Genomic DNA, 104345 nt, shown 5'->3' on the forward strand with positions numbered 1-104345 from the left:
CATGGCGCTGTACTTGGCATTGACCTTAGATTGTACTATATACACCAGTGCGCCCCATACCATATAAATCAGGTACAGGCCGTCACAGCTCAGGACTTCTACGTAACCAGTTCCATCTCAACTTCATGTCATTGTTCCAAGAATCTGAACCCTGAGCATGAAACAGGATGAGCAAGATCTGACCAATCGCTGCCATACCAGTCAGTGGGGCTCAGGTACATGGTGAGCAGGGTACTGTATTCTTTACCACAATGGTCTTCAACCTCTGGCTATCCTGCTTTAAATAAAAAAAAAAAAAAAAATACAACTCCCAGCGTGTACTGCACAATGGCAGTTGTACTTTGTACTCATGTAACAGGACTTATGCCTGTTGGTGGATGTGGCCCACGCCAAGTCTCTCCTAACCTCTCCACTTCTACGTTCCTGAGATGCAAAGTGACAAATGCTATATGGCATTCATGGCAAATTTATCAGAAAACTGATCCGTAAGCCCCATAGCCCACAGAAATGGTTTTAAATGTACCCGTCTTATGAGTGGAGTATTAGAGAGGGTTGTATGAGATTAGGAACAGCGCCACTTTAGCCTGTAGGCTGTGTATGGTATTGCTTCTTACCAAAATTCCCTGGAGAGTAATACCAGATGTGACCCTGACAATTTTCTCCAATTTTATACAACCACTTTACGAGAATCTTTCACGACCTCCACCTTTTTACATCCTTTGATAAGCGCTACTTCACTGATTCTGGGGCAGTTACAATTTTTTTCTCTAACGCCCACCATTCCTGAGTAATCATTGTTTTTAGAATCAGCAGTATTGGGCTACCTACTGTCAAGTGGGTGGTCTGTCTTTCTGTTCCAACCTAGGACCGCCCACCTGACAGTAGAGAGCATAATTGTGCTGAAACTAACTTAACTTTTTGCTCAGGAATGGTGGGGGCTAGAGAAAAAATTCCAACTGTACTAGAATCAGTGGAGCGGCGCCTATTAATGGATGGAAAATGTTGGAGTCGGGGGTGGTGAAAGGTTCTTGGTAAGTAATTTAACATGAATAATTAATTTATTATCAGAATTTCTCCAGTTTTATGAAAATGTGTCTATTTCTAATCTGCTTTATTTTACTTCCAACTTTTTGAGTTAATTTACATAAAACCAGAAATCTCCGCCCCCTGTTCTGACCTTGCAATGTTTTTCATATTAGTCACCCAATATCCACTCAGAGATCAGATTTGTATTATTGTATTTTACTATTTTTAGGTTTTTTATTGTAAATATGTATTTATTGCGATTCTATTTTTATATCCTTTTAGATCATAATAAACTCCTGATGATTTTATCTGATCTTATCTTGTAGTCTTTAATATGCAGTACATCTGTGGTGACTAGAGATGGCCGAACCGCTTTCTGAGCTGGGTTCAATCCGAACATTCGAAATTGTTCCGAACAATTGGGGATTTGTCTATATGGAACTAAAATGGCCTCCATGATACGCATTGTAGTAAATTATTGTACTCTGATGTCTCTTTAGACCCCAGGTTATAATAGGTGGTGGCTCAGGGGAGGTGACAGGAAAAAAAAAAAAAAAAATTATACTTTCCTACTTCACCTCTTTTGGGCCTCCTCACGGCGTCCAGCGCTCTCCTGGTGATGTCATGTGCCCAGGATCACCACTGAGGCCGGTAGACTAGACCCAACCACAAAATAAAACATATGCTTACTTCTGAGGAACGTCAGTGGTGTATGTCTGATGTAGGGATCAAAAAGTGGTGCAATTAGAGCCCTCCTCTTTACATGAGGGCGCGGTCAATATTCCACTGGACAAGTCCTAACTTGCAAGGTTGAAACTGGAGTTTTTCGTAGGCTCTATGGAGTACGTTCCTTTAACCCCCTTCCCGCCGGCATTTTTTGATTTTCGTTTTTCGTTTTTGACTCCCCTCCTTCTAAACCCCATAACTTTTTTATTTCTCCGCTCCCAGAGTCATATGAGGTCTTAATTTTTGCGGGACAAATTTTTCTTCATGATGCCACCATTAATTATTCTATATAATGTACTGGGAAGCAGGAAAAAAATTCAGAATGGGGTGGATTTGAAGAAAAAAATGCATTTCTGCGACTTTCTTACGGGCTTTGGTTTTACGGTGTTCACTGTGCAGCCAAAATGACATGTCCCCTGTATTGTGTTTCGGTACGATTCCAGGGATACCAAATTTATATGGTTTTATTTACATTTTGACCCCTAAAAAAAATTCCAAAACGGTGTTAAAAAATTTTTTTTCTAAAAGTCGCCATATTCCGACGGCCGTAACTTTTTTATACGTGCGTGTACGGGGATGTATAGGGCGTCTTTTTTTGCGGGGCCGGGTGTACTTTTTAGTTCTACCATTTTCGGGAAATGGTATTGCTTTGATCACTTTTTATTCAAATTTTTATCAGAATTAAAACAGTGAAAAAACGGCGGTTTGGCACTTTTGACTATTTTTCCTGCTACGGCGTTTACCGAACAGGAAAAATATTTTTATAGATTTGTAGAGCGGGCGATTTCGGACGCGAGGATACCTAACATGTATATGTTTCACAGTTTTTAACTACTTTTATATTTGTTCTAGGGAAAGGGGGGTGATTTGAACTTTTAATACTTTTTATATTTTTTTTTACTTTTTTTAAAAAAATTTTTTTGCATTTATTAGACCCCTAGGGGTGTTGAACCCCAGGGGGTCTGATCACTATTGCAATGCATTACAATGCTAATGCATTGCAAAAAATCATCATCTCTTTTGCAGGCTGTATACACCAGCCTGCAAAAGAGAGAATTTGCAGACTGGCTGGGAGCCTTTAACAAGGCTCCCGGCTGTCATGGCAATGTTACGTCGGCCCTGGAGCATGCTCCAGGAGCCGGCGATCCCTGCCAAAATGGCGGCGCCCATGCGCCGCCGGGAAAATAGCGCCTCCGGCGCCTTTGACAGCAGCGCCAGAGGGGTTAATGCCTCCGATCGGTCCGGGGACCGATCGGAGGCATTAGAGCCGGTTGTCTACTGCTTAAAGCTGTAGACACCCGGCGGCTATGACGGCCGCCCGGCTCCCGGGCGGTCGCCATAGTTACAGACCCGACATGCGCCGTACTATTACGGCGCATGTCGGGAAGGGGTTAAATCCAGAGGGAAAAGACAAAAACTTTGGTATAACGCCCATGTGCTACTTATATCTCTTACACCACTTTCTAAACTAATGGCTGGGGATACTGGTAAAAGGCATAAACCTGTCAGCTTGACAAATGTAAGATTACTTGCCCCAATTTTATGCCATAGGAAACTTCTCAACCAACTCCATTTGGTAAAGTGAGTATCAGTTTCTGCCGCACACTTCTTCCAAGATGCACAATCTTAATAAATGCACCTGAAATGTACAGGTCGGGGTCTTTCATTATATTGAGTCTGTTATGTAAACCCAGTATATCACCCCAGCCCTGCAGATAGATAGGTTAGGGTCACCACAACCCAGTATATGAACCCAGCCCTGCAGATAGATAGGTTAGTGTCACCTGAAGCTAATGGTGTCTTCCACTTATAAATCGGTCTCTATTGCTGAGATATTGCTATTTTTGGCAATATGCAAATTGGCTCATTTGATCAATGAAGACCTTGTTGCTCCAAAGAGCTTATTTCCATACTAACATAGCTATATCTCAGCAATAGAGGCAGCAATTCACAAGTGGAAAACACCAAACTTATCTACAGGGCTGGGTTCTGGTGACAGACTCCCTATACTCCCCTTTACAGAGCAGTGGGTATGTTCACCCATAAGACTTGATGAACAAAATAAGTCTTAGGCTGAGACCCTACGTTGTAGAAACGCAGCAATTTTTTGTTGCAGATTTTGCTGGGTTTTTTTTAACCAATGTCAAAAGTGGCTTGAACACGAATGAAAAATGTAATCTCAGACATTTCCCTTCTGACAAATCCACTCCTGACGTTGGCATATAAAAACTCAGCAAAATCTGCAACAAAAACCATATTGTGTTTCTGCAATATGGGGCCTTAGCCTAAAACACATAATGGGAGATTCTGCAGTAGGTGCTGGGGACTTTTACAAACCATATTCGGATAGATGGATGCCATGTGGATTTTAAAGAGGACCTGTCACGTCCTCTGAGACCTGCGGTATTATATACCACTAGAAAGCAGACAGTGAGCTGAATTCAGAGCATTGTCAGCTTTCCCAATGTGTGCCCGATGCAGGGGTTATCGATGCCGTTAGTTTCAGCACCAATATCTCCCCACTGTCAGAAGGGCAGGCCTTACAGCCTAGCGTCATCACTGTGCAGTAAGGAACACCTACCACCCCACCAACAGTACTCTTCCATAGCATTGTACTGGCAGATAGGGCGTTCCTTACCGCCCTGCGATGACACTAGGCTGTAAGGTCTGCCCTTCTGACAGTAAAGATATATCGGTGCCGGCGCTGATATTTCCGCCATCCAGGTGCGTACCATCAAAGCTGAATTTCAGCTTTCCAGTGGTATATACAACTGCGAGTGCCAGAGGACGCGATAAGGTCGTCTTTAAAGGATATCTACCTATCATGGGCCCTCACAGTAACATTCTATTATAGGATAACGTTTTTATTCACATGGGACAGATTTGTTTTAGAAATATGAGGCTAAAAATCGTTTTTTCTTTTTTTATACGATGGGTTGTTTTGGTGACACCCATGGATGACATGAATGAAACTCAAATTCTGCAACAAATCTGTCACATGGAAATAATACCTCAGTGAGATCGACTAACATGTTTATGAGTAAAAGCTTATAGGACATGATGTCTTTTCCCGTGTTTGGGAACACTGTGGGTGTATAATGTGATGTAATAACACTATGGAGAACACCATTATGGGACTCCCTACAAGCCAAGCTTAACCTCATTCTGAAGCGTGCTAATAAGATTTGTGCTGAGCCCTTAATGATTCTGAGATCATGGTTTGGCAGGAGCGGAGTTACCTCCATGTAGCCCAACCGTGAAATGTCATTTTCCTATTACATACACATGCTATCGGCTTTAAGATCTCAGTTTCACAATTCACATCCAAAGCTAAATGTTTTATTTCTTTTCAGATTTCTGAATGACATCCCCAGCCTGAGTAGAGATGGCTGAACTTCTCCCGGTTCGACCTGAATAGCCCAAATTGTTCTATTTTTAATTAAACAATTGGGGATTTTTCTCTGAGGAACTAAGATTGCTGCCGTGACATGCATTGTGGGAAATTATTATATTCTGGGTCTCTTCAGACTCCAAAGTATAATAGAGGGAGGTTAAAAAAAATTAAAAAAATTTCCCCAGCGATTTCAGGCACCCAGTGCAAGCTCCAGGGCCATAGAAGTATCCCATAGACTTCAATATGTGCCGGTCTTACGCGATCCACATTGAAATCAATGGCTTTAAAAGCCTCCCATTGATTTCAATGTGTAGCGCGCGCAAGATCGGCACACATTGAAGTCAATGGGATTCAGTTTTACAGCGGTCACGTTGACATGTGTTTATGTGTCTGAATGAGTGGAGCGTAACTCTGTGTCAAAGCAGCCTAACTCTCCCATTCATTTCAGTGGGTGTCAGGAATAGAGATGAGCGAGTACTGTTCGGATCAGCCGATCTGAACAGCACGCACGCATTGAAATGAATGGAAGCACCTGGTGCTTCCGGTTTGACGGCGGCTGGCCAATTAACCCCCCGCGTGCCGGCTGCGTGCATTGATTTCAATGCGTGTGTGCTGTTCGGATCGGCTGATCTGAACAGTACTCGCTCAACTCTAGTCAGGAGCAGATTTTCTGCTAGAGGAAAAGAATAGGGTCATGACCTATCTTCAGACGGACTCTACCTTGCAAGCCCTATTGAATGGGAGGAGGAAAGAGTCATGAGCAGGTTTTGCAAAAAAAAAAAAAAAAAAACCCTACAAAAACCACTGCAAAAGACTGCTGGCTGGTGTTTTTTGTGCCTCCCATTCAATTCATTTCAAGGAAGAATCCTCTAAAGATAGTACTTGTTTTTCCCCTCTAGCAGAAAAATCTGCTTTTGACACCATGGAAATGAATGGAAGAGTTGGGAAGAGTTTTGCAAAAAAAAAAAAAAAAAAACCTGTGTGTGAACTTATCTTTACACTGCCTTGGAAAAATAGAGAATGGATGTTATTGGCAACAAGAACAGTTCTCCGACGCAGATGTGAACCTAGCCTTACTGTCTGGTTTTACATAGGACTGCAGACCATCCCACTACCCAATTCTGAACTAACTACTCTGCTCCATCTACACATTGCAGTATTTCTTTCCAGGTCACACCCAGCCATCCGTTGTTGTAATCCCAGCGGTGCGATCAGTCTGTCCTAAAATATCCCCAGAAGAAGGGAAACAGAAAAGCTGCCTTTCCTGCCGCATCATGTTCCCAAAATCAAAAGGTTATCTTTGTTGTGTCAGTAATGTCCATAACGTAGCCATATGCGGTGAATCCATTTACTGTAGGCCATGCATAGTGCTTAGATATAGATAATTCACGCGAGGAATTGTACTGGTATAATACTTTCTATGTGAATGTAATAATGATACATACAGTCCTATGAAAAAGTTTGGGCACCCCTATTAATCTTAATCATTTTTAGTTCTAAATATTTTGGTATTTGCAACAGCCATTTCAGTTTGATATATCTAATAACTGATGGACAGTAATATTTCAGGATTGAAATGAGGTTTATTGTACTAACAGAAAATGTGCAATATGCATTAAACCAAAATTTGACCGGTGCAAAAGTATGGGCACCTCAACAGAAAAGTGACATTAATATTTAGTAGATCCTCCTTTTGCAAAGATAACAGCCTCTAGTCGCTTCCTGTAGCTTTTAATCAGTTCCTGGATCAAGGTATTTTGGACAAACAATTCAAGTTCAGTTAAGTTAGATGGTCGCCGAGCATGGACAGCCCGCTTCAAATCATCCCACAGATGTTCAATGATATTCAGGTCTGGGGACTGGGATGGCCATTCCAGAACATTGTAATTGTTCCTCTGCATGAATGCCTGAGGATTTGGAGCGGTGTTTTGGATCATTGTCTTGCTGAAATATCCATCCCCGGCGTAACTTCAACTTCGTCACTGATTCTTGAACATTATTCTCAAGAATCTGCTGATACTGAGTGGAATCCATGCGACTCTCAACTTTAACAAGATTCCCGATGCCGGCATTGGCCACACAGCCCCAAAGCATGATGGAACCTCCACCAAATTTTACAGTGGGTAGCATGTGTTTTTCTTGGAATGCTGTTTCTTTTTGGACGCCATGCATAACGCCTTTTTTTATAACCAAACAACTCAATTTTTGTTTCCAAAATGAAGCTGCCTTGTCCAAATGTGCTTTTTCATACCTCAGGCAACTCTATTTGTGGCGTACGTGCAGAAACGGCTTCTTTCTCATCACTCTCCCATACAGCTTCTATTTGTGCAAAGTGCGCTGTATAGTTGACCGATGCACAGTGACACCATCTGCAGCAAGATGATGCTGCAGCTCTTTGGAGGTGGTCTGTGGATTGTCCTTGACTGTTCTCACCATTCTTCTTCTCTGCCTTTCTGATATTTTTCTTGGCCTGCCACTTCTGGGCTTAACAAGAACTGTCCCTGTGGTCTTCCATTTCCTTACTATGTTCCTCACAGTGGAAACTGACAGGTTAAATCTCTGAGACAACTTTTTGTATCCTTCCCCTGAACAACTATGTTGAACAATCTTTGTTTTCAGATCATTTGAGAGTTGTTTTGAGTAGCCCATGATGCCACTCTTCAGAGGAGATTCAAATAGGAGATCAACTTGCAATTGGCCACCTTAAATACCTTTTCTTATGATTGGATACATCTGGCTATGAAGTTCAAAGCTCACTGAGGTTACAAAACCAATTTTGTGCTTCAGTAAGTCAGTAAAAAGTAGTTAGGAGTATTCAAATCAATAAAATGATAAGGGTGCCCATACTTTTGCACCGGTCAAATTTTGGTTTAATGCATATTGCACATTTTCTGTTAGTACAATAAACCTCATTTCAATCCTGAAATATTACTGTGTCCATCAGTTATTAAATATATCAAACTGAAATGGCTGTTGCAAACACCAAAATATTTAGAACTAAAAATGATTAAGATTAATAGGGGTGCCCAAACTTTTTCATAGGACTGTATGTCAAAGGAGAAGTTTATTGGGGAAAATGACAATTGTAAGGAAGCTTTAGTGTCCCCTCTAGCTTGGATACAAGAAGAGATATGGTTGGGCATGGAGTTATACGGGTTCTGTATGGTATCCTGTACACCAGTAGGTTTACTCATAAATGCTTGACTGGTGACTGAACAGGCTAAAGAAATGTTGTAATCTGGAGGAGACGTTCCTGGGAATCCCTTGCTGTGTGTGGGCGAGCATTATCCTGGAGAAAAATGCCAGAATGAATCTCTGTCATGAAAGACAACATGCGGCCTAAGGATGTCCTGTTATTCTCCCTCATATCACTAATGGTTATAGGCGACGGCTCCCCAGATCATCACATCATTATATATCTGTTATATAACTTATTACAATTCTATTATTAAAAAATTATACAAACTCCAGACAAAAAAATAAGATCTGCCCTCCTATCTGAGCGTATACAGACTGACACCCAAGTAACTGGGTTCACGTAACAAGCTAAACAGTAAAGTCTGTACCCCTCCAAAAAGGTGTATTTGGGAGAGTACCCCACAGATCATATATTCAAACAGAGGGGTATATAGGCTGGAAACCCCTTAATCTCTCTCTATATTTTTTATATAGTGTTTTTTTTATTTTTTTTTTAAACATTTTCTTTACTATCCCACAAACAACTTGAATCTAATGTTACCTGATACCTTAAACAATATACTCTCTACTGCAGTATATTGTACATTACTACCTATGTGTATTAGGTCCAGGTTCTATCGAGGCATATTACACGTCTGCCATGTCTGTACATTGCAGCTAGGTTTCTGTTGATTGGCATCCTGGCTGCAATGGCACCCTCTTGCCACCCTGCAATCTGGTGGGGTGGGGGAGGTAGTGGGGGTGAGGGAATGGCCAAGGTAGTGAAGGAAGGGGCTCATTCCTACAAACACCCAGATGACGGGATTAATATTGATGAAGGCATCTGAAAAGTTAATCTGCTGGGGTTGGTGTATTGTGCACCCCAGTAGTTAGTCCTACCTGTATTATACAGCTCCTAGGTGTGTGTCCCTATACCGTCTGATAGTGGCAGCGCTGACTGGACACTGCCAGAACACGCAGGGTGGCACTGAGATATCCCGCACACCCCAGGTGACCGAATTGCAGGCCTCAGAATAACCCCCTGTAAAGCGTGTGGTGTTTGCTCAGTAACAGTATACACCACCGTAGAAAAAAACAAATCTGGGATGATTTACCTTTACAGTGTATCGTAGTAGAATGTGGTAAAAAGGTCAGGGATATGTTATTGTATTTCAGTGCAAAGAAAAACCAAAAATGAAGGATTTCAGACAATGAACTTTTATTAAGCGAAAACTGTGACTACACTGGACAGCTTACTCGAGAACTAGGATGTATGCTGCTCAATTTCTCAAGGAAAAACTCCATAAGGATCCCAAAAACAGCTTTGTACACACAGCGTGTGATAGAAAGGTAAAGTGCATGAAAGAATGGCTGCTCAGATGAGTGGGGGAAGTCAGAAAAGAACTGATCATTCACCAGATCGGCAGCAGGCCCGAAAACCGCACTGCAGATTCTGGCATCCGCTGGCTGTGTCAGCATGAGGACCTGCACGAGAACACAACGGCGTGAACAACAGAGACATCGACAGGGTCACACAAGGCGAGAATCAGAAAAACACATTAATATTACTGCTCCATACACATACAGAAATGTTACATCCTGCTCCAGCTTCAGTCCTGAATCTGCTTCCTAATATATTCAATGGAGGCAAACACTTACACAAGATAATGAAAAAAAAAGCGTCCCGGTCACTCTTGCTGCCAATTCCACAGCCGATTCAACATTCGACAACTCATCCAAGGGATCCCAGCAGCAGGACGCCCCACAGATATTCAATTACCGTATATACTCGAGTATAAGCTGACCCGAATAGAAGCAGAGACCCCTAATTTTACCACAAAAACTGGGAAAACTTATTGACTCAAGTATAAGCCTAGGGGGGGAAATCCACCATTGCAGATAAAAAGTCTGGTCCTGTGCATTACAGTTTAGTAACTCCATGGGGATCATAGTAATAGCAGTTAACCCCATCATGTCCCTCACATTAACCCCGTGTGCCTCACATAAGAGTTATTGATATGTGGGACATATGGAGGTAATAATTAGGCATCTTCATAATTAAGGTCCTTCATTAGTACCCTCATGTGTCTCACATATTAGTAACCCTTATGTGGGGCACACAGGGGTTAATGTGAGGGACATGATGGGGTAACTGCTATTAATGTGAGGCACATGGAGTTACTGAAACTAAATGAATAACCCCAAATGCCTGACATTACTAGTCAGAGTAACTAAAGGAAGGTCCCTGTGTGTCACGTTACTGTAGCTTCCTCTCCTCCATACAACAGACATCTTCCATAAGACACAATAAATCCCGGCCACTCATCTGCAGGGTAGATGCTAAATCCTAGTGTGCTAAAGGACCTCCGATGACGTCATGACCATGTGATCGGACTCTAGTGTGGGCGGAACTACTAGGATTTAGACTCAACCTTATCTGCAGATGTTACATACCAGTGGCTACAGGACCTTTGATGACATTTCAGTTACGTGACCTCATGACAAGCCAATCACAGAGCAGTAGCACTAAAGGACCTCCCCCTTCCAGTTTTCTGTGCTCCGTGCACCCTGTCTCGTGTATAAGCAGAGGAGAGCTTATTCAGCATGTGCTGAAAAAGTCGGCTTATACTCGAGTATATACGGTAATAACCTATCATAAGGACAGGTCATCAATTTAAAATTCACAGAAACTCCTTCAAACGGGAATGATCTTTGCACAGATCTATGCCACAAATATAATAAATGGAATAAATGATTCGGAACATGAGTTTAATGTTGGTGTTTTAGGTAAGGAATCTGCAGCAGGGATATATTGATCTTATCTGCACGTTTAGTGGAATTATCAGATGTAAGGCACCATGACAACTGCTGGAAACATCCTAAACCCTCTTTAGGACACTGCACTTACCTGTACCTGATGACAGTCTTGACACGTCCATACATTCCTTAGATGTGAGCAGTTTTAACTATTTTTTCCCCGAATGCTGCCGATGGTGCTTTATGAGCCTTTTTAAGCCTTACATGGCATTCCCTTTCGTCAGATCGGGGCCGTAACAGCATAGACTCCATTAAACGTGCAGATAATTCATTCAATGGGCTAATGTTTGCACACAGGATATAAAGGCCAGGCACACTCGCTGCAGCCTCCTGGTCACCCATAACACACAGTACACATTACCATTAATGTTGTCACAGTAGTAGAAGTGCTCATCATTAAGAGAGGGACATGCCGACACCAGGTCCTGTAAGCCAGACCCGGTCACATTGAGACATCCAGAGAGATTTAGGTGTTCCAGATAAGGTAGTCCTCCGCCTAAGGTTAACGCCCTGTAATGAGAGCAAAGCACACAATTATCAGGATGATATCATCGCTAATACAAGGAATCCTGGATTCTTTTATTAACACAAGCGTTGGGTAAACAGAGGTCTTGTGTAGCATATACCAGAATGTCTGGCGGTGCTTAGCGGACACCATAGTGGGATAAGCTATAGATTTGGGGGCAGACTATCAGGGTGAATAAGCTGGTGTGGGAATACTATATGAAGTTTTCTTCGTATTAAACATTGCCAGCTGCCTGTAAAACTTCTCATACATTGCAGGCTACTTGGTACCATTCTGTGGGTCAGATTAGTTCACTGACTACTAGATCCATAACCCCTCTTTAGGGTCTCCTGAATGCTTGTAAAGCTGTCATTTCTTTCAACTTAGGGCGAATGACTGACTTCTCTAGGGGGTTTTAGATGCTGTACCTAGGACTTCCGAGTTCCAACCCCAGGTCACGTGATCAGAGCCAGCAGCCGGACCCCGATTACTCTGCCTTCTCCCACCTCTCAGGTTGTTAGCGCTTGTTATCTGTGTAATGGGGACTGGCCCCATAACAAAGTACAGTATATACTCGAATATAAGTCGACTTTATCAGCACAGTTTTTATGCTGAAAAAGCCCCCCTTGACTTATATTCGAGTCAGGGTCCATGGAGCACAGAAAACTGGAAGGACCTGCATAAATTAAATCAAGGGGAGGTCCTTTAGTGCTACTGCTCTGTGATTGGCTTGTCATGTAGGTCACGTGACTGAAGTCATCAAAGGTCCTGTAGCCACTAAAATGTAACATCTGCAGATAAGTCAGTGGCCATTGTGTGCAGGATTCATTGTGTCTTATAGAAGATGGCTGTCGTATTGAGGAGAGGAAGCTACAGGAAAGTGACAGTAACACACAAGTACCTGCTGGGGTTACTATTCCTATTACTGTCAGGCATTTGGGGTTATTAGTTTAGTTTCAGTAACTCCATGTGCCTCACATTAATAACAGTTAACCCCATCATGTTCCTCACATTAACCCCTGTGTGCCCCATATAAGGGTTAATAATACGTGAGACACATGAGGGTACTAATAAAGGACCTTAATTATGAAGATACCTAATTATTACCTCCATATGTCCCACATATCAGTAACTCTTATGTGAGGCACACAGGGGGTTAATGTGAGGGACATGATGGGGCTATCTGCTATTACTATGATCCCCATGGAGTTACTAAGCTGTGATGCACATGACCAGTCTTTATCTGCAATGGTGGATTCTCCCCCTCCCCCTCTCAGCTTATACTCGAGTAAGTTTTCCCAGTTTTTTGTGGTAAAATTAGGGGTCTCGGCTTATACTCAAGTATATATGGTAACTACCAATGAAAACGGAAGAGAAATTAGGAGGAAGAGGTGTTGGCTCTGATCAGATGACTTGGGATCAGAACCAGCCTGGAAGCCCTATGTACAGAATCTAAAAATCCAGGAAAGGAAAAAAAAAAAAAAAAGTTCTTCCATGGAGAACTCCTTTAAGAGTAGCCTTAGATTTTCTTTCAGGAGAACAGAGGCCACCGCTACAGGCTGAGCTGTAAGTAAGCAAATGCAAGAAGATGTCAACCCGAATGGGACTAAGCAGATTTAGTTGTCACTGTGACCTGGAAAGTTGTCGTGATTTAGAGCATTGCGATCATCTGACTAAGGTTGTTAATGTCTGTTTATCCTCATCATCATGATCTGACCCAGAATGTAGGGCATCCCAGTTTGCCCAGACAGACGGGCCTAAGACAAGGAACCTGGAGCCAAGGTCTGCTTAGTTTTACAAGTAACAGGTTTCCAGAAGATTGGCAAGAGCCGCTGCCCCATCGGCAACGAGTCCTGTCATCCGAAACCAATGATATGATGCGAGTTCTGGATAACTTCTTGACCACATAAAAGCTACACTTCAGGTCACAGTCATATATTTTTTTTCTTTCATCTCTCCATGACGGAATCCATACTTTTTATATGTCTGTCAATGGAAATATATGGGAGCTTTTGCTGGACAGATTATATATTTTTCCATTGTATTTTTTAAGATACAAATATCTAACAAAGTTCACACTAGGGCAGAGATGGCAAACCTATGACACGACGAGACATTTTGGGTGACATCAGCAGCTTCTTACTCACCTGTCCACACTCCAGTCCTGGCCGCCCTCTGCTACCTCCTCTAGGCGGCGCTACACTCAACATAACAACGCTAGGACACTACATACAGCTTCCCAGCATCATTCAGAGTCAGCTAGCGCACACCCTAGAGGTGGCCAGGAATGGAGTGTGGACAGCAATCCAATATGAGCATTTACAGTGTAATACTACAGTGATTTATGGCGATGACCATAACATTTTATATCATAAGGCAAGGAAGAGTTAAAAGTATACACCTAACATAAAAGTCCTATCATATACTTTTCCCCTACACTCTGGTTCCTTTGTCCTCTTACTATACTAGACAGTCTGCAGTCTAGCCAAGCCAGTCAAGTATTTCGGGTCTCCCCTGATCTGGCCTCCAGATCAGTATTGAAATCAGTTCTCTTTAAAACTTGTCCATCTCCAAAAGTTTGGTTTTCTGCCCTGTTCCATTATTGGGTCAGATTAAAAAGGGATTCAGGAATAAAATCCAATAGATTTAAGTGAGCTGCACAAAACCATCAAAGGGATTCTGTCACCAGAACCCAGCCCTGATAATAGATAGGTTAGGGTCACCTGAATCGAATTGTGTTTCCCCCCTGTGAATCGCTGCCTTTGCTGCAGAAATATCACTATTTTCGTCAATATGCAAGTTAGATTTTTGGATCAATGCTGAACATGAATGGGACTGGCACTGGGCGATCTCCAGCACTCCCAATGAATTGAATGGAAGCACCGACCATCACCAGTCCGGTCAAGTTGAATGTGGAGCACAGGAATGACCCTTCTCACTTTACTATGAGACAACTCTGTGTGTGCACTTGGAGGAGTTTGCTCACTCCAGGAAGGACTAGGTGAGCTCATCCACACAATGTTTGCTTGCTTTGGTATAAAGGGTCCACATTATAGGGTTTCCCCAGGCATTTGATATTGATGCTCAATCCTTAGGACAAGTCATCAATATCAGTTTGATGGGGTTCGACGCTCAACGTCCCCACCGATCAGCCTTTCTGAGCAGCTGCCAACACTAGAACTACACGGTGGACAAAAACGGAAAACAAACAGCTCTGGCTACTGTGTAGTGGTTGGAGCCGTGTGCCTTCGGCTCTGCCATCTGATGATTGGTGGTATGCCAGAACCCTACTAATCGGATATTGATGACCTATCCTAAAAACAGGTGGTTGATATGAAAAGCCTGAAAAACTCCTTTAGGGTTTGTTCACACGGGGCAGGGGGGGGGAGATTTTGGTGCTGAATCCACGTCAGAATCCGCCCTCTCACAATAAAGGTCTATGTAGACCGCTAGGTTATTTTTTTCCATGTTCCATGTTCCCGCTCACGGAAAAAAGACCCCATTCATTTGGGCCAACTCCAGAGTGGGAAGCCGCAACAGTCGTATTTTGGCCCTATTCTGACACGGCTTCCCGCGTCACAATCAGGACCCAAATACGCCATACCACGCCCTGTGTGAACTATCCCTTAAAGTAACTCACTCCCAAGCAGCAAAATATGTTCACAATGATAAAGTTCTGCAATAAGATAGAAGATGCTAGTGGAAGGACTAAAGAAATGAGCTACTAACCTGAGCCCGCGATCTGTGATCTGGTGACAACCAGAGAGGCTGAGTAACCTTAACACACGTGCAGCACTAGGCTCAGATTTTGCACTCCCAGAGAGCGAGTCTCTAACCTCTGAGTGAGGAGTCCTTTTGCCACCTTTGCACATTGCAGAGGGCTCTGGGAGTGCTTGTATAGTCCTTAGTTTTGCTCCAGCAGAACAGAAGGAATGGCCACAATAGGCATAAGCATCTGCCTGATATAGCTGCTGCCAGCTGCCATTAGTCCTCATGCCAGGCCTTGGCTTCATGTTGCAACACCCATTAGCAAAACAACTTATATTGGAGGCCATCTCCAATACGCAAAGTCCGTCAGTATTTCTATACTTCCAGTTGGCCGCATCCTCAATGTCAGCCAGCCTCTGAGAATCCAAAATCCAGAAAGGTGAAGATGGATACCCATCACAAGGGCCAGATCGTGTCCATAATTCTTCTGAAAAGAACTCACACTGGCCACCTATGCACTGCATGGCTCTAGTCCGTATCCTGTTGTTCATGTCTTTTCTCCCCCAGACCGATTTTACATTTTTGTTGTTTCGGGAACATTTAAATAAAGTTTTCCTGTAAGAAGGTAGCACGCCCATCACAAGACTCAGCCTTTCCAACGTCAGGTCAGTGATCTTATCACATCCAGACAAGTCAATGTGACGGAGGTTCTGACAACTGCCAAAGTACCACCTGGAAGAGAGGACACCAGATTACTAAAATGAGGCGAGAAGGTACCAACAATCCCCACTATTCCCATATCTCACAGACATACCCGTCGAATGCAGAGTCTGAAATATCCGTCTGTGTAAGATCCAGATGTTCCAAATTGGGACAAAACTCAAGCATCTGACGAATCTATTAAAGCAAAGCCACGTAAGTTATGGACGGCTATACAATAAAGCTACTGATCATATAGTTAGGCCTTATTCACAGGTCAGTGTTTGTAAGCCAAAACCAGGAGCGGAGACTACATAGACATAAGGTGGAATGGAAAGAGTTAAACCTATCCCATTTCCGCCCTCTCCTGATTTTGGCCTTCAATCACGGATGTGTGAATAAGGGCTAAATCTCTGTGTCTATGGGCATACCATTTTGCTGCTAGCTGCTGAGCTGTATGCAAGGACAAGGGTTTTCACTGAATGACCAACAAGGGGGAGAATATTTTGGATTAAACCATGCAGTATCTCTTTCTCCTGCTGTGCCACGCTTATGGAGGAAGAATAACCATCGTCGTCATCGTCAGGTTCCTCTGTAACAAAAGAAACAAGTGTGGTCAACAGTTGGCATGCGTTCAGTAAGGGTTAATACTAGCTGTGAGGTAAATGGTGTTAGAGAACAAGACTATCATTATGGCAGATGGACATTACCTCCACCCCATCCCTGCCTCTATTACCCAGAATAGGAAGCAGCTAAGGAAAGTCAGTGGCTGCCTCTGTGACTTGCACAGCCATGTATTAAATGGTGGCGAACAGGCTAGCTCCTTACCAGACTCATCAATGTCGGCATCCTCATCCCACTCCTGGTAAGCGCGACTCTCATCCTTCCTACTGGCTACCCAGTCCTCGTCTGGCTCCGTGTCAAGGTGAATAGCTGCCCCGTTATACCAGTTCCCTATAAAAAGACACTTATCACTATGTAAAAAGGAAATAAGCTGATAAGCTGGCATGCTGCTTCACCCGGCAGACAAGGTAAACATGACACGGCATGACTAAGCAATACACACGGTCCAAAAAGTGTCATACATCTGGAAAAAAAACTAGACAAGCTGTGAGATGGAATAACACTGATATCTGTTACATGGGGACATCCTAAGGATCTATTTACCCTGCTCAGTGCTCCGATGCCACAAACTAAAGGTAGTCAGATGGAACAAATTACATACTAACAACATGTTACAACAGGTGGCCATACACATGAAATATCTGCCAGACAGAGGGAGATAAGCAGCTGCTGGACACCACTACTCATGTATGGGAGAAACAAAGAACTGGGTACGGTATGTAGAAAGTCAGTATGTTCCAATAGTGCAGCCGCCAGCTCTGACATATAGCTATTGTGTATGGTCAGCTGATGTCACCAGCTCTGACATATAGCTAATGTGTATGGTTAGGCTCACTGTTAAGATTTAGTGAATGGAAGGAAAAGACAGACTGAAAGAACTGCTGGTTTTGCCCAATTTTCTACCTACCTGCAGGACAGTAGAGGTGAAATAATCTCACTTCAAAGAAAAATCTCACCACAAAGAAATGACAATTTCTATTAGATATAATAGAAATACTAAATAACTAATAACTAACTAAATAATACTAAAATATTAGATAGAGGTTTAAAGAAAATCCGTGGGGACTCCAGACTTGTATCCCCCAGGAATAAACAATTCTGGGACATCTTCTCTTATAACTGTGTGTTGTGCTGCTCCTCTGTGATTTCTTCTACAAATGTTTGTAAAAACTGACAACTGGGTGTTACCATTATTCCTGTCAAAGGGGTGTGTTCCTACTGAGTCAGCACTGAACAGCCTCAGACTGTGTAGGGAAACCCTCCAACTGGTAACACCCATTTTTTTAAAAAAATTAAATTTGTTAGTAGGGACAACAGAGGAACAGCAATGTTATGAGAAAAGTTGGTCTAAAACCGTTATATGGTGAATGCAATTATTCACTAGAACAGCGATGTCTGAAGAGTTGACCGCTCACCTTGTAGTTCTGTGAGGTATGTTCACATGGTGTAACTTGCAGAGGAATTTGAGGTGGTCTCCGGCCCTAAAAAATTGGGCCTGTGTAACCCATGGCACAAAGTTGATACCAATCGCTTGCCTATGTGATTAGCCTCATATCGTACGTGGCTAACCAAGCATGGCCTTCCATGGTGATTCAGCGCTCTAAGAAAAGAAGTATCCATCACTGATGCCCATTGAAAATAATAGGCGGCAGAAAAGGGCTGGTTTTTGGAGAGGATTTTAAGGTGGAAGACCTCCTGAAATCCTCTCTAAATTACGCCGGGTGAACATATCCTAATGCTCCGCACACACACCTCAGCCTCCATGTTCAGCAAGTGCTCCCAAGTATTGGGGATCTTTTCCCATTGTGTAACGTTATTGCACCCAGACGTGGTGTCCCTTTAACACTGCCGTGACTCACCTCTTGCCCACAGCACAGGATACAGATGTTTCCAGAGAGATCCAGCCTTCGCCAGCTGTGCCCATTTACTGTTTACTTGACTACAACGACACAGCTCCTGCGGATTAAGGTAACTAAAAATTTTCAGCATTACCTCCGGAGGAAGATGACAAATAGAAGTTGCGCTCGGCTGAGCAGCTGGCTCTGCAATAACAAGAAAACCTCCTATGTTATATAGGCCCTACATCTCCCATGTAACTGCACCCTGTAAAATGGGTGTGTCAGGACAAGACACATACAGTAAGTGTGAGTGCCTGGGTCTAAATCCTACAAGGTTAAGGCTGAGACTACACACAGGCATTTCATAACATGACACGATGGTCAAGTCTCAGTCTGGAGCAATACATGCAACTTGCTACTGAAGGTACCAGCTGTAACTGTGATTCACTGAAAATCTGAACCACAATTGCGCAACGTTTCATAAAGGGTTAAGCAACTATGTTAAGATATTGCTAAATTCAGAACTCTGCTAATCTGCTGGGTAACAGGCATGACAGGAAGGCGGAAATAATACGCTGTTTGTCTCCGCTTTAAAAAGGTGCTGACAACAAGGCGCGGGGAAGAAAATCTCAGAAGCGAGACACATGGAGAAGGTCGTTGGCCCTAACCCCCATGCAAACGGTGTGACAATACAGATAACAGTTATTCTACAAAATCTAAATTCATAGGTATTTATGGTTTTACATGCAAATGTTTTTGCAAACTTGCAATGGTTCCCGTCCATCCAGCCAAAGGCAGCCACAACATCTGATTGGTGTGGGATTCGGATGTCTGAGCCAATCCAATCAGATAATGATGGTCTATCCAACGGACAGGAAATCGGTATGAAAACCCCTATTAATGTATGACCCTCTATTTACAGCAGTATATATGATAAACTCGCTGGCAGTGGTCCTTACCCTCCTCCGACTTTTCATCCACGGAGTACTTGAGCACCTTCTGAAGCTCTTCAGCCTCATTCCAGAGACTCAGCCCTCTGAGCAGCTCTGTGGGGTCTTTCTGGGAGCAGTGCTGGGCGATCACCATCTTTTTAATGTCCTTGAGCTCATCATAGGTAAAATATTCCATCAGCATGGGCTGAAAGACCTAAGAGAATGCTCAGTTATCCCACACGTATACACCTCATGGACGTACTTTGCATTCTTTAGAATACAAGAACTAAGGCTCTACAGTCAGAGGGATAAGATCATTAAGGCCTCTTTGTGCTTATTGGTCTATTTCAGGCCTTGTTGTGTTTAAAAACTTGCAATAAAACTTTGAATTGAAAAAAAAAAAATCATTATGGCCATCAATATTAAAAAGGAGTGTTACAGGGCGATTTGGATCACTCACCTCCTCCTCTTCCTTCATATGAGGAATGAAGTCGCTGGTGAAAGCCTCCAACCTCTCCTTGAGTTGTTGGGCATAGTTCAGCTGCTCGTATTCATCCTGAGGGTAAAGAACAATGAATAGGTCACAGCGCTTTATATGCGGCATATACGCTGTCACACCAGAGATTTACAACACAAGGTTACAAATCTTGTCAATGTAGCAGAAGTCGTTCACTTTTACAAGTGACAATGGCCCTAAGCAGAAATGACGACTTCTTCCCGGATTGCTGTGTCACAACCTCTGTACAGGAACAGAAGTATCGGCTGATAAATAGAAGACGAGAAACTTCCCATCCCCGGTTTTCTTTACTTCTAGAAAAATAAATAAATAACAGGGCGCAGGCTGGATTTTACCCTTTCCGCAAGAGAGACCCACAACTCGCCACCTTCCCTATGTGTGAACCAAATGTACTAAGAACAATGGGAAACGCTGGCTGACATATCTACTGGTTGACAATTGCTTTGCAAGCATAAGGGCTCGTTCACACGGAACTCGCATCAAAATCCTGCCTCCCAATGAAATCAACGAGAGCCAGTCATTTCCTAAGGCTGCTTAATGTTAAAGGGGTTTTCCGATCTGGGGGGTGGAATTGACACTGATAACCTAGGCTGCAGGATAGGGCGTCAGATTGGCATGGTTCAGAAACACCAACCTGAACCAAGGGGGTAAGTCAGAGGAAGGCGGCTTGGCCCACTGTACAATGGCCGTGTCATAACACTGCAGTCAACTCCTACTCCACTTGAATTTAAGTAGATCTGCAGTGCCCTGGAATGGACACTATACAGTGGACAGAGCCTTCTGTTCCCACCTCTGTAGATGGCCTGGAACCGCTTATGGGTACAAGGTCTGGATTACAGACCCCCACCAGTTTGAGAATAGATCCTCAGTGTCAAAAACAACCCATAGACTGTGGCCCTTCGCAATGTTAAATTTGGCCGAAGTGCACGCCTGGACGGACAGGAAGGATCAGATCTATCAGATGTGAGGACATATTATCTTAAATGAACAGTTCTCCTTCAGATTACCATAACCTACAGTCTCATAAAGGCTCCCTTACCTGTCACTAGTAAACCACACGTGCTGGAATTTTATTTTTTTTTTACTGTAGAAGTCATTGAAAAATTTAGGGGTGTTACATGCAGATTTTGTCATGGGTTCACCTCTGATTTCATTGCTATACACTGAAGAGGAGACATCCATGGTGAAAGCAGATCGCATAATACACATGCTGCAGATCTAGAAACAACCGATTTACTCAATGTTTTAGGACTTTTTCCAGTAGATGTGTTATACTTGAATTTGCTGTGGATACGCTACACGAAATCTGCACCACAACCCGAGCAGGACACCAGATTGGTTGACGATGTAATTACGAATTTGCCACCACGCAGCCTCTTTAAGACCAAAAGCCGCACATATGGATGTTAGCTCTATCTGCAAAGGAAAGTGAAGAAAATGGTGAAGCAGGAAGACTTCAGCTTCCTGCTCCATCATTCAGGAAGCTGCAAGTGATGTCTGAGGGTACGGTGATCTGCATTCTGGGTAGTCTGGCAACCGTAGCTATAATACTCAGCTAAAAATGCAGCAACATTTCAGCAATTCAAAAACGTAACAGAATTTTCACACGGATTTTAGTGCATATTCTCCAATGAAGGCTGCACAACAAGTATGTAAAATGGGGCTTTCATAACCCCACACTACTCAGGAAACAAGTAGCCTGTCACTTATTTCTGGCAGAAAACGCAAATGACACTGGGTCCAATTCTCATGTCGCTCTGTAGCAGAAACCCAAAGATCAGAAAATACACATCGCATGTCAAACCAGTCATGTGAACAAGGCCTTATGCACACGAGTGTATTCTCTCCATAGTGTTTGAGCTAGAGCTAAGCGGGTGTTGCTAGGAGTCCATGTCCGTCATCTTATATGGGTCTTTCATAATTTAAAGTGCAGCGTGTTCCACGAGCCGCCGTATATGAGGCGGAGCGATCTTCTGCAACCAGTGATCTCAGTAGGAAAACTCCATCTCTGAAATAAAATCTCGATAGCACCACAGTCATAATAGCGTGTGGTACCATTTTTCGAGCCAAAGCACACAAGTGCACAAGGTCTAATGCATAGTTCGCACACAGCAGTTTATTTTTCTATTCTGTGCGCGCACAGTGGTCAGATGTAAATGAAAATATGTTCTTAAATACATTCACAGAAAAAGAAAAAAAAAATGGAGCAGTTTCTCATAACTATGGTCAGATTACTGCTCCCATTTTCTGGCAGCACTCTATATAAGCTTCGATTTACACTAATGATATTCACGGGTGAGCAAAGCCCACGATCTGTGAAAAAGTAGAACGTGCTCTATTTTTTGATGGATCGGAAACACGGCTCCAACCCTCCTACTAAAAGACAATGGCCTAGATTTACTAACACACAGTACAAGCTGAGATCTGCAGTCTGAAAATACGCCAGATTTATCACAGTGACTGATGCTGGATGATAAATCTGGCATATCTATAGACTGTCTAGTTTATGTTTATACCACACCCATCAGTTGGCTTACTTTGCACCAGAATTTTTTCAACACTATTTTGGGGCATTTTTTGGCCAATTGTGGCACATTTAAGCCACGCCTCCTCCTTCTGAGAAACCAAACATATAGTATGGCAAAACACTTTAGCCCAAGGTAGATGCACCAAAAATTCCCTACATTGTGCCAGGTTTAAAACAGTGTCTCGAGTCATAACCTCAATAGTAAATCTGGACCAATGGGTCTATGAAAAAGAAGAATAAAAAAACGACCATAGAAAAACATGGACAGGAAATTAGTACAGTGGTGTGACTGCATTACATAGATTGGAAAGATCCATATTAGAGATGAGCGAGTATTAGTCGAAACTCCAGTTTCAAATAGCACGCACCCATAGGAATGAATGGACGCAGCCGCCACGGAGGGGGTTAAGCGCAGATGCCTGCAACATCGCTATGCTCCTGCCCTGCATGAAGCCAGCAGCGGAGGAGCGGAATAGCAGCATTGGTTTCATGCAGGGAGGGAGCATAGTGATGTTGCAGGCAACTGTGCCGGCGTCTAACCCTCCCCGGCATCCGCCTCTCTGTTACAGCGGATGCCGGGTCTGTATTGGCATTGTGAAGGCTAGACTGGTCTCACCATCTATGAGCGTGCACACAGGGCCAGCGGCATCTCGCTGCTGGCTTTGCATATGTAACCCCGCCCACCAATGACGCAACAAATACTGGTGAGTATGCGGCGTGGGAATACCCCTTTAATTATATATATAAAAAAATATATATATTTCTGTGTGGTACGGTCCAGGCACACAGTGGGACTCATACCTTTACGTTCTTCAGGCCTTTTTCGAAGAGGACGAGCATCTCGGAGAGCTTGTTGTCGGAGTGTACATTGTACACGGTCTGGCTGCGTTGCTGTAACAGGCCGATGATGCACTCGTTCTCGATCTGCTCGTGCATTTTGAACTCCTTGAAGGTCTCGTACAGAGACTGAAGCAGAGCCCGGAAGTCATTGTTATTGGAAAAATTGGTCTTGGAAAGCTGAGTGAGAAGCAAAACCGAAACATTAGTGTCTAAGCAAAAACACACAATATAAGAATAAATCAATTATTACGCAAGTTTGATGCCAAATGACAAAACTGTCATTTTTCCAAAAATGTATTTGGAGGGAATCCTTCCTATAACCCATGGCCCAGATAAATGCCCTCACGTTCCTATTAGAAGAGCCAAGTCATACTGAACAAGCAGTGTGATGAAAGTCCCATGGATCATTGCATCAGCTTCCCAACACTAGAAACTAATGACAACCTAATAATCATTCACCTTAAAGGGGTCATTGGAGAATGTATTTCTATGGACTATGCTTCGGATATTTGATAGCTGTATGGGATCTATTCCGTCATCCATGCTATACACAACAGAAGCAGATGGCTCTGTGCCCTGTATAGTGTTTGGGTGTACACATTGTCATTATAGAGAGAGGAGTAGGGCCACCACGCACCTCTGGCAGCTGTTTACCTCCTTTGAGAATAATAAGAGGAGGCTGCCTTGCTTGGGGCCAGGAGGTAGCTTACTGCAGCAGCAATCCACTTCTCAGTCTGTACATTTTGATGTACCTGCTGAAAATGTAGGACTGGGAGGAAATAAAGCACTGAACTTCCACATAACTGATTGTGTTAGTGAGTTACTGTAAGTCCGATAGATTCCTAAACGTTCATACAATGTATAATATTCTGGCCCCATTTGTAATATTAAGGCTAGGTTCACACCTGCGCCTGATCTCCGCTCGGGAAATCCGTTCCCCATTCTGCTTTAAAAATGCAGAGAGAAAAGTCCTGCAAGTAGGACTTTTCTCTCCACAATTTTCAGGTGGAAACCCGGCAGACCCCATTATAGTCTATGTTTAACGCGGGGTTTTTTAAGTGGATTAGGGTCCATTCATGAGACCCGCAAACATGAACCTAGCATAAGAAATATAGTAATATACTTTACTAACATATTTTAGCTCCTCCCTGCGCTGAAATCCACTTTCTTTCCCTGTACACTGTTTATAATTGCAGTATGGGTAGGTGGAGTCGCGTATACTACAGGAAAGTTGAGGCCAGGATGAGGGGAGGGAGGGGTGATGGGGGCCAGTTCACTTTAAAGAAATATTTCAGCTATTTTCTATCATAGATTGTCAGCTTTCATACAACACAAAGATTGCCGTTCTATGTGAATTACTTCCAGAGATATCACACAGTTGGGATGGAGAGGGACTACAGATAAATATGGAATTTATTATAGATTCTCAACTAACATATCACCAGCTGACATTAGGTGCCTGACTGACAGCGGGCTTTAGTCTACTGAAAACAGGTTGCCCACAGTAGATATTTATGGCCAAAAATAACAGTGTTTGGCATGATGAGTTTGCAGCCAACTCACTCCACTGATCTGAAATGGAATAAATCTGGAGAGCCCCTTTAAAAAGGACCTTCCACTACTTTCCCAGCTCTTACTCTTTGCATCCTTCAACAATGCTGCTCCACTAATTCTGTTGCAGTCGGAAGGAATTTTTTCTCTAGCCCCCACTGTTACTGAGCAATCAATGCGGTTTGTTTCCCCACCCAATATGCTAATTAGACTCTCTGCTGTCAGGTGGGTGGCCCTAGACTGTCTACTCCAGCCCAGGACCACCCACTTCACAGTAGAGAGTGAATCTAGGCTAACAGTGGGAAATATGCTAAGCTGTTTTCCAGGATGTATTTAGGAAAACGATGCCTCTGCTTGCTATCCCCGCAACCTGATCTAGAAGTCTCTCATCTCTGCCAAACCAGTTTTCCCTACACTGTGCTGATGAGATCCAATAGATCGAAACAGCGCTGTCCACAGCTGGGATTCTGCTCCTTTTCAAATAGATTTACTGGTTTGGCTAAACCTCGCATCATAGCAATAGGCTTGTTGAAAAAGTCCTGCATGATGTTTAAGGGGGCTGTCCCTAGAGGGCAGCAAGCAGAGGCATTGTTTTCCTAATTACCTCCTGGAAAACAGATTTTCATATTTCCCATAATCCCCAGTGGAGCAAAAATGGCTTTGAAAGTCTCCATATGCTCTCCTTAAGGAGTGATATTATCCCCAGAACCTAGGCTAACAGTGTTAAAGGGATCCTATCAGCCAGACACAATTTTCCACGTCGGAATAGCCTTAAGAAAGGCTATTCTTCTCCTACGTTTCATCGTCTTCTCCGCGCCGCCATTCGCCTACAATTCCGGTTTTTGTCGGTATGTAAATTAGCTCTCTCGCAGCACTGGGGGCGGACCCCAGCACTCATACAGCACTAGGGGCGTCCCCAATGCTGCGAGAGAACTCTCTCCAGCGCCGCCTCCTCTTCTTCAGCAGCGTCATCTTCAGCCTCTTCTTCCGGCGGTGGCTTGTAACTTCTAAGGCCTCGGGCAGAGCAGACTGCGCATTCCCACAGGCCACGAGAAAATGGCCGCTTGCACAGTATTCTTTGTAGGTATACTGGCTATAAGGCTTCCGTGATTAGCAGCCTGGTAGAGACGCTATAGGATGCTGCTATTCTTATTCCTATACCTGGGATTAACAGGTCTGAGTAGATTTCCCAAAACCGCTTAGCCAAGCAGGTAATGAATTGCATAATGGACTACTTTAGGTTAGTCATAAACCGGCAGACGTATCTACAAGTACAGCCATAAAACAGGTTCTCACCCTCCTGCTTATGCAAGGGAAAGATTAATAGGTCACGTCCCAGACGTTAGCAAACTAACTTTATCTTTTTACTTTTCATCAAAGCCACAAACAGCTCGGCTGTGTAAAGTTCTTCATCACAATGTGCAAACACTACACATGAAGGGAAGGATAAAATCCCTGGAGCTTAAATGTGTTTACTAGGCATGGCACCTACATACATAGGGGATGTGCATGAAGCTGCTCATACACATAAGAGAGCTGTCCGCCTCTGGTCCAGCCTAATAGTCAATGGGGGGACATAGTAAAGCATTGGTCGCGGGGATCTGCAGGAGATTCACTGGGCTGTCAATCACCTTAAATGTAGAGGTCACTATTGATCATGACATCTGAGGCGGACACGCTGCGATTTCCAAAACCGTTGCAGTTTTGAAAACCGCAGCATGTCAATTATATCTACGGAAACGTCGGCAGCTTTGCCATAGATATAATTGTAACAGAAAGTCCGTGGAAGAAAACTCTGTGAACTTTCTGTTCAAAGGGCTGTGGGAAGAAACGTAATGCGTTCAGGCCGCGGTTTTTCCTGCAGCGCTTTAGCCCCTGGGGCCTTAGCCTAAAGAGGCTTTGCAGGTTATATAATTGATCTGAGCTTAGGATAGATCGATTAAAGATAGTCAGGGGTCGGATACTGGGACCCTGGCCAATCTGCTCTTTGAAGAGGCTGCAGATTTTTCAGTACTTACCAAGCACAGCTTCACACTTTTGTATAGTGGCTGTGCTTGGTATCACAGATCAGCCTATTCACTTGAATAGGACTGACACTGGGTTCACACCAGCGTTGGGTCTCTGCTTTCAGTTTCCATCTTCTGCATGCCGAGTCCGGCTGTGAGCGCTGGTTAGCGTTTTATGCTCTCCGCGGCAAAACGTTTTGTTTTTTTTTAAACCGGACACAGAGTACTGTGTCCGGTTAAAAAAAGAAAAAAAAAACAAAAAACGGTTTAGCTGCGGAGAGCATAAAACACACATGGCCAGACACTTTTCAAACCCATTCAAATGAATGGGTTTGAAAGATTCCTGCAGGTTTTCGTTGTTCAGGAAACGGAAACCTGCATGCCGGAGGCCCGTGCATAGATGTGAACGAGCCCTGAGCTGGGAATCCGCCATGTGACTTATGAACGTGACACAACATAACCTATAAAGTGGAAGTTGCTTCAGCCAGTTGATCAATGGGGGTCCTGGGTGTCAGACTGCCATGGATCTTCCATAATGACCTATGCTAAGAATCTAAGTCCCAAAAATCCCTTTTAATACATGTTTTTGCTAAATACCTCTGGGATGTGTGAGTGCAGGAGACCACACAGTACATGATCTGATGGCACACTAAGTCCAGGGGATTGTAGGGTTACTAATAAAACGTAGGAACTGTTTACAGGCGACGCACCATAAAGCAGCAGGGACATCTGAGTGACCCTACATAAAGGCCTTGGGATCACAAAAATACTACGGCTTAAGGTCTTCTTTCATAAAGTCACCAAGACACAATGCTACTAAGTAAGCAGATATCCTTACCAAGGCTATAGACACGTGAAAGAACATACAATGTACAGTCACTATAGTTGCAGACCTATATGCGCTTGCAAGAAAGCCATGTGTATAGTCACTGACCCAACCCCAGAAGAATAGGAGTCAAATGACGATATCTCTGGCTATATACCACTGAGAAAAGTGTTTCTGTTGTGACATGAAACGGGTCTCAGTTTTCATACGACACCAGAACCACTTTTATACCTGTATAAAGCCAGAGATAAAGCTATTTGAAGTGTCCTTTATGTGTTATCATTAATGGAGATGTATATAGATTAGAGAAAAAGTTCTGCTATTTCCTGAAACAGTGCCATGTCCTGAAGAAATAGAGCTGTATAACCAAAGACTGACGCACAAGGCTTGTCCATAGAGACTGCTGTATGGGAGCGTGTGTATACACTCATATATACTACCTATGTATGGAAACTAGATCATAAAACATTTACTGCACATTAAAAGTTAAAACCACAGAAGCCAATAAACTAAATGTAGTGTATACACACCTCAGTGGAAAATGTGGACTGAGTCAGCGTACCTTTCACCCAAAACCTCCGGCACATTACATTACTATGTCATCATTTTATCAATGGAGGGGGGGTGGGGCATGTCAGATAACCATTAAGGTTTTAAGCAAAATTCTCCCTTTGTTTTTTGTACCGCTAATGGGGTTCATACAAGATAACGCATTTCAGGCTTCATTCATCATAACAGCCTTACAGTAAACCGAGCTTCATCTCCAGAGTGACCAATCAGAACCCAGCGTTCACTTTACTAGAGCGGTTTAAGAATGACGCTCTCGGCATGGCGGTATTCTTCCATGCCAGTTGAGTACTACTCTATGTAAAGAGCGATGGCACGGTGCCCAAGACAAACATGCCGTAATCTATCCAGCAAAGAGCTGCGAAAGTGGCGGCCAATGTACACACAGACACGGAAACACAGGACTGTTTTCTTGGATCTTCCCCTTTCAGTAAAAAGCGGTATAAAGTGTCGTAAAACAGGATCTGTTGCCGACGGAAAAAAAAAAAAAAAAAAGCGTTATACAAGCACGTGTTCGGACACCTGTTGTTGTTGCAGGAGAGAGCATTAATGGAAAGCACTTCCAGTATGTCATGTAAGGGTTAAGTACGCCATTCTTCCAGTATACTGCACTATACCTTGTCCTGCGCTATAAATTCTTTATTTACAGCCTCTCTGCGCTTATTACTATATGACACGTATACACAGGATGGGGTAGCGCTGACAGGGCCTGATGGTGTATCCCAAACACAGGTCACTAATATCTGTTTTGTGGGGGTCTGACGCCCGGCACCCCCATCGATCAGCTGTTCTCAGGTGCTGATACTCAGGGAATGGAGCAGGAAGCAGACAGCGCTGTTCTCTGTGTAGCGGAGAACTGAGTCACCATGAATGGGAGCCGATCTGCAATACCTGATCTGGCCACTACATAGAGAACAGCGCCATCTGCTTCCCGCTCCATTCTCTGTGTGTCAGCACCTGAGAACAGCTGATTCATGTAGGAGATGGGTTTTGACAACAACCAACCATGATACTGATGACTTATCCTTAGAATAGCCGATCCGCAGTCTTAGCCCGGGGAAATATCCTTTTGTTTTCCTCCAAGGGTTCGCTGCTGCAAATGGATGAAACTTGGAAGAATCAGCAGATTGTGTGAATAGAGCTTAAAAACAGCAACAGCTTCTTCTGTGTAACCACCAATAACTCAAACTACACTGACAAGAGAGGGAATTTATTCATATTATGCCAGTCTTGATAAAGGGTCCGACAAGTACGAGGTGCACCTGAATTATTAGGAAGCCCCCAGCCTCCTAATAGATTAGGTACATGCCTGTGGGCCAGAATGGAAACCTACACCAGGCAGCAACGGATATCGATCTCCAGTCTGTTCCCACACTACCCCAATCCATGCACGTTTGCAAAAAAGTGGTGGTGCTGAATGGGGGATGCGGCACATCCCCCATTCAAGAAAGGGCTATGCCCCAAAAATGCGTCACCTTATCACCCATGTACACTCTGTTGATAAATTCCCCCAGTAATCTGTATACAGCAGAAGTGATCTGGCCTCACTGCAAAGTTCCAGCAATACTATGGAGGGATGTGGAACGCGACTGTAATAATGACACGGCAAGCAGCGACACCAAGGGAACATCTACAGGCCAAGAGCTAAACCGTGCGCGGCCCAGGCCAATGACAGAAACAAGTCACTTGGGCCAAGAATAGTCGATAGAGTGGAGGATGGGGGATGTCTCCTGCTGGAAGACGCACAACAGTAGCACTTGTTTGCAATTCCCAACTCTCATTGAGATCAATGAGGGACAATGAAGCCATTATTCTGAGAGATCCATACATGTATGCAGTGCCCATAGCTGGACTATATAGAGGTGCTATACACTCAGCACCTGCACAATACAGGATACAGCTGCCATCTTGGAAAGCTATGGAGGTAGTGAGGACTAGGTCACATCACAACCAGTATCTACTCTGTGGGGCTGATACACTATAAAGCATTGCAGAGTCTTCTTATAGCGTTATATGGTAATGTATGGTATTTCTGAAATACATCCGGCAATCGGACAGTCCTTATAGGTATATACAATATAGGTATGTACATATTACATACAGTGGTATACAACATACACAACAATATATAGACTTCACACAATACATTACAACATAGATTAACCATGTAAATGATATGCTCTACTTATGCTGTATATTATATAGCGCACACTGTATACTGTACATTATATATAACCTGCAAGTGGTAGTGCATTGTATACTGTACATGGATAGATTGCACTACATTATATATTTTGCATTTGATAACCTGCAAGTGGTAATATGATATCTTATACTATATAATAACATACAATATAGATATCTCCTATACATAGTAAAGTAATACTACTTATACTGTATATTATATGTGTAGCGTGCACATGTACACTGTGATATACAACCTATATGATAACCTGTATGTGGTAATACATCCTGCACTGCACATGGTATATTTCACACTACACCATATGACTGATATATAATAACCTGTATGTGGTAAAATATTATATAATAGCATACTACACCTTATACTGTATATTATGACAACCTGATTGTCATAATATACACATTATACTGTATATTATATGGTGCATTATGCTGTATAGTGTATATAACAATATAGCATGTACAGAGGAATATTACACATCTTTTACTGCATATGATATATTGTACACTACACTATAGGTTGTAAATATGACATGATAACCTGTATGTAGTACATGTCATACTGTAAATGAGGCTACATAGCACACCACTATATACTGTACATGAAAGTCTGTATGTACTAATACAATACATATATCTTGTACTATACATGATATATTATCTGCATTTAGTAACTTAATATACATTATATTGTATACTTGATGTATATGTTGCAATCTAGTACATTCTATAAAACATATGGTATATAGCACAGTACACTGTATAATATACATGATAATCTATATGTAGTAATACTATACTGCACATGATCTGCAAATATCTCTATGCAGTAATAGAACAATGTATATTACATGGCATACAGTACACTGTACTGTGTATACCATATGATAATCAGTACACAGTCCCATAATACATCTTATACTGTACATTATATATATATATATATATATATATATATATATATATATATATATATATATACACACACACTACATAAAATATACATGATATATGATCATTGGTATTCGGTAATGTATTAGCTATACTGCATATGGTATATAGCATACTACACTGTATATAATATATGGTGTGTACCTATAGACTATACACTGTATATAGAATATCACACTATAACCAGTACACATCTATATACTGTACGTGATATGTTATAAAGCTCTATACTGAGGAATGTATATAAGAAATGACTAGACCCTATACATAATATAGGAGTAATACACGTCTCCCTGTAGTACAGTATACACCGTCCGGTGACGAGTATATATACATAGGGAGGCCGGCCACATCTACCTTATCGCAGTAGCGTCCAACCAGCTGCTTCATCCGCCAGTGCGGCCCGGTAAACACATCCACCTCGTCCGGGAAAGGAGCCATTCTCCACTCTCCATACAGAGCAGACGACGCGCAGCTCCACAGGCGGCCACCAGGCTACCAGAATACCCCGGCAGTAACAACACACCTCCTCATTACAAGTGCGCAACTACGGCCTACCGTCACTGCGCCTGCGCACCCCTCCGCCCGGCGTCACTCCCTGAATGCTCAGTCTCCTGCGCATGCGCGTTTCACAGGCGTTCGTCCGAACGCACTTGCGCAAATCCCACCTAAATCGACGCGCATGCGCCGTGTGCTTACGTTTGCACTTTTACTACTGAAGTTAGCAATGTTGTTATGTCATGCTGTCTTCTGATGCATGCTGGGAATTGTAGTTCCAAGGACAATTCCTCCCACATATACTGTGCTGTGCAGGGATGGGTGGTGCTGTGTGCTTGTTTACCAGTCTGCATGTTCTTATTCACACAGGTTGTCTTCACATGTCCCTACACTGGAAAGCCAAAAATGAAAAATAATAAAGATAAAGAATATATAATAAAACAAAAGCCGCAAGAGGTGAAGCGATGAACATCGAGTATTCATTACAATGGCAGCTGTCAAGGTTGGGATGTGTGAGGTGAACACTCTGTCTTGTGTTTGGCCTTACGCTTTCAGATGATGTATTGGAAGCAAGAATTATGAGCAAGCGTAAGGCCTCCAGCGACGATGACAAGGATTGAAGGGGTTTTCCCATGAGTATAGCCATATTTCAATTTGTAGACGATTAAGATAAACATTTTAGCAAATATAAGTACATTTTTGTTATAAATTGTAAAGAGTTTCAATAATCATTGTACACTATGTTCACATCTGCACTATATGTGTCCGTTGCTCTGGTCCTTTGGAGGATCAGAATAACAGAAACAAGGACCACTAAATTAATGGTGACCAATGGACCTCATTGACTACTGTATAATGGGATCCATCAGGTGTCTGTTCATTTAGACTAAAAAGTCAGACCTGCTGCACTTTTATGTCCACTGATTTTCAATGCAGCCTGTGACAGGAGACTACAGATGGAGATTCCAACACAGATGTGAACGTAGATGTAACAGGATATGACCATGACTGTAAGACAGACAGAACCCAGCCACAATCCCTTATTCTGTACAGGTTATCAGGCAGGGACACTACATATATGAGAAGATAACCCGGACACAATAAGGACATCATGGCTGGTTATTAGGGGGACACTACATGTATGAGAAGATAACCCGGACACAATAAGGACATCATGGCTGGTTATCAGGAGGACGCTAAATGTATGAGAAGATAACCCAGACACAATAAGGACATCATGGTTGGTTATCAGAAGGACACTACATGTATGAGAAGATAACCCGGACACAATAAGGACATCATGGTTGGTTATCAGGAGGACACTACAGGTATGAGAAGATAACCCGGACACAATAAGGACATCATGGTTGGTTATCAGGAGGACACTACAGGTATGAGAAGATAACTCGGACACAATAAGGACATCATGGCTGGTTATCAGGAGGACACTACATGTATGAGAAGATAACCCGGACACTATAAGGACATCATGGCTGGTTATCAGGCAGGGACACTACATGTATGAGAAAATAACCCGGACACAATAAGGACATCAGGGCTGGATTTCTGACAATTCCCAGACCATAGAAGGTTCCTGCATTCATGGTCATATCCTTTGGAAACCGATCAAAACAAAAGATGTCACCACTAAGATGGTTAGAGAAAATCTATAAAGCTCTGCAAACATTTTTAAAATTAAGGGTAGACTATCAATATTACTGGATAACCCATTTAACCTTTAATTGTCTATAAAATTATATATGGTTATGTTCATGAAAAAACCCTTTTGTGATGTACAGATGACTGGGTTAGGGCATCTCTAAAAAAGAGGTTTTGTGGAGTTAGTGGTATGCGGTGGATAGTACCTACTCAAAATGATGTAGACCCTTGTACATGAGCATTAGAACTGGCCCATTGAGTAAGAGAAGACGGGTCCATGTCTGATGAATTAGGGCACCATGATTCACAATAGGAAGATGGTTGTGTGATGCTCGGGGTAATGGTTTGCTGGCATCCACATGGATGTTATTATACGCATACATACCTCCCAACTTTTGAAGAACCGAAAGAGGGACAAAGTGTGCTTAGCGCACTGTGGCAAATTTAGCCCCACCCAATTTTATGTTGACTCCGCTCATTCTCATTAATTTTTCATGTGCCCCCACACAGTATAATCCTCCTACAGTCACCCGTAAATTATATGTCCCCCCTCCATCTCTCCCCCAGTTTTATGTTCTCCATCTCTGCCCCCAGTTTCATGTCCCCCCTCCATCTCTGCCGCCAGTTTCATGTCCCCCATCTCTGTCACAGATTCATATCCCCCTATTTCTGTCCACAGTTTCATGTCCCCCCATCTCTGCCCCAAGATTCATGTCCCCCCATCTCTGCCCCCAGATTCATGTCCCCCCATCTCTTCCCCAGATTCATGTCTCCCCATCTCTTCCCCCAGATTCATGTCCCCATCTCTGCCCCAAGTTTCATGTCCCCCTATCTCTTCCCCCAGAATCATGTCCCCCCATCTCTGCCCCTAGATCCATGTCCCCCCATCTCTTCCCCCAGATTCATGTCCCCCCATCTTTGCCCCCAGAATCATGTCCCCCCATCTCTTCCCCCAGATTCATGTCCCCCCATATTTGCCCCCAGAATCATGTCCCCCCATCTCTGCCCCAGATTCATGTCCCCCCATCTCTGCCCCCAGATTCATGTCCCCCAATCTCTGCCCCTAGATTCATGTCCCCATCTCTTCCCCCAGAATCATGCCCCCCCTTTCATCTGCCCCCAGTTTCATGGGCCCCCTTCATTATGTTCCACCTCAATGTTTAACACAAAAAAAACCCTATACTCACCCCTTCCAACGCTCCACCGCAGCTCTCTCCGCAGTTTCACTAACAGAGTTGTAGGTGCAATGTGACGTCATCATATCGCGCCTACACATCCACTAGCCGGAGTGCCGCAGCAAAGCAAGGAGCCTCCGGACGCAGATCTGAGTTGAAATCGGGACATACCTCCCGCCGACCTGGACCGCGGGACAGGACACCGAAATCATGAATGTCCCGTGGAAATCGGGACAGTTGGGAGGTATGCACATATCATCTACCTAAATTCCCTAATGGCAGTGGTCTCTTTCAATAGCATAATACACTGTGCCACATTACAAAAAATTGTGTAGGGTTAAGGAACATGACAAATAGGTGATGAGCAGGAAAAATAATGACTGAACCATTGTTTGGGGGTTTTTTTGTTAATCCCCAAAATTGTCTAAATAAAAACTACAACATACCGTTCAAAAAAAGATGCCTTATATTTCCCATACAGTACACGGAAAAATAAAAAAAGTTATTGGTGTCAGAAAATGGCAACTGCAACAAATATTTTTACTTTTCAAAGTTTTGGATTTTTGTAAAAGTTTTAAAACATAACCAAAACTAATTTGGTTTTGCCGTCATCGTACATGTCGTGTTTGTTGCACAGTAGTACATTGTTAAAACAAAAACCATAAAAATGGAGCAAATCATTTTTCTAATTCCATCTGATTTTTTACCAGATTCTGTGTATACCCTACAAAGTATTAAATGGTACCATTATAAAGTACAATGTGTCTCGCAAAAAAATAGTTTGGCTGTGTGAATGGAGAAATAAAATGTTCTGGCTTTTGCAAGGAGTGAAAAGTGAAAATGCAAAAACAAACAATGGCTGCAGTGGGAAGGGGTAAAAGTTATTTCTCTAAGTTTTTTCGCCATTTTTAAAGGGGTTGTCTAAGGCTCTCAGTACCCCCACCGATTGGCTATTTGAGTTACATAGTAGGACTGAGCTTGCAGTACATTTAGTGAATACTCTACAGCTCTGAAAAGTGCTGCATGCTCAGTCCTATTCAGCTGATACTGTAAATGAGTTCCCTTGTGCTGTCCGAAAACACTCCAGCGACGCCTCTCTCTTCTTCGCCGGGTCATCGGCCAGAAGCGCCGACTGCGCATGTCCATTGGCTATTTTCCTGTGGCTGAATGGACAAGAGACCACAGGAAAATGGCCGACGACATGCGCAGTTGGCGCTTCTGGCTGAAGATGCGGCCAATGACGCCCCCTGTGCTGTTTGAAAACTCATTTACATATGGAAGAAAGAAGAAATTCCTCAGGAACGGCGGCGCGGATCAGAATAATGAAGGTAAGAAGAATAGTCTTTCTTAAGGCTATTCCGACATGTACTATCATTAGAATCCTTTAACATACAAAGCTGATCAATAGGATATTTTCTGACTATAGATTCTCTTTAACTTTTCTTGTGCACTAGACAAGAGGGTCAAAGTTTAATGATAATGGGCATGAGTAGCTTTGCAATATTAACTACAAGGAACTCTCCGGAAAGCAGCCCTCCAAATAAGAAGCGTTGTCACAAGAATACCCTTCTGCTACAAGAACTGGGGCAACTGCAGTATCGCACAAGGTATAGAACAATCCTTCTGGTTTATTCTGCATATCACAGGATTGACAGAAACGACAGCACAGCAAGTTAATGACTTACTCTTTGCTATAACCAGTTATATATTTAAAGGGATTCTACCACAAAAACACAGTTTTTTCTGCTTTAGACATCGCAATAGCCTTTAGAAAGGCTATTCGTCTCTTACTTTTAGACATGGTCTGCGCCGCGCCGTTCCTTAGAAATACCATTTTTTACCGGTATGCTAATGAGTTCTCCGCAGCAATGAGGGCGGGCCACAGCGCTCAAACGGCGATGGGGGCGTCCCCACTGCTGCCTGAGACCCTCTCTCCGGTGACGCCTTCTTCTTCACTTGCATCCTCCCCTTCTCTGTCATCTTCCTTCTTCGTCAGCTCTGACGCCTGCACAGTCGGCTCTGCCAGCGAGACACTGGTAGAGCTGACTGCGCATGCCAGCGGCCATATTTTTGAGGCTGCAAGGCAAGACTGCGCAGAGCTGACGAAGAAGGAAGACGACAGAGACGGGGAGGATGCAGGTGAAAAAGAAGGCAGCGCTGGAGAGAGGGTCTTGGGCAGCAGTGGGGACACCTCCATCACCGTTTGTGCGCTGGGGCCTGCCCTCATTGCTGCGGAGAACTCATTAGTATACCAGTAAAAAACGGTATTTCTAAGGAACGGCGCGGTGGAGACCACGTCTAAAGGCAAGAGACGAATAGCCTTTCTAAAGGCTATTCCGACGTCTAAAGCAGAAAAAACTGCGTTTTAGTGGTAGAATCCCTTTAATTTTACTGTGTATGTATCTGTGCACAGAAAGTGAGGTGTAAGATTTCCATTTGGCGTGCTTGTGGATAATGTATGAGAATGTACAGCATAATTGTGGTTGTCTAATCTCTACTGGCATGATGTCTCCTCTCCCAGAGGTCATGGCTACAACACATACTTCTGTGCATATGCTTTGCCACGGCTGCTGCTCTGGTCTTCTGTATTGTCTTGTCAGGGTCTGGATGTGCTCCTAATTCCTTCTCCACCAATCCCAGTCTGCCCCTGTCTATTTATTGCAGCCACACACATGGCAGAGCACTTGAGTAAAGTTCTGAGCTTGGTCCTGTTATATTGTGTGCTGATCCATAACTGTACTTAACACTGGCTTGTTACCTTTCCTGATCTCTGCCTTCTGTCTTATGCTTGGCTGCATACCTGTATCTGACCTTGTCCTGTTCTTTATCTATGCCATTAGCCCTGACAACTGACTTCGCACGTACTCTACCTGTCCTGACCCTGGCTTGTAACTGTATTCATCTCTTTCCTGACCCCTGGTACTTCACATGGGTTTACTCAACCTACGGGCCAGCTGTCACATGCAATGGGACTACTCTTACAGTCAAACCGGTTAGGTGACACAGTTGGTCCGCACCTGTTGGTTCTTAGCTTCAGGTCATATTCACACCTCATCTTAGACGTCAGATACTCAGGGACAGAACTAAAGCAGAAGTCATATTATAAATCAGGAGTACATCATATACTCTACTTGTTAATACCATACAGTGTAAAATCCCTGAGAGTCCCTTTAGATTGTCTATCCTCTTTAGATGTTCCTTTCTTATGTTATGGTATTTTCATAGACGTCTCAGAAGACTGTATGTCGATGCATTACTGCCTGTTATTGTAAAACTGAACGCCACTTATAAAGGTGTATTCCCATGACTATTAAAAGTTAAACATTTGTTGCAAATATAAATCATTAAAAATTTCTAGAATTTTAAAGATTTTCTCTAACCATCTTAGTGGTGACATGTTTTGTCTTTATGGGTTGCCAATGGATATGACCGTGAATACAGGAACTCTCTGTGGTCTGGGACTTGTCAGAAACTCAGCCATGATGTCCTTATTGTGTCCGGGTTATCTTCTCGTGCATTCATGATAACTTTAAGTTCCAATAGGGATGTATATTAAAAAGTCAAAGAATGTTTCATTATATGATGATTACGATGTATTGACATAAAGCGTGAAAAAAACCAGTATATTATAAGGGCTAGTTCACATGTAGTTAGGTGTCGAAGAATTTGGTCAGGAAAAAAATCAGGAATTAGGAAATGGTTTTTTGAAGCGTTTTTTGACATGAGGTGGTTTTTGGAGTGTTTTTTGCAGTGTTTTTTTTAGGCGTTTTTAGTTTGTTTTTTTTCCTCCAGCACAGTGTATGGACCTTTTGCCAAAACCGCGTAAAAAAACTCGTCCAAAACCGCTAGCAGTTTTTCCGCCTCCCATTGACTTCCGTTGGTTTTTGCAGGCGGAATCCGCCTGAAGAAAGGTCCTGTTGCTTATTTTTACGCTAGCGGAAAAAAAATGGTAACGGAAAAAAGAAACGCTAGCAGTTTACATATCACTCTATTGTGAAGAGGCGGATTTTGAGGTGGATTTTGAGGCGGATTCCGTGCCATTTTGCTCCATGTGAACTAGCCCTAATAGTTATACTGAAACACATACATCACCAATAAAGCAGCCACTAGAATCTGCCCTGAACAGAATAAGATGAGTAAGAATGTAAGAATATTTCACAAAGGAAAACCTGGCAATGTGTTAGTTCAAGATAAACTGTCCCTGACTGACAGAAATGTCATTCTCCACATTCTAGTGATAGCTGGGAGACAAAAAGGAGGACGATGAGAATGGCATTGCATTTATTCCCATGAAAGCTTGTATGGCTGACTGTGGAACCAACAGACAGCCTGTCCCGTAAACTGAAAGGGTGTACCCAAAGTACATTGGCTGTATAAGCTTTCATATAAGATAAGATAATCCTTTAAATACTCCCACAATGGGGAAATTTCAGTGATACAGTTTCATAGATGGTACAGTAGTATATAACAAGAGAGAAACATATACAAGCACATGGCAGATAGAGAAATCCTAGGAATCCTAGCAACTAACATGAAAAAATACACAGACACACTGCACGATCATTTAGTTCTCTGTGCGGAGTGATGTCAATAATACAGCCCGACCGTGGTTGGAGGACATGAGGAGGGGTCACAGCATGTAGATATAACAGGCAGAAACGGGTTTTTTTTTGCAGAGATGGGGGACATATGCAGCTATCACGATAACATGTGGTAGTTCCTTTGGTAGGTAGTGAGATCTCCTGCTCACAGCTGATAGTTCGGTATCTTGTATCAGCGCTATTGTTCCTTAACCACAAAAAATGCCCCAAATATCCTTCATCACAAGCCCTCCTCCTCCTTTCTTCTTACCACTATGTTCTACTGCCCAAAGAAGTCTGAAGCCATCCAGGTAGACAGGTTCTGCTCTCTTGCCAAGCCTCCATAAACTCATGGGGTAGGTGGGTGATTGTAATTCCCAGGCTGAATCGACCCCAAAGTATACTAATGTCCAGTGGTGAACCTGAATACCGGGGCGGAAGGGTCATCTTTTGATTGTCCACCTCAGGCAGCAGGAAAGGGGGGGGTGTTAGTGGTAAAATTACAGTGAAGGAGGAGTCGTCTTCCCATATTTCCTGTCTCTTCCCTTTGGACTGCCATAACCACTTCTTACAGCTGTGACTTGACTTTACAGAGTCAAGTTTGCAACACAGACATCTTTGACTCCTCACTTCTCTACGCACCCAACATATATATACATATATATATATATATATATATATATATATATATATTATAATGTCCCACAGCGGCCCCTGCAACCTCTGTTATGTCCCACAGCAGCCCCTGCAGCCTCTATTATGCAGTATTATAATCAGAGATCCAGGGGAGGTGAGGGAACATAATAAACACTGTTACTCACCTCTTCAGGATCTGATATTACTCTTAGCAGGCTTTGGGCCTGTATGGTAATGTCCCAGATGACACGTGTTTATTATGATCCCTCACCTCCCCTGGGGCTCCAATTATTATACTCGTGGGTCTGAAAAGACCTCGAGTATAACAATAACGATGGTGGGTTCGTGGCCCGGGCCTGCAGCCTGCTCACTGCCGTCCCCTGTGTCCTATAGCAGAAGGGGAAGCGGAGGACGGCCATGAGCAGGCCCGGGGAGGTAGGTAAATAGGCCGCTACCGAGGATACTCCAACAGGTAGTGGCCTATTAAAAACAAAAGTATTTACCTACCTTGCCGCTGCAGATCCTGCTGCTGCCTCTTCTTCTTCACCCAGCAAAAGACATTTGCGTCTCAGCACAGGCAGCGTGATGACATCACCTGCACTGAGACGCAAAGGTCTAAACCAGCCCAGGATAGGGCTGCCTGGTTTGTTTTCAGAGCAGCCCTGTCCTGCGCTAGTTTAGTAAAGAAAAGGGGAAAAGAAAGTCAAATTGCCGTGGCTGCCACCTCCTCCGAAAGTGCCGCCTGAGGCGGCTGCCTCACCTCACCTCTTTAGAGGTGCAGCCCTTCTAATGTCACTATTTGAACTTGTTCGACCAAAACAAATCAGGTACCCAAGCCACCCAAGACTAATCTTGGGGGGGGGGGGGTTGCCTCTATCTCTAGATTCCACAGAAAAATCTTTGATAAATCTATGGTGTGTGACCATTTATAGGTCCCGGGGTTTTCTTATAGGTTGCATGTATATATTACAAGGCGGTTTCTTGATCAGGGTCTGCACATAGGATTTAGCATTTATGTAGCTTAACCTCTAGTTTACAATTTTTAATGTCCTTTTTTATCATGTTTTTAAGACACATGCCGGGTTATACCATACATCATTGATGCTGCCAACTTCTTGAGCATACATAACATATCTTTTTTCTTAAGTAAGCTCAGAGGATCCTCAGATTACAGGCTGGAGCCTTGTCAGTAATTTGTAGACGCTCCCTGTTGCAATTACATTCTTATATTTTAATTCCACTCCATGATCATTGTTAATGTGCACCAAACCATTATTTCCAGCGCTGAGCAAGAACTAACACGTCAATGATAGAGAATCCTCCCTGAATCTCAGTGCAGCAGCAATCCTGTTGTGATCATCCAGGTAATGTGAATGTTACCGAGCACATAATTTTGAGCCGTAACATTGCTGGAAACAGAATTGAGTGACATCCTGTAAAAGAAGCCCCCTCCATAATGGGTGACATCCCAAGTGTAGCTTCAGAACAAATAATAGGATTAGCGACATTCCTGAGGATTAACCTCAGCTGAACTGCCGCCTCTTCCGACATTTGCTGCCTTTGACGGTAAAAAAAGTGATTCCATTATCCAAACTTACAGGTTTATTATGTTTACTCTTAATTAAGTTGAGATGAGCGTTGTAAGCGATACAAAATGAAGTCTACAAAGACTTGTCAAGATATTCCGAAAAGGCCTGGCGACGGGAAAAATCTGTTCAGCTAGCTATAATGCCAGACTAGCGTGCGTACGGAAAGGGTGGGTGTCACATTCTTCAGGATGTGGGTGATGTTTGATCGGAAATTCCTGGATTAGGGCCTATTTTTGAGGCGTACAGCCCAACGGGCCCGTGGTATTTTCTATTACGCCATCTTCTCTTTATGTTTCTTCTTCATAATGGGGTATGTTTATTTTACGTCGGTAATTACAGATGCAACGGAAATGGTGATCGCCGGTGATGATGTAAGATACACAGTCTTTATCTATTCCGCCGCAGGGTACTAACTGCACCTGAATTTTTCAGAAACTCCGGGAACTGACATAGACTTCAAGTTTTAAAAATCTCCGAAAATGGTGGACCTGTCTGCTAAAGCAGCAGTTATAGCAGCAGGAATACACTGTCTACCAATAAGTATTTGGACACCCAGTAAAGTTCTGCGGAGGTGGAGTTATGGTCTGTGGTGTTTCTCCTGTATGGACTGGGACCCTTGGTCCCAGTGCATGGAAAACTCAATGCCAACGCCTATTGCACTATTTTAGATACCAGTGTGCTTCCTACATTATGGCGGTTCTATGGGTTGGACCAATGTTACTTCCAGGATGACAACACCAGCTGTCATGTAGTGAGGTCTACCATGGCTTGGTACAGTGACAATCAGGTTAACAGACTGGACTGACCTGCCCAGAGCACAGACTTGAACCCTATCGGGCACCTCTGGGACGAGTTGGATCGCCGAACTAAGGGGTGCAGCAGCCAACCAAAATCGGTGAAAGAACTTACCTGTCTTCTCCAAGCCGAATGCAATAAAATACCACTAGCCGTCATACAAGGACTTGTGGAAAGCATGACCCGGAGAGTTGAGGGTGTAATTGCCGCTCGGACCACAGGTGTCCAAATACTTGTTGATAGAGAGTGAATAATTGGATCCGCCAGGTTTACGTTGGGTGTCAGCCATTTTTATATTGAAACCAGTGGAGAGGATAGTCTGCCATGCAGGACTGTTATCTCCAACAATTTTGGGGGGAACCTGTGGTAGAGTCTCCAACACAGGTGTGCCCTAACCTCTGTGTAATATATTTCCTTAGAGAAGTCCTGGTACTACCCTGACATGACTTTCCACTTTGGTTCAGTCACCACACAACACTTCCACATTTTTTTTGGTATTTGTTTTACTCGTCTTCTCTACTTACAAACTATACATCTCCTAAGCAGAGGCATATCCCAATGTCAGCCACACACTTTGCACAGCTGTCAGCCGACAGCTATCTCGGCCAATTCCCTATACACACAGCACATGTGTACTGAATTACGAGAGGGAAGGAAACTGCCGGCAGACTCCTTTAGTGGTTCCCCAATTCCCAAAGCACAAAAGGATTTGGCATCTGGATTTCATTGGTACTGTCACTGGTGAACACACATTAGGTGGTTGACCCATTTTGCTAAAATACTGCCATATTTGCATCCCACAAGATTGGAGAAGTTTATGCACTTGAAAAAGTGCCCTCATCGCCCAAAACGCGTAGTTTACATTAATAAAAGTTTTACTGAACACACCCGGTTGTTCTTTCATTCCTTGATGAAAGAGCGCAGTCCACTTTTGTTTTGGGTCCATCCTCACTATTCCCTGCCATGTTTACAGTATAGGGATTAAAAGACTAAAAAGAAATAGAGTATTCATACAGGCTTGCAGTTTATGGAAGGAGACTGGGAGACCAGACTGCAGCTCGATTTGGAAACATGTTTGACATGAGTTAGAAGACATAAGACTATTCCCAAGTTCTGTGCCCCACTTGCCACTTCTGTGAATATGAGTGGACCATAGGACATATGTATTGTAATGCACACTACTTCTCTGGCATGAGCTATACTGGAAAGCTATGCGGCTCCTGACTGGCATAGGTTTCCATTCTGGCTCACGGACATGTTCCTGATTTATAAGGAGTCTGACTTTGAATAAACAAATAATAACAGATCCAGAGGAAAAACAACTTTTAAAGAAAGTCTTTTACCCACTTGCTATACCTATTGGTTACAGAACTGGTAGAGAGGAAGCATGTTCTTAGCAGTTCTTGTGTTAAAGCTCCCTCGGCCATGTTGTAAGTCATCAGTATTATAAATAGCACATGGTATATAGCTGTAAGGATTGTCAGGCAGTGCAAAGTGACACAGCTGGGAAAGCAACACTGTGCAACTAATGACAAAAGGGGTCGTAGGCCCTGCGGCTATGACTATGCTGTAGTATCTGAGATGAGGCAGACCAATGCACTTCCTAATTGAAGTGCGCCTACCACGACTCCTACGCTTCTATCCCAGAGGCTAGGATAAGGGAAGAGGAGGCCCTGAAAGTGCTAGGGACTGGAGTCACGGGGTCACACCTAAACAGAAAGCACAGTGTAAATGCAATGCAAAACAAAAGACTAAACAGCATGGAACCAGGGAGGACCACAAGTCCCAGCAAGACACAGAAGAGAAGGCGAGGTCAGACGAGCAAGAGGTTGAGCCAGGAGATAATAATAAAGGTACCGAATCAAAAGACAAGGGATAGTCAAAAATACAAGCCGGGATACAAACCAAGGAACAGACCGAATACAAACAGACAGGGAATCAGACTGAGCAGGGGGACCAGGAAACCCAAAGTGAATGGCTGGCAAGGATCCATGCCTGGGTGGGGTTTAAATAGCAGCAGAGAACACACCTGATGGCTAACGGCATGGAACCAGGGAGGACCACAAGTCCCAGCAAGACACAGAAGAGAAGGCGAGGTCAGACGAGCAAGAGGTCGAGCCAGGAGATATAATAAAGGTACCAAATCAAAAGACAAGGGATAGTCAAAAATACAAGCCGGGTCTAAAAACCAAGAAACATATAGAATACAAACAGACAGGGAATCAGACTGAGCAGGGGGACCAGGAAACACAAGTGAATGGCTGGCAAGGATCCATGCCTGGGTGGGGATTAAATAGCAGCAGAGAACACACCTGATGGCTAATGACATGGAGACTGAAGGCAAGGAAAAGATTAACCCTTAATGACCTAAGCACACCCAATAGAACTCCTAACACGTCTCCCAGGGAGACGCCGCGCAGCAAGGAGACCGCGGCGACTCCGTATCCTGACAATAGCAGGCCCTATTAGAGATTTTGTTTCAGGGCTCAGGAGCTTGTGAAATCTCTGTTCTAAGACATTTTACAAGCTTCATCATTGTCTTGTGGTGCATTTAAATAGAATAGAAGCTCAGAACAGGCTCAAACAAGATGGCCGCCTCCATAATCACGTACAGAAAATTGAATAAAAAAAATCTACAAGCAGAAAATAAAAATAACTTAGAGAAATGTTATATATTTATTTATATGGTTTTAATACATAGAAAAATGCTAACCATTCCTTTTACAGTCATGTCTGCAGAGAATAAATTGTTATGCACGCTGAAGGGCAACAGGTGTGAGTAGGAGGTGTGCGCCTTGTCATAAATATGGCCGACTCAGGGGACATGAAATCTGTTGTTAACAATGCTATTTCTTACAAATCTGCCTCATAGCGCCCGTCTTCATAACCCCTGAATTGGCAGAAGGTGCAACCCATTTATGACAAGGCGCACACCTCCTCGTAAACGAGGCGTATCCTCCACCGATTTGTGCCCTTGTAGGGGAAATCTACACCGATTCATAACTGGCCTAAATTTCCATCATCATTTCCGCTACATCTGGTGGGGCTGATGGTCCCGCCCACTGCACACCCTCATCACGCCCACTTTTCAGGAAAGTGGCAAAGGCGATGCAGAATTCAGAAGGTTGCAAGTTTTTTGCTCAAAAGCCCAATTTGCACAAAAAAAAAATCGCAACTTTATATGAAAACTGGTGTACATGGCAGAATAAATCTGCCCCATAGTGCTGTTCTATTACAATGCAGAAATAACATTCCAGGATAAAGTCTTTATGAGATGAAACCTTATGGTAAGATTTACTATTGGAATTCCGGATGGCCTGTTTTTGCAAGCAGATGGTCTGGAGGATGACATCATTCTGCATGAGCTGCAACTAGAGCTACGGTTCATTCTGCCCAGGATTAGTAATGGTGGTACAATAGTACATACCATAACACATTCCTCTATGGAGCCAGAGCTCCGGTCATGTTTCCTCAATGTAAAATCCTCTCAATCCGGAATCCATCTCCCAATAAAAAAACATAAAGGACAGAGCAGGAAGGATATACGGCACTCCTCATGGAATCCAAGCATTTTATACAGCATTCCCGTTCATCATATCAGTCCCTTGATATGATAAAAGTCTATTATTTGCAGAGCAAATTAATTCTTTAACCATATCGGGTGGACTTTAGTCTCGACCTATATTCCAGTAGTGCTATATAATCTTTATAATCGATATCAAAAGCACTTAAAGGGATTCTATCATTAGAATCCCTTTTTTTAACAAATACCACGTTGGAATAGCCTCTAGAAAGGCTATGCTTCTCCTACATTTGTTATTTTGATCCACGCCACCAGGGTCGGACTGGGGTGCCTAGGGCCCACCAGTGGGATTATTTCCAGGGGCCCACCCTACTGCCATATGTAATATCGCCCGTCCAGTTTTTGCCATTATACACATTTAAAGTGTATTTTCACACACAATACAGTGTGCAAAACAGCTATGGCTACACTACTACTTCCTTCATGCAACCAAAGATCGCAGTGTCCCTTTGGGACTCTTTCACATTAGTGAATGGAGTCGCATTGGGTCCCTCAGGTTGCAATGTGACTCCATTCACTAACATGAGTGAAAGAATCACAGGGCAACACATCTTTGGTTGTATGACAGAAGTTATAGTGTAGAGATAGCCTTATGCTAGGTTCACAAAAGCAGCAAGCTCTCCGTCATACAGGTCCACAATGGGACCAGAATGACGGAGAGGTGGACTATCAAAATGGCGGTTACACACAGACAGTGGCAGACCTCATTAACATAATGAAGTCCGCCAGGTGTCAGCCATTTTCAGGCAGATAAGGGTATGTTCACACATCAGTATGCCATCCGTCCGTTTGAATTCAGTTTGACACTTCAAAACGGACTGATGCACATACTGATTGTATACTGATACCTTTTTATGCTGATAGCAAACGCTCTCCGTCCCCTAGAGATAAGATAAGAGGATTAAAAGTAGCAATTGTAAACAGTGTCGAGATCAGTATGTGTATCAGTCTGTTCTGAAGTGTCAAACTGAATTCAAACGGACGGATGGCATACTGATGTGTGAACATACCCTAAGTCCTCAGCGTTTCTGAAACTTGGATATTGTTATGCTGGAGCTCTAGAAAAGGGCACCAGCATAACAATAGAGTGGGACATCATCTATGGGGTGGGTGGACTACAACTCTCAACAGTTCCAGGGCATCTGGAGCTGCTGGGAGTTGTAGTAATTGAAAGATTTGGGGGCATCTTTCGATTGTTCGCCTCAGACAGCGGGGGGATTGGGGGTGCTAGCAGTACCATTACAATAAATTACAACATTACAATAAATACAATGCAATGTGATATTTTGTGCAGTAATACTCACAGGAGACGTCTTCCCACATTTCCCGTCTCTTTCCTTTGGACCGCCATGACCACTTCTTCCAGCTGTGACTTGACTCTGTAAAGTTTGAAACACAGACATCTTTGACTCCTCACTTCTCCACACATCCAACCCCTATATTTTATATATATATATATATATATATATATATATATATATATATATATATATATATATCACAGCAGCCCCTGCAGCCTATATTATGCCCCACAGTGGCACAATAGACTGTGGGGCTTAATAGAGGTTGCAGGGGGGCCGCTGTGGGACATAATAGAGGTTACAGGGGCCACAGGGGTCATTGAAGAGGGACCAGTTATGTAACTCACATATGTCACTGGTTACTTGTGAGCCTCTCCGCTTCCTCCTAGTATGGAAAGGAAAGGGAACAGGACTAGAGATGAGCGAGTACTGTTCGGATCAGCCGATCCGAACAGCACGCTCGCATAGCAATGAATGGACGTAGCCGGCACACGGGGGGTTAAGCGGCCGGCCGCCGTCAAAGCGGAAGTACCAGGTGCATCCATTCATTTCTATGGAGCGTGCTGTTCGGATCGGCTGATCCCAACAGTACTTGCTCATCTCTAAACAGGACTATTCAGTGGAGAACTGGGGTAGGTGACTATGACTTTTTATTTCTTACACCCACCATAGCTAATTCATTCCCTTTAAGATCAAGCCATCAACTTTAGGTCATTGGTGTTTGAGTTTTGGGACGACACCAATCAGCGGTGTTCCAGAGTATACAGCTCTAGTATTGTTGATATAGCGCTACTGACAGTGTGGCAAGTGAGCAGCACGGCAACTAGTATGTAACAAAATGGCATGTAAAATATCCCAACAGTTGGACCCCCAATGATCTAAAATTGATGGCCTAACTTCAGGGTTGACCAACAGTTTTTTAAAAGTGAACAATCCCTTTAAGTGAGTAATAAAAATAGAAATGGGAATCCTCTTAGGACAGATTCACACAATGGAATTTTCAGAGGAATTTATCGCCCCTTTTTTTTGCAATGTGCAAATGACCTCTTTGGAGCAATGAAGGTGCTGGTGTTGCTCCTTAAAGGTAATCACTAATGCCCTGTCTGTTCCAAAGAGCTCATTTGCATATTGCAAATAAAGAAGCAATATCTCAACTATGGAGACACCCATTCACAAGCCCCGTTGGCAACAGCTGACTGAACTGTGGTGTGGTACTGGATTCTCTGACAGTCTCAGAGTCATAGATAGCAGACAGGTCAGGGCAGGTATACGGCATGAACAGGTGATGTAACAGGCAAGAATAAGAGCTGGAGAATAAAGGACCATAAATAGGCACAAATAAATATGACATCACCGACAGGCGACAGGGAATTCAGACGTACCCAGACCAGCAGATAGCAGCAAAACTGAACAGTAGGGCAACGCCCGATGCAGCAGCCATTAACATGTGGCTGCCAAATAGTCAAACGCAGATACCGAGCTAAGGAGCAGAAATACGACTGAAAAAGTAAAGGACATTAATAAAGGTGAAACTTTTTTTTTTTTTTGGAAACTGGGAGATATGTTTATAGAGATTCTCAGGGACATTGCAATTACTGTATATCATATGGCAGTGAACACAGTATGAGTGGACAGACTTAGTGGCAAGTACATGGAATATTAAACTAAAATACAACTGGAGTCTTGGGGATCTGCGACTCGATGTTGACTGCTAGACGATGCCAAGAAAAGTTTTGGTGCCTTTTGGTTTGGGAGAGTAGAAAGTCGATGAGTTGGTGAGAAGTTGATGTTAAAGGGGATCTGTCATCAGAACCAGCATATCAACCCAGCCTCGCAGATAGATAGGTTAGAGTCACCAGAACCAACATATCAACCCAGTCCTGCAGATAGTTAGGTTAGGGTCACCAGAACCCAACATAACAACTCAGTGTCACGACCTGAAGATTTGTATAAAAATTGTGTGCTTTTCTGTTGGGGTTTGGTCAGGGTTTTGATCCAGTGGTCTGGGGTCTTCTGGTGGTTGCCTTACCATTAGGCCATTTGTTTGGGCATTGAGTATTGGCCTTCAGAATTTACTTGAGGTTCTTTGGATAGAACCTCAGGTGTTGATTGTTACCATTATCCTATGGGACGATTCTGGGGCTTTTATTAGGAGGAGGGCTGGCTTCACTATTTGCTGGTTTTCATGGTTACCAACTGGAATTCGTGGCTCTGGGAGGAGTATTGGTTTGTGGAATTACCTTGTGTGTGAGTCTGGTTTGTCCCTCCACACTTCTACTCTACCCGGTCCTTCAGTTCTGTTTGCCTGGCGCTATCTTGTTATTTGTGAGGTTCTGGGTTCCAGTTTGTTTTGCCCCAGTCCTGTGTTAACCCTTTCCTCACCTCTCCACTGTCCCTCTCCTCATTCTCTTATTGCGTATTGTGGTGTTCTGTGTGTCTGTTGTCCAGAACATCCCATCCTGTTTGTTGTCTGCAGCTGCACCTTGGTTTCTGTAGGGGTGACCACTTTAGTATCCCCAGCCCCTAACTCTCTTGTAGCTCTCACCCTATCTGTCGGCTAGGCCTTCGTGTTAGAGAGCCAGGAGTTGTTGGGGCCAAGACTAGCTTGGGAACAGCTAACCACCACCTGCAGGCAGGGCCTAGCTAGCCGCCGTAGCGTCAGGGATAGTCTCCTTCCCCTGTTCCCTTAGCGGTGCAGTCTGCAGTCCAGATTCTGGGTCTGGGCATAGACACGAATGTAACACTCAGCCCTGCAGCTAGATAGGAATGAGTCACCAGAACCAGGCAACCCTGACACACCGACCTGACTAAAAAACTGAGACGTGCCTCGCGGGTTGCAGACCGCCTCTGGAAGAAAAGCCACTCCCAGGAAGACTTCCTCAGTTACAAAGAGGCAGTTCTCACATTTAAGAACACACTCACCTCTGCAAAGCAGATCTACTTCGCCACACTCATATCTGCACTCTCTCGGAATCCCAAACAGCTATTCACCACCTTCAACTCCGTCCTCCTGCACCCCCTCCGACATCACTTATCTCAGCTGACAACTTTACCTCTTACTTCAAAACTAAAATTGACGCCATCAGAGACAGTCTCACCCTACTCCCCCGAGAACCCCTCCACCCAACTGCTCACTGCTCCTCATCCTTGACCTGTTTCTCCACCATCACTGATGAAAAACTCGCCTCCCTAATCTCCAAATCCCACCTCACCTCCGCGCGCTTGACCTGATCCAGTCACATCTCATCCCCAAACTCACTGAAGTCATTACTCCGGCCCTAAACCATCTCTTCAACCTATCTCTAACCAATGGATCCTTCCTTCTGTCTTCAAACATGCCACAGTCACACCTATACTTAAGAAACCATCCCTCGACCCGTCCTCTCCAGCCAACTATCGTCCCATCTCACTGCTCCCGTGCGCCTTAAAACTGCTTGAGCACCACGTCCACTCAGAACTCTCCTCCTATCTCTCGTCCAACCTGCTCTTTTACAGACTTCAGTCAGGCTTCAGACCCCGTCACTCCACTGAAACTGCCCTAACAAAAGTCACTAATGACCTTCTAACCGCCAAAGCCAAGTGTCATTACTCTGTCCTCCTCCTTGACCTCTCCTTTGCCTTTGACACAGTTGACCACTTCCTCCTGTTAGATACAAATTCTCTCATCCCTTGGTATCGCAGACCTGGCCCATTCCTGGATCTCCTCATACCTCACCGACTGCACATTCAGCGTCTCCCACTCGCACACCACCTCGTCCTCTCTCTGTAGGTGTCCCCCAAGGCTCCGTCCTAGGACCCCTCCTGTTCTCCATCTACACCCTTGGCCTGGGCCAACTCATAGAATCTCATGGTTTCCAGTAACACTGCTATGCCGATGACACCCAAATGTACATCTCTGGACCAGACATTACCTCTCTGCTGGCCAGAATTCCAGATTGTTTAACGGCTGTAGCCTCCTTCCTCTCCTCCCGCTTTCTCAAACTCAACATGGAGAAAACGGAGTTCATCATCTTCACCCCACCTCGTATGGCCCCTCCATCTGACCCATCTATCAAAGTTAATGGAACCACAATTACCCCTATCGCACGGGCCCGATGCCTTGGGGTAACCCTGGACTCTGACCTATCCTTCAAGTCACACGTTCCAACCCTCAACATTTCCTGCCACCTCCAACTCAAAAACATCCACCGAATCTGCTCCTTCCTCACCCCTGAAACCACTAAAATGCTCGTCCAGGCCCTCAAATCTCCTGCTTAGACTACTGCAACACCCTTCTCCATGGACTCCCAGCAAACACCCTCGCCCCCCTCCAGTCCACCTTAAACTGTGCTGCTCATTAAATTCACCTCTCCCCCCGATCTTCATCGGCTGCTCCCCTCTGCCAGTCCCTCCACTGGCTACCCATAGCCCAGCGAATTGAGTTCAAGCTACTAACATTAACATACAAAGCCATCCACAACCTGTCCCCTCCATATATCTCTGACCTAATCTCCCGCTACCTGCCCACATGTAACCTCAGATCCTCCAATGACCTCCTACTCCGCTCTGCTCTCATCCGCTCCTCACACAACAGTCTCCAAGAGTTCTGCTATGCATCCCCCATACTCTGGAACTCCCTACCAAGACACATAAGAATGACCCCCCACAATCACAGGATTCAAGAAGGCCCTGAAGACTCACCTATTCAGGAAGGCCTACAACCTTCAATAACACGATCACCGCACCGCCATCTGTACAGTCTCCCCCTCTCCTTCTGTCTCTCTCCCCTTCCCTCATAGATTGTAAGCCCTCGCGGGCAGGGGCCTCTACCCCGCTGTGCCAGTCGGTCGCTGTTAGTATTATATCTGCCTGTATATTTTGTGTATTGTATGTAACCCCCAAATGTAAAGCACCATGGAATTAATGGTGATATATAAATAAACAATAATAATAATAACCAATATATCACCCTATCCCTGCAGATAGATAGGTTAGTGTCCTCAGAACCCCGCATATCAACCCGGCCCTGCAGATAGATAGGTTAAGATTAGAGATGAGAGAGTGATATTCGATTGAATACCTTCCCGCCATAGGTATCCGTGTAAGTGGCCGAACACCAAGGGGTTAAACGCATCAAAAATTCGATGTGCTTAACCTCTTGGTGTTTGGCCGCTTACACAGATGCCTATGGCGGGGAGGTATTCGATCGAATATCACTCTCTCATCTCTAGTTAGGATCACCAGAACCCAGCATATCAACCCAGCCCTGCAGATAGATAGGTTAGGTCACCTAAATCAACTGGTTCTTTCCCCTTGGAAATCGCTGCCATATCTCTGTTTTTGTCAATATGCAGATGAGCTCTTTGAGCAACGAGGGCATTGTCATTGCTCCTAAAGCGTAAGTGGCAAAACCCTTGTTGCTCCAAAGAGCTCATTAGCATATTGACAAAAAACTGTGATATATCAGCAACAGAAGCAGTGATTCATAAGGGGAAAACATAGGTTAGAGTCACCTGAATCAAACCATCTATCTGCAAGGGTGGGCTGATAAGCTGGGTTCTGGTGACACTTTAAGGAGAATAGAATAAGATCAAAAAGTGTCGTTTAAAATAGGAAGATAGAAAAGGGTAGACAACCAATGATATTCCATACCAAGATCCCTGGCCAGGTCGCTGTATCTTAAATATGTTTGCAGTAGAGGAATACTATGTGTTAATAGCTGTACAATATGTAAGTGATGTCAGAGCTTTGCTACAATTACTTTAATTAAAGGGGAATGTTTCATGTATGTAATTTTAGTCTCATTCATTACATGTTAGTTGACAGAACAATAATGTTTATTGCTCTTTTTTTTTAATGTTGTAGCTGTAGCTATTTTTTAAATTATTTTTAATAATTTCCCTGGGACAGCCATATTGGATGCACACACTTCCTTCCTGTATTGACTTTATGGACAGTGTAGAAAGGTGTGCAATTATTAAAAAAAATAAATAAATAAATTGGTGTGTGCTTTATGGCAGCTGCAATGTCATAGTGTCTAGTAAATGACAAAGAGAATGACTCTGCTTATTCTCTCTTAGTCTATACAGTAAAGCTGAGAAGTGAGCTACAGAAAGCACGATATGTCACCCTATTATATATATTCTAGTGACCAATGTGAAAACTGAAATGTTTTTAAAAAACAAACAAGCAAATATTAAAATATCTATTTTCATTAAAAAATGGTTTGAATATGTCCCTTTAAAATGAGAGTGTTCTTATACCCAAGTGATTAAGACTCACCTTACACCCGTGGTGGCTCCTGGATCACCTGCTAACAGGGAATCCGGGACAGCATTCTCAGATCCCCTGGAGGGTAAGTGAGCTCTTCTTTCAGGTGTATGTGCAAATGCCCTCGGCCTCCCCCTGTTGTTAAAACTTGGAATCCCATCCATGTACCAAGGGACCAAGTGCAAGTTCTGATCACATGACCCGGAGTTAGAGGCATCCCGAAACCCTTGACACAGCATCAAAAAACTCCGGAAGGAAGTAAAGGAAAAAAAAGACTCCCTGGAGACCCCTCTCTGCTGTGCAGATCTTTTATCGGTTATGTCTTTGATATTGACCAGTAGCTTTTGTATGGAAAGTATCAGGGGAGGGGTTGGTTTTCCTCACAGCCTTAACACACCCCTGCAAACAACTTTCTCTGTGCAATTGACAAAGTAACAATTTGGAGTCAGGCCTGGTTCACATCTGCATTCAATATTCCGTTCGGGGAGTCTACTTGGGGACCCCCCAAACAGAATACCGAACGCAATAAAAAGCGGTTAGCTAAGAAACCACACGGACCCCAAAGACCCCAGGCACCACTTTTCTCTCTGCATGATTTGTGCAGAAAACAAACGGACCCCAATGAAGTCTGTGTAGATGTGAACTGGGCCTTAGACTGATGTCATCTGAAAAGATTCTCAGCATGCCGGAGAGTGACATTGACACAGAAACTGCTTCAGTATCAGGCGGCCTACTCCAATGAGCCAAGCTGTAAAGTTTTATCTATACATAAGTAGAAAAAAAAAACCCAGACCAATCTGTAATATACATATTATTGTCACCTCCTTCATGCAGAGACTCATCTACCAATCATGGCTACACATTACAGTGATACTTGGATATATTAGCGGTTATTGCATATTGTGTAAATGTAATCTATGTTCTCTTCAATGCTACATAAACAGAAAATAGAATATCCCTGAGTGACCCTTAGAAATAGCTAATAGTTTCCTAAGCTGCTGTGTGGGGGCTGCTGTCAATTTCAACACAGGAGACCATTATTTTTCAGTACTCTTACGTAGACTGAACATTCTGCACATCTCACAGCTTGGATGGAAGAAAAGTCTTCTATGTATTTGTTTCTACGTCTGACTGCTTATGTGGTTACAGATGGGATGATATTCACAGACAGTAAGTAACCTTACTAAATATGCTCATACAGTGGCTTGCAAAAGTATTCATACCCCTCAAACTTTTTCACATTTTATCATCTTACAACCACAAACTAAAATGTATTTTCTTGAGATTTTAAGTGATAGACCAACACAAATTAACAGATAATTGTGAAGTGGAAGGAAAATGATACCTGGTTATCACATTTCTAATCAAATAAAAATCTAAAAAGTGTGACGTGCAAAAGTCTTCCACCCCCTGTACTCTGAAACCCCTAAATAAAATCCAGTGCACACAACTGCCTTCAGAAGTCAATGATTTAGTTAATAGAGTTTGGCTGTGTGTAATTTAGTCTCAGTATAAATACACCTCTTCTGTGAAGGCCTCAGTGGTTTGTTAGAGAACACTAGTGAAGACCAAGGGGCTCACCAGGCAGGTCAGATATAAAGTTGTGGAAAACATATCACAAGAGACAAAGAAGCAGCTAAGAGGTCCATGGTCACTCTGGAGGAGCTGCAGAAATCCACAGCTCAGGTGGGAGAATTTGTCCACACAACAAGCATAAGTGGTGCACTCCACAAATCTGCCAACCGTGGCAAGAAGAAAACCATTGCTGAATTGAAGACATAAGAAGTAGTATGTGACCAGTATTCCTCAACTTTTTCAAGCCAAGTACCCCCTCATGAAAAAAATTCCAGCTGAGTACACCATGGTGTCTGTCAGACAGATCCTGCTACTGATCTCAAGTGTGGAACTTCTGACATTTGCCTCTGTTTGGTGGCCACTTTGTCCTTGGTGTTTGACGTTAGTGGATGGTTTGGGTAGCACTAGCGCCCCAGGAGCCTTAGAAGCTGACCACTCACTAAATCTGCCATGACATAGCATAACTGCATGGCATAGCCACTGGGGTACACGTACCACAGCTGAGAACGACTGCTCTAGACCATTCCACCTATTCATGTGAATTACTGTTTCCTTCCATTTTGTACTGTAGGTGAATCAGCTTCATAGGCTGCAATAGATCAAATATGCAACCCTCTTATCTGACCCTGAAAAGCCTGCTCTTGGGCACGTTCGTCATCATACAGTTGGAAGCTACAGAACAATGGAAAGGGCCGGGTACAACCCCAAACTTGGAGGATATTGTAATTGGCAGGTGTTATGACTACATTGAAACGGTCAATCCATCTGTAGGGTAAGTGCCTTGGTCTATATTACTACCAGACATCTCTGGCTGTTGCTTTATTAGCACAGAACCACCTATAGTATAGAGGCAACCGGGGTCTCCATTGAGAATTTTTGTGGAAAACATAGATTTATATTCACTCAAATGTTTCTATCTATAAGTAAGAAAACATCTATACAATGCCCATACAATACTACCGTTCAGTGTCCAAATAATATTGCCATGCAATACCTAAACAATACTTCCATACAGTTTTCAAATAATATCACCATATATTGCCCACAAAACCCGATTACATTTCCCACACAATAATGTCACTCTGTATCCAAATAATAGTACCGTATAATGCTTAAACATTGTCCATGTACAATTTTAAAAAAAAAAATGGTACTATAAACTGCCCATATAACCTGACTGCGTGTTTTCTACACAAAACTACCATTCAGTGCCAAATAATACTGCCATGCAATATCTAAACAATACTTCTATACAGTTTTCAAATAATATATTGCTCACATAGCCCAACTATGTTTCCCACACAATAATATTACTCAGTATCCAAATAATACCACCATACATTGTCTAAACAATGCCTGCATAAAGTTTTCAAATAATGCTACCATATATTTCCCCCATAACACTACTACCGCATATTTTCAACATAATACCGCCATTCAGTGTCCAAATAATACTGCCATACAATACCTATAACAGTACTTACATACAGTTTTTAAATAATGCTACCACATATTACCCAAATACCATGACTGCATATTTCCCATACAATACTGCCATTCTGTGCACAAATAAAACTGCCAGTCAGTGTCCAAATAATACCTATAAAGTGAAAAAATTTAAGTGTGCCCAGCTATTTTTGAGAACTCACTTAGAAGAGAATGGAGAGAACCTGGTAGCCACTTATCCATATGTACAGTGGCCACAAAACAGCAGTCAGGAGAGCCCAGTTGAATAAGAAAGGTGCGGGTCCTAGGAGTCGGAACATGTATCTATAGCACATATAGCATTTCCTGAGGACAGTGACGGCCCTGGTGGTCTTGGACAGTAAATGGATTAATGGCAAAGTCTCAGCTTGCTCCGGAATTCCAATAAAGGGCAGCTCTTGCTCCTCTTAGCGCCATTCCTCGAGAAACAGGAATGAGAGTAGTAGAAAACTTTCATTTATGTGTTTTAGATACCTCCACTCCATTATTACCAGTATACATATCATGTATGTTTATCACCACAACAGGAAGAAGAACTGCTCAGATATATGGGAGGCCTTTACAAGTGCTTTTCTCAACAAGGACCCTTGTTCTGTAGCCCCATCTGATTATGAGCGCTACATCAACCTGGCACTCCACGACATCCCTGCAAATAAGGTTCTGTATCAAGTATATTATCTAGGAAACATATTAAAGGGAACCTGTCGCATGAAAATTGGCGTCCAATCTGCCGGCAGCATGTTATAGAGCAGGAGGAGCCGAGCAGATTGATATATAGGTTTATGGGAAAAGATTCAGTATCACTTGCCATTTGTCCATTGAAGTTTATGCTCTTTCTATGATGAGATGTTAAGGAGGCGGTCCTATCAGTGATATTGCCTACAGAGATAGCTGTCAATCACTGATAGCTCCGCCTCCTTCACTACTCAACACAAAAAGGGCAGAGATTTCAATGGAGAAATGACAGGTTATACTCAATCTTTTCCCACAAACCTATATATCAATCTGCTCCGCTCCTTCTGCTCTATAACATGCTGTCCGCCGATTGTACAACATTTTTCATGAGACAGGTTCCCTTTAAGAGGTCACAGTTTTATGTATAAATAGTAAGTGAGTATTTAGGGCTTAGATAGGGTGCCAGGTAAACATAAGGCAATGCTATTGACGTCGGCCCTTTAAGGTGCACTCATCACTAATGTAAAAGATCAACTTTTTCAACCTGATGGAAAATAAAAAGTTATTTAATTTTGTGTAAATAAAGCCTAATTCTAGGGGAAAAAAAATCTTATTTTGCAAATAATTTTAACACCTTTTTCAAGATCAGAACAAACCTGCTGTCAGCTGCAAGGTCTATATATTTGTATCCATCGTGTTCGCTATACACCATGGATATTGGGCTGATAAATTGCAGTAGTGAGGACAGGGGACAGCTCTCCGCTGTAATATAGATGAACATTTTCTAAAGACTCTCTTCGGCTCAGAGAAAACAGTGACAAAAGTAACAAAAAAGTAACAACAGTAACAAAAAAGTAACAAAACAGAAAACAATAACAAGTGTTATTGTTAGGGAAATCTCTGGACAGTCACATCTTATTCCTTTAGCGGCCACTGCTGGAGAAAAGTGGTATTGCATGATGCCCTTTGGAATGAATGTAAGTACATGGTAATACATGGACGTGCTGAGTCCTCCAGAGAAGGAAGTGAGAAATACAGTATAATATAATAATAAAATATACATATGTATAGTCAGTGAATAGTAGTTTGATTTGGGATGGGGTGAATAATTATAATATACAGTGATATAAGATAGATAGATAGATCGATAGAGATATAAATTGATATTCTTGTCTGCAGTCACTTTTCTGGGAAAACAACAAACAACTAGTTCACAGACTCTCAGACCGAGGAAACCGCTACATGGCTCTCGGGGACACATTGATGGGATGGCTGGCGGATAACTTGTACTTCTGTGGATCAAGCAGAGATTCAGGTTAGACAACTATCAAACTATATGTAATTGATACCAGAAATACCCTTGTATACTTTCTGTATTAATTTCTCACTATTACCAAGATCTCTGGTGACATTCGTTGAATGAGAACCTTCATTGTTACCTCCAGAGAATGGAAGCCAGTATGGTGAAATATAATAGTACCAAGACATACACCCCTGTGATCACTACACGTTAATGCATGTCTGTAAGGGGTCGTTCACACTCGTGCCTCTGTCCACCCTTTAGGTTTCTTTCCTAATCCCCGGAGAAACTGGACAGGGGATTTTCTATTCCTGAATAGAAGATAAGATGAGGACTTCTTTTGACCAGAGATGTTCTTTAACGCCATATGATTTTCTCTCAGTTTAGAGACTATAGCATGGTATTTCATGTTATTGCAGGTATATACCTAATATTAATGTACGGATACTGTCTCTCACTTTAGGATTTGACTATAACTCTTGTCCTATTACATCTGAGTGTGAACACAATGCTGAGGAGTCTTTCTGGAGGTCGACTTCTGTTACTGTAAGTTGTTCCCCTGTATAATTATGTTTTAGTAAAGGGATTTTCCAAGCTCAAAATATTGATGACCTATCCTATAGTTAGGTCATCAATATCAGATCAGTTGTCTGACACCCCACACCTCTGCCGATCAGCAGTTCTCAGCAGCTGATACACAGAGAATGGAGCAGGAAGCAGACAGCGCTTTTCTCTGTGTGGTGGCCAGACCAGGTACTGCAGATCAGCAATCATTCACTTGTAAGAGAGTTAAGCTGCAGTGACTCTATTCAGCCACCACACAGAGAACAGCGCTGTCTGCTTCCTACTACATTCTCTGTATAATGGCTGCCAAAATAGCTGATCAATGGAGGTGCTGGGTGTCAGATCACCACAGATCCTTACAGCACCCTTGGCATGTTGGTTTAATAAATTCCTTAGAAGTTATAATTCTGGAACATGTTTGTTGAAATGGTGAATTTCCTCTGTTATTCCTCCAGGAAATGTATGAATAAATTGACTAGGTGCTTTTGCAATAGGGTAGATCACTGCAATGTCTGAAACCGGCAGCTGTTATTAGATAGTATTAGAGTATATATGGACATGCCCCATAGGTAAGGGGAATGGTAACACTTGCTTCATACATGCGTTTCCAGGAGGAAAACAGAGGATACACACTAGACAGAATTCTTTGTATGAAATCCTTGTGAAAGTTTATTGTTTACAACAGACACATCACAAAAGGGTCTTACTTGATGTGAATCTGGAGAGAGCCTTTCTGTCTTCTTTACATTTTAGTATGCTAAACACAGCTCTGGGGAAATCCAGATCATGCTGAATGGATCCACACCAGGAGGTGGATTCCCTGTGCCCAGGTGAGAAGTCATAGGATTATACAGGCAGATATGTGCATACAAATTTAATTTAATTGAAGCTGAGCTCTGTGATATATAGGGTTATATGATAGAGGGAGAGAAGCTGAGCTCTGTGATATATAGGGTTATATGATAAAGGAGAGAAGCTGAGCTCTGTGATATACAGGGTTATATGATAGAGGAGAGAAGCTGAGCTCTGTGATATATAGGGTTATATGGTAGAGGAGAGAAGCTGAGCTCTGTGATATATAGGTTTATATGATAGAGGAGAGAAGCTGAGCTCTGTGATATATAGGGTTATAGGATAGAGGAGAGAAGCTGAGCTCTGTGATATATAGGGTTATATGGTAGAGGAGAGAAGCTGAGCTCTGTGATATATAGGTTTATATGATAAGGGAGAGAAGCTGAGCTCTTTGATATATAGGGTTATATGATAGAGGAGAGAAGCTGAGCTCTGTGATATATGGGGTTATATGATAGAGGAGAGAAGCTGAGCTCTGTGATATATGGGGTTATATGATAGAGGAGAGAAGCTGAGCTGTGTGATATATGGGTTTATATGATAGAGGAGAGAAGCTGAGCTCTGTGATATATAGGGTTATATGATATAGGGAGAGAAGCTGAGCTCTGTGATATATAGGATTATATGATAGAGGGAGAGAAGCTGAGCTCTGTGATATATAGGGTTATATGATAGAGGAGAGAAGCTTAGCTCTGTGGTATATAGGATTATAGGTTTTCAAGCAGGATTTCTGAGTAAAAAGTCAAGTAACTTCTGAGAAGACTCTTAGTAGAGATAGTAAGAGTCCGGCTTATCCTGCCCACACACAGCGATTGCCAGCTCTCCCTGTAACTGTGTACACAGAGGATTCTCAATCACTGTGTGCAGGTGGGTCAGCAGGACTCTCACTGTGTCCCCTAGGAGTCCAGTAAGGGCTCAGCTTCTCTCGTTCCATCATATCCTGCTTATAGGACAGCACAAATGACCTGATAAGATCCCTTTAAATAGACACTTGTTGAAGGAACTTGCCATTGAAGGAAATAAACAACTAGTGAATTACTAGTAACCTTATAATTTTTATGTTATAAAGAAAATGTTTACCTAAAATCTTTAATTTTCGCATTTTTCTTTATTTTTTCTTCTTGATCTCACATCATTCATTATCATTTTCTTTTTACCCTATGAAGTTTTTTAGCTGACTTTGAAATTCCAAATTTTCAAAGAGACAATGTTTCCAGCATTAACATCTGGGTGATGGATGAAATAGATGGAGTGAATGTGTAAGTATCAATAAATCTTCAGAGTATTCAGGATTCACAAATATTACTCTTAAATGGGGTTCTTTGCTTTGGTCGGTCCTCATTTCTTAAAGGGTCCCCCAGTAATAGGGGTATATTGCTCTAGGATCACCAGTGATCAGTTGTAGGCGACCTTGCGGGATCTGACAACAAGTGTCCTGTTTTCCTGCAGCGCCACCACAGAGAAAAGAAAGAATTACACAGCTTGTGTTGATATCAGTAGGGTGTCTTGGTAACGTTTTGATATGTTGGGTCCTCCCGAGAAAGATGTTCTTGGTAGCTGCTTTGCACTTTGGTTAATATGAGGAACTTGAATGACTCTTCTTTATTGTCTCTATTGAAATTTTATTTTTAAACCAGACATTTCCTTTAAGAACAGAATTATTTTGTGGTGTGTATGCTAATGAAATTAATAGAAATAATCAATGGAGCGGAGGGGGCTAGAGAAAAGATTAGAACCGTGCTGGAATGAATGGAGGGGCGCTTATTAACCCCTTAATGAGCTGAGCCCTCTCCATAAGCTGTATAATACTGACAGTACCTGCTACTAATAGCCATGTTCAGTGCCAGCACTAATCGCGGATGTTAACTGTTTAGATGCTGCAGTAAATTTAACTGCAGCATCTAAAATGTGCAGCATTTTATAATGACCATCACTCTCTGGGACGTCAGCGGTTGCCATTACAGACAGGAGTCTATTGAAGGCTCCCAGGCCATTCATTACTATGGTTCTATTACACATTGCCATAGAGGTAATCACTTCCGGTATGTATCTGGTGTTAAAGTGAAGATTTTGATATTTAGCTTACCCGTCATTGGGTAACTGCCCTGACCTGATTCAAGAAAAACGGCAGCTTTTGTCCGGAAAAAAATGTGCTTTCTTATAACTTCTGCGAGGGGCACAACACTTTATGAAAGCCCATGATTTTGGCAAATAGTCCAAGCAAGTTCACAGTGGAAACTACAACCATGAAACCCTTAAAACAAAGGAATTTGGTGGGTGGGGGGGGGGGGGGCAATGACAAAAAAGACCTTATTTAGAAGTTTAGATATTATTTGCCATCACTCCTTAAAAGTTGGCACACCTTCTGGGTCCTGCAGAACCCTCAACACAACCATGGCATCAGGGAACTGCATCAAAACAAGCAGCGGGGGAAGGGGGGGGGGCAAAAAGAACATTTAGGGGCGGCATGAAGCTGTGAAAGGGTTGCGGCTGTTAAGAAGGGGATGAGGATATAGAATAAAAATATCATTGCATCTGTCAGAAGCCAGCTTACAAGAAGTATCAGGTATGAGTAGGCAAGAATAAGGGGATGTTCACATTACCGTTGGTGGCCGCTCAGCAGTGTCCATGGTTATTGTCCGTACAAGATTTTAGCAATGGACCCTAGCTGCTCCGTTTGCAATTTCCAATAATTTCAATAGGATTTTATCTTGTGTCCTTTAGTATCCATTTGTGTCTACAATCGTCCATTTTTTCAATTGGACAAAAAATTCCAAAATGCAGGACTTTTCTGTCCGTTTGAAAAAACAGACGGCAAGTGTCCGTTATTTTTTTAACATTGAACTCTATGGGCAACGGACATATAATGGACATCAGTTACTGTCCATTTGTGTCCGTCATGATAGGTGTCCATTTTTTTTTTTTTTTTTTTTTTTTTTTTTTAAACGGACACCTTCTGAGCGGACATGAATGGCAGTGTGAACCTTACCTAAGATAGATACAGTTTAACATAGAAAAACAAGTAAGTAGATAGAAAGATAGATAAACTAGAGATAGACAAATAGATATAATATGATAAGGGTGGATAGATATCAGATAAATAGAGACAGACACAGACATTAGATAGATAGATAGATAGATATTAGATAGATAGATATTAGATAGATAGATATTAGATAGATAGATATTAGATAGATAGATATTAGATAGATAGATAGATAGATAGATAGATAGATAGATATTCGATAGATAGGAGATAGATAGATTACATATTACAGATTTTCCATCGGGGCTTTGGAGACCTTTATTGGCTAACCAGAAAAATGATATTTGCAGCTCTTAAAGCCCCGAGGCTCCTTCTTCAGGCATTTACACATGAATGACCAAGAACACAGCATGACACTGTCAAGATGTTACACAAAGGCAATGAGCCCATGTAGTGATATGTTCCTAATGGGAAATTCATAGCCTGTTTTCTAATAAAAGGAAAGTAGATAGGTTAAGTATATTACAAAAATGTTCTAATCCCCCCCCTCAACACAATAGCAAAATAAATAAATAAATAAATAAATGTGGTTGTTACATTGTTTCAAGCATGGTCCATATATCGAACACATAGTGGGACAATAAAACTTCTGGAACATTTTCATGCACATCCTCCAATATGATGTACAAGATACTGTGTATAAGGTGACCATTAAAGGAATTTACATAGCTAGAGAGATATGAATAAGACAGGTAAACAGATAAATATAAGACAGATAGATGATAGATTTTTGTATGGGGCTATACACCCACAATTTTATTTACTGTGGTCCACCTGTGGTGACATAGACACACATGAAACAGACAGATATAAATATATATGCAATAGTTAGATAAGATAGATGATAGATAGATAGATAGATAGATAGACAGACAGACAGACAGACAGACAGACAGACAGACAGACAGACAGACAGACAGACAGATAGATAGATAGATAGATAGATAGATAGATAGATAGATAGATTAGATAGATAGATGATAGAATCTTGTAATGTTGAGCCTTCTGTTTTCTCGTGTCTTTCAGGGACTCGTGTGGAGAGAATAGCACTGCTGTATTACAGTCGGTCTTGTCCCGCAGGGGGTTTCTATACAACTGCTATGACAACTATAGGTAAGGGATAATACATTGGTTATTAATAGATCACCATTAATAAATGTGCCTGTAATTATAAGACGTGTCATATAATTGTCAGGCCTCGTTTCTGGTGTCGTCATGGTAACAGGATCTGGGTTGTATAACCAATGAGTCCTAGACGCTGTTCCATACATTGCGGTTGTACATCTACAGCTCTATTTTTAGTCTTCCTTTCTAAGCAGCCGTGATACACAACATTCTATAAGGCCGAATTCACACGCCATGGATAACTGTGGATTAGCAATGGAAAAAAATTAAAAACAACAAAACTGTCCGACTCCAAAATATTCGTCTTTCAGACAATCCACAACCCAATAAGCTTTGTGCTTTAAAATATAAAGACAATGATATTCTCACCTTGGGCTAAGGATCCCATTGAGGAGACGCAGCATTTCTGGCTGAATTTTCATTGCTTTTTCATCATAGCTTTTTTAGTTGCAGTTCGCCTCAGCTGTGGTTAGTGGCGTAATAATGGTGATTGCAGGGACTGCGCCCGCGACCAGGCCCAGCAAGGTACAGGGCCTGTGGCCAGCTGGAGATGACCAGGGCCCCATACAACTATGAAGCAGTCAGGGAAAGCCTGGTTCCCCGACCGTTATACATATTGTAAATGAAAAGGTGCCCCAGCATGTCGCCAGGCCCCTTTTCAATAGATACTAGACTAGGGGAGGTGACTTAAAATAATAAATAGTTATACTCCCCTCTCCTGGGCTTAGTGTCCTCTCTGTCGCTCTTCCGTCATGTGAGTGAGGCCTGTGATCAACCACCAGCGGTCAAATGGGGCGCAGCGGCCTAATGACATCAGTGTACCCTCACGTGACCGCTGAGGATCAATCACAGCCCTCAGCAGGGATGTCGGGAAGATGGCCGAAGATGCTGAAGACAGTCGGAGCCAGTACGCCCAGGAAAGGTGAGTATTAGTGTTTATTTTTATTCACTTCCCTGGGCCTCCGATTATTATACTCAGGGGTGTGCGGAGAACCCAGAGTATAATAATAGCACCGGACTGGAGCGATGTCTGGTCTTCCCTAGAGCCCTATTCTGAAAGGGGTCATCTCTGATGAAGAGCAAGAAAAATTTAGTTTTTATGGGTTTTCAGCACTATTTTCTTTGACCATAAAACCATAATGAAAGAAACATACTGATGTTACAAGCACATTGGGGCAGATTTTTAAAGATTTTTAACGCCAGTCTTCATAACCCTCAAGGCTAAGTTCACATCTGCACTGGACGTGCAGAAACGGTTGTAGAGAAAAGACCTGCATGGAGGACTTTTTTTTTCTCCACCACTTTACGGTGCAAACCAGGCAAACCCCATTATACTGAATGGGATCCACCGGCCTTTGTGTGTAACCGTTGTTTCAGCTGATTGTTGTTCAGGTCCCCAAGTGGACCCCAATGACTAAGACCATGGTGCTGATGGGCTATTAGCCTAAGCCGGTGAGAGGATGTGCACCTCATTTATGACGAGGTAAATGTCTCCTCTTGAATGAGGCGTTCCTTCTGTCCTACCATGTGGTTTTTCGGGAAAGTGGCGAAGGTGGCACAGGAATCTAAAAGTTGCAATTTTTTTGCACAAAACATCAATTTGCTCACAAAATTGTGACTTTTAAATCATTAAAACGGGTGTGCAAGGCATAGTAGATCTACTCTATATAATGACAGATTTCCCTGCATTGTAATAAGTGTCTATCTCCCCCACAGACCAGTCCGGATCCTGCAGTGTGTGGACTTTCCTGGTAATCCAGCCTGTGTTACAGATAGTGGAAGTGGATATACAATATCATGGATGACAATGGCTCCTGTTTGGTTTGTTATGATTATCAATTGTGGAAATATACTTCAATAAAAAAATAAGATGTCTTCTCCCCATTATTAATGGTGTCTGTTCTGACCTGTATGATAGTGTGGCCATAAGAGGGGCCAAAGATGACAGTGTCCTTTTACTGATATCCAATATGTCTGCAAACACTTGTACTGCTCCATACTCCAGTGACATCATTTAAAGGGGTTGTCAATTAATTTCTTTTTGAATTGCCTATCCTTAGAATAGGTCATAAATATCTCATTAGTACAGGTCCACCTCGATACCTACACTATATACTGTACATCACTGGAGTAGAAGCAGTTGACTCCGGTCCCTGCATAGTGGCTGGGGCTGGTACTGCAGCTGTGCTCCTATTCAGACACACTATCACCTGTTTTATCGTGGTTTAGGATGAGTTTCGGTATAGACTCCGAATGGAATACCGGACGCAGATATGAACGAAGTGTAAGGCTCTATTCACATTTGTGTTGAAGATTCTGTTAGAAGACTCCATAGCAGATTCTATCAAATATCATGAACACCGTAACAGAAAAGTGATGGACCCCATTATAGTCAATAGGGATCTATTTGTGTCTGCCATATGATAGATCCGTCTAGATCTGGATTTCACTTTACTGTTCCTATAATGAAGATGTGAACACAGCCTAAATAAAGATATCAGAAGGCTAAATAATCTAGTCCTTTCCCCCACATTTGTAATTTTATAGGGTATAAGGAGCAGCCAACACCTCTGGTACTATTTATCTCTAGAGATGAGCGAACACTATTCGAAACAGCCGTTTCGAATAACATGCTCCCATAGAAATGAATGGACGTAGCCAGCACGCGGGGGGTTAAGTGGCCGGCCACTTCCATTAATTTCTATGGGAGCGTGCTATTCGAAACGGCTGTTTCGAATAGTGTTCACTCATCTCTATTTATCTCCTATAAAAGTGGCCAAAAGTGAACCTTGCATTTCTGGTGCCTTTGTGGTGCATTTTTTGTGCAGCATAGCATCACCACAGGTGCATCAACACATCTCATCACCGGCGCCCCACTCACCACTTTTGTAGAGTAAAGTGAATCCCATCCACACATTGCATAAAAATACCATACCTCCCAACCGTCCCGATTTCCGCGGGACATTCACGATTTGGGTGACATGTCCCGCGGTCCTGGTTGGAGGGAGGTATGTCCCGATTTCAACTCAGATCTGCGTCCAGAGGGCGCCGATCTGAGTTGAACACATACGCAGCTGAAGCAAGGAGCTGACACAGGTCAGCTCCTCGCTTCGCCGCTGCGCGCCTCTCTCGCTGACAAATGCGGCTGAAGGAAGGAGCTGACCTGTGTCAGCTCCTCACTTCGCCGCTGACACCGGCTCCTGGCTTGTAGACGCGATGTGACACATATGCGGCTGAAGCAAGGAGCTGACACAGGTCAGCTCCTCGCTTCAGCCGCATATGTGTCAGCGAGAGAGACACGCAGCGGCGAAGTGAGGAGCTGACCTGTGTCAGCTCCTTGCTTCAGCCGCATATGTGTCAGCGAGAGAGGCGCGCAGAGAGCGGCGAGGGAGCGGAGGAGAAGGTAAGCTTAATGGGAGGTGGAAAGTGAATCTGGGGGCAGATGAAGGAGAGGACGGCATGACACTGGGGGCAGAGATGGAGAGGACGGCATGACACTGGGGGCAGAGATGGAGAGGACAGCATGACACTGGGGGCAGAGATGTGGGGACATGAATTTGGGGGCAGAGATGGAGGGGACATGAATCTGGGGGCAAAGATGGAGGGGACATGAATCTGGGGGCAGAGATGGGGGGACATGAATCTGAGGGCAGATGAAGGGTGTATATGAAACTGGGGACGAGATAGAGGGGGGGCATATAATTTACGGGTGACTGTAGGAGGATTATACTGTGTGCGGGCACATGAAAAATTTACGAGTGGGCGGAGTCAACACAAAAGTGGGCGGGGCTAAATTTGCCGCAGCGCACTACGCACACCGCACATTTCGTCCTTCTTTCAGTTCTTCAAAAGTTGGGAGGTATGAAAATACATCCAGTGAGCATGCCGCGATTTCCAAAACCGTTATAGTTTTGGAAATCTCAGCATGTCATTTATACCTACAGAAATGCCTGCAATTTCCCTATAGGTATAATAGAAGCAGAAAGTCTGCAAAGGAAACCTCTCCAATCCTGATGACAGGCTCCTTTTAATAAAACATCCTTTGATTCAGATGCAGTAAGCTGCTGCCACCTGCTGGTACCAAGACGAAGAACAAATTAATCGTGTGGCTCTACGATATTTGCAGCATTTTCTGATGTTGATAGAAATGTAATTTATTTTTCAATAACCTACATGTATTGTATTTATTCAGCAAAGAAGGGAATATTCAGAAATCCCAGTGAACAGTAGAAATGTTCCTACTACGCTACTACCTGATGCTGACTGCAACAAAGACAAGGACTTTTTAGTCAAAGGATGGCAGGTGATCTTCCTGCAGGTCCTCACGAGGGATTCTCCACAGCCTTACAGTACAGATGTTGGAGTAAATCATATGGCTGGAGTAAAAGCCATCATAGACTTTCCATAAGGAACAAACCAAGCACTGTATATGTGCGGACTGTACGGCTAAACATGATATGGGCGGTCTGGATTTTACTAGTTGCTGTTATCTCTATGCACTGCTTGTTTTCCATTTCTACCCTCGGGAGGATCAGGGGCATCAAACCTGCGGCTACTGTTACACAGCAGTATTAATAATATGGAGTATTTCCTAACATATTTGCAAAGGCTCTGGTGCTCCATTTCTCTACAACACAGCACTACCTTATTGATGCCACACTAATGTAAAAATATCAGCTTCCTGCTCCCACCACTAGGGATGCTCTGTATACAGCTCTTATACAATTATGCAGGTGCCCCCTTGTGGTGGTAAAAGGGAGATGATAAATTTACAATGATATTTTTTGCTCATAACAAGCTCTTGTACTATGTATTATGTATTAGCAGATAGGAGACATTTCTATACATATCTGCTGTGAGCACAATGACATGTTTGATGTCTAGTATGTAACACAATGATATACAGTGTTGGCTAAAAGTATTGGCACCCCTGCAATTCTGTCAGATAATACTCATGTTCTTCCAGAAAATGATTGCAATCACAAATTTTTTGGTATTATTATCTTCATTTAATTTGTCTTCAATGGAAAGCCACAAAAAGAATTGTCAAAAAGCCAAATTGGATATAATTCCACAGCAAACATAAAAAAGGGGGTGGACAAAAGTATTGGCACCATTTGAAAAATCATGTGATGCTTCTCTAATTTGTGTAACTAACAGCACCTGTTACTTACCTGTGGCACCTAACAGGTGGTGGCAATAACTAAATCACACTTGCAGCCAGTTGAAATGGATTAAAGTTGACTCAACCTCTGTCCTGTGTCCTTGTGTGTACCACATTGAGCATGGAGAAAAGAAAGAAGACCAAAGAACTGTCTGAGGACTTGAGAAGCAAAATTGTGAGGACGCATGAGCAATCTCAAGGCTACAAGTCCATCTCCAAAGACCTGAATGTTCCTGTGTCTACCATGCTCAGTGTCATCAAGAAGTTTAAAGCCCATGGCACTGTGGCTAACCTCCCTAGATGTGGACAGAAAAGAAAAATTGAGAGATTTCAACGCAAGATTGTGCGGATGGTGGATAAAGAACCTCAACTAACATCCAAACAAGTTCAAGCTGCCCTGCAGTCCGAGGGTACAATAGTGTCACACCGTACTATCCGTCAGCGTCTGAATGAAAAGGGACTGTATGGTAGGAGACCCAGGAAGACCCCACTTCTTACCCAGAGACATAAAAAAGCCAGGCTGGAGTTTGCCAAAACTTACCTGAGAAAGCCAAAAACGTTTTGGAAGAATGTTCTCTGGTCAGATGAGACAAAAGTAGGAAAAGGCATCAACATAGAGTTTACAGGAAAAAAAGAGGCCTTCAAAGAAAAGAACGCGGTCCCTACAGTCAGACATGGCGGAGGTTCCCTGATGTTTTGGGGTTGCTTTGCTGCCTCTGGCACTGGACTGCTTGACCGTGTGCATGGCATTATGAAGTCTGAAGACTACCAACATATTTTGCAGCATAATGTAGGGCCCAGTGTGAGAAAGCTGGGTCTCCCTCAGAGGTCATGGGTCTTCCAGCAGGACAATGACCCAAAACACACTTCAGGTCAGCACTAGAGAATGGTGGTGAGAGAAAGCACTGGAGACTTGTAAAGTGGCCAGCAATGAGTCCAGACCTGAATCCCATAGAACACCTGTGGAGAGATCTCCTGATGGCAGTTTGGAGAAGGCCCCCTTCACATCTCAGGGACCTGGAGCAGTTTGCCAAAGAAGAATGGTCTAAAATTCCAGCAGAGCCTTGTAAGAAACTCATTGATGGTTACCGGAAGCGGTTGTGCGCAGTTATTGTGTCTAAAGGTTGTGCTACCAAGTATTAGGCTGAGGGGGCAATTATTTTTGTCCCATTTTTGGAGTTTTGTGTAAAATGATCAATGATTTGACTTTTTTTCATTCTCTTTTGTGTTTTTTCATTGCAAGCAAAATAAATGAAGATATTAATACCAAAGAGTTTGTGCTTGCAATCATTTTCAGGAAGAAACTGAGTATTATCTGACAGAATTCAGATAACACTCGTTCCTTATTATATTATCATCATATTACTGTAGTATTGTGCACAAACTGCAGGGATATGTTCCTATTGCAGTATCTTCATATTGTTTCTATATTGTGGACCTATGTAGTGAAAGACAATATGTATGTGGACAGTGGTGTAATTTGCAGATCATGGGCCCTAATGCAAAATATGTACTGAGCCCCTACTAACTATGTGTTATCTATAATACAGGATTCATCCAATGTTTTAGAGAAGCCTGTGGGATACCTGATGTTTCAGGGCCTGGTAGTCAGGACCGCACCTCTAATGAGGCGTAGTTAGGCAATGGGCTCAGGTGGCACTTTGGAGGAATTTGATTTTTTTTTTCTAAACTAGCGCAGGAGGGGGCTGCTCTGAAAACAAACCGAGCGGCCCTCTCCTGAGCTGGTTTAGACCTCTGGAGAATCCCTAGCAGGTATCGACCTATTTACCTACCTCTCTGGGCCTGCTCCTGGCTACCCCCACTTCTCCTTCTTCTATAGGACCCCCTGGGCGGCTGTGAGCAGGCCCAAGCCAAGGCCGCGATCCCCAACTACCATCATTATACTCGGGGGTCTTTTCAGAGGAAACATAATAAACAGTGTTACTCACCTCGCCTGGATCTGGTGTTACTCCAAGCAGGCTTCAGGCCTGTATGGTAATGTCCCAGAAGGCACGTGGTCTGGGACAATACCATACAGGCCTGAAGCCTGTACTAGCAATATCATACAGACTCGAAGCCTGTGCCAGCAGTAACAGCCTGTTACTGTTAGCACAGGCTTCAGGCCTGTATGGTAACGTCCCAGTAAAGGTATCAAGTAAAGGTCCCAGCTGAACATGTCAAGTAGTTTAGAATAAAAAGACGTGTCCTACTATAAGACACACACCAGGTTGAGACAAAAATTACATGTGTGTGTCCACAGAGGCTGTCTGCCCCGCAGACTAACTACAGGGCATACATACACATTACAGGGTATACACACACATGTGAACATTGGGCATTTTATTTTTACTTAACTCCTGATATCGGTCTCATTTGTTATATATTACTAGCATTTTGGCAACAGTAATGATTTCAGTTCAGACAGGAGTGAGGTAACACCAACACAGCATAGGAGTTAGACCCCCTTACACGTTGTTACTTCATGCTTGTACAGTGTTCCAAAATGCCGTTCTATAGAAAATACATTGCAACCAGAAATGTAGCTTGGTAAGTATACCTAAAATATTGCCAAACAGATGGCATAGAAGCCGACAGCCATGAATTTTCAGTAACAATCATCGCAAATCTGTTCCAGCCTGAAAAAGACTATAGCTCCCTTTTGGGCACATGTACCATAAGGTAAGACCTGGTTCACATCTATGCTCGGGTTTACGTTTGAGGAGTCCGCTTGGAGACCCCCAAACAGAAATCTAATTTGCCTAAAAAAGTGGGTTAACTAGACTATGATTGGGTCTGTGAGGTTTCCATTCGGTTTCCGCCTGAAAGGGGCAAAAAATGCGGAGAGAAAAGCAGCGCTTGCAGTACGTTTCTCTCCGCAGGATTCATGCAGACACCGAGTGGAAACCACATGGACCCCATTATAGTCTATGGGGTCTGTGTGGTTTCTTAGCTAATCGCTTTTTAATGCATATAGGTTTCCATTTAGGGGGTCCCCAAGCAGACACCCTGAACGGAATACCGAACACAGATGTGAACCAGGCTTAACAGTGACCAACCGGCACTGTCGGATAGAGGGCCCTGCCCACAAAGGCTTGCAATCTATGAGGGAAGAGGGATAGAGACAGGATTCACTTTACTTGGACTGTAAAATGCAGCGTTACTGCAGAGGCTGTTTCCATTAGCTTTGTACTGATAAGGAGTGACTGGTTATCAGAATTATCAGATTAGAGGCACAGAACATATATAAATATATATATATATATATATATATATATATATATATATATATATATATATATATATATATACATATATATATATCCCTCCCAACCATCCTGATTTCCGCAGCACATTCACGGATTCGGCGTCTTGTCCCGGTTGGCAGGAAGTATGTCCCGGTTTCAGAGTTGAATACATAGGCAATTAAAGCAGGAGCTGTCACAGCTCAGCTCCTGCTTTAACGCTGCGCTCCTACTCCTGCATGTGTAGGTGTGATGTGATGACATCACATCAGGCCTACAACTATGTGAGTGGAGTGAGAGCGGCGGGGGAGTGTTTGAAGGTGAGTATAAGTATTTGTGTTAAACAATGAGGGGAACATAATGTAGGGGGCCCATGAAACTGGGAGCAGATGAATGGGAGGAAGATTGCACGACATTGTGACAGATGAAGGGGGGGGGGGGAGAACGGCATGACACTGGGGCAGATGAAGGAGGGGAGAACGGCATGACACTGGGGCAGATGAAGGGGGGAGAATGGCATGACACTGGGGCAGATGAAGGGGGGAGAATGGCATGACACTGGGGCAGATGAAGGGGGGAGAATGGCATGACACTGGGGCAGATGAAGAGGGGGCAGCATGACACTGGGGCAGATGAATGGGGGGAGAACGGCATGACACTGGGGCAGATGAAGGGGGGAGAATGGCATGACACTGGGGCAGATGAAGAGGGGGCGGCATGACACTGGGGCAGATGAATGGGGGGAGAACGGCATGACACTGGGGCAGATGAAGGGGGGGCGGCATGACACTGGGGCGGATGAAGGGGGGGAATGGCATAAAACTGTAGGCAGAGATGGGGGGACATGAAACTGGGGGCAGAGATGGGGGGACCTGAAACTGGGGGCAGATGAAGGGGTTATATGAAACTGGGGGAGAGATGGAGGGGGGAATATAATTGACAGGTGACTGTAGGATTATACTGTGTGGGGGCACATGAAAAATGAATGAGAATGGGCGCAGTCAACATAAAAGTGGGCTAAGTTTGCCGCGGTGCGCATATTTTGTCCCTTTGTCCCCTTATAATGTAAGGTCATGAATCAAGCATCACCTAGGACTGTTAAAACATAGCCTCCCTTCCAAAAACAGTGCCTCACCTGTCTTTAGGCTTTGTCTGGTATTGCAGCTCAGCCCCAATGGGTGCTGCTATCTTTGGAAGAAGGCACAGACATCCCCTTTAATTCCAGGCTACAGACTAGCTGTCACAGCGCACATATTACAAGGTATTGCACAAGTTCTCACCGCAAGCCCCGCCCTCTGACCCCTGCAGCCAATCACCGCGCACTCTCATTCGCAATTTCTTATTTGACATTTCAACTCCTCTACAACCATTCTTGACTAGGTTGGCAGCATGACCTTGTCCCTTCTAAGCATGCGCAGAACTCTTTTCTACGCAGGTTATTGGCTGAACTACTAGCTAGTGGGTTAGGCTGAGAGGCGGCTTGTCCTTTGCGTGCAGTGCGTGAGTGCTGAGAAGGGGCAGACATGGCGACCAGGGGCCTGCGGATACTGGGACATAACCTGAGGACCTTGCTGCGGACACATAGGGCACCGCTGCGGTAAGAAGAATAAGCCCGGGGCTGCCGATAGTCATGGGAAAAGACATGGGCTACACGTGCTTTTCTTTCCACTATGCTTGTAGCTTCAGCAGGACTTGCTGGTTATTGTAGTTCTCCAGGTGCCAGAGACCTGCCAGCTACATGTAGCAGAGCTGAGGATGTCTCTGTGCATTACTATATGCGGGACTGCAGGTCATCAGTATGACCGAGTCAGCACTGCTACATCTCTATCAGACTGGAATTTTGTAGAAATTTGTAGAATTTTTTTTACAATTATTAACGATTTTCTTTTGAAATGGAAATTCTGGCAGCGTTTGTAAAATTGACGCAGCTGTAAAATTAAAATTCATTGAATAATTGGTAAAATTTCTATTAAAGTTATATTATATTTTTAGGAATTATTTCCGCAGCATTGTGTACGCAGTTCTGATCATGTGATTTCTTGGACACCCGGTGCGGTGTCTTTATCATTATGGGGGGGATATGGGTTGATCCGGTGGCCGCAGCAGTGACATTACATAACCTGTGGTGTGAGGGGGCAGTGTAGTGTAGTAGACATAGAATAGACCTGTATAACGCTCCATCAGTCAGCATAGCTGCCTCCATCCATCATGTGACCTCCTTGTCCTTGGACATTGCCGGGGGCAGGGCTTACATCATCTCTCAGCAATACTTCACTTCAGGCATACAAACAATTGTGTAATGTCCCAGTTATTAAAGGGATTGTCCAGGCAGCTTTATTTTATTCAGGCTCGGTTTAGTTTTCTTTCGAGGTCTGCGTTTTTTGGGTGGAACTTATTATAGCCTATGGGTTCTGCAGGTAACTACTGTTTTAAGCAAATAGGGTTTCTGTTTTTCAGGTCCCCAAGCGGACACGAAGAACGGAAACCCGAACAGTAGTGTGAACCTAGCATCACTTCTTCCAAGAGTTTGTTCCTGGAGATTCTGGGGACCACCCCAGGGTTGTTCTCACTCCTTCTTGGGGTACTTACCTGTGCTCTAGGTCCAGCATGAAAAATAAACCCCGGAAGTAACAAGTAAATAAAACACCCTGAATGACCCCTTTAAGGGGTGTAATGGTTACAAGTAGGTTCTCCAGGAGATGTCAGTGATTTGGCTTCGCTGTCTATGTCACTTCCAGTGGCTTTTATTAGCTACCACCAAATAGGTTAGGATTGCATTTAGGAGAGTCCTATTTACTGACTGTGACTTAGACAGCACTACAACTACAAATGCCAAGGTGGAGGGTGGATTGGCTAACATGCCCAACCACATGAGGGAGATGCTTCTTTTAACCGCTCTGTTCTAGCATCAACCTAAGTTATTAATCCTTCACAATTTCAGCAGTGCACGCTTTATGGCCAGGGACTTATGGCTACCTCTTTGGTGGTTGGCTGGCAGCCATCTTTCAGGTCACCTCCCATAGACATGAATGGAGAGCCGCTGCACATGCACGATAAAATTTCAAAGTTGACAAAAAGACGGAGGGTCAGGGACAAGCAGAAAATAGGAGTGAATGAAAACACATAACTTCAGCCACTGACTGCTGGACCCCACTCATTATGAAAACTGGGATCTGTAAGTGTCCCTGAGCGTCCCATGTGAATGTAGTGGTGGTGTGCATAGACAGTCACTTCTATGAAATTGACTGCGGGCAGGCATCATCTGCACTCAAATGGGACACTTGGAAACCTCTGTTCTTGTGATTGGTGAGGGTCCTAGTGTTCGGACCCCAAGCTAAGCGACTTTTATCCTATATCTTTTGGATAGGGAAAGACTGCCACTAATCCTCATTACCCCTGATAGTAACTTGCTAGTGAAAGGCTTAAGCAATGCTCATGTACTCTTCCCTTTCTGCATTAGGACATGTCCACAGCTGATGTGCACAGCGGCTCAGCAGCCCAATAACCCTGTGCAGGAAAGAGAGGAGGAAAAGGGTAAAAAGCCAGCGGAGGAGAGCACAGAACAGCTGACTGCAGAGAAGGCAAAGCTAGAAGAGCAGGTGAAGGATGTGACGGTGAGTGCTAAGAGAATTATGATCCCTATAGTCTGCCATACACACAGGATCATTGGGGGAAGATTGTAGGCTGAGGCTCCACGATGTGGAAACACAGCTTTTTCTTGTTGCAGATTTTGCTGCGTTTTTTTTTTCTTTTTTGAGCCAAAGCCAGGAATGGATTGAGCAGAAGGTAGAAGTACAAGAACTTCCTATATATTTTCCATTCCTATTGTAACCATTCTTGACTTTTGCTCAAAACAAAAAAGCAGCAAAATCTACAACAAAAAATAGCTGCGTTTCTACAACGTGGGGCCTCCACCTTATACAGTTTTTACCAGACTTTGTTTGGGCTAAAACATTTTGGCACATGGGTGGATGTACTCAGAAGAAGGGGGCATCCGCAGCGATTCACAGATTTCCACACTGTGTACAGAGCTTGAGGGTAAGTTCACACGTAGTTTCTTGGTCAGGGTTTTGAGGCCGTATCCGCCTCAAAACCCTGACCAAAAAGACGGCTCCCATTGAAATCAATGGGAGCCGTTCAGGAGTTTTTCCGGAAGCGAGATGCTCATTCTTCAGGCCTAGTGACCATTCGGCCTGAAGACCCTCCCTCCTCCAGACTAGGCCCATTCATTGGGCCTAATCCGGAGCGGAGCGCACTGGCATTCATACCCGGCTTTTGGTTCGGAACTTGAGGCGGCCTCCATCTCAGGTTCCGGACCAAATATCGCCGTGTGGACTTGCCCTGATGCAGACAATTCTGTGCAGTGGTCGAACCACATGCTACTGCAGCTCAGCTCCTGTTCGCTCTTCTAAAAGCAAGAAATTCACTCTAGTGGTTCCTATAAATGGCTGTTTAGTAACAGTATCAGTGTCCGACCCTTGAAGCATCATTCTGGTTATTGTTGGGAAAGAAAATCAAATTTTCTATGTTAGATTTGACTGGCCTGATCTTCTGTTCTTTAAGAGATAGACGTCAGAAGCATCTGGTTGTTGCCCACTCTGCTCTCCTCATGAGCATACCCACGTGGCTGCTGACTGCACTACTAATGCCATGTGTGAATTCAGCGCCTCTTGATTCCCCTACTATATACACATTGGATTATATCTTGGCTGTGCTTCACTGTCCATTACAGATCTGTAAATTTGAGAAAATTTTCTTCACCCACATACAAAGTTGTTGTGGAGACCTTTACCAGCTAATGTGGGTCCTATTGATAGAAGTATAAGACACATTATATCACCTCTGTTGTCAGGGATTTGTTTTTCACCATTCCCTATCCTTTTGTATCCTCGCGGAGACAAGCTTAGTCTGCTCTCCCTATTAAGAACAGATGCACATTAGGCCGAATCCAGTATTCATGTGTATGAGGGTATAGGGAGTGAGATCATATGGGTATGGCAACCTGAGTAGATTGGTATATGAACCGTGTTTCGGCAACACTTTCCTCCTGACCCTTCTTTCCCAGTATATAATGTCTGGAGTTTTCTAATCGTTTTTTTCTTTTTTCCTGTCTGTCCCCAGGATAAGTACAAGCGTGCCTTAGCAGACACAGAGAACCTGAGGCAGAGGAGTCAAAAAATGGTGGAAGATGCAAAATTGTATGGTGAGTAGCTGGCACTGTCTGTCTGGATCATCACTTTTTCAATGTAGGTGGACCTTTGGGCAAAGGAAGACCTACCAATATTATGTTGAATGTTAATAGAGGATATATGGAGGATCCAGGGCTTCACCTTTACTTTTTGTGATTCTGTAGAGATACAAGCTTCACCAGCATGTCCATAAACCCCAGCCTTCAAAAAAATTAATAAAAACTCCTTGTCCTTTTCCGATACCTCTAGTTCCTGGTCCTATTTGGACACATTGGGGGGATCTATTAAGACTGGAATGTGCTAAACGACCTGCCATAGATTTCCTATGTAAGGGTAAGTTCACACTGAGTATTTTGGTCAGGATTTTGAGGCCGTATCCTCCTCACAATCCTGACCAAAAAGACGGCTCCCATTGAAATCAATGGGAGCCACTCAGCAATATGCTTATTCTTCAGGCCGAGTCGCCTCGCGATTCGGCCTGATGACACTCTCTCCTCCGGACTAGGCCCATTCATTGGGCCTAATCCAGAATGGAGTGCGCAGCTGGATGCCGGTGCAGTGAACCAGCTTTCAGTTGCGGCTACCCTTATTTCAGTCAGAAACCTGAGGCTTCTGGGCCAGAAAACTCCGTCTGAACTTACCCTTAGACTCCAGTTTTCTGGCATGAGTTATACTAAATTTGTCAGTTCGAGGTATCCTTGGCCTACTCTGCTTTTCCCACTTTCACAAAGTAGTGAGCGAGGTGCAGAATGATGGATGTAACGCATTTTGTGGGAAGTGCTGCGCATCAAAAATGCCCCACTTTAACACCCAGAAAACTGGCATAGATGGGTTAATAAATTCCCCACCACTGACTGGCTGAGTGGCATTACCTGCGTGTTGAGATAGGACCAGGAAGTGGAGAACAATGGGAACCTGGTGTTAAAACAACAGTGGTGAGGGATTGGGTTCATGAGGAATGTTTTAGAATAAGATGGAAATCCCACAAACAACCACTTTAACATTCGTAGACATGCACGTGCATTGATACCTGCCTGGTAGTGAGGACCCTAGACAAGGGACATCAGACGTGTGTGATGTATCCTATACATATGGCATAGAAGTCTATGATTGGAACCTTTCTTTAAAAGAGTTCACTAATATGACTGATCTCCTATTCACAGAATGATAAGGTACAATTTTTGGGGTTCTGACTACAGACAAGGGTCCTTGCAATGGAGCAACCGTAGTGCAGATGTGTTGTCACCCGGTGGAGGGACTTCTAGAGATAGCCGAGTACAGCGCTCAGCTCCCTTAAGAAGTCTCATAGAAATAAATGGAGCTGCAGCATGTCTGTACCCCTGTAGTTTCATTCAGACAGGGGCACATGCAGTTCCTTGTTCACTATGACTGATGGGTTTGCAGTGCTGCGACCACTACCAAACTACAACCTAGCCCCTCTCCTGTTGTGAGGAAACCTCTTTCGGTTACAGACATGGAATGTAATTCTATTGTATATTCTTACATTTAAAGGAATACAAGGGTTCTGCAAGGATTTGTTGGAAGTGGCCGACATCTTGGAAAAAGCAACTCAGAGCGTCCCCAAAGAGGAAATCAAGGATGACAACCCTCATCTGAAGAACCTCTACGAGGGGCTGGTCATGACTGAAGTCCAGATGCAAAAAGTCTTCAAGAAGCACGGGGTAGTCAAGCTCAACCCTGTGGGTGCAAAGTTTGATCCTTACGAGCACGAAGCCTTATTCCACACCCCAGTGGAGGGCAAGGAGCCTGGCACCGTAGCCTTAGTCACTAAAGTAGGATACAAGCTGCATGAGCGTACATTGAGGCCCGCGCTGGTAGGTGTAGTGAAGGGGACATAGGTCAGTTTTAACATCCATGTTGTTCAGTCACCGAGCAGGCGAATATTTTGTCATTCCAAATATCCCAGTGTTTATTTGGAATTTTAATGCCCCTTCAAATTAGGCAAGCGTTAATATCCCAAGAGGAAATCTCAAAATGACCGTATACATTATTCCCCATCCGTGCCACAGCGGAGAGTAGGACTGGACTGTGCCAGTGGCTTCTACAACGGAGACTTTCATTCCAATTTTGCGTTCCTATTCTGGGAGAGTATAGGATACTGAAGGACTATAGAGGTGATTATATAATTATTATATTGTGCGGTCTGTACGCTGCAGCGGGAGTCCTACAGCGCCGCTTTCTGGGATATATTACCCTGAATAAATATTTTTCACAATTCTGTTTTTCTCCCTTTACTATTCTGTGCTAGACACCTATTTTCCTCATCTGAAAGTGAATATGAGCACCATAAGGGTCCAAATTCTGAGTAATTTCTTTATAGTTGTCACAGTTATGTATTAGCATTAAAGGGGGTTTCTGTTTGGAAAGTATTGAAAGCCTCTCCTTAGGACAGGTTATCAATATCACCTCATCGGTGAGGGGTTTAATAGTCGAGCCAGGCATATTTTTCTGTTCTTTCTGGTGCACGCTGTTCATAAATATGTTGTAACTGTAGACAGAATAGTGTCGAAGTGTTTGTTACATGGTTCAGCTGCTGCTCAGTCTCATTCAAGTGAATGGGGCTGAGCTGTAATACTAAGCACTGCCATTACAATATGTACAAGACTGTGCTTGGTACGTGGAACGTCTTCTGTTGCCACCTGAAGGCTGCAGTCTCTTCAAAGAGCTGATCTGTAACTATATATATATATATAATATACACACACACACAGTTTTACCTGTGTACCTTGGTCACTATTTCTCAGATTTACCAGCCAGAACAGTATTCTGGGAGAGAGACTCCTAGCACTACAGTTATCTATGGTCCCTTTCCCTGTACACTGTTCGGGGGTGGTAAATTTGGCCAACACGGGGACAGAGTTTCATGGCTGAAACTCTGATTGTGTGAATGCCAGGGGTAAGGTTGTAATTTGTCACTAGGAATTTGCTGGCCGCCTGCAGCAACCACTGGAGAGCCAATGACATACCGTAACGCACTGGACTATAAGACGCACCTAGGTTTTAGAGGAGGAAAATAGGGAAAAAAAAATTTGAAGCAAAAACTGGTAAAATATTTAATATATGGGAGTTGTAGTTTTGCAACAGCTGCAAGGCCACATTGACAGGTGACCCTGCAGCTGTACGGGGATGCATAGAGTGTTTTTTTTTTGCGGGGCCAGAAGTACTTTTTAGTTATACCATTTTGGGGAATATCTATTTCTTAGATCACCTTTTATTGAAAAAAAAACCCGGTGGTTTATGATATATGATTTTCTACTTTTATATATATATATATTCTAGGGACAGGAGGTGATTTAGAACTTTTATTTATTTCATATTTTTATTATATATTTTTAAAGCTTTTTTTTTTTTTTTTTTTTACTATTTTATTCCCCCCCCGGGGGCTTGAACCTGCGGTCACTTGATTGCAAGTCCCATAGACGGCAATACAACTGTATTGCCGTCTATGGGACATTCTGTCTATTAGTATTACGGCTGGTCATAGACCCAGCCGCAATACTAATATAGCTGTGACAGGCCTGGGAGCCTCATTAGGCTCCCGGCTGTCACCCGAACAGGTCGGCTCCTGCGATATCGCCGCGCAGGAGCTGGCCTGCAACTTTACAGGTATGGGACCGGTGGGGACCGGCCCCGGGGGAGAAGGGGCCACCGGTACTGACCCGGCATCCGCTGTACTAGAGAGGCGGATGCCGGGGAGGGATAGACGCCGGGGCCTGAGACATCGCTGCCCTGCCCTGCATGAAGCCAGCGGCGGGGGGACGGAGGAGCGGAATAGCATCAATCCTCTCGCTGCTGGCTTCATGCAGGGCAGAGGAGCGCAGCGATGTCGCAGGCCCCGGCACCTGTAATGGCGTCTATCACTTGCCGGCTTCCGCCTCTCTATTACAGCGGATGCGGCACCACATTCAGACTATAAGACGCACCCTTCTTTTCCCCCCAAATTTGGGGGAAAAAAAGGTATATTTATCCATTTTAACATAAGACATTCTCGCCCTCTAGTGGTGACTGTAGGACACTTATAGTAATGACTTTCATTCTTGATGGATAAGTTATCTTAAAGGTGGACCTAAACTAATCTGACAGTTCGAGTGTTTGTCAAGAATAAAGAAACCATGTGATTGTAAAACTCATTGGGAACAGATGACTAAATGGGGTACATGCCAATGTATTATATGGGACAACACCAAAAATAACCTGTCAATGCATTGCAAGGCCCACTCCTTGGTGCCAGTGTACACTTGCTGTCTGGTTTCCTCATATATGACACTAGATTCACATGACATTGTGCAGGGCGAAGGACTCCTAACAGTACAGTTATCTATGATACGAGGAGTCCTTGTGTCTCGGCAACATAATGCCCCATAGTAAATACAGTACAGGACAGTATGACGGTAGGGGAGCAACATAGAGAACTAGAATACGTGATGTTAAGGTGATGAAATTCTGTTGTGTGAATGTAGCCTTAAGAGTAAGTTCACACAGAGTTTTTTTGGTCTGTATCCGCCTCAAAATCTTGATTAAAAAGTCGGCTCTCATTGAAATCAATGGGAGGCGTTCAGGAGTTTTTTCCGGGAGCCGTTTCTTCCAGCTCCCGGAAAAAAGAAGCGAGATGTTCATTCTTCAGGCGGAGTCACCTCAGGATTCGGCCTGAAGACACTCCCTCCTCCTGACTAGGACCATTCATTGGGCCTAATCTGGAGCAGCGGTTGGTGCACTGCATCGGTTTTCAGTCGCGACTACCCAGCTTTTGGTCCAGACCAAAAATCACCTTGTGAACTTCACCTGAGGCCGAGCATCTCTGTGACCCTCTCCCATACTGTAATCTATATATTGTTCAGGCTGGAAAATCACACTGACTGACTGGTTGAATCTCTCGTGTGAACATGACCTTAACTATCAGACTGTAATCGGGTCACATATGATGTGTATGTATATATAATATATACACAACCTTTTGAGTGTCTTACTTCCCTCGCTTATACGACCACTGGCTGAGGTGTTGGCTGCAGTTTTACTGGTGACGTATTAACTTCATCTTGCTTCCATTGGCCACTATGGGTAGAAGTTTAACTCGTCACTGGCATCACATTCACCAGAAAGTTCCAAGGGTCATCATTGGCACAATGTGTTTGAAACATTGCAGATCCTGTGACATGAATGCCTGAAAACTGTCATGGTGTCTCCCTGCTGGGTTGTCTAAGGATCAGCTCTAACTTATGGGGTAAGCTGGAAGCAAGTGTTCAATTCTGCTGCAGCGCCACCAACAGGATAAATGAATTGGTACACAGAGCAATGGATTGTCTGTCCAAGTGGCTGGTATAGGTGGGGGTGTATGTTATGTGAGAACAGAATCCAATGACACACAAGTCCGTTTCACAGAAACATGTTTAATACATCATACAAAATGGAAATAATGTACTGTGTATACACGCTGTAGTGACATCAGCCGCTGGACAATAAATACGGAGCATGAGGAGGACGCCACACTGAACTTCACCCGATCCTCTGTGCTCCAGCCTATACAGGTAAGGCCCAGCGCAGGGAAACCGTCGCCACCCCATAGAAAACCTGTCTATCAAAAAACAGCTGAAAAACGATTGTGCAAAGTGATACAAAACCAGCACAGAGAACACACATAGTGTGACAGGGACACACTGAGGAGGAACAAGTCTTCTTCAGGAAGGATCGACATCATAGCAAGGGGTCTTACAATGGAGAAGAATAATTTAGGTAGTGGGCCGTATACACAGTGACCATACAGTAAAGAGAACCATCATGGAGCAGAGGGCCAAGGCAACATCCAGAACGGCTGCCTATGTTGATTGATCTTTCTGGTCACGCTATCGATTTTAGATTTGTAGAAGTATACCAATAACATGGCCACCCCAAATCCTTCCGGTGACTATACAGCTAGTCCTCCCACCTCCCCATATGCAAGCAGGCATGCTCAGTTCAGCTAAGTGTGTATATTCTGAATTGAGGAGAGGGGAGGTTCACTTATCAGTCTTTGAGAATAAAAGGATCAGGCATGTTGAATTTCAGCATATCCAATCCTTCATTTTTTGGGGGTTTACCTCCTTCAGTTCACAGTATAGTTAGGATATATCTCAGTCCTCATAATGTGTATGGTAGCTTAGCGGATGCCATAGAGAGCAACACATTAAGAACAAAAAAAAAAGGGCACACAAGTTACTGGACCAGTTCAGTCTCAGGCCATGTCCTTGGAAGTCCTGCGGCCCAGGCGATTGATCTGGGTGGTAATATGGGGTGCAGGACTTCTGGCGTAATAAGGACGTGGCCCAAGACTAAACAGGGACTGGCAGGGAACAATGGAGTGCCAGGGCAGGAGAGTACGCTTTTAATTTAGTTTTTTGCCCCCCGTTCTTCCACAGAAGTTGATCCTGGACAATCTAAAATACCCAGGTGAATTTTGGCCATGTGATCCCCCATCTAGGCACATCTATTCTAACACTAATCTCTTATTGTGTGCGCCACACTTAGCCAGGGACGTGGAAGAAGTTAAAGGGGTTATGCAGGACTTTGAAAACTGTCCCCTCCCCATCATTTGGGGTCGATCATGTAGTCCTGAAGTGGGGTTTACCCTGCTAAGATGGAGGCCCTGACAAGGACGGGCTACTGGTGGGTGTGAATGACAATGGTAGATGGCGGCCTAACCCCAATGAGGGATGTTGTCCAGCTTGCCAAGTGTGTATGGTGTAAATGGCCCCTGCTATGAACAGCAATCTGCTGACCACTACATTAATACAGATCACATATTCACTTACAACGGTAAGACAGGCCAATGGATTTCCTCATGAGCTCCCTAGTGGTGGAATAAGGTAACACGCATTGTATAGCATCTTGTATTGGCGGTTTTCTTTAGCTGCTCTGTGAACTCTGGTATAAAAATACTGAAAAAACTGCACACCTTATATACATATAATACAATACACTATTTACATCTGAAAGGAGGGCACACTAGGACATGAGACCAAGAGAAAGCCGCACAAGACCATCGAATGTAATGACAGGACAACAGAAATATCAAATAGGTTATTGCAAATGAGATCTCACCCCAACACCCCGGTGACTGCCAGAGAAGTCCTAACATACCGCACTGTAAGAAATGTACAACCGGTACACTACGACTAGCTAGCAAAGCTTAAGGGGGTCTCCAGTTTCTAATATTGATGGGCTATGTTTAGGACAGGTCATCAATATTAGATCTGTGGGGTCTGACATCCAGGCCCCCCTGCAGATCAAGCTGTAACAAGGTTTACATGCCCTGCACTGCTCAGCCCCCGTACAAAGGGTAGCGGGGTCTTTGGGTACTGCAGAGTTATAAGGCTTTGCCAATTTAATGGGGTGCACTATTCCTTTTATACTAAGGACAGGGCATCAGTATCAGACTGCTTTTGTGAAACTTCTCTTGGGTGGTTGGAGAGTTGGGACCATCGATAGCAAGTCAGTCACGTCATAGGGAAGGCCTCGATGCCTATGTACATGGTGATGGATAGAAAGCCGTCTACATTCACCATAAACCAGACTCCATCACTGGCCCCTTCAGCTCTCAAACCTGTGAGATCTCTGCAGCCATAGTCAGCCTTCGTACTACAGTAAGGACTGGACAAACACCCGACTTCACTGGATAATATTTTATAATATACCATGGAAAATATAAACAGGACATTGCACAGGATAGGACCATCAGATTTCCCTTTCAATCTTTCCCCCCTTGCTAATTGACAATGGTATACTTAATAAAAAAAAAAAAAAAATTCTGTACATATAATTACATATTAACCAAAATAAATAGGATATACACACTGTATAAATGTACATGTACTGTATATATACATAAGACTATGTATTTACTTCGCATTCTTAGTATTTCACTAGGGAAGGGAGAGGGCAAGGAAAATATACAAAAATAATAATAATATACAATCTGACCATGGGGACGTACAGGAAAACATCTTCATTGATCGTCTCGTCTCCAGTAAGGAGTGCCCTGAATAAGCATCAATGATAGGGGTGCGCTAATGGTTCTCATATAGTCATGATCAACAAGGAGGCCACGTACATCTTAGGTGTAGCAAGTCTATAGGACCATAGACCAGATAGGAGTAAGGCCTCACTACTGCCGGGAAATAGGACACATCCCATTTGTCTATTTTCACAGATCCCTCAATAGACTGGTCTATGAGGGATTGGTGAAAACATTACCTGCAGCAAAAAAAAAAACAACCCAAAACAAAAATACCAGACATTGTAGGAGTTTTTTTTCCATTAAAAAGGTTCACATGCACAAGTCCTAAAAGAATACCAGTATAAACCTAACCATACACGTGAGAAATGGGTAAGATGTATGGAGACCTTGAGATATTGGATGTCAAAGAGAAGAAGGATCAGGCTTGGATCCTTTGCTTCCACAGACACGTGGCAGTGGCTTATTCCCCTCTCCCCAAGACATACATGCATGCTCAGCCCAGCTGAATCTGCATGCATCACGCAGCTCTCATATGTATGGTCAGATTTAGACTTCAAAAGCTGTTGCGAACAACCCAAGCAAAAGCCAACATCTCTGGGTGCTCATATTAGCTAGAACAGCTTACTAAGACCCCATTCCCACTTACGCTAGGTTCACACTAGGGCTGGGCTCTCCATTGTTTGGGTCCCTTCATGGTTAAACAGAAAGTCTATGGAGGAAAACTGTGAACTTTCTGTTCAAAACACTGCGGGAAGAACCGCGATGTGCAGACTGCAATACATCAGGACTACTTGGAACCCTAAGTTACCAAACCATAAAGGACCTGTAGGTGGTTTACTGCCCCAACAGGTTCCTTAAAAAAGGTTTGTGGGACTTTAAGATTGATGGATGACCCTCAGCTTAGAAGGCTACAACTGCTGGCTGCCCCTTGCTGATTAGATGATTGAAGAATGGCCATGGGATGGGGGGTGGCATTGTCATACATTCTGTAGTGGCCAAGTGTGGTACTGCAGCTCCATCTCATTTAAGACAGTGAGATGGAACTGTGTGTAGCATCAAGCACAGCTACTACAGGATGGACATCATTGTCCCTAGTAGTGAAGAGTCTGCAAAGCTACCACCGAACAGATGGATTAATGGCGGTCTGACCTCATCTAATCCAATACTGGTCAATAAAAAAAATCCTTTAAGAGCAAGTTCACACGGGGTTTTTTGAACCAGAATCTGAGGCCGCCTCAGATTCCGGTCCAAAATACGGGTCACTTAGACTGAATGCTGGTGCACTGCACTGGCATCCAGTCGCGCACTCCGCTCCGGATTAGGCCCAACGGATGTGCCTAAGTTGGGAGGAGGGAGAGTCTTCAGGCCGAATCGCGAGGCTAAACGGCCTGAAGAATGAGCATCTCGCTTCTTTTTCCAGGAGCCAGAACAAACGGCTCCCGGAAAGAAGACCTGAGCAGCTCCCATTGATTTCAATGGGAGCTGTCTTTTTGGTCAGGATTTTGAGGTGGATACGGCCTCAGAATCCTGACCAAAAAACCCTGTGTGAACTTACCCTTAAGGTGATCTTGGTTTTCAACTGTCAGACTGGTTCACGTCTGCACAGAGGACTTATTTTTTTCTCCTCCACTTTCAGTTTTTGAACGGTGGACACCCAAAAGACCCCATTATAGTCAATGGAGTTCACTGGGCCACATGTGTAACCACTGTTCTAGTGATCTGGCTCTCTGTCATACGGATCCCCTAACAGATCTGAGCAATGGAGAGAGCGGCGCTAGTGTGAACCCGGCATCTGTGTGAATTATAAGAGGTGGAACTCATGCATATAGAAAAAGGAGAGCTGTACACAAGAACAGTTACCTCTGAGCAATACCCAAACATGACAAATAATTTGCTCACACGGTGCGATCACTTGATCAGTGTCACAAAGTGAACGTGATGCACCATGAGGACTAAGGCGAGGAGAGTTGTCCCATTGTGTGGCATTCTTGTCACTGCTGCAGCAAAATACAATAAACATGTAGACGTGGCGTTACAAAAGTTCACTTATATACCACTTGATATGTAGCCATCACCCAATCCTACACAACGAAGGCCGCCATGGAGGAAAGGACGCAATCCTTAATCCTAAACCCCATTGTGACTAGTCCTTGGCATGTCGATCTTTACATTTATATTCCTTAAACGCCCCATTTTGGCCAGTTTCGCCATTCCAGAAACTAGGTAGCACCTCTTTAGTAACGGGAAGGGAACGGTGACTTCTGTATGTGAAAAATAGATCACCATACAAATAAAACAAATGTAAAAAAATATTTACAAGTATAATAAAGCTTCGGTGTCCGTTCTGTACAAGGTTTTTTTTATATTAGATATTTTTATAAAAAAAAAAAATAATTTGAAAGAAAAAAAAAAAAAACTTCATGAGGCATCCCGGGATATCCAACCACTCTCTGTCAAGAAATTTAGAATCCTTTTCTTTAGGACTTTGTCCAAGTAACTGGGCAGACGGCTCTTGGATGGGATTCCCTGTTTTTTCTGGAGGTGGTCCTTTATGATAATGGTTTTGACAGTCAGGTAGCGCGTGGGGCTTAAGTTTAGCGAACTGCAGAGAACCTTCTCCCTGTCCGATAACATCTCAAATCCTTGAAGGTTTTCAATGGCAGCGAATTCTCCCTCTTTACCGTCTTCTCTTCCTCTTTTGGAGCCGGCGGTGTTTTTGTTCTCTTTCCGCTTCTCCCGTTTGTGGCGGGCAGCTTCGTACTCCGCAGACTCTTCCATCTTGGTGATGCCGTTTCGCCGATACCTCTGTAGTTCTCGAAGCTTTGCCCTCAACATTCGTTCCTTGTGCATGTTCTCAAAGAAGTCTTCGATTTCCTTACTGGACATAAACTGATAGAGCGACCTGAGTTTTAGCCGCAGTTCCTTCTCCTCCTTGGAGATTTTCCGCTTGGCAGGCTTCTCTTTATCCTTTTTATCTTTTCCCAGAAATGCAGGTACCAGATTATAATCCCGGGCTATGTTCTTCCTCCTTTGCCGCTCTTTCAGTTTCCGGACGTACATGTCCACGCACGATTCTTTGAGTTCTACTTCAACGTCGTCATCGTCGTAGTTGACAGAGAGGCCGCTGATGAGAGTTTCAGCATCCTGATCGTATTCGATCTCGTAGTCATCTCGAAGAGGCATGTACCCCAACTGCTGCTGCTCCTGCACAGTGATATCTAGTGGAGGTAACGGAGTGGTCAGGCTGGGAGACAGGGGGCCCCCTGTAGGGCAGGTATGGTCAGTGACTCTGTTGGGAATATTGTCTGGTATGCATGCCTTGCCAAGGTTTCCATGAATGTACATGCTGACGTAGTGTTCCATCACTTCCTGCGGAGTCCGGGATGCTCCCACATGAGCAGCCATATCCTCCTGTGCAAAAAACACAAATAAAGCTACATTAGCAAAGTCCTAGAATATCGAACAGTGTCCTGAACATCGTCATCCATGGCCAAAAAGTTCATGCTAGATATAGAAGAGGACCCATGTAACTTGATGGAATGAGATTTCAGTTTCCAACCAAGAGTCTACACAATGAAGATTTTTGGGCTCTAGCTTCAATGGAGTCTGTCATCAGTAAGTGGTTGGAGGCTGCCTTAGCTTTGGGCTCAGCTCTAGTCTCCTGGGCAAAGCAAGCCTGCATTAGCATATGAATAAAACGGATTTACATACAAAATAGGGTTCCAAAGCTGAAGAACAAAGGCATATTGGAGACTGTTGAATCCCTTCTACAAGGTACTAGGATTAGATTTACTGCTGACAGGCTCCCTTTAAGGTCTATCTTCTAGAAGATGACCTATCCTTAAAATAGGTATTCCACATTAGATCTGAGGGGGTCTAATTCCTGATAACATTGACCTTTTATTTAAAGGGACTGCAACGCTTGTGTCTTTGTCCAGCTCAGTCCATTCAAGTAAATGGGACTGAACTACAATACCAGAAGCTGTGATGGCACTGTGCCCGAGCACCAAAGTCTGCGCGGATGATTTGTGGGAATGCCAAGAGTTACATGGACATCAGTCTCATGAGGTCAATAACCTAAAGTCCAAAACTGTACATTGTAGAAGGTGGAACTCACTATGTAGGAGAAGATCAAGTTCTGTTTCCCAAAGTGTTGGTTGCGAGTGACTATGAGATAGGCAGCACTACAGAGAGACCAATATGGCTACTGATGAACGAGGCAGGTCACATAACCCTCCAGCAGAGCCCATATCATGACTATAGTGCTGCATATAGGCAGATTTGATGATGCCCGCCCTGCTGCCAATGAGCCCATGGTTGAGTCTAGAACAGAGTGGTTTAAATCAGTTGTGTTGCGATTCCTGTAGGTGGCGCTGCTTCTATGGCAGAAGAGAAAAACCTAAAGCTTGCATCTACTGATAACTGAAAACCTCTGCTCACTTTTAGAGTCATCCTGCAGAAGGTCCTAGTAAAATGCTGTAGATGGCCCGATGAATAGTCAGCAACCTCCTTAATGGTTAAACGTAGGAGGGCGCCCCCACTGAAGTCAATAGGAGAAATCGCTCATCACCCATGACTATACCACTTATGTGTCTATCCTTTGTCTACTCACTACAGACCTCCTGAATGGAAGAGTCTATTCAAGACGGCAAGCTACAAGAGTGATAGATCGGCTACAGTGCAGGTAGCCCAATCCAAAAAAGCAGCTCAGGGAAACCAAAGGCTTTGTGCCACAATGGACTGTGTGCCAACTCACTGCCTGCTTAACGTCTATAAAGCCGAGCCGTAGTCCATGTAGGTCACCGCAAGTGGTGGCTTAAAGGAAATATCTACTTTTTCTCTCTCTTTTTTTTTTTTTTTTCCAAGGCCTGTATAGGATATTGTAGCTAAGCCACCCCACTTGAATGGGGAACAGACTGAGCCCATGGAAGTTTTAAGTGAAAGGTGCAGAGCAGCAATAGCTGGCAAAGTCACGTTTCAATGTATGACACTCAGCGAAGAGGTTACAGGCTCAACTACCCCCCCCCCCTTGTCCTCACCTTTTCTTCTTTTTTTTTTTCCTAGAGCCCCAGCAGAGCGTATAGGACCACCTGCTTCCGCATCCTTACACTGTACCGAAAAGAGCTGATCGGTGGAGGCAGAGTATGGGACCCTCATTGTCCCGGCCCCTAGTGCATGTTTCATACTGAGGAGGTCTGATGCCCAGATACTCTACAGATCAGACCTCCCTGATTATAAGTTCTACAATGAGAACAGGAACAGATCTACTCCTAGACCTACAGCGCTCTTCACTGTATAGTGGTGACTCTCGGAACTGCAGCCCCTCTTCCAGAACGGAGTTATTCCCATTGCCCATCCATTGAGGCAACTGAGTTTTAAAATAATACCCTAAAACAGAATGTGATCTACTTACCCATTGTGCACAGTGGGCGGGCATTCAGGGTCCACCGTCTTCTTCAGCCACGCCTCCTCTTCCTGCGATGTCCTCGGGTCCCGTCTTCCTCCAGCGCTCGTGAACTGACATTGCCAAAAAAAAAAAAAAAGGCCTGGGCGCATGCGCAGTAGCCGTAGTAGAAGCCGCATGCTACTGCGCATGTGCCCAGGCCATTTTTTTTTTTAGCAATGTCAGTTTGTGAGTGCTGGAGGAAGACGGGACCCGAGGACATCGCAGGAAGAGGAGGCGTGGCTGAAGAAGACAGTGGACCCTGAATGCTCGCCCAGCGTGCACGATGGGTAAGTAGATCACATTCTGTTTTAGGGTATTATTTTAAAACAGGGGGGGGGGGGGGGGGGTGTTAATATAACATTTACGGTGCCTGAATATTCACGCATATGTGGGGGCTCTATCAGCATGATTTTGCTGATAGAGCCCCTCTAAGTCGCTGCAGTTTTTATGGCCATTTCCTTGGCAGAGACAATTTTCTAACTTTTTTTCCGTAGTAATGTTTAGATTTAGAATACAAAAAAAAAATGATAAAAATTTAAAAAAAAGTTTGATAAACAAAATTTTAAAGCGTTATAGAATCAAAAAAGTAAATGCAAAAAACTAAATGTGATCAGTCCTAGCCCCAAGACAATACACAGGTCACTGTGGCCGCAGGGGTCACTGGCAGCTCTGCAGGAAATGCTGCCAATTGTAGTGTATCTGCCCACCCAGCGCCCCCTGCAGGCTGCACCGCACACATACACAACTTACCCAATTGCCAAAGCCGAACTGTTCGATAGCATCGAGCAGCAGCTGCTCTTCCCTGCTCGTCCAGCCTCCCTCCGCCTCAGGCCCCCATAGAGTGAAGCGCCCGCCGTCCACCAGCTGGTATCCATGCCACCGCCGGTGATTCCCAATCTCTGCCCCCGCCGAGAAGCACTCGGTGCACAGCTCAATGTCCTGGCATTCGGTGCAGCGCATACGCAGGCTTGTCACATCGGCCAGGCAGTAGACGCAGTACTTCTTGCCCAGGTCCGCCATCTTGGCCGCCGAGCTGTTGTTGGGTTCAACCGCTAAGGTACTGCCCACCGCTGCTCGTACTCTCTGCGCATGCGCTTGGAAACTGCTGGCCTCTAATAGGCTGGAGTCTCACAGCGCTGCGGGGATTGGACGATGGATTTCTGTTTCGTGACGTCACTTGCGCTCAGCCTATGAACGCTTGGTAGTAAAGCGAGCGCGGTAGCGAAGCTCCGCCTTTCCGAAAACGTCTCCATGGAAACCTATAGAAAGGTAAATACACAAGTAGCTCTACACGGCTATAGCTGTACGGCCGGCTGTCTGTACCGGGGAGACCGGAGAACCTGTCAGCATGGGAGATGTCAGGGAGAGCGGTGAGTCGGTGGCGGAGGGACCTGAAATAGAACGTATTACAGAGCCTGGCACTAGTCAGGAGGATGCCAGGGAGACAGACATAAGCCAGGAGGGCGCCAGAGAGCAAAGTATCAGCCACGAAGGAGTCAGAGAGCTAAGTGGCAGTCAAGGGGATGCCAGAGAGCCAGGTGCCAGCCAGGAGGGCACCAGAGACCCAAGTGCTAGCCAGGAGGGCACCAGAGACCCAAGTGCTAGCCAGGAGGGCACCAGAGACCCAAGTGCTAGCCAGGAGGGCACCAGAGACCCAAGTGCTAGCCAGGAGGGCACCAGAGACCCAAGTGCTAGCCAGGAGGGCACCAGAGACCCAAGTGCTAGCCAGGAGGGCACCAGAGACCCAAGTGCTAGCCAGGAGGGCACCAGAGACCCAAGTGCTAGCCAGGAGGGCACCAGAGACCCAAGTGGCAGCCAGAAGGGCACCAGAGACCCAAGTGCCAGCCAGGAGGGCACCAGAGACCCAAGTGCTAGCCAGGAGGGCACCAGAGACCCAAGTGCTAGCCAGGAGGGCACCAGAGACCCAAGTGCCAGCCAGGAGAGCACCAGAGACCCAAGTGGCAGCCAGGAGGGCACCAGAGACCCAAGTGCCAGCCAGGAGGGCACCAGAGACCCAAGTGGCAGCCAAGAGGGCAGCAGAGACCCAAGTGCCAGCCAGGAGGGCACCAGAGACCCAAGTACTAGCCAGGAGGGCACCAGAGAATTTGAAGCTTTGATGGATCAAGAAACTGTCGGAGATCCTAGCGCTGGTCGTATAGACGATATTGATCCAACCAATGCCATGGAAGAAGATGGCAAGGTGACTATAACAGAGACTGGCTCCTCTTTGCACCTAGAGGAAGAATTGGGCGGCTCAAGTAATAACCCAACAGACCCCCATCATGAAACAGAAGAATATGCAGTGATTCCAAAAGACGATGAGTTGGAGACCACCAAGGAGATGGACCTAGAGTCCAAGGAAGAGACTCAGCTTCTAGGAGAACAGGAAGAAGGTCAAGAGGAAGATAAGCAGAACCAAGAGCTGCAAGAGGAGGTTGATAATAATGAACAAATTCGAGAAGAACTTCTCCAGCAGTACCATACCCTGGCTCAGGAGCGGGATAAGATCCAGCAGCACAATTCTCAGCTCCAACACAAGCTCTACGAGTATTTCCGCAAAAAGAAGGGAGACGAGACCCGACCTGAGACGTCAAAACATGCAGCCGATCAGGAGCAACGCTACCTTAAGTATCTGACCACCTTGGAGGAGATGAGGAGAAAGTACAAGGAAGAAGCTTCATTACACCAGCAGCAGGTAGAGGAGATCAGAGCCCAGTGTCAGGACATTGTAAGTAAGGTGGACAAGGAGTGGGTGGATTTCCAAGAACAGAAGAAGAAGATTGCCTTATGTAGCCTCAGTAAACGAGGAGCTGGGAAAAACATGGCCTCCACCCTCATCCAAGAAATAGACTTGCTACAGTCCCGGGAAGAGCGTAAGGAGAAAGAAGTCATACAAGTTCGCCTGGAGAACATCAAGCTGAAAAATCAGATACAGCGCCATGAATCTACCCTACGTTCCAAGGAGGAGCTGGCCGAAGGTTTGCACCTTATTGATTTTGAGCAACTGAAAATTGAAAACCAGACCTACAACGAGAAAATCGAAGAAAGAAATGAGGAGCTGCTGAAGCTCAGGAAGAAAATTACTAATACGGTGCAAGTGCTCACTCACGTGAAGGAGAAGCTCCAGTTTGTCCAAGCTGAGAATCACGAACAAAAAGAGAAGCTCTTTGAGGTCGAGGCCTTGGTGGCCAACAAAAGGGACATATTGACTAGGACCAAGCAGGCCAGAGATAGTTTGAGAATGGATAACCTGAAACTCAAGCAAAAATGTGGCCTGCTCGGTAACAAGGTGCTTCTCAGGGACTTTGAGGACAAGGTAGATGCCACTGAAGAACTCAAGCAGACCTTGGAGAATCTGAAGCGCCGTCATGCAGAGTTAACTTTGTCCAGTAAAGGGTTATTGATGAAAATCAACGAGGCGAAGGTGATTGTGGACGGATGAAGGCTGTGGAACATGCAATGGTTTCTCATGTGATGAAGTTACTTCTGTTTCATGAAAAAATGAATACAATAAATTAAGATTGGAGTTTTCTGGTGGCATGGTTCTGTTTACTACATTGTAGATGGCCACTAAGACTCTAGGCACACTGTGTATACCAGTGTTTATATTAGACGTATTCATAGGGCTCCATACATCTGATGAAGGCCGGACATGTCCCTTTGGCACCTAACGTAGCATAAGTTTGAGAAAGTCGTTGTAGCTTTTGCCTGACTCATGGACGGTTAGAAGGATTTTCCGGGCTAAAAATATCGATGATGTATCCTAAGGCTAGGTCAGATTAGTGGGGGTCTGACCCCCAGCACACCCACTGATCAGCAGTGATCAGAAGCCGCTAGATAGAGAATGGAGCAGGAAGTAGACAGTGCTGTGCTTAATGTATTGGCCAAACCAGGTATTGCAGATCGCTCCCATTCATTTGACTAGGACATAAGCTGCAGTGACTTGCTTCAGCCACTACACAGAGAACAGCGCTGTCTGCTTCCTGCTCTATTCTCTGTTTATCTGCTGAGAACAGAAAATTGTTGGCGGTGCCGGGTGTCAGACCCAGGGCTGTGGAGTCTGTAGGCCAGACCACCAACTCTGACTCCTCTATTATTCCACAGCCATAATCATTTTATTGTGAAGCCAAAGTAACTTTTTTTTTCAACTCCAAAATGTGTTCTGACTCTGACACCACAGCGCTAGTCAGACCCCCATCCATCTGAGATTAGTGGCCTGCCTTTAGCATGTTTAGCCTGGAAAATCCCTGAAGACTAATCATGTTTTTTCCACAATGCAAGAGTTTCCAAAGGTAAAACTGGGCATGCTGCATTTTAGGTTAAGGCCTTCCACATTGCCACAAAAGGAATGGGAAATATATAGGACGTTCTTATACTTCTTTCTTATACCTTCTGCTTATTCTACTACTGGCTTTGGCTTAAAAAAACAGCAGCAAGGGGCAACACAGTGGCTCAGTGGTTAGCACTGCAACCTTGCTGTGCTGGAGTCCTGGGTTTGAATCCTGCCAAGGACAACATCTGCAAAGAGTTTGTATGTTTTCCCTGTGTTTGTGTGGATTTCCTCCCATACTACAAAGACATACTGATAGGGAAATATGTACATTGTGCACCCTATATGGGGCTCACAATCTACAAAAAAAAAAAACAACAGCAAAATCTGCAACAAAACAGCTTTTCTGCAACGTGGAGCCTCAGCCTTAAACTGTCTACAATTATAGGACTTTTCTGTAACAAGCATGTATCATCTGTACACAGGAGATTATATACTGTATATATATATATATATATTACCGTATTTTCCGGACTATAAGGCGCACATAAAATCCTACGATTTCCTCAGAAATCGAAAGTGCGCCTTATAGTCCGGTGCGCCTTATATATGGATGGAAGCGGCGGCACCTTCTTACAATTGAAGTTAGAGATGAGCGAATACTATTCGAATAGCACGCTCCCATTGCAATGTATGGAAGCGGCACGCAGACTTTGCCGGCGGCCGCCGCTTAACTCCTCGCGTGCCAAGCGCTTCCATTCATTTCGATGGAAGTGTGCCATTGAAATGAATAGAAGCGGCTGGCACGCGGGGGGTTAAGCGGCCGCTGGCAAAGTCTGCGTGCCACTGCTTTCAATCACATATAAGGCGCACCGGACAGCGCTGAGCCTTATAGTCCGGTGCGCCTTATATATTTACTTTTACTTTTTTGGTAGAGTTGGAAGGGACCTCAAGGGCCATCGGGTCCAACCCCCTGCGAGTGCAGGTTTTCCTAAATCATCCCAGCTATATGTTTATCCAGATTCCGCTTGAAGATTTCCATTGATGGAGCGCCCACCACCTCCCGTGGCAGCCTATTCCACTCTCTCACTACCCTCACTGTCAGAAAGTTTTTCCTAATGTCTAATCTGTATCTCTTTCCCTTTAGTTTCATCCCATTGCTTCTTGTACTTCCTTGTGCTAATGAGAATAGGGGAGATCCCTCTGCACTGTGACTACCTTATATGAACCTAGACAGGACTATAAGGCGCTCATGGGTAATGCGCCTTATAGTCCAGTGCGCCTTATAGTCCGCAAAATACGGTATATATATATATATATATATATATATATATATAATCGCTGGCAGTCTGGCTGATCACGTGAATAGGGGTCCTTGAATCCCGTGTGTGAATGAAGCAGTCATGTACATGCTTGATCACCACTCCATTCACTTCTATAAGATTCAGCCTCACAGCAGCCCCCTCTGAACTAGGTCCATTCATGTGGGCCTATTCTGGAGCAGGAAGCCGCGACAGTTGCAGCAGGCGCGTTTTGGTCCTATATGACGCGGCTTCCCGCATCAAAATCAGGAGCAAAATACACCATACTGTGCTCCGTGTGAACAGGGCCTTAGGATTCTGTGTCCTCCAATGTTTGCAGATGCCAGTTTGATTGGTTATGCCTTCTTCATCTGTGCTTACAAACTGCCCTGTGAGAACCCGGCCTAACACTACAGCTGGACCCTGAGTAAATGCCTCGGCCCAGAGTTACTAAAAATCAGAGAGTCTGAAAATGCACCAGATTTATCACAGTGGCTGATGCTGGATGATACATCTGGTGTATCTTTAGACTGGGTTTACACTGCGCTTTTTGCATTGCAGTAATGAGTAGCATACTATACCTTAGTATACATGTATAATAATGACTAGTAAACCAGAAGTTATCAATTTAACCAGTTTCGGACTGCCCATAGACTGTATACACTGTCTACCGATAAGTATGTGGACACCGGTGGTAGAATAGAAAAACATTTCTTCCTATCCAATAGTTGGTAGAACCAGCAGATGCTTCTTTACAGATGGGATTGAGCGACACAATACTCCCGGATGCCTGGTGACACTCCTGGTGTATGTGAGCCATCGGTTGGGTGCGGTTTCTCTGGCCAGCACTCGTCGGTCTCTATCTCCCAGTTTCGGGGGTCTGCCGACTCGGGGCACATTTCGACAATCACCGTTCAAAGGGCGCATTCTACACCAATAAAGGGCGCAAGTAGTTTAATAAATGAGATTTGCATCCTTTATTGGTGTAGAATGCGCCCCTTTGTGGTATTGTTCTGCCCTGCGTTTTATTTGTGAAGCATTTACCCCTTTTTCTTTCTAGATGCTATGCTGCCCTCGCCACTTTTGCTTTTTGCCAAGTGCTTGGCCCTAAATTTAGATCCTTTTCAAGCTGCGTTTATTACTTTAAACACACTCAAGGGTGCCCTCAAAGTTAAAATGTAATTTAATAGTTTGTACTAAAATTAAGACGTCAGAACTTGTGTTAAAAGGGTGCAGAATAGTGATTTAAAATGACACAAACTATCACCAAAAGTGATTTATGCGTTTATGACTTGCGCCATTTTATTAAAAAAAAAAAAGAGAGACAGAAAAAGGCGCAAATGTAGTCCAATACATGGGCACCGTACATGATTAAAAAAAATAAAAGCAAAAAATAATGCTAAAAGAGAGGAAGATGATAAGTAGCCCCCGAGCTTGTGGACTGCAGCTGTTAAAATAAACCAGTAGCTCCAAAAAAGTTTTATTGATTTTTTTTCATATACCGTATATACTCGAGTATAAACTGATCTGAATATAAGCTGAGGCCCCTAATTTTACCACAAAAAACTGGGAAAACTTATTGACTCAAGTATAAGCCTATGGGGGGAAATGCAGCAAATACTGGAAAATTTCAAAAATTAAAATGATCAGAGTTTTTGGGTGCAGTAGATGCTGGGGAAGGGGAGGGGTTGTTTTGGTTGTATGTCTGCCCCTTCACTGAGCTTGAGGACTGGGTTTTTTCTTCCCCCACTTGGAACTCAGTCTGGCTGAATATAGGGTATCTGCAGTGCTCCTATTAACCCCTTCCTGACGGAACAGGAGCACTGCAGATCCCCTATATTCAGTAGACCGGGCACTGTCAGACACAGGGAGACCTAATGTGTATGTGTTTTGCAGTAATTTTCTACTTTTGTATGTATTCTAGGGAAAGGAGGGATTTAGAACTTTTTTTTTTTTTGCACTATTTTATGGGAGATTCTATGCATTGATATTGTGGCTGGTCATAGACACCCCCCCCCCCCCCCCCCCCCTAAAAAAAAAAAAATGTACATTTTTTTTTTTTGCTGACTCGAGTATAAGCCGAGGGGGGCTTTTTCAGCACAAAAACTGGGCTGAAAAATTTGGCTTATATTCGAGTATATATGGTACATTATTTCATTTATCAAAAGAGCGGATAAAAAATTTGGAAGCAAAGCAGAGGGAAGGCGGAGGACGAAGTGGGAGGGTGTAAGGAGGGAATATTAGTAAAAAAAAAAAAGTTAAAGTTAAGTGACAAATGACTCTGCTAGTGACAAATTTTATATATTATATATACACACACACATACACAGTTATAGTCATATACAGTAGATAGATTTGCCTGAGTGATTGCCAGCCAGGACCAGGACCCACAACCCCATAGAAGTGAATGATTCCCCATCCTCCTAAACAATGGGGGACCCAGCCATCAGGCCTCCAGCTATCGCACACTTATCCTGTGACTATAAACGGAACAACTCATTTAAGGATTCGTTCACACAGTGGAAAAAAAGAATTTGAGGCGGACGTGGGCCTCTGATTCCTCATCATTTTCCACCCCCCTGCTCTCTGCCGCAGAATACTGAAGCAGAGGATTGGCTTTCTGCCACTGCTTAGGCTCAGATGAATGGACCCAATAGCAGGATGTCTTGAGTTGCGGACTGTGGCTGAGTCGTCCATAGAATCCGTAGAAAGATCGGGCAGGGCGCTTATTTAGTCGGCATCTTCTCCAATCTCTGCCTCCCATTGAAAACTAGGAGGGAGGCAGAATCCACTGTTGAGTATGGGGATAAAAGGTTAAAAAAATCCTAGAAGAAAGTGGTTATATTGAAGCTTATTTCGATTTTTGACGTAACATTTTTTCAAGGGTTGTTTTTCATAGTTTGTGTGTACAGGCCAGGCCAGGAGGGAAGTCAAAAGGAATGGAAATCTAAGGTGAAGACTTGCGCTACATTCTGAGGACCAAGGGGCAAAACGGCATGAAAAATCTTTCACCTACATACACTCACCGGCCACTTTATTAGGTACACCATGCTAGTAACGGGTTGGACCCCCTTTTGCCTTCAGAACTGCCTCAATTCTTCGTGGCATAGATTCAACAAGGTGCTGGAAGCATTCCTCAGAGATTTTGGTCCATATTGACATGATGGCATCACACAGTTGCCGCAGATTTGTCGGCTGCACATCCATGATGCGAATCTCCCGTTCCACCACATCCCAAAGATGCTCTATTGGATTGAGATCTGGTGACTGTGGAGGCCATTGGAGTACAGTGAACTCATTGTCATGTTCAAGAAACCAGTCTGAGATGATTCGAGCTTTATGACATGGCGCATTATCCTGCTGAAAGTAGCCATCAGATGTTGGGTACATTGTGGTCATAAAGGGATGGACATGGTCAGCAACAATACTCAGGTAGGCTTTGGCGTTGCAACGATGCTCAATTGGTACCAAGGGGCCCAAAGAGTGCCAAGAAAATATTCCCCACACCATGACACCACCACCACCAGCCTGAACCGTTGATACAAGGCAGGATGGATCCATGCTTTCATGTTGTTGACGCCAAATTCTGACCCTACCATCCGAATGTCGCAGCAGAAATCGAGACTCATCAGACCAGGCAACGTTTTTCCAATCTTCAATTGTCCAATTTCGATGAGCTTGTGCAAATTGTAGTCTCAGTTTCCTGTTCTTAGCTGAAAGAGATAAGATGATAAGATATTCCTTTAATAGTCCCACAATGGGGAAATTTCAGTGATACAGTTTCATAGATGGTACAGTAGTATATAACAAGAGAGAAACACATAGAAGCTCATGGCAGATAGAGAAATCCTAGGAATCATAGCAACTAAAAAAGAAAGAAACACAGACATACTGCAGGATCATTTAGTTCTCTGTGCAGATTGATGTTAATAATAATAATAATAATAATACAGCCGACTTGGTTGTAGGACACGAGGAGGGGGGTCACAGCATGTGGATATAACAAGCAGAAATTTTTGCAGAGGTGGGGGACATAAGCAGCTATCATGATAACATGTGGCAGTTCCTTTGATAGGTGGTGAGATCTCCTGCTCACAGCTGATAGTTCGGTATCTTGTATCAGCACTATTGTCCTTTTAACCTCAAAAAATGCCCCAAATGTCCTTCATCACAAGCCCTCCTCCTCCTCCTTACCACAGTGTTCTACTGCCCCAAGGAAGTCAGAGACCATCCAGGTATACATGGTGCTGCTCTCTTGCCAAGCTTCCATAACTCCTGAGGTAGGTGGGTGATGGTAGGTTCCCAGGTTGTAACAGTGTCCCACGTGTCCACAGTAATAGAAAGAAATACCAGTCAGCTGTAGCATCTTCACACATCAGCAATTGACGCCAGAAATCATCTCCTTGAACGAAGAAGTCCGCATTTCCATGTAGGTTTCTCTTCCATGCCGCATGTTGAGCCATGCTGTCCTAGCTGGGGGGGATGGTAACAGGCACATGTGGAAACCAGCTGAACCAGGTCTTGAGTCCATGCTTTACAATGGAAACAAAAGGAACAAAAAACTCCACAGGGTCTTCCATTCGATTTATAGTTGCTAAATTCATAGTGCTAGATTGCTTGGTTACCGGATTCTTGAAGATATAGAGAAAAAGAGTGAAAAAGGAAAGAAAAAGTTTGCTCCCAGCTTGGAGCACTGCATCAAAGGCAGCCAGCCTCTCAGGGGGCGGCGTCAAAAAAAAAAAAAAAAGGAGTGGCACCCGGTGTGGTCTTCTGCTGCTGTAGCCCATCTGCCTCAAAGTTCGACGTACTGTGCGGCGTTCAGAGATGCTCTTCTGGCTACCTTGGTTGTAACGGGTGGCTATTTGAGTCACTGTTGCCTTTCTATCAGCTCGAACCAGTCTGGCCATTCTCCTCTGACCTCTGGCATCAACAACGCATTTCCGCCCACAGAACTGCCGCTCACTGGATGTTTTTTCTTTTTCGGACCATTCTCTGTAAACCCTAGAGATGGTTGTGCGTGAAAATCCCAGTAGATCAGCAGTTTCTGAAATACTCAGACCAGCCCTTCTGGCACCAACAACCATGCCACGTTCAAAGGCACTCAAAATCACCTTTCTTCCCCATACTGATGCTCGGTTTGAACTTCAGGAGATTGTCTTGACCATGTCTAAATGCACTGAGTTGCCGCCATGTGATTGGCTGATTAGAAATTAAGTGTTAACGAGCAGTTGGACAGGTGTACCTAATAAAGTGGCCGGTGAGTGTATATCCAGCCACAGAGTATTCACATTATACTTCGTCCTCCTGAATCCACTCCTGGCTTTGGTCCAAAAAACAATTTAGTGGCCCAAATCTACTAACAGTTTCATTAAATGTTCACGTGACTGTGGTCAATACGGCTGTGAAAAACAGACAATTGTTTTTTTCAAATTGGTGACCTCTCCACAAGTAAGGTCATCAGTATCTGATCTGTCGGGGTCCAACACCTGAACTTCGCGGCCTTCGAGTGCCAAAAGCTGATAGTGGACGAGGAGCGTGTATCCAAGTGATCGAAACCATCTACATGCACTCCCTGTCCACTAGCAGAGGCTGATGATCTGCGTGGGGTCTGGGCGTTGTACCTTAACAGATCACATATAGGTCATCAATCAAACTATTTGGGGCCAGAAAACCTCTTTACTTTGGGTGCAGACACACATAGGGCGTAATGTGGCCAAAAAATGTACCAACACAGTTATTAAACTGCCTGTGAATAAATGCGGGCAGTAGCACAGACTGTTAGCGGGTTCTGTATCACGTAACCATTAATAATGTGCCGACATGTCGCAGAGAAGTGCAGACGATGGGACAATTGCTGAAATCTTCTTCCGCCCTAGTGTTTGGTTTCCAGATACTACTAAATGAGTAGAGGGTCTGCTGTGCAATGAGGCCATACTGCAGAATTCTTGGGAGAACCGGAGGTTAGACCACCACCATATAAAGTGATGGTATATAGTAGCGATATAAGATGGGAAAACTCTTCAGGCTCGGACCACAAGGTGACTTTGGCCACGACTCCAGTTGCATAACCAAAGTCTTCTGCGTCGCCCTGCTGCTCACTCGTGTCAATGGAGTTGCATTGGAACCTGAGGGTGCTGAAATTGTCAAACTTTTTGGAAAGTCACAGTTGATGTAGACAGCTTGTCAGGCTAACCACTCCCTTCAGAAGAAATTCATTTCAGTGCTACCCCCTGGAGGCCAGGTACAGGACTGCACGGTGACCAAATGCCAATTTTAGCCCACTGTTCTAAAGGTTATTCAAGATGAAATGAAGAAGGCAACAAAGTCGGATTCATTTTACATAAATTTATTTACTAAAACTGTATTTACACTTCAAAAAGTACAGCAGTATTATTACACCCCCGCCCCCAAATTCTACACAGCGATCTGTACATTTTACACACACAGTACTTGCATCAGTTTATTACCTTCATACAGCTATATGGGAGACAGTGGTCTTGACATTTTTTTTGCTTATAGATAACAAGAATTTGATCACTAGGCCGGCCACGGATCATAAGCACAGGGGCCCCATGTCCTCCACTTGAATTGGACATCGGTCACTCCACTCTATGGGACTGAATAGCACGATACTTGGACATATGTAACCACCGCCCAAATACAATTGGAGGAGGAATCGCTCCTCTTCCTGTGATCAGTGGGATCCCCAAAAATCAGAACTTTGGTGCTTCCAAAATGCGCAAACCCTTTAAGTGGCTTAAAGAAAAACAAAGACGTTAATATGTACAAATCTACAATCCGACCACTAGTATAGGATAAAGCCATAAAGTCTGGATATGTCCGCGACGTCCCATATACCGCCTCAATATCACCAGTATTACCGTCTATATACAAATGGCGTTTTCATGATCCCTGAATTGGCGAGGACACGCGAGTTCCTTCTCAAATAGCGATTTGGTATAATACTAACCAGAGAAGCTGTGTGCACCGGGCAACCTGTTCAACTATACACCGGGCCTTGTCTACCTCAAAGTGGCTTCAGCACCCACATCAACCAGATTTCAGCTTTCCTTTGCCAGACTGCACTGGACTCTTGGGCACCGAATGGTCGCTGTGGGCAACAAGGCCACTTTTTATACACAAGGCCCTTTCAAACCCCTCAAACATTGTGCAAAATGGAATATTGCATTGCTAATATAACTTATGACATTATACACAAAAAAACCTCAAATATATACAAGAAACTGGTTTATAGAAACCATTCTTTAGAATGCCCAACTAAAAACCGCAAAAAGGTGACGACAGATCAGCCCGCATGGGGCTAAGGGAAGGGTACGTGAGGAGAAAGTATGATCCTGGAACCATTATGGATGTACAGAAGTGTACTTGTATACTGTATACACGTGACAGCAGCTTCAAACACAGGGATCAATGATCCTACAGATAGTAGTGGGAATATGAACGTATGTAGGGGTCACCCTATACACCATTATTGGGACTTGGGCTCTATACTACACCAAGTATGCTCTGCCATATATGGGATTTCGCTTCAAACATGCCCGGGGAACCATCCTCGCGAAGGTGAGCAAGAGAGGTGAC

The 104345-nt window shown here is 43.9% G+C and overlaps 5 protein-coding genes across 6 annotated transcripts; 3 read left to right on the forward strand and 2 right to left on the reverse strand.

Moving 5' to 3' along the window:
- Positions 1 to 9525: 9525 nt before the first annotated feature.
- On the reverse strand, positions 9526 to 32029 carry FBXL5 (F-box and leucine rich repeat protein 5). Its single transcript, XM_075260586.1, has 11 exons — positions 31794 to 32029; positions 23292 to 23507; positions 19907 to 20002; positions 19474 to 19660; positions 18536 to 18718; positions 16881 to 17006; positions 16484 to 16644; positions 16168 to 16250; positions 15375 to 16085; positions 11502 to 11650; positions 9526 to 9808 (listed from the first exon to the last, which is right to left on the reverse strand). The coding sequence occupies exons 1-11, from the start codon at positions 31875 to 31877 to the stop codon at positions 9732 to 9734; spliced, it is 2073 nt and encodes a 690-aa protein (XP_075116687.1). The 5' UTR covers positions 31878 to 32029; the 3' UTR covers positions 9526 to 9731.
- Positions 32030 to 36297: 4268 nt separating this feature from the next.
- Positions 36298 to 65984, forward strand: LOC142218831 (ADP-ribosyl cyclase/cyclic ADP-ribose hydrolase 2-like). Its single transcript, XM_075287824.1, has 9 exons — positions 36298 to 36375; positions 55648 to 55848; positions 57089 to 57218; positions 58416 to 58551; positions 59000 to 59082; positions 59854 to 59930; positions 61119 to 61211; positions 64025 to 64111; positions 65840 to 65984. The coding sequence occupies exons 2-9, from the start codon at positions 55682 to 55684 to the stop codon at positions 65982 to 65984; spliced, it is 918 nt and encodes a 305-aa protein (XP_075143925.1). The 5' UTR covers positions 36298 to 36375; positions 55648 to 55681.
- An 8023-nt stretch (positions 65985 to 74007) lies between these two features.
- GRPEL1 (GrpE like 1, mitochondrial) lies at positions 74008 to 79957 on the forward strand. Of its 2 annotated transcripts, none has more exons than XM_075260939.1 (4): positions 74008 to 74126; positions 75990 to 76143; positions 77651 to 77732; positions 79231 to 79957. In XM_075260939.1, exons 1-4 carry the CDS (start codon positions 74053 to 74055, stop codon positions 79575 to 79577), a joined length of 657 nt encoding a protein of 218 aa, XP_075117040.1. In that variant the 5' UTR covers positions 74008 to 74052; the 3' UTR covers positions 79578 to 79957. The 2 variants fall into 2 exon arrangements, with proteins under 2 accessions (XP_075117040.1, XP_075117048.1); XM_075260947.1 differs by having other exon boundaries at positions 75990 to 76128.
- An 8148-nt stretch (positions 79958 to 88105) lies between these two features.
- Positions 88106 to 92249, reverse strand: TADA2B (transcriptional adaptor 2B). The gene is made up of 2 exons (XM_075260915.1): positions 91926 to 92249; positions 88106 to 89140 (listed from the first exon to the last, which is right to left on the reverse strand). Exons 1-2 carry the CDS (start codon positions 92193 to 92195, stop codon positions 88148 to 88150), a joined length of 1263 nt encoding a protein of 420 aa, XP_075117016.1. The 5' UTR covers positions 92196 to 92249; the 3' UTR covers positions 88106 to 88147.
- A 183-nt stretch (positions 92250 to 92432) lies between these two features.
- Positions 92433 to 94653, forward strand: CFAP184 (cilia and flagella associated protein 184). Its single transcript, XM_075266264.1, has one exon. The coding sequence runs from the start codon at positions 92524 to 92526 to the stop codon at positions 94615 to 94617; it is 2094 nt and encodes a 697-aa protein (XP_075122365.1). The 5' UTR covers positions 92433 to 92523; the 3' UTR covers positions 94618 to 94653.
- Positions 94654 to 104345: the final 9692 nt, after the last annotated feature.

This window comes from Leptodactylus fuscus, chromosome 1, assembly GCF_031893055.1.
Source record: "Leptodactylus fuscus isolate aLepFus1 chromosome 1, aLepFus1.hap2, whole genome shotgun sequence".
Classification (NCBI taxonomy): Eukaryota; Metazoa; Chordata; class Amphibia; order Anura; family Leptodactylidae; genus Leptodactylus; species Leptodactylus fuscus.

Bases quoted from the DNA above. Each gene is read 5' to 3' on its own strand.
- FBXL5 (XM_075260586.1), bottom strand. From the start codon at position 31,877: ATGGCTCCTTTCCCGGACGAGGTGGATGTGTTTACCGGGCCGCACTGG. The intron at 23,508-31,793 runs GTAGATGTGGCC...CTTCTCACTCAG, and splicing joins TTGGACGCTACTGCGATAAG to CTTTCCAAGACCAATTTTTC. The intron at 18,719-19,473 runs GTAAGGACCACT...TTGTTATTGCAG, and splicing joins GGATGAAAAGTCGGAGGAGG to AGCCAGCTGCTCAGCCGAGC.
- LOC142218831 (XM_075287824.1), top strand. From the start codon at position 55,682: ATGCAACCCTCTTATCTGACCCTGAAAAGCCTGCTCTTGGGCACGTTC. The intron at 59,083-59,853 runs GTAAGTTGTTCC...TTTACATTTTAG, and splicing joins GGAGGTCGACTTCTGTTACT to TATGCTAAACACAGCTCTGG. The intron at 64,112-65,839 runs GTAAGGGATAAT...TCTCCCCCACAG, and splicing joins AACTGCTATGACAACTATAG to ACCAGTCCGGATCCTGCAGT.
- GRPEL1 (XM_075260939.1), top strand. From the start codon at position 74,053: ATGGCGACCAGGGGCCTGCGGATACTGGGACATAACCTGAGGACCTTG. The intron at 76,144-77,650 runs GTGAGTGCTAAG...GTCTGTCCCCAG, and splicing joins AGCAGGTGAAGGATGTGACG to GATAAGTACAAGCGTGCCTT. The intron at 77,733-79,230 runs GTGAGTAGCTGG...TTACATTTAAAG, and splicing joins GGAAGATGCAAAATTGTATG to GAATACAAGGGTTCTGCAAG.
- TADA2B (XM_075260915.1), bottom strand. From the start codon at position 92,195: ATGGCGGACCTGGGCAAGAAGTACTGCGTCTACTGCCTGGCCGATGTG. The intron at 89,141-91,925 runs GTAAGTTGTGTA...TTTTTTGCACAG, and splicing joins AGTTCGGCTTTGGCAATTGG to GAGGATATGGCTGCTCATGT.
- CFAP184 (XM_075266264.1), top strand. From the start codon at position 92,524: ATGGGAGATGTCAGGGAGAGCGGTGAGTCGGTGGCGGAGGGACCTGAA.